We start from the raw sequence: 144,179 nt of genomic DNA, 5'->3' as shown, positions 1-144,179 counted from the left end.
ACCGGAGATCTCTTTCTGATGACCTGGATAACCTGTCCTCTTCACACAGCAGGGTAAGGACCAATAGCTACTCCAAAAGTAAAAGGCTAGAGGGAAAGCTAACGACTGGGCCTGAAACTCTGATTGTGGGTGACTCTGCTGTAAGAGATGTAAAAAGTCTGTGAAGTAAGAACAACAACAAAGTACTCTGTTTTCCCAAGGATATGGTCTCTGACTTGGCTGAGATCCTGCATATTGGGGCTGAACATCCGACTGTGAAGAATGTGGTAATGCACATTGGAACAAATGTTGTGAAACAACAGTCAGAAATGCTGAAAAAAGACTTTAAATATTTGTTGGAAACTGTCAGCTCTCTAAATGCAGAGGTGTTCATCAGTGGCCCTGTACTGCCAGTCAGAAGAGGAGTGGAGAGATTCAGCAGACTGTTTGTACTGAACACCTGGCTTTCAACTGCCTGTACTGACCATTCTGTCCATTTTATTGACAGCGTCATCAATTTGTTCCCTCTGCCAAGGACAAGCGGCAAGAGGAATCAAAACAGGAGAAATACACAACACATCGCGCAGAAAACCTTGAAGAAGTGTCACTGCACCCGCCTGAGGAATATTCTGATTATGGGAGACCTATGACCAGTGTTCGAATTACCCATTTGCTTTCGGGGGAGCCCTATTATTCAGTGCACATCCTGCTACTAACATATATTCACTCACAGATTCATAATCATATACTAATATATATATAGATTTCACGGATCAATAACTCATGAAAAAAACGTTATTCAGACACAAATGACGTCTCCTAAGTACCGTGGTAAGGTTGACAACGAACTACATTTTTATCAAAAAAAGCCAATACGTGCTGTCCTCCAAACTGGACACATTACATTGGTCTCTATCTGCAGCCGGAGAAGAAATGAGTGCTCAGGGACTGTCTGCAAAGTGCAACTCCGAAGGAGAATACAATAATATTCAATCACTATTATACAGTATATTACTACCAAACTCACTACACACATCAATAGTCTCCTGTTGGTCAGACTACAGCAGAGAGTTTGGAAGAATGTGCTTTTGAATAATTTTGGTGAATATTTATAATGTAAAATCATGGCATCATCTTCAATAACCATCTATACCTCCTGGATCACTTCACCATGAATATTATTGTATTCTCTTTTTTCGGTGTTGTACTTTGCAGACGGTCCCTGAGCACTCGTTTCTTCTCCGGCTGCGGAAAGAGACCAATTGAATGTGTCCAGCTCGGAGGACAGCGCATATTGGCTTTTTTTGATCAACATGTGATTGTAGTTCGTTGTCAACCTTACCAAGGTACTTAGGAGACGTAATTTGTGTCTGAATAACGTTTTGTTCATCAGTTATTGATCCGTGAAGTCCGAATCTGCCAATATCGTTCTAACTTTACTCAACTCGCAGCAGCGCGGATTCGATCAATTGCTATAAAATCACTCTGCTACTACTACAGACGGTGTCACTACGCCGGCGGCTGTGGCCGTTGTTGAAGCCTCGTCAGGCTCCGCATCGGCAGGCCTCTCCCTCGGTGAGGAGCTGTCAAGCTTCTTTTTTTTTTGCTTTTTTTTTTTGTTTGCATCCGGCCAACTAAAAGTTGTTTTCCGTTCACGTTGTCATTTTTAGACTCCTTCGCTTCTTTGCTTGTGAATCCAAAAGCTGTGACGCTTGACTGTTTTCGTTTTGCCATATTTTTTATTACAAAGCCAGTTAAAAAAATATCAATATGAACATTTCAAATACCGCGCCGGCATAACCGCCGCAACCATAGCAACGTAAGTAGCGTAAAGAATGCTGCGCCACCACGTACAGATGGCAACACCCAGACATATTCACAAATATAAAACAAATATTCAGAAACTGTAATGAACAATAACTATTATTTATTTCAAGAACTGTTATTTACAGAAACTCAGCATTTCTAATCTGTGTGACACAAATATGCACGATTGTTTTGGGCTCCCCCTATTTATCTCAAAGTCAGCCTTCAGGGGAGCTCCCTCCGTCTTCGGCTCCCCCTGGCTCCCCCCCATTTCGAACAGTGCCTATTAGGGGTCGACCGATAATCGGCCGATTATCGGGGCCGATATTCCGCATTTGACCGATTATCGGTATCAGCCTTTTTTTTAAATGAAATTGCAGATACAACTTTGGCTCTGGTGCTGCCCTTTCTCTGGCTGCAGTCACCACTCTGTACACGAGCAATGTCCCGCCCACAGCGCTATCTGATAGGCTATTACTGAAGTGTCAATCAACACTGAAGATTTTCCGAGCGGGAGCCAGCCAGAGAGGTGGGACCTTCTCAGATTACAGGCAGGTGCGAATAACGCAGACACAGACAGAGGCATGCAGCAGCGCTGAGCGGCAAAGCCATACATGTGTTTCGAAGGTAAATCAGTTGAAAGCCGAAGTTCAATACACATCCCAAACCCCTATGCTGAAGTTGCAAAAACACCACGATCTTATGATCCAATTCTATCAGTTTCCCAGTTACACAGGGACGCGGGAAGTCAGTCAGAGTTGGGGGTGCGTGCAGCGTCTCGCAGCGGAGTGGTGCGGAGGGGGGGCTGCGAGTGGAGCCTCGCAGTTTTTCAGGTTGATATGTGAAGCTCATTAGCTAGCCAACATGTATCTAGCAAATGTTTAGCAAGATATTAGAAGTGAGGCTACTAGACTAACGTTAGGTCTACTGTAATAGCCTCACTTTTAATATTTTGCAAAACATTAGCTAGCACTACTGTTTTACAGTTGCTAGCAGTTTATTGGGATTTTATGCTAGATAGACAGGCATTGTTTTGATATAATAAATTATTATTAGTTAAGCATGTCAGGCTGCAGCCCCACTTTTAACTCTGTCTCTCTCTAACTCATTGCAGATCTATGGCTGCACTAAAAAAAGTTGTAAGATGTTTAAAAGTTAATTAAACATAATATATGCTTCAATGCATTTCAAAGAGGTTGTGTTTGTAATATTCTACATTTAGACACCAAGATTTTCTGATTTTACTGGAAATGTATATCGGTTCCAAATATCGGTTATCGTTCTCCTTGATTACTAATAATCGGTATCGGTAGCCTTGAAAAAGCCATATCGGTCGATCCCTAGTGCCTATGACACAAATGGAGGAGTCTCCACTGCCCGTCACCCCCCCTGTCAACGCCTTTGAGGATACTCTTCATTCATCCCCTAGCTCTCTCTACTCTCCGCTCACCCTTTCACCCTCGCCCTCCCCCCTGGAGTTCAATGACCGCATGAAGGCGACACGCAGGGTTGGCAGAATGTCCTTTACCCCCGCCCCTCAACGACGCCCACCAAAATCACCTAAGCAGAGACGCGCATCATCTCCCCCGGCTTCATCACCATGCCTACCACAATCATCCAAACCAAAACAATACAAGGAAGATGGAAGCAGATTTCCAACCCCCCCTTCCTACAGTACAGTGTAGACCTCACCCTGCCCTCCTATGATGAGAGGAGCAGGGTGGTGGGTCCTCCCTCCCCTTCAAAGCCTGATAGGGATGTGTGGGTACAAAACACTGCAAACTGATATTTGCTGGGTCCAGGCTCAAAGGCTTATGGCACTCTCAACTTTTTCCAGGACATGCCAGGGCCCTGCCTGCCTGTAGCTTTGCCGATATCTGTGTTGATAGGTAATAGATTAAGAGTAGTGAATCATCTTAGATACAGGAAGCACTGAAACGTTTGTGTGAGTTTATCAAATTGACCAGTGATTCCATGTCAGCCACAGCTTGTTACAAAAAACCTTACTGATAGTGTGTTTAACGAACTTAAACTAGCTTTATTAAATGTCAGGTCTTTGGCAGGAAAAACATTTTTAATCAATGATTTTATCACTGAGCACAATCCTGATTTTATGTTTTTAACAGAAACTTGGATTGAACAAAATAACAGTGCAGCTGTTCTTATTTAATCAACCCCTCCCAACTTTAGTTTTATGAGTCAGGAAAGAATGCATAAGAAAGGGGGTGGAGTTGCTATTTTGTTCAATGATTCCCTTCAATGCAGGAAGACATCTTATGGGAACTTTGCTTCTTTTGAATATGTGGCCCTTCAGCTGAAATGCTCCTCTCGAGCTCTGTTCCTAAATATCTATAGACCACCCAAATACTGTGCAAGCTTTTTTGATGATTTTACCGAGTTGCTGTCTATAGTGTGTATTGACTTTGACCGTCTAGTCCAGGGGTGGGGAACCTCCGGCCCCCGGGCCGTATACGGCCCGCGAGAACATTTGCTACGGCCCTCGAAGTAATTTATAAACACACGCAAAAAAGAAAAAAATTAAAGAAATGTAGACAAAAAAATTAAACAGGCGAGTGCCTGTTTTTCCTGGCCAAGGTCAGGGTCCTTGAACACAACACGAGTCGAACGTGTCATCACGTGGTATATGTCTCGTCTGACAGGGGAGCATGGCAGGGGAGCAATAGAACGTCACTTCGGCACTTCCAAAAATTGCAGTACCCATAAGGAGCCGTACACATGCCGCAGTTTCTGCGTGGCTGTGTCTTTAGTTGTAAGCCCAGTGGTGATCTGTTCATCTGTCAAACTGATCATACAGTCAATAACTTTGTTGTTATTAGCATCTGGTTAGCTAGCTATGCTAACGAATATAAGAAGCTTTTTCTCCAACCAGTGAGGTAAAGGTACTTCTTTATATGATCATTATAGTTCTAAAAAACAATAGAATAAAGTAAACAGGTATAAAATACTATATGACAGTAAATAAAAGTTGTTATTAATAAACAAGAATACAGTTTGAAAGGGGAGTGATTTGTAAAATATCCATAAAGAAAAATACATCTGCTTCCAGTTCTGTTTCATATGGATGTTGAGAGATGTATCCATAGATCTCCTAATGTTGCTCTCAAAGTGCACCAGATTGATGCTTTTAACTTCAACATTTAAAAAAAATCTTCCCGGGGAGGTGAGGACCCCCTTAGAGGAGGTTAGGTCCCCCCCCCCACTATTAAATCACGTCAACATGGGTAGTAAACGAAATACATTTGCACATATCTTGTGTCCAATATACTTTCTGTTTTGGTGGTCATGCCACAACCGTGCACGTGAATGCATGCATGAGTCATGGTAAAATATCTGGATTAAGAGTTTGCTTTTTCTTTGCACGGCATGAAAGAAAGGCGAAATGAATGGGCTGTGATTTTAGTATTTTTAAGCAGAGGTCAATAATTTGTACGGCCCTCGCAGGATGTTTAAAAAATTGAAATGGCCCTTGAGAGGAAAAAGTTCCCCACCCCTGGTCTAGTCATTGTTGGTGATTTTAACATCAATGTTGACAACCCCCAGGACAGAGGGGCTAAAGAACTGTTTTGTGTTCTTGATAGCTATGGACTGACTCAGCATGTGACGGAGCCCACGCACAATAAGGGGCACACTCTGGACTTAATTATCTCAAAGGGTCTGAATATCTCTAAGGTTGTGGTGACTGAGGTTGCACTCTCTGACCATTCCTGTGTTTTCTTTGAGAGCTCTGTTTCTGTTCACAAAAATGTTCAAAAAGAGGTAACCACAAAGCGATATTTAACTGAAAATACTAGGGAAATGTTTACTCAGAATTTTTCTTCCACACTCGCCCCTGCTAACATCCCAGTAAATTAGCTAGTAGATCATTTGAATTCAAAAATTCTAAATGTTATAGATGCCATTGCTCCAACTAAGGTAAAGGAAGTGTCTGGCAAGAAAATATCTCCATGGAGAAAGGCCATGACCGTGAGAGCAGAAAAAAGAGAGTGTCGAAAAGCTGAACGTAGGTGGCGAAAAACAAATCTCCAGGTTCACTTTGAAATCTATAAAGAGAGACTTGGCCTTTATAATTTGGAATTGAAAAACGCACGACAGTCTTTCTTCTCTGACATCATTACCAAAAACAAAAACAACGCACGTGCCTTGTTTGCTACCGTCGACAGACTAACTAACCCCCCCCAGTGTCAGTAGCCTCTGAATTTCTATCCACCAGGGCGTGCAATGGTTTTGCCTCCTTCTTCACTAAAAAAATTCAGAAAATCAGACAAGCAGTCAGTGCCTCTGTATCAGGTACAGCAAATGTCCACCTAATATAAATTCAGACATCATGACACAGTTCCATCAGATTAATGATAAAAACCTAGAGGACATTATTCAACTTCTGAAATCCTCCTCCTGCTGCCTTGATATTATTCCAACAGGATTTTTCAAAGATGTTTTTCCTTGCATGGCCTCAGATCTACTTCATATAGTAAACAAATCTCTTCACTCAGGTAATTTTCCACAGGCCCTGAAAACTGCAGTCATTAAACCGCTCTTAAAAAATAATAATCTAGATGCTTCAGTAATGAACAATTACAGGCCCATATCAAACCTGCCATTTCTAGGTAAAATCATTGAAAAAGTTGTTTTTCAACAGTTGAGTAACTTCTTGCATTTAAATAACTGTTTCGATGTGTTCCAGTCAGGCTTTCGTCCAAACCACAGCACTGAGACTGCTCTTGTAAAGGTCTTCAATGACATCCACTTAAACACAGACAGTGGCAGAACTTCAGTGTTAGTATTATTAGATCTCAGTGCAGCGTTTGACACTGTTGACCACAACATATTACGAGACCGACTGGAAAACTGGGTGGGACTTTCGGAAACAGTTATACATTGGTTTGAATCCTACTTAAAGGAAAGAAACAACTTGGTTTCTATAGGTGACTACACATCTGAGTTGACAAATATGACATGTGGGGTAACTCAAGGCTCCATCTTGGGGCCTCTTCTCTTTAACATCTACATGCTACCACTGGCTCAGATAATGAAGAACAACAAAATAAGTTACCATAGCTATGCAGATGACACACAAATGTACGTAACAATTTCACCAGGAGACTATGCTCCAATTCAAACACTGAGTAAGTGCATTGAACAAATCAATGACTGGATGTGTCAGAACTTTCTCCAATTAAACAAAGACACAACTGAGGTAATGGTTTTTGGTATAAAAGTTAGCGCTGAGCTTCAGTCTGCAATGTTCAAAACAACAGATAAAGCCAGAAATCGAGGTGGTGTCATGGACTCTGACCTGAGTTACAACAGTCACATTAAAACAGTTACTAAATCAGCTTAATATCACCTAAAGAACATATCTAGGATTAAAAGACTAATGTGACAGCAGGATTTGGAAAAACTTGTCCATGCTTTTATCTTCAGTAGACTCGACTACTGCAATGGTGTCTTCACAGGTCTCACTAAAAAATCTATTAGAAAGCTGCAGCTGATTCAGAACGCCGCTGCTCGAGTCCTCACTAACACTAAGAAAGTGGATCACATCACTCCTGTTCTGAAGTCTTTACACTGGCTTCCTGTGTGTCAAAGAATATATTTCAAAAATACTGCTGCTGCTTATAAACCACTGAATGGTTTCGGCCCAAAATACATTTCTGACCTCCTGCAAAATTATGAACCATCCAGATCTCTCAGGTCTTCAGGGACTGGTCAGCTTTCTGTCCCCAGAGTCAGAACTAAACATGGAGAAGCAGCGTTCAGTTATTATGCTCCAAATATCTGGAACAAACTCCCAGAAACCTGCAGGTCCGCTGCAACTCTTACTACTTTTAAATCCAGGCTGAAGACTTTTCTTTTTGTCGCTGCTTTTAATTGAACTATTCATATCTTAGACAGCACTGTAACTTTTATCCATGCATTTTTTCTTTTAATGTTTATTTTATTAACTTTTATTTTTAATGACTGATTTTAAATGCCATTTTCTTAATGTCTTTCATTTTTTGTAAAGCACTTTGAATTGCCTTGTGTTGAAAAGTGTTATATAAATAAACTTGCCTTGCCTTGCCTTGCCTTAAAATGCACAAGAGTGGTGTTCATCTTCTTTAATTCATATAATACTTCCCAAACGGTCCCTTCAGTCGGAGGGTTTTCAGTGTTCAGGCACGTGTGTTAGTGTTAGAATAAGCAGCGCTACATTTCATTATAGGTGCACACATGGAAACTCTACAGGGAACCAGTGCTTCGACGGCAACGCTCAGAGTTTTTATTGCTAATGGATCTCTCGCTGGCACTTAATTTCAAGTAGTCTTCAGATTCAGAGACACACTTTCACATTTTAAAAGTCGTTTTCATTCAATTTAGGGAACAGCTGAGTTTCTCCTTCGTTAAAACAGAATACAATAAAACACTTATAATAGGTGACTTTGAGATATACAGTATAACTTAAATGACAGTATTTTTGGAATAATCACAGTAGTGTTGACGTAGTGTTAAATTCCCTCTTTCATTTTTCTAATAATTATGATATTTTTTGAGAGTTTTTTAACCTCTTAAGCACGGCGGTCCCCCCAGTCGACCCCCCCATCCCACCGTTTTTTTTCGAGACTGTGTCTCAGGGCTTCTTAACATTTATGAAACTATTCATGTGTAGCACCAGATTAACGGGAAGAATCTCAGCTAACATAAGATATTAACCATTTTTACCAAAACAAAACACAAGGGTAATACAAAGCCTCTGAATAAGCACTAAGCGGAAAAAAACGCACAGAATTCAAAATAAAGATACCCTTATTACTTATCGAAACTGCACATACAATATATCCGAAAAGCTGAGACTCCACCGATTATTTAAATATAGTATCACCACTAAGCGATCCGAAGTCGCGACAGGGGAAGCAAACACAGACATCACAACACGTACCTTTACGGAGCTTTTACGGGAGACCCTCTCACCGTAGCTGTCAATCTGATCAAAAGACGTGTTCAATGGCATTAAAACGAGAAAAAACGCGGCTGAATCGGTTGATCCATAGGTTAATAATGTATCTGTGGCTTTGAACCAATTATTTATAATCCATAATTCCATTTTTATGTAAAAATCGGAGCAAAAAAGTTAGCTGCTGCGGAACTTCCGGTCTGAGCGGAGCCATGTGAGGTCGCATTTCTCGAGCTCCTCGCCAGAATCAGAATATTTATATTAAACAACTACCCTCTACGCCAGGGGTTTTCAAAGTGTGGGTAGGTGAGCCTCCCCTCAGAGAACATAAGAACAGCCGCGCCCCCCCTCCCAATTATTATTGCTGTTATTATTATTATTACTATTATTATTGTTGTTGTTGCTATAATGCAGGGGTATTCAATTGCATTTCAAAGAGGTCCAATAAGAGAAAATGTAATTAAATGCTCTGTTTTCGCTGTCTACCTTCCGCCATTTGAAATTACTCCGACTGTTTCTCTCCTCTTGTCGTGTCTCTATGTGTGTTTGAATCTATCGTGCTGACTGCACCGATTTGATTGGCTGAGTAGGGTCACCTCCTTAAAACATTAAACAATAACTTTTTTAAACCTTTTTATTTTTACGTTTTAAACATATTGTATAAAACTCCCCCACTACTTGGACTATTCCTTGCACCCCTCTAGAATAAGCCCGAATGGTCTCAACCATATTGCATCAGTAACATGCACTTGTTATTATAACAAGATCGCAAGGACGCTGGTAGCGATCGAAAAATTTAGTGTTGTTCAGTTTGTGTGTTTTGGAACATGCGTGTCCGTGCAGGAAAATATACCACACACCCAATTACAATTGCATGTTCAATTCACTACCCTGGAAGTTAATACAGTTGTTAAAGTTGGAACAGCCTGTGGACAGCCGTTCTTCCTTGCATGTCAGTCGCCGACAGCTTCTTACAGAGGACAGGCACATCTAGCTGCAGCACGACCCGTATATTTCCGCACGCCGTGTTCTCAAGACATATTTTTTTTAACATTTTCAACATGGTGGATAAATCCTTATATGCTCCCGGTAACACACTGAACGTCAACTTTGCCTCCTTATTACACTCACCCCTACTTTAGTGGGAACAATGAGCCTGCGTCTTTGATGCACAGAGGAATAAACGCAGATCATCCTCTGGCTGCAGCCTTGACCGGTACTTGCTTTTGATCAAAGTCAATGCGGAAAACCTGCACTCACACAGGTAGGTGGAGGTGAAGGGAATGAGCACTTTTACAGCCTTTTTGGCGAGGTGGGGGAACTCGGTCTCCACAGACAGCCATAAGTGGGCAAGTGTCACTTTACTCGTCTTTTTCTCGTTCTTTTGTGTCTCATGCTGCGCCTCCCCTGAAGCTCTCTGGCGCCCCCCAGGAGAGGCGCGCCTCACACTTTGAAAACCGCTGCTCTACACTATATTCAAGCAACTTTAATCAAAGCTGTTCTTCCTCTCGCAAAACGGCGTCTGCTGCGCCAGATCCGAAAGCTAATAGTGCTAGCCCGGCTAAAGGTGCTGGGGCAGGGCCCCTAGCCGCTAGCGCAGCACGAGGTGATGAGACCGCCATTTTACGGGCCATTCAATCTCTCAGAGAGAACCTGCTGAAGAAAATTGATGACAACGCCGAGATGCAGTCTAAAGGACTACGACGTGAAATAAGCCAATTGAGGGATGAGCTGAGATCCGCCGTTGACTGCGTCAGCAGCCGCACCAAGTCTTTGGAGGACCGGGTCGAGAGCCTGGATACTGCCGCTAATGATCACTCGAACCTCATTACCACTCTCGAACGAGACGTGCAGCAGCTAAAAAAGAACATGAAAATCTTCTCTGACAGGAGTGAGGACCTGGAGGCGCGGTCTAGGAGGTGCAACCTCAGCATCACCGGGATACAAGAAAAACGGGAGGCAGGGAAGAACCCAACTGACTTTGTAGCTAAACTACTCCAGGAAATGCTGGGCTTAGAAAAGGAGCCATTACTAGACAGCTGCCATCGCACCCTACGGGAGCGGCCCCAGGAGGACCAGCCACCCCGCGCCTTTGTGGTGAGATTTCACTATTACCGGGAGAAGGAAGCGACCCTCCGCAAGGCAGTCACGGCCACAGATCCGACAACGTGTTGCGCGAGACATAATTCAGCAGACGTCTCCACGTTTGCAGTCAGCCAAAGTAGTGTAAGTATGCTAACGGACAGAAAAACACACGACCACTATCGCTCAGAGTTTGGCCTGGAGTAAGAGCCATTTATTGTTTTTGCGCATGCTCATTAGCATCACCACGTTTCAGGCACATTATGATAATGTCATACACATGAACATAAACATGACTTTGATATTATACAAATATGCTCAACACTCCCACTCAAAGACATGTTGATAACTCTCTACAGTGGTACACAGAATCCAAATAAACAAAACAAAAGCTTCTCTTGCATTTGTATACCTGCAATTTACATTACTCTCCAAACAAATACCCTTTGAACTTGTCAAATGGTGCCTTTGTCAACGGCTTGGTTAGGACATCAGCTACCATATCTGCAGTAGGACAATATGTAATAGATATCTTCCCCTCAGCATGTGCAGATCGTACAAAATGGTATTTGATGTCTACATGCTTGCTTCTCTGTCTGGATACAGGGTCTTTGGATAGAGCTATTGCTCCCTGGTTGTCCTCGTATATCTTCACTGGTACATGTGGGCCATTACGATCTACCCCTTTTAATAACTGTACAAGGTACATGCTCTCTTGAGTAGTAGCCGCTAATGCCATGTACTCGGCCTCACAGGTCGATAGCGCCACTGTTGGCTGCTTCATGTTTTTCCAGGATATAACCGGACCATTTTCAGTTAAGCTGAAACAATATCCAGTTGTGCTTCTCCTATCATTTTGATCGGCTGCCCAATCAGCATCACTGTACCCCTCAAGCTTTAGGCTTTCCTCACTTTTCTTGTAATGTAGCTCTTGGTCTATTGTACCCTTTAGATACCTCAACAGTTGTTTTGCTGCAGCCCAATGTTGTTGTTTTGGTTCTGCTAAGTGTTGTGATAGTTTACTCACAATCCAGCTCAGATCAGGTCTAGTATATGTCATAATGTATATCAAGCTACCTACTATCTCTCTGTATCCTGTTGAATCGATAACTTCACCCTCAGTGTCAAAATGTAACTTTTGCTCGCATGGAGTTGACCTTGGTTTGCACTCTGACATGCCAAACCTCTCTAGCATCTTTGCTATGTGTCTCTTTTGGCTCATTTTGATCTCCCCCTCACTATGTGTAAAGTCGATACCTAGGAAGTATTTAAGTTCCCCCAAATCTTTCGTTTTAAACTTCCTCTTCAACATCTCTTTGACATCACTGAGTGAGCCGTTGTTATTGGCCGCTATAAGTAGGTCATCTACCCATATCAACAGAATAACTCTTTCTTTCTCAGACTCTTTTCTGTAGACACAATGATCAGCATCATTTTGCACAAACCCATTCTCTGTAAGATGATCATGCAGTAACTTGTTCCAGTTTCGCCCGGATTGCTTTAAACCATACAATGACTTGTTGAGTTTGCACACTAAGTGTTCCCCTGTTTTAGATTTTGCCTCAAAACCTTCGGGCCGTTTCATATATAACTCACAGTCTATTGGTGCATGGAGATAAGCTGTCTTCACATCCATTTGGTGTAGGATAAGATCCTCCTGTATAGCCACCTGCATCAATGTACGTACAGAAGTCATATTTGCTGTCGGTGAAAAAGTTTCCTTGTAATCAATTCCCTCTACTTGACTATAGCCTTTAGCTACATATCTGGCTTTAAAAATCTCAGATCCGTCTGGGCTTTCCTTTACTGCATATACCCAACGACCTCCCACTGGTTGCTTGCCCTTTGGCAGTGTGGTCAGACTGAAGGTCTCATTCTCTGTTAAAGAGTTCATCTCCTCTTTCATTGCATCAGCCCACATTTTTGATTTCTTAGAGCCGACAGCCTGCATGTATGTTTTTGGTACGTCACAAGCAACCCTGTAGAAATCATCTACATTTTCACCTTCATCATTACAATCAGCCTTTCACTGATACTCCATTAAACATTCTGGAGCGTTTCTTTGTCTAGTGGGATAGCGTCGTGCCCTCTCTCCCTGTTCTCTTTGAGTACCATCTGTCTGGATCTGACTAGCCTCAACATTCTCCTCATTATAGGACTGTACACCCACATTAGGCTCTCTCTGATTCTGGTTCACAATTTTTGTCCCTGCTGGTGTTGTGGGAATAGTTTCTCCATAAGTGTCAAAATCCATATTATGATTTGTCTGAGTCTGACTATCTGCCCTACTCTTTGTGATACATTTTACCAGCTTATGTTTCAGGACTTTCCCTGTCTCAGGATAAAATACTTGGAATGCTGGGCTATATTTGTCGTATCCTACAAAAATACCCTTTGCACATCTAGAATCTAGCTTCTTCTTATCCTGCTTATACCCGTAGCATTCAGAGCCAAATATTTTCATGTTGGACAAGTCGGGTGTTTTGCCAGTAAAAACACGGTATGGTGTCTGCTCTAAACGCTTACAGTAACACCTGTTACGTATCTGTGCTGCTGTTTGTACAGCATATGTCCATAACTGCTTTGGGAGGTTACTCTCTAATAGCATGCATCGTGACATCTCAAATAACGTCCTCCAACCTCTCTCGGCAGTACCGTTCTGGTGAGGTGAGTATGGGGCACTTGTCTCGTGCCTTATCCCTTTCGTCCTAAGTGAAGTTTGAAACTCATGCCCGGTAAATTCAGTACCGTTGTCAGATCTTATGCACTTAATGTGTCCATACGGAGCAGTATCCGCTATGAATATTTCAGTAGCTTTTGCTGTATCACTCTTTGCTTTGATAAAGTAGTGAAAAATCATCCCACTATAATCATCAGTAAATGCTATTGCATATCTATACCCGTCTTTATTTGCTGGTTCTATTGGACCGCATAGGTCTGTATGTACTAGCTCAAGTACTGTCTTAGCTTTTGTATCTGCCTGCCTGTTTCTGCTTTGAGTACATTTTCCCTGCGTACATATTTCACAGTTATGGTTAGACATGTCATGTTTCCCTTTGATCGACATACCTTTAACCACTTTCTCAAGTTTAGACACATCCTCAAAATTACAATGACCAAGTATTCTATGCCATGTCTGGATGTCATGACAACCATTACACACATCATCAGTATTTTCATCCTCTACTGTGCTAAGGTAATATAGCCTACCATACACATCCATTTGAATCATCACCGTCCTTGAAGCGGACCTCAGCTCCGCTGGCTGTCGCTGCTTTCACGGAGAAAATGTCCTGTGGAAAAGATGGGATGTAAAGCGCTCGTTTGAGCCTCGTTATCACTTGCCGTCCTTCGCTGTCGAGCAGAACAACTTTGGCTTCTCCTCTCATCTTCGCTATCCCGGTCGTTTTTGTTCCATCTGACAGCTCTATCACATGGTCCTCGGGTCTAAAGCTCTTATCGATTGTCTTAAACTTTGCCGGGTCATTAACCATGTGTGTCGTTGCACCACAGTCGACCATAAGACCTCTCTTATTTCCCACTCGATTTTGACAGTCACTTATTTTGGAAAAGAATGATGCACCGGTATCATCCTCCGTGTCTCCGTCTTCCTTCTTCAACTGATCAGGGCCCAGTCCTCTGCCTCGGCCTCTTCCTCGGTGTGGCGTTTCCCATCGTCGCTCCTCTCACCTCGCTTGGATCTCGTGAGGGCATGTCCTAGCCATATGCCCCATCTTCCCGCATGTGTAGCATTCAATGTCAGCTAAGTCCATCTTCTTCCCTCTTCCACGTCCTCGTCCCGCTAGTCCTCATAACGCCGTCCTCGTTCGCATTCACGTCACTCGTCCTATATTCGTCAGTGCTCTCATAGCTCCGCAGTTTAGCTTTGAACTCACCGAACGTTAGACGGTCATTGGTTTGAGTGACGTGCACGACAAACGGGTTGAATGTGTCCGGTAACCCCTTCACTACCATGGCAATCTGCAACCCGTCACTGATATTTTCTTCGGCCCTTCTCAAAGACGTGAATATAGTCTCCGCTCGAATAATATAATCAGTAACGGTCTCGTTGATTGCTTTGTGGAGAGAAGAGAGTTCACAGTACAGGCTCACGACTCGTGGTTTGTCCTTTCCCGCGTAGTGCTCTCGGAGTATTGCCAACGCTTTTCTTCCATCTCGTTTCGCGTCTCTCATTATGAGTGATAAACTCTTATTATCTAGACACTGCACTAATTCAACATATGCTTCTGCATTCTTTGTTGCGTCTTCTTCAAGTGCTTGTTCGCCGTTGTAGTCTATCGCTAGCTCTTCCAGGATAACTTCACTGAGGCCGCGCAGTTCCATGTACGCCAAAAACCTTGTCTCCCATAACTCAAAGTTTTTTCTCGTCACCGTCGAATAACAACTTAAACCACCTTTGGCCTCCTTGACTGGGCCCATAACCTGTTGCGCGAGACATAATTCAGCAGACGTCTCCACGTTTGCAGTCAGCCAAAGTAGTGTAAGTATGCTAACGGACAGAAAAGCACACGACCACTATCGCTCAGAGTTTGGCCTGGAGTAAGAGCCGTTTATTGTTTTTGCGCATGCTCATTAGCATCACCACGTTTCAGGCACATTATGATGATGTCATACACATGAACATAAACATGACTTTGATATTATACAAATATGCTCAACACAACCTCACACGGAGACAGGATCAGAGTATTCCCCGACTACACCCAAGCAGTCGCGAAGAAGAGAGCCGCCTTCAGGGACGTGAAAGGCATGCTAAGAGGCTGTGATGGTGTCAATTTTCCACATGTACGTATATGGGGCTGTGGGCTAGGGCCTGCTACGAACGTTTGTGGTTTTTCTTATTATTGTGTAATTTAAGCCAGCTCGCGCTGCTCATACTAGCCCACATTTTATAACACAGTCAGTTGGCTTACAGCCCGCTAGTTCAAGCAACTGCTCTCCTATACTCCTGGGGAGGTTCACGTTTTTCTTGCTCTACTTTTCATTCAACAATCAATACTGGATGTTTGCATATGTTTTCATAACTGGTTAATAAGTATGTTACTTTAACTGAGACCATGTTATGAATGTTCATCTTAGAGGTTTGTCTATATCTATTAGCACAAGGTTTATCTAAAGCTATTGATGGTTTTGGCGGGGCTCGATCTCGCCAGGTAAGCTGTCCACGTTGAGGTGCAAGTGTTATCGGGGGCGGGTAGCAATCCCTAAGTTGGGGAGGGACCAGCTCTTTATTGTGAATGTTGTTTCAATCACTTCAATTAAATATGGAGCTTCTATTTTAGGTTCTCAATGGTGTTTATGTTCTTATTGCTGTGTGTTTTATTTCAGTTTTTTTAAGGTGACCCATCCCCCCTTTCCCTCCCTTCCTCTCCCTCACCCTTCTGATAGGGGGCTAGATTACTGTCTAAGGTCCCACAATGACCCAGGCAAACAGGGCACAGAGTGTGTGTCAGGCGGCAACTACTTTTGTTAGCTGGAATTTTAGAGGTCTCAATCATCCAGTAAAGTGCAGCGAGGTGTTTTCCCACCTCCAGAAGCTAAAGGCAGACATAGTGTATCTCCAGCAAAATCATTTACGTTCTTCTGATCACTCTAGACTCAAGCGGGGTGGTTTCTCTCACATTTTCCACTCCAAATTCAACACCAAATATAACTGCGGTCAAGCCAGCCGTCTTTCACTTTTGCGTGGTCAAACCAGCCGCCCCTGTATTTCGAGTGCGCCATTAATTACAGGTTTACGGTAATGCAATAAAACAACCCTGGGAAGCTGGATGTTTCGTATGTGCAGTATTATATATTCGACCACTTTAAAGCTACAGAAAATCCCACAGAGGAACACTTCCGGTGAGGATTTCAAAGTAAAGGATGGCATGTGGTTCATTTTATATTATTTGTGATTGAGGAACAGGGTAATTTATGAGAATAATGTTAGGACTTATTGCTTCATAAACTTGTTGCACAAATACTATGAACTGCTTTTACTGTGTACTTTTTGAGAATGGCAAAATTCCCTCCAGAGAACAAGAAGGAGCATTTTCGTCTAACTTTGATGTGGGATAGAAAAAATGTCTTCCATAAGTAGTTTATGAGTCTGCCATGTTTGTACTTAGTACTTCTTAGACTACTTGCAAACATAATATGAACTACTTTTACTGTGTACCTTTTCAGTAATTTGAGTTTCAAAGTCCCCTCCAGAGAAAAAAGATTGAGCATTTTCGTCTAACTTTGATGTGGGATAAAAAACATTTCTTCCATAAGTAGTTTATGAGTCTGCCATGTTTGTACTTAATAATTCTTAGACTACTTGCACAAATAATATGAACTACTTTTACTGTGTACTTTTTGAGGAATTTGAGTTTCAAAGTCGTCTCCAGAGAACAAGAATGAGCATTCTTGTCAACTTTAATGTGGTCTAAAAAACATTTCTTCCATAATTAGTTTATGACACTGCCAGGTTTCTACTTAATACTTCTTAGACTACTTGCACAAATAATATGAACTACTTTTACTGTGTACTTTTTCAGTAATTTGAGTTTCAAAGTCCCGTCCAGAGAAAAAAGATTGAGCATTTTCATCTAACTTTGGTGTGGGATAAAAAACATTTCTTCCATAAGTAGTTTATGAAACTGCCATGTTTGTACTTAATACTTCTTAGACTACTTGCAAAATAATATGAACTACTTTTACTCTGTACTTTTTCAGTAATTTGAGTTTCAAAGTCCCCTCCAGAGAAAAAAGATTGAGCATTTTCATCTAACTTTGGTGTGGTCTAAAAAACATTTCTTCCATAAGTAGTTTATGAAACTGCCAGGTTTGTACTTAATACTTCTAGGACTACTTGCAAAAATAATATGAACTACTTTTACTGTGTACTTTTGAGTAATTTGAGTTTCAAAGTCCCCCCACAGAGAACAAGAATGAGCATTTTTGTCTAACTTTGATGTGGGATAAAACATTTATTTGATTACTTCATGAGCCTAATATTGCCTGGATAAGTGGTAAGAAGGCTGGCAGAGCGGGCAGAGCAGGGAACAAGGAGAGGGAGTGAGTGTGGCTGGCAAGCTGGTGGCTGGAGAGGGGCTAAGTGGAATGAATGCAGGGGATATGGTTGAGCGTCTGGTAAGCAGTTGGTTAGGTGAAGCAGGCAAGCAGACAAAGTGGTAGTGGACCTGTGGGCACAAGGAGAGCAGGATTAACCCAAAGTCAAAACAACACAAGGAATCAAAAACGCACATTAAATCAAGGAGGCAGAAGAGTGTTAGTACCTCACTGGCTAACTGAACGATCTGGCGAAGACTGGATGAGAAACCGCGTTTGAAGTACTGCTGCGCCGATGAGTATGGTAGACAGGCGTTAAGGCTGATGATCAAATGGGGAGACGGGAGGGGAAGAGGAGCACCACGTCCACGACAAAGACACATACTGTTGGGGCAGAATCTCTGCTCCGCGCCGTTCCTATATGAGCGGGTTCTCAAAAGAAGGAACAATTCAAAGCAGCCAGGATAAGGGTTAAACAATAATCTGCTTTAATGGCAAAAATATACAAATACATCACCTAATCACGAAGCACTCTGCGGAGTACTCCGGGCTCAGGTTCTACCACCGTGTGAGACAGGTCTAAGGAACGACCAGTCAAAAACAAGAGCCCCGATCTTCAAAATGATCACAACATTTATACACAGAGTTCACTTCTGAGCGAGCTAGACAGTGAGTTGGTAGTGTTTCATTGGTCGGTTTCACTTCTGGGCGGGACCCCAAGAAGTAAGTCCGCAGTTGTTGATTCCATGTTGCTTCTGTGCGTGTGTGTGTTGTCCCTCTGCCCTGAGGCAGATCCCCCAATCCGTGATTTGGAGTCATGACAGAGGACTCTTTGACAGAACACATACTCATTCCCCCTAAACATCTTCAACACACACATCCTATCATGTATCTTATCACACAACAGTCACCTGTTTTTCTCTATGAAAGCCATATTTGTAAATATCCAAACGCCATCATCCCATGACAGTCACCACATCAGTCAACCAACATAAGTTAATTGTTCTTGTGGCTTAATGGCTTCCCTGAACTTCCCTTCACCCCAAAGTCAGCTTACTAGGAATGAATACATTTTATTGATAAGCTCAAAAGGACGTTTATCTCGTTTACTGCTGGGTGACCCAAGTCTTAAGGCCTGCAGGATGTGTAGGAGATAAACATTAATTCTACAAGACTTTAACTGCCTTATATTTGAAAATGTACCCGGGAATTCCTCTGTTAATTGCAAGGACTATTGATAATTAACAAAGAGACCCTAGGGGCCTCTTCTTGGTATCTGCTAGGCAGAAGTCACTCAATGCAGAAATCACACGTTTAACACACATTCTATATAAGGTGACATTAAAATGAATATACCAGATTGAACTTTCCTGCCATAACTAGTCACTTTAATACTTCAAATAATTCCAATAATACTTCAATTCCCCCTTTTGGTCTCGCCCCACGAGACCAACTCACATAAGACATTTGAAACACAACTACTGTCATTCTTTGCTACTGTGTCTGTCCCCCAACCTTAAACCTTTGGGAACAGAACACAACTTTCAATGTCAGTGAAGGAACTATCAGAGTGCGAACCTGAGTGCCAGAAAGTAGCATCCTTGCGTGTTGTTGAACCATCCGGGCCCCCCCCTCCCCTTCAAAGGAATACGCCAACAAGGGCAGCTGATAGGGAGGGGGAGATGCGGCCTTTCCTTCAAAGGTGGAACTGATGAATCTGATCAGAGAGAAGTAGACTCCTCTGCTGCCTCAAGAAGTACCCCAGCCAGCTTCCGAGTCGTCTGCTGTAGGGATGTCCGCGAGGTCCTTCTCCTCCAGTCCGCTGATGACAGCTTCCGAGTCGTCTGCTGTAGGGATGTCCTCGTTGACGATAGCCAGGTCCGTCCTGATGTGTCTGGGTCCTTCAAGGTGATTTCCTCGCCGCACACTGGCTCCAGTAGTATCAGATGTCCCCCTTTTCTCCTAGGCGGACGGCATGAGATGTCCTCTGGGTCACTCTGTAGAGGCCGGAGAACCTGGGGTTGAGCCACCTAGGCCTGACGACCTTCAGCCAGACGAACTCCGCTGTGTCGGCCTCCTGCTCCTCGGGTCCCCCTTTTGGCGTCAGCAACCTGTGTGGAGAAATCTGATACCCACCCCCAAGTCTACGCTCAGGGCTTCTGGGCCCTCAGGTGTTTGACCCACCACTGGTAGGCCGCTTGGAGCCTGTTGGTGGGGTGTCTTAAAACAACAGCTGTCTGTGAACAGGTTTCCTAAATTAGTTGCAGACCTCCTATCTGCCAGTGCAGCTTCAGAATCTTAATATTTGGCCTGTGTCAACAAAATAAACCCCAACATCTTCAGGTGAACTAAATAACATATTTCAATAGCTCTGAATTTCTGACAAGCATCTGTGTTATTTTTAAATGAAATCCTTGAGATCCTATTTTAAATCTAAATATAATATTAACTGCTAATGTCTCTGGTCAAGAAACACACTAATGTTATGGATTAAAAACAACTAAAATCATGATACTGACAAAGTGAAGAATTTCCTGGTGAGACTGCTTCTACCTGTCATTGCTTAGATATTATCAAGCTGAAAAATGAATACAGAAATCCAACATACTGTCATCAAATGTCTTTCTATTATTAAATATACATCCCAATAATGATCTAAACAGTCTATGGCTTTTACTTCTTTACCAGGCTAGTTACAAGATGTTGTCTAAATTAAATTATATCTCAATACATTACTATGTTTTAACTTAACTGTAATATGTTCTTTCTACATTTCAAACCTCAGTTACTTTAATACCTGTTGAAATATTACAAAATTGTTTCATTATCACAGTTCACCTTCTCATTCTCATTCTGGAATTACCTCTCTCACAGTAGCCCCTTGGCCACTGATTCTGCATCTGTGTTACCTGTTATAACTCAATCAATATTAGAAACATGTCAAAATTTTTTAGGAAACCTCTCGTTTCCCTTGGAGCTCCAGAATAATGTGTTAGTCTAAAAACATGCCTAGTTAGTTATTGTTTTAGAATCATGCAGTTACACTGATCACATGCAGACATTTCATTCACACTCACACTGTCAGGTTTTAAAGTCAAGTTCGGTCAGCCCCAGAGTCAGTCATTGATAGTGCTTTTCTCAAGTCACACTGTCAGTCAGGGTCAAAGGTCATTTGGTCTCAGTCTTTTCGGCCATGTCGTGCTCTGCAGAGACTTTAATATTCTACTAGCTGGAGTTGTACTAGTGACATCATTGTGTTGATGTCAACCAATGCAACAAAGTTTTTCTCGTGTTCGCAGCACCATTTTCTTCAGATGTTTAACAAACAAATTATCAATAGACTTTATTAATATACCACCCCTAGGAAACACAATACCTGACAAATGTTCATGCAAGGCATTCTTCTTGAACCTGCAGAAAACAGCCTTTTGAATTAATATTCCAAATTAATCAATAATAATAACAATAATCCATTTTATCAATTTGTTTACCCTTAGAAGTGAACATACCTCATAATGTTAAATCAGGATGTTAAACTAAGCTTTGGCCAAATCAATCATGATTACTGTTTCAGATCTAACTGGAGGTTGAACAAACAAAACCTTTTTTGTTTACATCATGCAAACCACTACCACATTTTTCCAACTTCAGCATCAGCCTTGTTACTCTAAAATTACATCCTAAATAGGAATATCAGGAATGAAACAAATATTTAATCTCCAGAAATGTTCTCAACAAATGGAGAGTAATGCCATCTCTCTATCTAGTGAATAGCCAACATATTTAAAAAATGTCAGATATACAAAAATAAGCCTAAATACTCTTTTACTATTAAAGTCTAAAGCTAGACCTAAACTGAACAGTTTTTTAATGGACACTTTAATCTAGAAACAAAACAAAACTGGACCTGTGTTCTTGTGATGTGTTCTTCAAAATATATTAGTAAATACCTTGTGAAGTATTCACAATATAACTAATCCTCTCTAGGATATGAAATCCATTCATCTTTAACCAGATACTATTTCCCTATTTATTTTTAGTTCATGATAATAATGGTATAACGTCCACACGTTTACCCATAGCTAGTCACTATGTCAAGATTATCATGTGTGACATAATAATCAGATGTCTTGTTTGCCAAACAAGGATATTAAACTTTAATCTTTTCAGTATTCCAGACCATCATTAAACAATCAGCCTCCCTTCCTAAACACTAAGCATATCGTTCTACACCACCTTCCGGTAAACTCTTGCACAGTTATGCTGTAAAATCATTGCATGATTTCTTCAGAGTCTGAACAGACTGAGACCAGCCTGTCTCAAGATCTTGTCATATTGAGAACAGTCAATGATTCATTGTCCTCTTCAGCTGTAGTCAGTGGCAGGCTCCCCAAAAAGCTAGAACCGGCCCTGGTCAGTGGGCTTCAAGGAAACTCTCTCTGGCATTGGGATGTCCTGAGGGGGAAGGGACCTCTAGATCAATGTGGTACAATCAGCAGACACACGTTGCCCTCTGTACCGCAGAAATCCCCAAAAACTGCAGTACCTCTTCACACCACTTTTGCCTTGGCAACGAGGCACAAGCAAACTATCAATACCTCCTCAGAGATGCGTTCTTTGCACAGTTCTTCTGTTTCTGTAATGAGCAACTTTTTACCAACACACTGATTCAGAGTACAACCCAAAGGTGGCGCACAACTATCCAATGCTGCTGTAATCACAACAAATCAGCTACTGAGAAAAACTCAATGCAAATCTCTCCCCCAGCGGGTTACAAAATAAAACAGCTGAGTGTCTATATGGTCAGGAATGCTGAAACATGTGAATGTTAAACCCATTAATGGTAACAGTCTTCCTATTCTTCATTACTTCAGTTCTAAGTTAATAGGAAAAACAAAGACACCTTTCTTAACCACTATAGATTCATCTTTTATCTACTTGCTTATTCTATTCTTTTTCAAATTGTTTATCTAAGTTGTGTGTTACAAGCATGGTTAGATTTGTAACAGAATACAAAACTAACTGTATCCAGCGCTATATATTTAAAACAAGTAATCTGACTACAGTTAATGAATATATTTTTGGAACACTTAAAGGAATTATTACAAAATGTAATCTTCATTATTACTAAAGCTGAAACCTAAATAAATCATCACGGAACATTTTTCTGTCCTTATTACTTAATTGTTTCAATAAAAACTAAAAAGCATTGTGAAAACTCCCATTTTTGAGAACATCTCAACACTTTTATTCCATCTAAGCACGAATGTTTATGACAAACTCATCCTATTAATCCCAAACGGTCTTTAATGGTATCAATTGTGAACTTTTCTTAATATTAATTGTAAATGCAACGTATGTTCTCTTTAGAACAAAGACAGGATAGTTGCAGCTGAAACTGGTTAATATCAATTTTCTGTTAACCTAGATAAGCCTGTTGTTCTTATATCTAGTAAATATATTCTTATTTTATGTTACTCATAAAACAATATGACATTATCCAGAATAGTAGTAACTCTATATAACCTGTACTCTCTCTATACTTCTTCAAACCATCTGACTTTTCTCTCTCTCTTCCTCTCTGCGCCCTGCAGCTGCCGGCCCAAGCTTCTCTCATCAAAACCTCTTTTGTTCTCCAACTGTGTGAGATGGCTTTTAGCCTCGTGCAGCACCTCTGTCATGCTTAAACATTAACAGATTCCCTCTGACAAACTTACAAAAACCTTCTTTTTACTTTCTACTCCTTCTTCATAAACTTAAAAACACCATTGTGGTGAATCGTTTACGTTTTCAGTTTCCTATCTACTTTAAACAACCATCAACTGAGAGTAACTGTATATGATAACAACTCCTAAATAACCTTACAATATATATTTCTTCCAGTGAGTTCGTTATTTCATGTCTAACAAATTCTCCTCTTTCAATGTCGTATTCTAGATGGAAAAATCCACCTATCATATTTAATTTGAATAAAACCTTACCCTTAATGTACTTCATATACTCAGTAAACCTCTTTTTACTTTCCCCTAAGTTTACTGTATGTAATATAATTTTCCTTGAAGTATAATTAAGTACAATCCTTAGTTAATGACAAATACCATAAAATTCACAACGCAATGCAACGGTATCAATCAGTTCTCAAAGACTATGTTTAAATAGCAGCAAATCATTGTTTCTTATTTATTTCAATATATCTACCACTTCAAATCACACCTTGATCTGTTAATTTTCAATGTATTTCCTTCCAACTTCAGGCATTAGAGAAAAAAGCAAGCAGACACACTCCGGGCTGCTGCTGCTGCTCTCGAGAGGAAAAGGGGGGGGGGGGTCTCAAAGACAAATACTGACACCCCCCTCTCTCCCCCGCTGCAGCTCTCAGCCTTTTTAGGAGAAGGGGGGCTTCCTTCAACAATTAACACTTCTGCTATCCTTTTATTCAATTTTTCTGCTTGAACCCACTGTTCTCGTAAGCTCTTAACTCACGCTCCTCTCGTTCAAATTCTCCCTTCATTATGACTTCGTATCTATTCATCTGACTTACTGTCTTTGTTACCAGTAAATACTCACAGAAAAAATTCCCCGTGCAGTCTATTCAGCTTTTATTGTCCGATGTTTATTCCAACAAGTTTAGCGAGCCTCTCAGTGCGCTTCAACACCGTCTTTCAACGATGTGACGCTGACAATCATGGAGTCGTAACCCAGGCTTACAGAACTCTTTATCGTGATGTTTGGCTTTATAGATTCAACCCCCACAGAACAAAGGATTAATGAGGTCCGGTCACTTCAAAATTGCTTTTTGAAGGTTGCGTTACTCTCCTTTGGATTTACTTATAACTCAACTTCGATTCCTATGAACCTAAGAATTGTTATTCTGATTTGTTCCCGGATGGCGTCTGAAAACAGCCACTGAACATCCCCCAACGAGTCTTCAGCCGTCTCCTTTCTGAAAAAAGTACGGGGCCTTTCACCTTCGTCTTACGTACCTCGTTGATTTACTTTTATGTTATATAACTTTCCTACCTATCTAAAATATGTATTTGTATATTCCACCGCAACAACTATGACACCGGAATATGTCTCTGACAACTCTAAAATTTAGTTTAGCCAATTACAGACCTTCAATAGAAACAGGCTCGTCTGCTCACCTTTCAATTGTAGGATCCTTGTTTTAGTTGTCAGAGATTATTCTAGGCCTCTTCTCCGGACCATTCGTCCGCTGGCTGCTGATTTTCCTCTCAAAAACCCTACTCACGACGTCACCACGTCGGCACGTCGCCACGTCATGACGTCATCACGTCGGGGAAACACCATTTGTTGGGGCAGATTCTCTGCTCCGCGACGTTCCTATATGAGCGGGTTCTCAAAAGAAGGAACAATTCAAAGCAGCCAGGATAAGGGTTAAACAATAATCTGCTTTAATGGCAAAAACATACAAATACATCACCTAATCACGAAGTACTCCGGGCTCAGGTTCTACCACCGTGTGAGACACGTCTCAGGAACGGCAAGTCAAAAACAAGAGCGCCGATCTTCAAAATAATCACAACATTTATACACAGAGTTCACTTCTGAGCGAGCTAGACAGTGAGTTGGTAGTGTTTCATTGGTCGGTTTCACTTCTGGGCGGGACCCCAAGTAGTAAGTCCGCAGTTGTTGATTCCATGTTGCTTCTGTGCGCGTGTGTGTGTGTGTGTTGTCCCTCTGCCCTTAGGCAGATCCCCCAATCCGTGATTTGGAGTCATGACAGAGGACTCTTTGACAGGACACATACTCATTCCCCCTAAACATCTTCAACACACACATCCTATCATGTATCTTATCACACAACAGTCACCTGTTTTTCTCTATGAAAGCCATATTTGTACATTTCCAAACGCCATCGTCCCATGACAGTCACCGCATCAGTCAACCAACATAAGTTAATTGTTCTTGTGGCTTAATGGCTTCCCTGAACTTCCCTTCACCCCAAAGTCAGCTGACTTTACTGCTGGGTGACCCAAGTCTCAAGGCCTGCAGGATGTGTAGGAGATAAACATTAATTCTACAAGACTTTAACTGCCTTATATCTGAAAATGTATCTGGGAATTCCCCTGTTAATTGCAAGGACTATTGATAATTTAACAGAAAGACCCTAGGGGCCTCCTCTTGGTATCTGCTAGGCAGAAGTCACTCAATGCAGAAATCACAAGTTTAACACACATTCTATCTAAGGTGACATTAAAATGAATATACCAGATTGAACTTTCCTGCCATAACTAGTTACTTTAATACTTCAAATAATTCAAATAATACTTCAATACTCATACAAACAGAAAGAGAGAAAGACAAGGGAGCACAGGAGACACAGCAGAAGGGGAAAACACCAGCAATCCAACTGGTGATACGGCTGACACCGCGCAACCCTGTATCCTAAAAATTACGTTCCCACAGAACTAAACTGCATTCTCAATGACGTTTAGCTAGAAACGTATTTTCTGCCACGTTACGTTCGTTATGAACGTATCTCAAATACGTTTATTTTCTACATTACTTCTAGAAACATATTTTCTCCTACGTTACGTTTCTTCTGAACGTATCTTAAATACGTTTATTTTCTACATATCTTTGCCATTTATTGTCTTGCTTATAATAATGATAAAAGTCATTTATAAATATCATTTTAGAGCACACATTTGAAATCAGTAGGGGAGGCTGTAATTTCGCCAGCTGTTACTCTCATGAGCGAGGCAAAAAATAAGAGTTTTAACGTGCCAAAAAGCTGCTGTGTCGTTTATTGCACCTCAAACATTAAAACAAATCCAGAGTTACGTATTTCTGTACTTCCTCTAAGAAGAAAGGACAGTAACAGAAGATCTCTGTGGCTTCAGGCTTGATCGCCGTTCAAATTACAGGGTTGGTTTCCCCAAAAGTGGGCGGGGCTGTAAAGTGATGTAGATTTTACTCTCATCTATTATTCAAAACCATTCTATTTATTCTAACGTAAATTACATGTTTTTATTTTAAATCGTATAATGTCTGACTTTTTTTCCCGTCTGTGAGAAAAATAAATGGGGCTCAGAGCCTCAAAATACTGAAATCTGTATTTTTTAAAATCTTTTTTTCCTTCTAATTTATTATTCTTTTCGAAATAACACACTGTTATTTACTCAACAATAACACACAATCATCCTTGTTTTTATTTATTCGTTTAATTCTATAATCTTGGGCTTTTTAGCCGTAAATAAAGTCACCGGAAACAGACGTAGGCCTATAAGGGTCATTTCGAGCGATACACACCACAAACCACCCACTGAACAGATTACCCAAGATCCTCAGCCTGAAGCTCGTTGATTGGATGTTTTAGCCGCAATGCATGTTGGGATATGATGTTAATGCGATATGATATCCGAAAACATTTAAAAAAATAACATAATACTTTAATCCGAGTGTTCTTGCTTTTCTCTTTGAAAGTCATCACATAACGGCATTGTAATACACGGTCCGGCTGCATTAAATATTACACATCTGTCGTAGTTCTTTATTTATAGAGCCCTGATGAAAAGACTTCTGGAACTACTTGAAGAACTGCCGCCCAAACTGAATATGTGACGTGGATCATAAATATGTCAACAATTAAACAACATCTTACATTTCTTTTCACAAAATACGTCTCCTTGCAGTATCAACCTTAATTCGGCTGACTTTGATATTTGATCCAATTGGTAGATAGGCTGTATTTACACCATAACGGTGCACAGCTGATAGAAAAGGACTTGTAGTTTTTAAAGATATTACTGATTTTCTTTGAATATAAGAATGTAAATACTGAGTTGAGAGAATAGTCAGGGGATTTGGGTGATGGGAGACACATCTATGGAATCACAATTTCAATAGCTTACCATTAAATGACAGATATACCTTTCAGTCTGTGATGTTTTACAAATCAGATATTAATGTGTAGAAGTAAAACATGAGAAATAGTATAGCAATATCCTGTAAAATTATGTAAAAACATGAATAAAACTACACATCTTCAGATGTTATACATACATAAGTGTCCTACACTAATAATACAAAGTTATTATTAAGTTAAGAAAAAAGCTTTGGGGGTATCTAGAGATAAATATTAAGCCTGACAAAGTACTTAACATCTAATATATTGCTTTCCTGCAATGTTAACTATGTTGAAGCACTTATTTTAACTGATATTATACACATTAATTATACTCTTATGTATTGTTGGAGATTTGGAGGATGTTCAAAACCAACCTCGTCTCCGCGTGTCGTTTGATAAGCTGGGTAAATTCGTAAAAAGGAAGGGATTAAGAAACACCAGAATACAAGTGAAACAATAATCCTGCTTTAATGATACAAGGTAACAATACAAATACAAAGGAATCACGAAGCACTCTGCAGAGTACTCCGGGCTCAGGTTCTACCACCGTGTGAGACAGGTCTCAGGAACGGCCGGTGAAAAACAAGAGCGCGAACCAAAGGAAAACACAGGCTTTCATACTAAAACACAGGAGGAGGAGGTGTACGTGCTTTCCCCCAGAGGTCATCTTATTGGCAGAGACCAACACATGGCCTGTCGCACCCAATCAGTGCGACACAGCAGAAGAAACCCGGAAACAAAAAGTCTCTTTCAGTTTGACGAAGACCAGACACCTTTTGGTGTCTGGTACGAACTTGCTCTCAACAACAAGTTTCCTTATCTTATTTTACATCTTGCAGCCAGCACACACACATCCCCTTTATGGCCCTTTGTCCCTGAGTCCATCTTCCCCCCTTCAGGTTACCACACACAAGTTAAAAGTATGTTTTAAGATATAGTTGTTATAGTTGGCTAAATATACGTAATACATGTAAATCACTTTCATATCAATAATAACGAGGAACACATTACCTATGCTCTTAAGCAGTATTAGAGATGCTTTTCAAATAGTCAAACTTCACACAGGCCTAATATAGAGAACACTCATTTGTCCTACAGCCCCTCCCGCCATTTGAGCTATTGTTCACATCTTTACTTCAAATAAAAGGTTTCACATTGCATATTTCCAGCTTCCTTTACACATACTGTTATTATTAATACAAAGTAACTAACCACACACATCTATTGAAAACAAGTAGATTTCCCTGATAATTGACATGCTGAAAATGCTCTCTCGTCCCTATCATAAAAGCTGCTTCCATTTCATCGACTAATAAAACATGTTTAAGCTAATTTCTCCACAATGTTTGTAGCCATTTAGTACCCACACATGAAAGAATAAGAACAGAGGTATAGTTGAACAGTAATCATGTAGCACATATATTTACTGCAATGAAAACACACATATTTGCTCCAAGCATGTGTAACGCACACCCTTCTTTTACGAGGGAAACATTCCAGCGTCTTGGCACTATCCCCAAATAAGGGTGTCCCCTGCTCACATCTCTCTCTAAACACAAGGACTTCACCTCAATATATTGGGGAGGGAAAATATACTTTGTCCCTTCAAATTTAACACACATGAATATATATAAGGTGACATTAAAAGGAATATACCAGATTGAACTTTCCTGCCATACCACGTTACTTTAATACTTCAAATAATTCAAATAATCCTTCATTTCCCCCTTTTGGTCTCGCATTAACGAGACCAACACACATAAGACATTTGAAACAAAACTACTGTCCTTCTTTAATACTGTGTCTGTCCCCCTTCATTAAACCTTTGGGAACAGAAAACAACCTCCAATGACAGTGAAGAAACTATCAGAGTGAGAGCCTGAGTGCCAGAAAGCAGCATCCTTGCGTGTTGTTGAATCATCAGGCCCCCCCCCCCCCCCCCCCCCCTCAGCGGAATACGCCAACAAGGGCAGCTGATAGGGAGGGGGAGATGCGGCCTTTCCTTCAAAGGTGGAACTGATGAATCTGATCAGAGAGAAGTAGACTCCTCTGCTGCCTCGAGAAGTCCCCCAGCCCGCTGACAGCCGCTTCCGAGTAGTCTGCTGTAAGGATGTCCGCGAGGTCCTTCTCCTCCAGTCCGCCGATTACAGCTTCCGAGTCATCTGCTGTAGGGATGTCCTCGTTGATGATAGCCAGGTCCGTCCTGATGTCCTCCATGGTCCTAGCCGGTGATTTCCTCGCCGCACACTGGCTCCAGTAGTACCAGATGTCCCCCTTTGCTCCTCGGCGGACTGCATGAGATGTCCTCTGGGTCACTCTGTAGAGGCCGGAGAACCTGGGGTTGAGCCACGTAGGCCTGACGAACTCCGCTGTGTCGGCCTCCTGCTCCTCGGGTCCCCCTTTTGGCGTCAGCAACCTGTGTGGAGAAATCTGATACCCACCCCTCAAGTCTACGCTCAGGGCTTCTGGGCCCTCAGGGGTTTGACCCACCACTGGTAGGCCGCTTCAGAATTCTAATACTTGGCCTGTGTCAACAAAATAAACCCCAACATCTTCAGGTGAACTAAATAACATATTTCAATAGCTCTGAATTTCTGACAAGCATCTGTGTTATTTTAAATGAAATCCTTGATATCCTATTTAAAATCTAAATATAATATGAACTGCTAATGTCTCTGGTATTGGAACACACTAATGTTATGGAATAAAAACAATTAAAATCATGATACTGACAAAGTGAATAATTTCCAGGCGAGACTGCTTCTACCTGTCACTGCTTAGATATTATCAAGCTGAAAAAATGAATACAGAAATCCAACATACTGTCATCAAATGTCTTTCCATTATGAATTTAAATTAAATGTACATCCCCCTAATGATCTAAACCAGGGGTGTCAAAGTCAAATGCATCAGAGGGCCAAAAAAACAAATTTGCTACAAGCCGAGGGCCGGACTGGTTCAATTTTTATTAAAACATATTAAAATGATTGCACATAACCTATTGAACCAAGACCTAACACAGTGCATCGTATATTATTTAATGATTAAATGAATGAAGCAATATTTTCTTATGGCTCTGTCATTTATTTAAAGGGAAAACATTTTCAACAGGCAAACAGCAAAAAAGTGAATGTCCTTCAAAAATAAAATATGCTCCTTAATATCGAGATAAATGCATAAATCAAATTGCATGCATTATAAACTGAAAATGCAATATTGTGCTGCTCCCATGCTTTCAAATAGTAAAATGAGAAAATAAAAAAATAAAAATAAAATCAGTTGTATTCTTTCTCATGGCTCTTATCTGCAATCCATTAACTGAAAAATAAATATAAATAAATAAAATACAAAAATCTATGGCACACAGACAAAACAATACTTCTTTCAAAGAAAAATCATGTCTTGTAGAAACAAAAAAAAAAAAAAAAAAAAAATGTAACTGAATTAAAAACTAAAAATAAGTTAATGCTCTGTGATGCTCACTTGTCTGAGGCTGAGCCTGATACTTGGTGGTGTCCCATCTTTTGTACAAGTTCATCAATGTTCGGGGTCAGGCTCTGAGCTGAGGAAATCCTCAGGATTGACTCAAGGTGTGTATCAGTAAGACGGCTCCTGTGTGATGTTTTGTTTAGCTTCATCAAAGAGAACATTTGTTCACACAGGTATGTGCTGCCAAACATAGAGAGCGTCTGAGCAGCTTGGATGCGCAGCTGAGGCAATGTGTCGGGGATGAAACGTGCAAACTCAGCAGCACCCACTCTCTCATATTTTTCCCTCAGTGTGTCATTGCACTGGAGCTCAATCAACTCCATTTGCAGGTTTGTTGGTGCGCTTTCCACGTCAACTCCAAAAGGATTGGCGAGCAGTTCAAACCTGCTTTTTTGAGCTTCAAAGTCAGCAAATCGGCGTCGGAAGTCGGCGGCAAGTATGTTGAGTTTATCAGCAAACTGTGCACTCGGGAACACAGCGGTAGAGAGCTTCTCTTTCATTGTCTGGCAGCTGGGAAAGTGGCTCAAGTTTTCTTTCCGCATCTGTGTCTCCCACAGGATCAGCTTGGTTTTAAACGCCTTCACTGTACTGTACATATCAGAGATGACACGCCCCCGTCCCTGCAGCTGCAGGTTCATCGCATTCAGATGGCTTGTGATGTCGCACAGAAACGCCATTTCACACATAAATGTTTCATCTCGGAGCTCTGTTGTGTCTTTCCCTTTGCTTTCCATGAACAGACAGATCTCCTCATGCAGCTCGAAACATCTTTGCAGCACTTTTCCTTGGCTTAGCCATCGCACAGCCGTGTGATAGGGCAAGTCACCATACTCTGTATCTAACTCGCCCAGAAATGCCTTGAACTGGCGGTGATTTAAACCTTTGGCCCTAATGAAGTTAACTGCACGCGTTATGATGCTCATTACATGATCCATTTTCAAGGCTTTGCCACATAACGACTCCTGGTGTATTACGCAGTGATAAGCTGTCAGCTCACCTGTGACGTTTTCGTCCCGCATCCTCTCACGTATTCTTGCCACCAATCCACTCCTATGTCCACACATCGCGGGTGCTCCGTCTGTTGTCAATCCCACGAGTTTTCCCCAAGGCAGCCCCATCTCATTTACACATCTGGATACCTCTTCATACAGATCTTGTCCTGTAGTTGTGCCATGCATAGGACGTAATGCCAAAAACTCTTCTGTTATGCCCAGGCTGGAGTCAACTCCACGAATGAAAATTGACAGCTGGGCAATGTCACTTGTGTCGGTGCTCTCCTCCGCAGCAAGTGAATATGCAATGAAATCTTTTCCCTTTTCCACAAGCTGTTCTTTTAGATTGGTGGAAAGCTGGTCTACACGTTCAGCAACGGTGTTTCTGCTCAGGCTCACGTTTGAAAATAGCTGCCTTTTGTCTGGGCACACCGTGTCACAAACTTTAAGCATACAGTTTTTGATAAACTCTCCCTCTGTAAAGGGCCGGGCTGATTTTGCAACTTCTTCTGCCACAATAAAACTAGCCTTGACAGCAGCCTCGCTTTGTGATTTGGCTTTTGTGAACAGAGCCTGCCGGGACTTAAGACCTCGTTTTAATTCTTCCACCTTCTGTAGCCTTTGTTCCATGTCCATATTCTTGTCTTTGTCTTTGTGTTTCTTAGACGTTTCATGGTGCCTTCTTAGATTATATTCTTTCATTACGGCCACACTTTCTCCACACAGAAGACACACAGCTTTGCCTTTTACCTCCGTGAACATGTACTCTGCCTCCCACCTGGCTTTAAACCCCCTGTTCTCACCGTCCACCTTCCGTTTAGCCATTATTGGGGAGCGGGGTTGCTGAAAGTTGACATCTGCCCTGAATGCTGATGACTAACGAAGCCGAGGCCCACTTGCGGCGCTGCAGTGAGTTCGCGGGCTACCGTTGCATTGTGGGAAATGTAGTCTTGGTGCGTGCAAAACACAAGCAGGCGGCTGTGGCCTGCGGGCCGGTTCTAATACTAATCAAATATCATCCCGGGGGCCAAGATAATTCATTCGCGGGCCGGATCTGGCCCGCGGGCCTTGACTTTGACACCCCTGATCTAAACAGTCTATGGCTTTTACTTCTTTACCAGGCTAGTTACAAGATGTTGTCTAAATTAAATTCTATCTCATTACATTACTATGTTTTAACTTAGCTGTAATATGTTCTTTCTACATTTCAAACCTCAGTTACTTAATACCTGTTGAAATATTACAAAATTGTTTTCATTATCACAGTTCACCTTCTCATTCTCATTCTGGAATTACCTCTCTCAGTAGCCCCTTGGCCACTGATTCTGCATCTGTGTTACCTGTTATAACTCAATCAATATTAGGAACATGTCAACATTCATCAAACAGTATCTTATCCCCAGATATGGAGCAGGTTAAATCTAAAACTGTCAATCAATGGTCAGATTGAACATCTGAGTTGGGGCGGCAGGTTTCTTCCAGTCCCTAAATGAAAATATCCCACACTCCCCCTTTTTACACATGTAAACATGTGTAACAAACTTCTGTATGGGAAGAAAACCTTCAGGTAACCAGTGGTTATAAGAAAATACCAAACATCATTCACAAAAGTATATCCATCATCTTTCACAGTAAACACTCCAGGGAAAATAAGTGTTCATTTCCAGCTGGCAGTCCTAAAAGAAACAGAATCTTTAGATTTTAGTTTGAGTTTTACATTTGCAAACCGCCAACTCCTGTGGGAATTAGAAACGGGTCACATGTGCGTTTTTCCAAATGTGTGGAATTGTAGGAAACCTGTGTTTCCCATGGAGCTCCAAAATAATGTATTAGTCCAAAGACATGCTTGGTTAGTTATTGTTTTAGAATCATGCAGCTGCACTGATCACATGCAGAAATTCATTCACACCCACACTGTCAGTTTGTAAAGTCAAGTTTGGTCAGCCCCAGAGTCAGTCATTGATAGTGCTTTTCTCAAGTCACACTGTCAGTCAGGGTCAAAGGTCATTTGGTCTCAGTTTCATTGGCCATGTGTCGTGCTCTGCAGAGACTTTAATATTCTACTAGCTGGAGTTGTACTAGTGACATCATTGTGTTGATGTCAACCAATGCAACAAAGTTTTTCTCGTGTTCGCAGCACCATTTTCTTCAGATGTTTAACAAACAAATGATCAATACACTTTATTAATATACCGCCCCTAGGAAACACAATAACAAATGTTCTGACAAATGTTCATGCAAGGCATTCTTAAGTGAACCTGCAGAAAACGGCCTTTTGAATTAATATTCCAAATTAATCAATAATAATAATAATAATTCATTTTATCAATTTGTTTACCCTTAGAAGTGAACATACCTCATAATGTTACATCAGGATGTTAAACTAAGCTTTAGCCAAATCGATCATTATTACTGTTTCAGATCTAACTGGAGGTTGAACACACAAAACCTTTTTTTTTGTTTACATCATGCAAACCACTAACATATTTTCCAATTTCAGCATCAGCCTTGTTACTCTCAAATTACATCCTAAATAGGAATATTAGGAATGAAACAAATATTTAATCTTCAGAAATGTTCTTAACAAATAGAGAGTAATGCCATCTTTCTATCTAGTGAATAGCCAACATATTTTAAAAATGTCAGATATACAAAAATAAGCCTAAATACTCTTTTACTATCAAAGTCTAAAGCTAGACCTAAGCTGAACAGTTTTGGTAATGGAAAATTTAATCTAGAAACAAAACAAAACTGGACCTGTGTTCTTGTGTGTTCTTCAAAATACATTAGTAAATACCTTGTGAAGTATTCACAATATAACTAATCCTCTCTAGGATATGAAATCCATTCATCTTTAACCAGATACTATTTCCCTATTTATTTTTAGTTCATGATAATAATGGTATAACGTCCACACGTTTACCCATAGCTAGTCACTATGTCAAGATTATCATGTGTGACATAATAATCAGATGTCTTGTTTGCCAAACAAGGATATTAAACCTTAACCCTTTCAGCATTCCAGACCATCATTAAACAATCAGCCTCCCTTCCTAAACACTAAGCATATCGTTCTACACCACCTTCTGATAAACTCTTGCACAGTTATGCTGTAAAATCATTGCATGATTTCTTCAGAGTCTGAACAGACTGAGACCAGCCTGTCTCAAGATCTTGTCATATTGAGAACAGTCAATGATTCATTGTCCTCTTCAGCTGTAGTCAGTGGCAGGGCCCCCAAAAAGCTAGAACCGGCCCTGGTCAGTGGGCTCCAAGGAAACTCTCTCTGGCATTGGGATGTCCTGAGGGGGAAGGGACCTCTGGATCAATGTGGTACAATCAGCAGACACACGTTGCCCTCTGTACAGCAGAAATCCCCAAAAACTGCAGTACCTCTTCACACCACTGTTGCCTTGACAACGAGGCACAAGCAAACTGTGAAACCCTCCTCTGAGATGTGTTCTTTGCACAGTTCTTCTGTTTGCAATGAGCAACTTTTCACCAACACCCTGATTCAGAGCACAACCCAAAGGTGGCGCACAACTATCCAATGCTGCTGTAATCACAGCAAATCAGCTACTGAGAAAAACTCAATGTAAATCTCTCCCCCAGCGGGTGACAAAATAAAACAGCTGAGTGTCTATATGGTCAGGAATGCTGAAACATGTGAATGTTAAACCCATTAATGGTAACAGTCTTCCTATTCTTCATTACTTCAGTTCTAAGTTAATAGGAAAAACAAAGACACCTTTCTTAACCACTATAGATTAATCTTTAATCTTCTTGCTTATTCTATTCTTTTCAAATTGTTTATCTAAGTTGTGTGTTACAAGCATGGTTAGATTTGTAACAGAATACAAAACTAACTGTATCCAGCGCTATATATTTAAAACAAGTAATCTGACTACAGTTAATGAATATATTTTGGAACACTTAAAGGAATTATTACAAAATGTAATCTTCATTATTACTAAAGCTGAAACCTAAATAAATCATCACGGAACATTTTTCTGTCCTTATTACTTAATTGTTTCAATAAAAACTAAAAGCATTGTGAAAACTCCCATTTTTGAGAACATCTCTCAACACTTTTATTCCATCTAAGCACGAATGTTTATGACAAACTCGTCCTATTAATCCCAAACGGTCTTTAATGGTATCAATTGTGAACATTTCTTAATATTAATTGTAAATGCAACGTACGTTCTCTTTAGAACAAAGATAGGATAGTTGCAGCTGAAACTGGTTAATAGCAATGTTCTGTTAACCTAGATAAGCCTGTTGTTCTTATCTCTAGTAAATATATTCTTATTTCATGTTACTCACAAAACAATATGACATTTTCCAGAATAGTAGTAACTCTATATAACCTGTACTCTCTCTATACTTCTTCAAACCGTCTCATTTCTCCTGTCTTTCTGTCTCACTGCGCCCTGCAGCTGCCTCCGCTCCAGCCCCTCACAAATCACCCCTTTGTGAAACTGTGTGAGATGGCTGGAGCAAAACCTCGTGCAGCAACTCTGTCATGCTTAAACATAAACAGATTCCCTCTGACTGACACATTTACAAAAACCTTATTTTTACTGTCTACTTCTTCTTCATAAACTTAAAAACACCATTGTGGTGAATCGTTTACGTTTTCCGTTTCCTATCTACTTTAAACAACCATCAACTGAGAGTAACTGTATATGATAACAACTCCTAAATAACCTCACCATATATATATTTCTTCCAATGAGTTCGTTATTTCATGTCTAACAAATGTTCCTCTTTCCATGTCGTATTCTAGATGGAAAAATCCACCTATCATATTTAATTTGAATAAAACCTTAACTTTAATGTACTTCATATTCTCAGTAAATCTCTTTTTACTTTCCCCTAAGGTTACTGTATGTAACATAATTTTCCTTGAAGTATAATTAAGTACAATCCTTAGTTAATGACAAATACCATGAAATTCACAACGCAATGCAACGGTATCAATCAGTTCTCAAAGTCTATATTTAAATAACAGCAAATCATTGTTTATTAATTTCAATATATCTACCACTTCAAATCACACCTTGATCTGTTCATTTTCTATGTATTTCAGTCCAACTTCAGATCACTAGAGAAAAAAGCAAGCAGACACCCTCCGGGCCGCTGCTGCTCTCGAGAGGAAAAAGGGTGGGGGGAACTCTCACAGACAAATATTGACACCCCCTTCTCTCTCTCCTGCTGTAGCTCTCAGCCTCCTTTGGAAAAGGAGGGCTTCTTTCAACAATCATCACTTCTGCTATCCTTTTATTCAATTTTTCTGCTTGAACCCACTGTCCTCGTAAGCTCTTAACTCACGCTCCTCTCGTTAAAATTCTCCCTTCATTATGACTTCGTATAGAGCTATTCATCTGACTTAGGCTGTTTCTGTTACCAGTAAATATTCAAAGACTTCATATCTATTGATCTGACTTACTGTCTTTGGTACCAGTAAATATTCACAGACATTTTTTTCCCCGTACAGTCTATTCAGCTTTTATTGTCCGATGTTTATTCCAACAAGTTTAGCAAGCCTCTCAGCGCGCTTCAACACCGTCTTTCAACGATGTGACGCTGACGTAACCCAGGCTTACAGAACTCTTTATCGTGACGTTTGGCTTTATAGATTCAACCCCCACAGAACAAAGGATTAATGAGGTCCGGTCACTTCAAAATTGGTTTTCGAAGGTTGCGTTACTCTCCTTTGGATTTTACTTATAACTCAACTTCGATTCCTATGAACCTAAGAATTGTTATTCAGATTCGTCTCCTGGATGCCGTCTGAAAACGGTCACTGGACGTCCCCAAACGAGTCTTCAGCCGTCTCCTTTCTGAAAAAAGTACGGGGCCTTTCACCTTCGTCTTACATACCTCGTTGATTCACTTTTATGTTATATAACTTTCCTACCTATCTAAAATATGTATCTGTACTGTTACTATAAAAACACTGTAAACTTCGTCTGACAACCCTAAAATTTGGAATATGGTCAAATCACAGGTTTCAAATTAAATCGTGTCTGCTCACCTGGTAGCCTATTGTACAGAGCTCTGTTTTTAGTTGTCAGAAGAGGCCGAGATGTTTAGCCCTGGACTATTCCGTCCGCTTGCTGCTGGTGGTCTCTTCCCCGAAAACACCCCACTCAGACACGTCGGGTCACCATTTGTTGGAGATTTGGAGGATGTTCAAAACCAACCTCGTCTCCGCGTGTCGTTTGATAAGCTGGGTAAATTCGTAAAAAGGAAGGGATTAAGAAACACCAGAATACAAGTGAAACAATAATCCTGCTTTAATGATACAAGGTAACAATACAAATACAAAGAAATCACGAAGCACTCTGCAGAGTACTCCGGGCTCAGGTTCTACCACCGTGTGAGACAGGTCTCAGGAACGGCCGGTGAAAAACAAGAGCGCGAACCAAAGGAAAACACAGGCTTTCATACTAAAACACAGGAGGAGGAGGTGTACGTGCTTTCCCCCAGAGGTCATCTTATTGGCAGAGACCAACACATGGCCTGTCGCACCCAATCAGTGCGACACAGCAGAAGAAACCCGGAAACAAAAAGTCTCTTTCAGTTTGACGAAGACCAGACACCTTTTGGTGTCTGGTACGAACTTGCTCTCAACAACAAGTTTCCTTATCTTATTTTACATCTTGCAGCCAGCACACACACATCCCCTTTATGGCCCTTTGTCCCTGAGTCCATCTTCCCCCCTTCAGGTTACCACACACAAGTTAAAAGTATGTTTTAAGATATAGTTGTTATAGTTGGCTAAATATACGTAATACATGTAAATCACTTTCATATCAAAAATAACGAGGAACACATTACCTATGCTCTTAAGCAGTATTAGAGATGCTTTTCAAATAGTCAAACTTCACACAGGCCTAATATAGAGAACACTCATTTGTCCTACAGCCCCTCCCGCCATTTGAGCTATTGTTCACATCTTTACTTCAAATAAAAGGTTTCACATTGCATATTTCCAGCTTCCTTTACACATACTGTTATTATTAATACAAAGTAACTAACCACACATATCTATTGAAAACAAGTAGATTTCCCTGATAATTGACATGCTGAAAATGCTCTCTCGTCCCTATCATAAAAGCTGCTTCCATTTCATCGACTAATAAAACATGTTTAAGCTAATTTCTCCACAATGTTTGTAGCCATTTAGTACCCACACATGAAAGAATAAGAACAGAGGTATAGTTGAACAGTAATCATGTAGCACATATATTTACTGCAATGAAAACACACATATTTGCTCCAAGCATGTGTAACGCACACCCTTCTTTTACGAGGGAAACATTCCAGCGTCTTGGCACTATCCCCAAATAAGGGTGTCCCCTGCTCACATCTCTCTCTAAACACAAGGACTTCACCTCAATATATTGGGGAGGGAAAATATACTTTGTCCCTTCAAATTTAACACACATGAATATATATAAGGTGACATTAAAAGGAATATACCAGATTGAACTTTCCTGCCATACCACGTTACTTTAATACTTCAAATAATTCAAATAATCCTTCAGTATGTAGATAGTTAGACCCTCCAGAAAAACGCGGGCAAAAATCCTTGATTATGCGATTAAACATGCAGGGTTTTTATGTGATTTTATGCTGTGTAATTGCGCGAACTTGCGAAATATGCGGAAAGTTGCGAAAAAGAACAGATTTATTTTTAAATATTGGGCTGTCTTATTTATTCTCTCTCACACACAACCTGCCACTAACGTTAAACCCCTTTCCTATTCAATTAAACACATTCAATGTTTATTTATTGTAAAAGCAATTGGGCTATTTTAATCACACTCTCTGTCTCTCACACACACACACACACACACACACACACTGTTGGGGCAGAATCTCTGCTCCGTGCCGTTCCTATATGAGCGGGTTCTCAAAAGAAGGAAAAATTCAAAGCAGCCAGGATAAGGGTTAAACAATAATCTGCTTTAATGGCACAAACATACAAATACTTCACCTAATCACGAAGCACTCTGCAGAGTACTCCGGGCTCAGGTTCTACCACCGTGTGAGAGACGTCTCAGGAACGGCCAGTCAAAAACAAGAGCGCGAACCAAAGGAAAACACAGGCTTTCATACTAAAAACACAGGAGGAGGTGTGTGAATGCTTCCCCCAGAGGTCATCTTATTGGGAGAGACCAACACATGGCCTGTCGTACCCAATCAGCGCGACACAGCAGAAGAAACCCGGAAACAAAAAGTCTCTTTCAGTTTGACGAAAACCAGATACCTTTTGGTGTCTGGAACGAACCTGCTCTAAACAACAAGTTTCCTTATCTTATTTCACATCTTGCAGCCAGCACACACACATCCCCTTTATGGCTCTTTGTCTCTGTGGCCATCTTCCCCCCCTCAGGTTACCACACACAAGTAAAAAGTATGTTTTAAGATATAGTTGTTATAGTTGGCTAAATATACGTAATACATGTAAATTACTTTCATATCAATAATAACGAGGAACACATTACCTATGGTCTTAAGCAGTATTAGAGATGCTTTTCAAATAGTCAAACTTCACACAGGCCCAATATAGAGAACACACTCATTTGTCCTGCAGCCTTTCCAGCCATTTGAGCTATTGTTCACATCTTTACTTCAAATAAAAGGTTTCACATTGCATATTTCCAGCTTCCTTTACACATAGTGTTATTATTAATTGAAGTATTATTTGAGTTATTTGAAGTATTAAAGTAACGTGTTATGGCAGGAAAGTTCAATCTGGTATATTCATTTTAATGTCACCTTATATAGAATGTGTGTTAAACTTGTGATTTCTGCATTGAGTGACTTCTGCCTAGCAGATACCAAGAAGAGGCCCCTAGGGTCTCTCTGTTAATTATCAATAGTCCTTGCAATTAACAGGGGAAGTCCCAGATACATTTTCAGATAATCCAGTTAAAGTCTTGTAGAATTAATGTTTATCTCCTACACATCCTGCAGGCCTGGAGACTTGGGTCACCCAGCAGTAACCAAGATAAACGTCCTTTTGAGCTTATCAATAAAATGTATTCATTCCTAGTAAGCTGACTTTGGGGTGAAGGGAAGTTCAGGGAAGCCATTAAGCCACAAGAACAATTAAACTTAATCAACCAAAACTCATGACTTTCAGGGGACAGGACATTCGGACCTATAACAAGGGTCACTTCCTAGAGAATATGTGTGTGTATTTCTTACTGTGATCAGATGTCCTGTATAATCATTTATCAACTATTCCTGTATTGGTGTTTTATTTGATTCCTCTGCTTTTATTCTTTCATATGTGGGTACTGGAGGGCTACAAACAGTGTGGAGAAATTAGCTTAAACATGTTTTATTACTCTATGGGAAATGGAAGCAGCATGTCAAATGATCAGGGAAATCTACTTGTTTTAAATATATGTGTGTGGTTGATTACTTTGTATTAATAATAGCAGTATGTGTAAAGGAAGCTGGAAATATGCAATGTGAAACCTTTTATTTGAAATAAAGATTCTGCAGGGAATATTCTTAAAGAACAATAGCTCAAGTGTCTGGAAGAGCTGCAGGCTAAATGATTGTGCGGTACTTTTTAACTGCTTGAGATCAGAGCTGATGTTTTCCTCTTGTTATTATTGTTTGAGGTTAAGGTAACTCACATGTGTTATTTGTATAATCCAACTATAAAAAACTATATCTTAAAACTATCTTTATAAAATGCCAAAAGTATGTGAAACTTGCAAGGAGGGGTTTGTTATCTCGAATGTAAGGGTCGCCTCTGGCTCGCGCTGATTGGCTGTCTTTTCTAAGTGGAGGACCCCTCGGGGGGGGGGGGGGGGGGGGCAGCCGCATAGCTCCTCCTGGGGTTTTGGATATAAGCCGATGTTTTCTTTAGACCAGCCTCTTCTTTTCTTCAAACTGACCAGATCCGTGAGATTGGAGGAAGAGCAGGAAGTACTTCCTTTGTATTTGTATTTGTATTTGTATTTGTATTTGTATTTGTATTGTTACTTTTTATCATTAAAACAAGATTATTGTTTAACTTGCATTCTGGTGTTTCTTAATCCCTTCCTTTTTACGAATTTACCCAGCTTATCAAACGACACGCGGAGACGAGGTTGGTTTTGAACATCCTCCGAATCTCCAACAAATGGTGACCCGACGTGTCTGAGTGGGGTGTTTTCGGGGAAGAGACCACCAGCAGCAAGCGGACGGAATAGTCCAGGGCTAAACATCTCGGCTTCTTCTGACAACGAACAACAGAGCTCTGACAATAACAGGTAAACAGATGCCAGTTTAATTCGAAATCTGTGATTTGACCATATTCCAAATTTTAGGGTTGTCAGACGAAGTTTACAGTGTTTTTATAGTAACAATGCAAATAGGATCTCAAGGATTTCATTTATAATAACACAGATGCTTGTCAGGAATTCAGAGCTATTGAGATATGTTATTTAGTTCAACTGAAGATGTTGGGGTTTATTTTGTTGACACAGGCCAAGTATTAGAATTCTGAAGCGGCCTACCAGTGGTGGGTCAAACACCTGAGGGCCCAGAAGCACTGAGCGTAGACTTGAGGGGTGGGTATCAGATTTCTCCACACAGGTTGCTGACGCCAAAAGGGGGACCCGAGGAGCAGGAGGCCGACACAGCGGAGTTCGTCTGGCTGAAGGTCAAGAGGCCTACGTGGCTCAACTCCAGGTTCTCCGGCCTCTACAGTGTGACCCAGTGGACATCTCATGCCGTCCGCAGAGGAGCAAAGGGGGACATCTGGTACTACTGGAGCCAGTGTGCGGCGAGGAAATCACCGGCTAGGACCATGGAGGACATCAGGACGGACCTGGCTATCGTCAACGAGGACATCCCTACAGCAGACGACTTGGAAGCTGTCATCAGCGGACTGGAGGAGAAGGACCTCGCGGACATCCTTACAGCAGACGACTTGGAAGCTGTCATCAGCGGACTGGAGGAGAAGGACCTCGCGGACATCCCTACAGCAGACGACTTGGAAGCTGTCATCAGCGGACTGGAGGAGAAGGACCTCGCGGACATCCCGACAGCAGACGACTCGGAAGCTGGCGTCAGCGGGCTGGGGGACTTCTCGAGGCAGCAGAGGAGTCTACTTCTCTCTGATCAGATTCATCAGTTCAACCTTTGATGGAAAGGCCGCATCTCCCCCTCCCTATCAGCTGCCCTTGTTGGCGTTTTCCGCTGAGGGGGGGGGGGGGCCCTGAGGATTCAACAACACGCAAGGATGCTGCTTTCTGGCACTCAGGTTCGCACTCTGATAGTTCCTTCACTGACATTGAAAGTTGTGTTCTGTTCACAAAGGTATACTGTTGGGGAGCAGACACAGTGGCAAGGAAGGACAGTAGTTGTGTTTCAAATGTCTTATGTGAGTTGGTCTCGTGGCGGGGAGACCAAAAGGGGGATTGAAGTATTATTTGAGTTATTTGAAGTATTAAAGTAACGTGTTATGGCAGGAAAGTTCAATCTGGTATATTCATTTTAATGTCACCTTATATAGAATGTGTGTTAAACTTGTGATTTCTGCATTGAGTGACTTCTGCCTAGCAGATACCAAGAAGAGGCCCCTAGGGTCTCTCTGTTAATTATCAATAGTCCTTGCAATTAACAGGGGAAGTCCCAGATACATTTTCAGATAATGTAGTTAAAGTCTTGTAGAATTAATGTTTATCTCCTACACATCCTGCAGGCCTGGAGACTTGGGTCACCCAGCAGTAACCAAGATAAACGTCCTTTTGAGATTATCAATAAAATGTATTCATTCCTAGTAAGCTGACTTTGGGGTGAAGGGAAGTTCAGGGAAGCCATTAAGCCACAAGAACAATTAAACTTCTGTTAATCAACCAAAACTCATGACTTTCAGGGGACAGGACATTCGGACCTATAACAAGGGTCACTTCCTAGAGAATATGTGTGTGTATTTCTTACTGTGATCAGATGTCCTGTATAATCATTTATCAACTATTCCTGTATTGGTGTTTTATTTGATTCCTCTGCTTTTATTCTTTCATATGTGGGTACTGGAGGGGTACAAACAGTGTGGAGAAATTAGCTTAAACATGTTTTATTACTCTATGGGAAATGGAAGCAGCATGTCAAATGATCAGGGAAATCTACTTGTTTTAAATATATGTGTGTGGTTGATTACTTTGTATTAATAATAGCAGTATGTGTAAAGGAAGCTGGAAATATGCAATGTGAAACCTTTTATTTGAAATAAAGATTCTGCAGGGAATATTCTTAAAGAACAATAGCTCAAGTGTCTGGAAGAGCTGCAGGCTAAATGAGTGTGCGGTACTTTTTACTGCTTGAGATCAGAGCTGATGAATTCCTCTTGTTATTATTGTTTGAGGTTAAGGTAACTCACATGTGTTATTTGTATAATCCAACTATAAAAAACTATATCTTAAAACTATCTTTATAAAATGCCAAAAGTATGTGAAACTTGCAAGGAGGGGTTTGTTATCTCGAATGTAAGGGTCGCCTCTGGCTCGCGCTGATTGGCTGTCTTTTCTAAGTGGAGGACCCCTCGGGGGGGGGGGCAGCCGCATAGCTCCTCCTGGGGTTTTGGATATAAGCCGATGTTTTCTTTAGACCAGCCTCTTCTTTTCTTCAAACTGACCAGATCCGTGAGATTGGAGGAAGAGCAGGAAGTACTTCCTTTGTATTTGTATTTGTATTTGTATTTGTATTGTTACTTTTTATCATTAAAACAAGATTATTGTTTAACTTGCATTCTGGTGTTTCTTAATCCCTTCCTTTTTACGAATTTACCCAGCTTATCAAACGACACGCGGAGACGAGGTTGGTTTTGAACATCCTCCAAATCTCCAACATTAATACAAAGTAATTAACCACACACATCTATTTAAAACAAGTAGATTTCCCTGATAATTGACATGCTGAAAATCTTAAGAAGAATGTCTCCTCCCCCAGCTCTTCCAATCTACTGGAATGCAGAACTGCTCTCTGTTAATACAGAGTAATAAAATATGTTTTAGCTAACCACTGCACAAATGTTGTAGCAATTCAGTACCCACACATGAAAGAACAAAACAAAGAAATCAAACAGCAGTCACTTTTCTTAAAGCCGACATCCACCGCAAGGGCAGCCACTGAAGCATCTCTACGAGTGAGTCACACTATAATCAAACACAAAAAATCCTTTCAAGATGGAGAGATGGTGAAAGAAGCCTTCGTAGAAGCAGCAGACGCCTTGTTTCGGGATTACACAAACAAAACAGAAATAGTAAACGCTATCAAGGCCGTCCAATTATCACGGAGCACAGTCACACGTCGCTGTGAAGTCATGGCTAAGGATTTGACCCAGCAACTCAGGAAGGACATAGAAGACTACGAGTGTTTCTCACTCCAACTAGACGAGTCCACTGACGTGAGCGATACAGCGCAATTGTGCGTTTTTATCCGGATGGTGTTCACAGACATGACGGCGAAAGAGGAATTGCTGACAATTCTGCCAATGAAGGAACACACTCGGGGCGAGGACATTTTTCGGACATTTAAAAAACTTTGTTGACAACACTAAACTCCCCATGTCTAAGTTGAGTTCCATCACAACGGATGGTGCGCCTGCGATGGTGGGGCGTTGTAATGGCTTCATCGTAAAATGCAGAGAGGATGACACATTCCCTGACTTTCTGAATTATCACTGCATCATACACCAGAACGCACTTTGTGCAAAAATGCTGAACATGAAAGAGGTCATGGATGTGTCACTTAAAGTGGCCTGTTCTATTCGGGCAAGACCTCTTCAAAGACGGCTGTTTCGTGCATATCTGGAGGATGCCGACTGTGTTCACACTGACCTCTTACTACACACCGACGTAAGATGGCTGAGCAGGGGCAATTTTCTCCAGAGATTTCGAGTGCTTCTACCGGAGATAAAGGAATTTCTCCATGGCACCAAGCTCGCGGAGTACGCACGTCTAGATGACGAGGAGTGGCTGTGAGATCTGGCGTTTTTAACAGACATTACACACATGTTAAATGAGCTGAACTTGGAGCTACAAGGGAAAGACAGAACTGTGGTTGACATGATCAGCTCAGTTAATGCCTTCAAACGAAGACTGCATCTGCTGTGTTCAAATCTGCAGCGCAAAGATTTGGCCAACTTCAAAAACATCGCCTCTGAGCTGGAGAAGCAAGGGAAGGACAGCGCGCTCCTTGACAGTGTGCCCTACACAGAGTCAATAACATTACATCTGACTTCGAGAAACGCTTCCGAGACTTCGCTTTGCTCGAGCCAATCGCCACATTCATGTGCTATCCGTTTAGTGAAGACCATGATATTGATTCGCTGGCCCAAAACATCGGAGCAGTGTTTCATCTGAACCCGTCTGCGCTGGAGGATGAGATGTTGTCGCTGCAGGCCGACATTCAGTTAAAGGCGCGTGCCCATGCCGGACAGTTTTGGAACTTATTCAGGGTTGAAAAGTCAGACGTCATCCAAACGTCAGAAAATGTGCCACCTCACTGACCTCACTCTTCGGCTCAACTTATTTATGCGAGTCAGCCTTCTCCCAAATGAAGATAGTGAAGTCAAAATACCGTTCCCAATTAACTGATAAACATTTGGAGGCCTGTCTGAGACTAGCCATCAGCAGTTACTGTCCTGATTATGCAACATTGACGGACTCCATTCAGTGCAAGTCATCAGAATATGGTAGGGACCCACCTAAATATATTGAATTGTGTTTTGCATTATTATATCAGGACCATGGAGAGAGGTTTCTTACCCTGCTTGTTTTTATGTGTTTCTTAACAGGGAAATGAAGGGACAGTCAGCAAGAGAAGGAGAGAGAGAGAGAGAGAGAGGGAGAGAGAGAGAGAGAAATAGAGAGAGAGAGATAGTGAAATAGAGAGAGAGAGAGAGGAGAGAGAGAAATAGAGAGAGAGATAGAGAAATAGAGAGAGAGAGATAGAGAAATAGAGAGAGAGAGAGACAAATAGAGAGATAGAGAAATAGAGAGAGAGATAGAGAAATAGAGAGAGAGAGAGAGGTTTAACTTGCCTTTTTGTTTTATGTATTCATGTATTTGTTTCTGTTCAAGAACCCAAATAGAGTTGTTGTAGTTATCCCAAGTATAAATAAAACGTGTTATTCAGCCCCTTGCAATTTGGGATTTTATTTTTGGTTGGTAGACCTCCGTGAGCTGGTCATTTCAAAAGTAGCTCACCGGCCCAAAAAGTGTGGGCATCCCTGCTCTACGGTGTTGTTTACCTTCTGTGATGCGCGAGCTGATGACGTCGCGTCATCATCATCACTACTTCACGTACGAGTTTACATTTTTTCTCAACTTTGTGTGGAAAAGAGCGGGGATTATGCAGCCTTTTGATAAATATGCGGCCTTTTAAAAATCTGCGCCATTTTGCTGATTATGGGGTAAATTCTGCGATCGCAGAATCGCGTTTTGGAGGGTCTAGATAGTATAAGAAATGTGCAGAATTTGACAGTTTAATGGTGGAGGTATACACAAATATTGATAGATGTCTTGTAATGCACTGTTGAGGAACCTGTGACCCAAGTTTTTCATTCATTGCATAACTACACCGTAGTTGTGTATATAATATGTCAATAAACCTTAGAAAATCTTGAAATCTCAAAAGGGATGTGCAACATAGCCATTATATACAGTTTTTAATGAACTATTAGTAGAGAATAACGAGTAATGAATATACTTTATAGAGATCTGCAGATAAATGTTTAGTCTTCTCAAGCACCAACTATCAAATATCTCTCCTGATTGTTGGCACTTGACAATCACCTTCCCTGAATTTTACTCAGGTGTAACTAAAGTCTGCTCAGAATTTGCAAAGTAACTAAAATAAATGTAGTGGAGTAAAAATACCAGGTTAATCTCTGAATTGTAGTGGAGTAGAATTACAAAGTAACAATGAGCTATCATTTGGGTATTAATGCTGCCCATTATGGATACAAGAGATTTTCACCCTTTTAGTAATTACATGTTTTAAATTTGTACACACCAATTTGTTTCCTATCGCCTAAACCTCCAGGGGTGTACACAGTTTAATACTGTCAACTAGGCTTGGGCGGTATGACGGTATTACGGTATACCAGGGTATTTCGGAATCCCGTCGGTATGATTTTCAATACCGTGACGTCACAGACTGTGCGCCAAATCACAGATGCGTTTCATTCTATTACACTGACACGTAGTTTTGACAGGGACGACATTGGTTGTAATGCACAGCACGCGCCAGCAGAGGGCAGGGGAGGGCAGTCCGTCTTTCCCGCTCTCAGAGCTCAGCACAGAGCTGAGCTGAGCAAGATGGTGGCAGCATTTGCCGGCCCCGAACTCAGAGAACTAGTAAAAAAGAAAAATGCCTCTGCGCCTGTTTGGGACTTGTTAGAAATTAAAATCAATGTTTTGATGGTATAATGTAGCTTAAACATACCGTCAGTTTAAACGCTCTTTTATACTGAAAAAACAGAAATTCTTGTGCAGAAGCAGTTAAGCTTTTATTCTGAAAATCCTTCATCTACGGTTAGCATTTAGCATGTGGCTAATATACGATTTCCAAAAGAGGTGAATTGAGTAGCGAAATGACATGGAGTGGTGCAAACCGAAACCTACTGATTTAACACTACAACTATAGATGTCGAGATACTACCATGCTGAATATTAAATGAAAGTACAGTTTATTTGAATACATTGTTGTTTACAGACGAGAGTAGCATGTGACAACATCCGGAAACCAAACCAGCCGTGAAGTATTTTCTGTATATTTCGGAGTATTGATTACAGCGTTTAGAATGTGTTACATGAAAAGTGATGAAAGAGAATATGAGGAGAAAAGGCGGGTTAAGCATATGTTGAAGGTGAAAAGTACCAATCCTCTGTTTAAATGCAACAACGGACATTAGAGGCGAGGCGAGCCGGCTGGCGGGGAGGAGCCAGCAGAGGATATATAACGGCACCGAACGGGGGATGGGGCTTCTCTTCTTGCTCAGGAGAGCCAGATCACAGCTGTTTACTGCCGGAACAATATTCTGTCTGTAACACTACCGCGCCTTTTTTAATTAAAGTATCCCATTTGAATCTTTTCAGAGACTCCATTTAGTCTCATTTTAAAGCTTCTCTCCTGGACGCGAGAATAAAGAACATATTTAACAATTGGAGACCCGGCCGACGTGATCTCGTTTCACCGGGAGAGCAGTTGCAGTTTTCAAAGGAGCTTGAACAATGCTGGCAGACATACACTCGGGCCCATACAGAAAGGTAAAGAAGTACCTGTTTATTCAAAATCTTCAATAGATTACATAGTGAACAATAGGAGTGTGTGTCTGTCTGGTAAGTTGGACTCCTGAGAAAGACTGCCTAAATTTAAGTTAAAACAAGCCTAAATTGATAAACATTGGTATCCTACCACACGTGGCGTTGCTTTGTCACAGGCAGGGTGAGTTCAATTTCTTTTGTTGTATTTAACCCTGCATGCTATTCGTTTGTCTGTTATTACATGTCGGCTAGAGGCCAATCACTTCTATAGGTGTCTTTTGTTGCGTTTTAAGTTAACGTGAATGGTTTTAGGCCATTAAGCAGTCAGGACTGCTTGAGGCAAAGACACAGCCAAAGTTTGAAGCTAAGGTTATTGGAGTGAGTGTTTTGTGTTAACAACAGTGTGAGGCTGTTTAAAAAAAGTCATTTTTCAAGGAAAAGGCCTGAGGAGTTTGAAGCTTTCAGTGGTTACTTTATTTCTGTTTTCAAAAAGACATTGCGTTGTGGATTACGACGAGAAGTGCGACATTCGTGCGTTAGATAGACGATATTCTTCTGATTGTGTTTGGATAGCGTCCCATTTTGTCCCATAATAGCGTGTTTAAACAGAAGAGATGACCATACTGGCTCTTAAAGTCAAAACATTTACGTACATGGGTAGAGGGCTATGACGTAAGGGTATAAGGCCCATTTATCATTGTAAACTAAATAGAAATGTTATTTTGTGAATATTCTTGTTTGCAAATGTGTTTTGGCGGTTATGTGCTGTCTTGTTTAACCATAGTGTAATGTTCTTCCTATTTTAAAGATATTTTTAAGGAAAATAAGTTTCTCCTTGTTAAAAACAAGTCAGTTTTGCAACAGTTATTCCCTAGTGGATTAAGCTGGAAATTAAAATAGCGCACTTTGGTGATAGTACAGAATTATTACACAAATAGAAGAAACACCATAACATTGTGAAGTATAATTTTAAGTGTTATAAATAAACACGTGCTTGATCGCCAAGATAGAATTGCAAGTGGTTTCTAATTATAAGAGAAGAAACTTTACATAATACTTTTTCAAACACCAATTTATTGAAGCTAACACAAGTAGTGACATTAGCATAATTGCATACATTTCGATATGCACTGTACACAGGAGATTTGGATTTGAACCATATTCATATTTCAAAGTCAAAACCATACACGGTACAACTTTATTTTAACATTTCATATTTTAAATTTGCATAATTTTTATATAATAATTAACTTTATTAATATTTTACCGAAGAAATAATAATTCTATAACGTAAAAAATAAAATAAAAATTAATAAAACCTTGAGCAACTTAAAGAATAAATAAATAAATGATTTAAAGTTCGGACGAACAGCAACGAAGGTGCTAGTCAGAAGATTAGTGCTTCATCTTTGATAAGTTCATAAATAATTAGAGAACATGTCACCAAAACAAACGAAGTTGAGACTAGACGCAGAGCCAGGCTCAACAGCAGATATCAAGGGAAGGATAAAAATCAGATCAGATGCTATAACAGTTCCAAATCTTAGACAAAAGACATGGAACCACATGGAGAAACTGTTGGAACAGTGGCAAACGAGAGGACTGTATCCAGCTGATGATCAGCCTGGACCAACGAAAGCCCATAGAAAAGCTGTAGTTGAACATGAGAATGCTGAATACCTTAAACAGGAAAAAGCATGGATCAAAGCCGGACAACCCTCTTGGTATGGACCTGAAAACATTGCTATGAACAGAGCTGAAAAAAGAAAATCTAGAGTTGCAAGTCTGGTACTCCATCTAAAATATGTCAGCCAAGAATCAACGAACAGCATGTATGTGGCTCAAGGAGCAGAGCTCACAGCAAAGGAAGATAAGAAAGAAAAGAAGAAGAAGCTCCAGTAATCCAACCTTCAAAGCTCCTTCCAAGCCTGACAGATGCGCCTCCTCCCTACATGACAGAAGAATACAGTTTCTTTCAACCCCCAATACAAGCTCCAACTCTAGGTGTTTTAGGAGGAGTATTGGAGTTGGACGGTCTCCCCACAGCTACACGTGTCAAAGACTTGGAGTATGAGGTAAGACTCCTATCTGGTGAGCTCAACAGAAGATTGGAAGAACTAGGCATAAGAATGGAAGAGGAGCTCAACAGAAAGATGGAAGACCTCAGCAAAAGTATGGAAGCACAACTCCAGAGAAGAGAAGGCGAAGGTTCTCCAGACACCACAACCGTAACTGAAGCTGGAAGACTCAAGAACTGCTCAACACTCATGCTACCGCTGATAGCGGCTGGAGAAGGAGGATTGAAATACCAATCATGGACTCACAGAGACATGGAAGCATTAGCGGCAAAACTACCTCCACTTAAACAAGGAGGTCAGAAGTGGGTGAACGATCTGGAGAAATACACAGTCCAAGACCACCTGTGCTTGGGAGAAATGAGGGCACTGCTTGGACGGATAGAAGGAAACCTAGAGGCAAGAGCAGTGGATTCCAAGGCCAAATGCACCAACTCTCCAGATTACATTTTCTTCAACAAAGTCAGGTCGAGGTATTGGGCTGCCATTCGTCAAATCTACCCAACAACACAGAGTTTACATGCCCTCAACAGCCTGAGAAAAGAACCGGGGGAAGACATGTATGCCTTCCTGAAGAGATGTGAAGGAGTGTGGGAGGACTGCACTGGAGAACGACATGACGTTTCACCGTCTGTCGTAATGCTGTGGAAGAACGCGGTCATTAACGCCCTTCCCCAATCAGTGCAGGCAAGCCTGGGAGATGTGGTGGCATTAGACGCTATACCCATTGAAGAATGGAGACAACATCTCATTTACCATGATATGAAATACCAAGCAACCCAGAGGGAAAAAGACGAAGAAATTAAAACATTACAACTAAGACTCTTGAAGATACACATGGCTGAGAAAGATACCGAAGCTAATAAAAACAAGAAAGCGGCAAGGCAAATGGCAGCTACATCAGAGAAGGCAGGGCAGATACCTCCAACAATTCAAGCTCAGGAAGAACCAGAGAATGCAGGGCAAACATCTCAAACAGTTGAATCTCAGATAGTGCCAGAGAATCAGATGAAGAACCAACAACCAGGAGGTTTCCGAGGAGGCAGAGGCAGAGGAAAAGTTCTCCGGTTCGAGGGATGCTACATATGCAATCAGCTGGGCCATTGGGCTAGAGATTGTCCACAACAACAAATGAAACACTCACCACATGCACCAAACAACGGCCCACCATGCAGTTTCCATGATGACGATGGAGGCAGGGGGTCCCAGAGATGTCAAAGACGTACAGGATTTCCAAACATGAACCAAATGCCACTGACAGTCTGGTATCATCCACAACAATGAGGAAGCTTAGAGGACCAGACCATCAGGTGATGCATCTTCAGCACTAGAGTATTTTGAAATCCAGCTACATAGAGCCACATATGTCACCACAGGAGGGAGAGGTTGAATGTTATTTAAAAGATAGTGAGTAGAATATTGCATTTACACAGAGAATCCACAGATTAGAAGTAGCAGAGTAGAACATTTAGCAGAATATTTTTGTAATTATGAGAAGGAAAATACATTACGAGTGATGTTGTTCCCCCACACAGAAAACTATTGTGTCCACACAGCTAGTGAGGTCAAGAAGACGGGCTTCCACCCAAAATATGCAAGGGGCGGCAATACACCTGACGTGAAGCTGTCCAGACCTGAAAACAGAAACTCGATTCTGCTGTGGTGAAGTCTGGCTACAAAGGGAGGTGTCCGATAGGGTCGCTTGTCTCAAACCAGTGAGGAAGTCAACAAGAACCCAGCTGAACTAGAGAGTGACTGTTAGCGGGAGAACAGTGACGGAGCGAGAGAGACTGGCCTAACATTTTCCAGCCAGTACATAGATAGACCCCGTCAGAAGAACGGGGCTGTGTTTAAAGGGGAACTTCATTTATTCTTAGCCAGAAGTGCATTTTTTAATCAAACAATTATGTGATTTATGGAGTCAGATTACATTTTTCTCATAAACACAATTTCATAATCGGTCTTAAGTATCTGTTTTAAGGCGTGAGCTGCAGATTAAATAACATAACACTGATTGAGAGCTTGGATGAAGAAGTTGTAGGGTTTTTACAACAGTTTCAAGAATCAGTCTTTATTTAGTTATTCTTGAGTAACTTTACTGATTTATAGTGTAGTGCGTAAGGCAATATCTCATTTGAGTGAGGGGCACCAGCCCTTCATGCAGGTCACCCTCTGTGAGAATAGTTCATATTTTCCCTCCAGTTTGGAGAAATATTATTTTTATCATATGTTAGTTCAACAGTGTCAACAAATCCTCTAATCCTAGAATTATTGAGACGCATTAGCGACATCAGGGGTATTGTTTTTCGCAGCAACGATGATGCATAATACCATGACAAAAGCCATTATTGAAACAAGTAAACTATTAGAAGTGCTAATGGAAAATGTTTTGTGAATATGCATTTATGCCATCAGAAAGCCATACATCATATGATATTTTTGTACGCCTTGTGGGTACACGGAGAATTTATATTTATTTAATGCAACGTTATGGGTTTTACATGTCCTGTTCATAATACGGTAATCATTGCAATATTAATTGAGCATTTTATGCTCAAAGGAGGGAGTGTCATGATTATACAGATATGTTGATTTCAGTGACGTTGTAGTTAATAAATAATAAAATGTAGTCAACAATAGGTCTCATAACAACAAGAGGTATGCCGAAGCTTTGGCCTTCTCCAAGGAGGGAGTGGTCCAGTTTTAGATATTAGACAAATAGAAGTGGATGAATATGTCAGAACTCTGAGTAATATTATGCAAGTTTTGTCTACACAGCAGGCTAGGAAAACTACAGAGATACCAGACGAGACACCAGAAGAGAATCCTGTTCGGCCAGGTGATTGGGTGAGGGTGAAAGTTCACAAAAGACAGTGGGCTCATCCCCGGCGGACGGAAGCGTGAAAAGTTGTAACAAACATCACACGCGCTCCGGTTTAAAGGTAAAGAAAAAGGAGCAAATTGACACCACCTCACACATTGTCACCCTTCACTGGCAACTTCCAGAACATTATTGGGAGTTAGGACTGATTTGGCAGAGCTGGAACAAAACAATAAATAGAAATAAGATAAAGATAGAAACAGCTCAAAAGACAAATTGTCTATAGATTTTTATAGATTGTACATTAATGTGAAAACCTATTTTTTTGTTTTACATCTGAAAAAGAGTCCACATTTTTGTATATGTTATTTTTGTACTCATTATTTAAATTCTGTAACTGACACAACCAGGGATAAAATAGAGATGATGACAAGAACAAAGCCAAACCAATTGTGGGGTCCCCTAGGGATAAGAGTTAGAATAGCATTGTTGATTGTGCTCATTACACTTGGCACCTTGTTGGTTGGATGGGGAGTACAATATCAAGTAAAACATGGAACCATTAGTTCACTCATAGAGAATGCCCACATCACTAACAAGACTCCCGCTGTGTTTCACAGACTTTCACTGCAGAGTGTGGGACATGAGAGCGGAATACGCCCTCCATGCAACCAGTAGAGACTGTAAAGGAGGAGATGAAAAGCAAAGCAGATGGGCCACTGAAAAGAGTTACAGCGGAAGGATCCAAGAGCAGATGGACTGAGGAGAAGGTGGACGGAGGAGAGGAAAGGACGGAGGAGTTGGCATGGTCCGGCAGAACGTGAGGGGGTCGTGGCTTGACAACCAGAGGGGGAGAGAAGGAAAACGAGAGTGAGTGAGTTTACACATAAACACACTTATTCACCAACGAGAAATACGTAAAGAAAAATATTTATTAGCCATGAATTAATCAATTGGTGAATTTATAAAGAAAAAAAGAGGAAACTATTAGATAACCCTAAAAACACACTGAGGATAGAACATATTATTCAATCTTTTCATCATATGAACAAATTATTCTTTAAGAGTTTTTTATTCATGTGTGAATTTGGGGAAGATTTAACTTGTTACAGTATAGACCTACAGTTTAAAGGGATGGTTTTAGTAACCACTCTATAAAAGCAGACAAATCTTTATTTGTATGAAAAATGTTAAAGGTAGAGCTAGTACCAAGCCAAAGATAGTATTCCAATCTAGAGTATTGATTTCTCCATTGTAGCATGGTTATTACCTCAGGAGGGAAGATTAAGGTGGAAATAACATTTGTTTTTCATCCAAGATGTAGAGTTTTAAAAAGACACTGGGCAAAGAGAGATTGCACATTTTAATTAAAAAAAACTAATATAATTGGGAGTAATACATGGGGGGCCTTGGATCACTCATTGTGATGGTGCATATTTTACAACAAATATCGTTCAGGGAGAAGGGGTCGCTCGATCCACCCTGCAGATGTTTTAAATCTTACTTGCAGCTTCACAGGGAGCGCACGGCACCAGAGTATGAGTTTTAAAAGACACCATTCAATCAGTGATGAACTGACATTTAGAGATGTTATTTAAAGGAGAAACATATCTGCCATAAGTGTAAATTCCTGAATTAAACTACAAACCATTAATGAAATGACTTCTGTTTTTAAAATCCTTGTTAAAGGAGGGAGTAATTATCACATGCTCGGGCACCCAAGGTTCCACACACTGTTAAAGGGGTTAGCATAGCTATTTAAGTAGACCAGAATTGAAAATAAATTAGTATAATGAGTTATTGATATTCCACCGGTTTTCACACCATTTCAGGGACTTTATCACTGCATTAGAACAGACCACCCAAAGTTACTGAGTAGGAACTTTTAAGTGATGAAATTCTACAACTGTTGTAACTGACCAAAATCTTCTCCCAGAAATGACTGTCTAGAATGCCGTACCCCAGAGTAGAACATACAACGGCCCCTTCAAGAGAACATATTACTTTCATACCTTAAATGGTATGAAAGGAGGGAGGGTAAATTTCTCATGAGGAGACAGTTACAAATGCTAGCAGAACAAGACGACCCACCCCGTATACAGATGTTGATGACAATGATGAGTTAGTTTAAATGATATGGATGTTCGGAGATGAGATTGATCAAATGATGTCCAGCCGATGTGATTCTTTAAATGATGAAATCATGTGAAGAAGTGAGCAAAATTAAAATGGAGTGAATCCATTTCAATTTACTTCATACTATTCCAAGATAGTATATTTTTAATATTCCAATTAATTTTACACTATTCTAAGATAGTCCATTTTATTTGACTTTATTATTTTATACTATTCTAATATGGTAGATTTCATGTTGAATAAATCATTGCTATTCTAAAATGGTTTGTTTCTTTTCACTTTGTAAAAACAAGTGCCTTAACACTGAGCGTGGTATGAGAACGGTTTCTGTGAAAGGAGGGAGGAAGAAATGTTCTGATACCAAGCCATTGCTGCTATTTTGAAGAATGATATTGAATGCAAACACTAGAAGTTATACACAAGGGAAAACTTTTATGTTTGAGCACAGGCAAATAATTTATTTTGTATTTTTGTAAAGTTAAGCCTATTGAACCATTCCATTTTGATTGCATGTTTGTAATATGAGATATGTAATATGCGAAGTTCAGATGAAGAACTCATTGATTTCAGTATTATACACACCTTTTAGGTGTGTAAGGAGGGACTGTTAGAAATTAAAATCAATGTTTTGATGGTATAATGTAGTTTAAACATACCGTTAGTTTAAACGCTCTTTTATACTGAAAAACCAGACATTCTTGTGCACAAGCAGTTAAGCTTTTATTCTGAAAATCCTTCATCTACGGTTAGCATTTAGCATGTGGCTAATTTACGATTTCCTAAAGAGGTGAATTGAGTAGCGAAATGACATGGAGTGGTGGAAACCGAAACCTACTGATTTAACACTACAGCTATAGATGTCGAGATACTACCATGCTGAATATTAAATGAAAGTACAGTTTATTTGAATACATTACATCCGGAAACCAAACCAGCCGTGAAGTATTTTCTGTATATTTTGGAGTATTGATTACAGCGTTTAGAATGTGTTACATGAAAAGTGATGAAAGGGACTATGAGGAGAAAAGGCGGGTTAAGCATATTGAATGTGAAAAGTACCAATCCTCTGTTTAAATGCAACAACGGACATTAGAGACGAGGCGAGCGGGCTGGCGGGGAGGAGCCAGCAGAGGATATAGCAGCACCGGACGAGGGATTCGCCCTCTTCTCTTGCTCATGAGAGCCAGATCACAGCTGTTTTCTGCCTGAACAATATTCTGTCTGTAACACGACCGCGCCTTTTTTAAATTAAAGTATCCCATTTGAATCTTCTCAGAGACTCCATTTAGTCTCATTTTAAAGCTTCTCTCCTGGACGCGAGAATAAAGAACATATTTAACAGACTATTTTGGGTTTACTCCCAATGAAAAAGGTGAGCCATTCAACCCCGACGAAGCTGTGTGTACTAATTGCCATAAGAAAGTTGCAGCAAAAGAGAGTAACACGTCAAACCTCCATTCACACCTCAAAGTGCATCACCCAATAACTGCTGGGAAACTGAAGACATCGTCAAAGAGCAACGTTACCGCAGCCAAGTCCACGAGTCAACCAACCATATCGGGTGCTTTTGCTAAATCAACAAAGTACAAAACAGATGGAAAAAAAAAAAAATGGAAAACGTGCACGGAGGCAGTAACAAGATATATAGCAAAAGATGTGGTATCCTTTCGTACCGTAGAGAAAAGTGCTTTCCGTGATATGGTCAAAACGTTGGATCCTCAATATGAATTGCCCGGAAGAAAATATTTCTCTCAAAAAGCCATACCCAACCTGTACAATAAAGTTCGGGAAGAAGTTAAATCGCTTGTGATGGAGGCAGGCAACTATGCTTTAACAACCGATATGTGGTCATCACAAAACATGGTACCCTACATGTCTTTGACAGCGCACTTCATAACATCTGACTGGGAACTAGGATCAAAATGCCTTCAAACCAGCTTTTTCCCAGAAAACCATCCAGCCGATAACATCAGTGGAGCCCTCCGCGATGCACTCACAGATTGGGGTTTAGATGGCAATAAACTGTTGGCAATAACCACCGACAACGCAGCAAATATCGCAGCCGCAATAACGAAAAACCTTAAGTGGCCGTGGCTTAATTGTTTTGGGCACAACCTTAACCTGGCCGTAACAAATGCACTGGCAGACCAGAAGCATAAGACTGAGAGGGCATTTGGAGTATGCCGTACCATCATAGCCGCCTTCTCCCACAGCTGGCCACGAAAGAGGGAACTAAAAAAAAAGCAGCAAGAGTTGGGACTACCTGAGCATAATCTCATAACGGTAAGCTTGGCAAATCATTATTCTATCCAAATTATACACTGATAAAAACGCTCTAGTAAATAATACTATGATTATGTGTTTAAATTATACAAGAAATTACTAATAATTTTCTTTTACTCAAAATCTCTCCTATTATTTAATGTGTTACTTGAATTTATGGAGTAATTTTGTATCTTCATTTTGTTAAGTAAATTTAAATCATAGCACCAAGTAAATGTTAACTAAAGTAATGTGTTGACCTACAACCTGTGAAAAGCTAGTAAAATGTACCTGGGCAATGTGAGTAAAATTGGGTGACGCCCCCGATAACGTCAGAGGAGTTTGCGGACGGTACAGATATTTGAAAAAATGCAGACGGTTCCAGTAGAAGAGATGAAAGCATTGACCCTCGTCTAATATGAATACTCGTGGATTTTTAATCATGTAAGTATATTTTTGTACTTTATTAACTCTGTACATCCCCGTTAGCTTGTCAGCTTAATATGGATATCAAACAAATGTTAGCTAACGTCAGTGTTTCAGCTTAGCAATTTAGCTAGTTAGCGTGCTTGCTCATTTAGACTGCTGTCATGGACGAGGCACACACAACATGTAATGTTTAGTAGTTGGTTCAAATTAGTTAACAGTTGGCGAAATTCACCGTTTTGAATAAAACACATGTGGCAGTGGGGCACCGCACTAGTAGTTCAGAAGAGTTTTTCTGTTGATGGTGTTCGCGCTACATTTTCAAATCCTGCTCGGTAGTTAGCAGTGTGTTGCCAAACTGAGTTTTCCTTTTACTGTGGAAGTCAAGTCAGTTCACTCACATGCATCCGACTGTGTGTGATGCACATGTGTGCTTTTATTTCCTGTGTACACTGAGACAGATAGCGGCACCAGATTCCTTAAAGAAGGGTATGTCACAATCACTGCCATGGACTCTGCTCTGTGGGGCAGTCTGTGATGCGGCCAGAGCGGTGATCCAGGAAGATTACTGCGAAGTTGAACTGTTGGTGCCCCTCCTTCTGTAGCGCGTTACATTGAAGTTAAGGTATACTCTTTGTCTCCAGTATCTTTCTGTACTTACAGTAATGTGTGTTCGCTAGTCGCTACAATAATCGACATGTCTGTTAAACAGCACCACGTCCCGCCTGATGGAGCTTCTGGAAGAGTCTGCAGAGGAGCTGATTAAAGAGAACCAGGTAAATGTTCTGCTTGATTTGTGTTAAAATGTGCCTGCTGTTCTGTTTGTACATGAATATCTCTATTCTCTAAAGGTAAGTAGGCTACATCTTGCCAGTATGTGAAAAACCTCTCCAGTTTTTAAGTTAACATTTAGATAAAGTACATTGGAATCTAATTTAACTGTATAATATTTATATATATATATTCTGATTCAAAATGTGTTTTTCAGGAGAATTGATAGTTTGCAATAAACGACACAGCAGCTTTTTGGCATGTTAAAACTATTATGTTCTGCCTCGCTCATGAGAGTAACAGCTGGCGAAATTACAGACTCGCCTACTGATTTCAAATGTGTGCTCTAAAATTATATTTATAAATGACTATTATCATTATTATAAGCAAGACAATAAATGGTAAAGATATGTAGAAAATAAACATATTTAAGATACGTTCATAAGAAACGTAACGTGGGAGAAAATACGTTTCTAGAAGATAATGTAGAAAATAAACGTATTCGAGATACGTTCATAACAAACGTAACGTGGGAGAAAATACGTTTCCAGCTAAACGTAATTGAGAATGCAGTTTATTTCTGTGGGAACGTAATTTTTAGGAGACAAGGTCGCACCGCAACATAGGGGGCCCCTCATACTCATTGTTTCACGACAATATACTCAAAATGACAATTTCTAACTAATGTAAGCAATTCTAGAACCCTGAAGGCAGGAGAGACTGAAAAGAGTCAAGGGAAGCTTATAAAAGTTAACAGCATTTAATTACTCAAAAGACGCGGTGGTGGACAAAATGAAATGTGTGAGTGGAGGCGCTCTCCACATCCAACGACCGGTCAGTACAGGTCAGGGGGTAGAAGAGGTCAATTCTTGGCTTGCTCTTCCTGTTGTCATCTGAGGTCTTCTCCTATTGGCCGGCGTCGTCGGGGGCGGGTCCAATGCAATTCCTGCCTTTTTCTGTAGCTAAATTACATCATTCTGGTGTCTGTGGTTATTTAAACATTCCCTAATAAACGTTATTCAGCGGCAATAAATTAGTGCTAATCCCAGTGTGCTTAGTGTACAACATCACATGTCAGTTCACCTTCAATTCACGATATGAAAACGTAACATTTCGCCACATGCTAATGCTAACCGGAAATGAAGAATTTTCAGAATAAAGGTGTTAAATTAAGTGTGAACTTCCGTTTTTTTAGAATAAAACTGAAATTAAATAGTGTATTTAATTCAAATCACGCCATATCAACATTGATTTTAATTTCTAACACTAAGAACTACAATGAAACCTAACACTTACCTTTTCCACGCCCAAGTGGCGTGCTCTTGCTGAGGAGCTGGTTGATGTGTGGAGTGATCACTTTAGAGGTAATTTATTATTATTACTTTGAGTTAATGTGTGCAATAGACAGTGATACTTTCTTGGAATGTTAACTTATTCTTGGCCACTTGGGTTTAGATTTGTTCTTTTTCCTTTTAATTAACATTTCTATTTCACAATGACATTGCAATTCTAAATTATTGAATCAATACAATAGTTTTAGCAAAAAGTCATGAACATGTAGTTGTGGAATGACAGGTTTTGTTTTTGATTATCTAGCACAAATGCACAGGGTTGGTTAATTATACTTTTAGACTGCATTGTCAAAATTTAACGGAACACAGTGAAACAATGTTTTGGATGTATTGCAAGAAAATATTTTAACTTTTACCTTTAAAACAGTTTAACTGTAGTAGCACGTGCCAATATTAAACTTTTTATCGTTTGTTTTTTAACTTTTGTTTTGGCTTTTGATGTTCAACTTGCCTAAGGTTGCTTTGATGTTGCAATAAACACACACATACAAGCATTTTTGAAATTAGCATGATCTATTTGAAATACAAAATTAATATTTACATTTTTTTACATTTATAATATCAATAAACTTAGATACTTATAACACATATATTTGAAAATAAAATAAATATGAACACCTTTAACTATATATATACGTTCTACTAAAAGTAATTAGTCATGCCAATAATTAAAATATGAATATCCAACTAAACTACATAGATAAGCATAGGAGATGAGCAAATATTAAAGACAACAAATGAAAGCTTATCAACTGAAACACTCAGTCAGTGATTGTGTATGTATGACAAAAACAGGCAAACTGATTTTTTTCCCCTTTTTCTTAATTCTTCTGCCCTAGTTGCGCCCTGGCTTCTTGGAGTTGGTCCTGATTCATCCCCAGGCACTGCTCATGGAACCATCTTTCACAGGTGTCACACTGTATCTGTAAAATGAAATGAGTGACCATAAAATCTGATACATCTTGTCATCGGAAATGATGAAGTAATGAAGTGCAATAGAGAATACTTTTGGCAAAATTAGATTCATGTCAACTTAATTACATGTAGCTATTAGTCCATGGGCCAGAGGCCAAAATTGGACTTTTTGGTACCACTCAGAGTGGCAAAGTCTAGTAACATTTTTTGAAAAGGTACATGTCCATAGATGATATTTTGGTATGATAACCCATCCTAAGTGGTAGCTTTTTGACAGTTATCAGCTCATAAAGTTATCAACCCCCTGCAAAAAATAGGCCTCTAAACGCCGGGGGCATATTTTGTTTTGTGCTCATTTTCAGAACTTTACTCATATGTTATGAGGGCATGTTTGGTAGCATTTTAAAGTGTACAATCCTAGCTTTCATTTAGACCTAGTTTTGGGCCTATCTAAAAAATATAAAGGTCACATGGTCAAAGGTCAAACTGTCTCAACAACATTTTTTCCACTATTTTCGCCTAAACTGTAGTCTTTTTTATAGCACTGTGAAATGTAGGAACAGCACTGACACAAATAACAAAAACTGAAATACTCACAGGACTGTAACAATTCAGGAAATGTATAATCTTCCCATAATATCCTGCTATGAGGGAGGATATGGGTCTTTAAGTGGAACATGGGCCCAGGCGAGAATTGACAATAACTGCTAATTATTTGGTATTTGTCACAGAGTTTTTATTTAGATTTGCCCTAATCATCACATCCATCATCATCATAGTCCACAGTGAAGACACAACTTCTTCATCCTCCTCCACCCTCTGATTTGTGCATTTTTGAAAACATTGAACATCTGAAGTCAGCGTTAAGAGCGTTAAGGGGTGGTGGGGCATGGTGGGGCGTCAGGTTTTAAATTCTCTTTAAATACTTTTCAAAAAACTTTACAAACATATGGGTTTTTGTTATAATGTTAATAGAAATGTAAGAAGAATCCCTCAGAGTGTAAACACTGAAACATGAACTATACTGTGTGTGTATCAGACGGCCAAGTGCAGGGGAGTTCCTGTGGTGTGTGTGGGCGGAGGGGCAGTGTTCGGAGGAGGAGGACAGGGAGTGGGAGGTGGCCTCCTTCTGCAGCTCCGCTCTTAGGATCAGCAGCTCCTTCAGCGTCTGATGCACCAGCACCTGGAGCACATGGGGCACAGGAATAAAAACTACAGGAACATTTGCACAATAACTTTTTTCTGTATCCTATATAGATCGATCTTTATCTTTATTCTATTTTATTTTATCTTATTTTATTTAAATCTTTAATTTATCGCTACCTTTTACTATTTTTTGTATCTTACCTGGGGTCTCATGTGGGGGTTGCCCTAATCATCACATCCATCATCATCATCATCATCATCATAGTCCACAGTGAAGGCAACTTCTTCATCCTCCTCCACCCTCTGATTTGTGCATTTTTGAAGTTTGCACATTTCTGTGCACTTGAAGTTGTTGGCGAGGCAGGAGCAGCCTGGAAGCCTACAGGTCTTTACACACTTGCAGGCCATGAGCTCCAAGACAGCCTTTGGAGCTGGGAGCCCTCGCATCCAGTCCAACACCAGCATACCTACAGTAAAAGAAGAAGTGTAAGATCCAAGTCACACACTTTCCATGTCTCATCTACTTCACTAAAGAACTGAAATGTACAGAAATTACCTATACTGTTGCAGTGAATTTACTAAAAGCATACCTTTGACGTCTGTTTTCCATCCATAACCTTTTGGCTCTGGTATGCCTGGTTGTCCTTCCAGACATTGCCTCCATACTGCTGCCTGGTAATTTGCGCGCTGTGTATGCAGCTTTAAGCAGTCCCTGCAAGGCGGAAGAAGGCTTGACTCCATTTCACCCCTTTTGGTGCAGAACATCAGGTACCGAAGGTCGTTCACATCACATATGTCGGATGATGGTGCATACATCTGACACACAAAGGATTCCATGGCTCTGTGTAAGTGCTCTGATACATCCCATGATGTTCCCAGGGATTTGAAGCCCTCTTGATATGTCCTGTTTCCTTTAACAAGTTTGAAAGCACAGAGTTTCCCTCTTCCTGCAAAAGCACTCACACTATCACAACCTGTAAAGGCATGGAGACCTACAAGAGCATCACAGAGATCATCTCCATGGAGTTCAGCAAGGGTGCTAATGTTGATGTATCTTGTTCTATTCTGACTCCCACATTTCAGGTACATGGTGCAGTTTATCTTCTTACAGTTCCCTAAGCAAAGGACCATGACATCTGTGTCCTCACTCACAATCACTGTAGTTTTATAGCCATTCTGGCTGGCATGAGCAGCATGTAGGAGCATGCGGGTGTCTGCCTCCTCATGGGAACACTTTAACTCCATCACAACTTTCACATCTTTGTTCTTAAGACAATAGCATGTCTCTCCACATGTTACAAAAAGCTGCTTTTCTTGAAGCTTCACCTGGTTTTCTGGCAGCTTCCACTGGTCCACAATGAACTTGATCAAGGCAGTTTTGCTCTCTGGATTGCTTAAGAGTTTTCTCCACTGCACAACATTGTGTCCCGGGGCAATGTTCTTCCATTGAGTGCTACTTGTTGCACCTCGATTGTCTCTCTCAGCATTCTTGATGGATGTTTTCCTGTACACATCAAACACCACATCTATTCGTGTACTCTTTCCTCCTTCATGCAAAGCAAAGTTCAGCACAGAACCAGCAATCTCTCCAAAAGTCTTGCCATCACCTTTCAGTTTCTGAACAAGGCTCATTCCATCAATGATGCATGCAGAGAGATTTCCAATATCTTCAACTGCTGATGCTGATTTCTCTAACTCTCTAGCAAGAGCGGCCTTATTGGTCTTTCGCAGCGAACCGTCTGGATTTGAAAGTGACCAAGGCAGTGGACCAAGTGGATGAGCCAGGACATCTTTAATGTGAAGACTTCTACTTTGTGAAACAATTATCATATGCCCAAAGAGATTTCTGTCTGCTTTCAATATCAACTCCTTGTTTTGTTTTTGATTTCCTCTGTCTCTTTTTGTGAGGCTTGAGAATGTCTTCAGATTCTGTTTTTTCATTCTGTCGTGGAATTTGGTTTCTGGTGATTCTTTTTCCAAACGCTCACTTTTGAACTTCTGATATGCTTCCTCTCCAGTCTGGTGAGCTTGCAGCAGATCACTGGCTATGTCTGGTGACACAGCGATTCCTGTGGAAAGACTGATGATGTCAGACTGATCTGGACTTAGAGGGTTTACCCAGCTATTTTTCATAAGCTCTACAAAGGCATTCACATCAGCCCTGTCCTTCTCTATTCTGGTCTTCTGTAGATCGTGATGACTGAAACTGCCTGTAGTTTTGGTGCCTGTCATGTTCCTGAGTTGCCTTAGGTACTGACTTCTGTTTTCTGAAGTGAGATAGTATCTGGTGACTGCTCCTGCTTTTAGGCTGAAACCCTTGGTTCCTCCAGCAGTCTGGGTGTCCTTGTTTATGGTCTCCTCAATTGTCTGGTCAACTGGAATCTTTCCAAAGGGATTGTTCCCACTGAGCTGGACAGACAAACCACCCTTTGCAATGTGTGCATGAACAGCAGGATTATCAGTCTCCAGGCGAGACATTTGTGCATAGTAGTATGTCAGATATCTGGCATAGTTGATCCTATCATATGCAAAGCACCATGGAATGATGGCTCTTATTGCTGTAAGATGCATCATCCAATTTCCCTCTCGTGATGCTCGAATTAGACAAAGCAGAATCTCAACCATGTCCACATAGGACATCCAGAAGGCAGACAGGGGACCATTGTCTTTTCTGAGGAAGCTGAGGTACTCATTAAATTGTGTCAGAATACGCTGACATGAATCCTGCTTGAGAGTTTCCTCAAATCTTGTCTGTGTTAATTCTTCACACAGGTTGTTGGCAGTTTGCAGAGTTGTTTCCAGGTGAATAATATCATCCTGGTGATTCTCTTCTAACCAAGGTTGAAAACCTTCCCATGCTAGTCTCAAGAAAGCCTCATAGAGCAGTTTGTGGAGCCTTACTGCACGATTATACTTGTGCCCATCAATAACTCCTGAGACTGAGCCGTCAGCTATCACTCCTGCTTCTATGCAAATACTGCTGCTGCTGATATTAGGGCAAAGATGTAAAGAAAACTAAATAAAATCTCTCATGGCCTGCAAGTGTGTGAAGACCTGTAGACTACCAGATTTCTCCTGCCTCACCAACAATCTTGACTGCACGAAAATGTGCAAACTGCAAACATGCACAAATCAGAGGGTTGAGGAGGATGAAGAAGTTGTCTTAACTCTGACAACAACGATGATGATGATGATGATGATGATGATGATGATGATGATGATTAGGGCAAAGATATATAGAAATCTAAATAAAAACTCTGTGACAAATACCAAATAATTAGCAGTTATTGTCAATTCTCGCCTGGGCCCATGTTCCACTTAAAGACCCATATCCTCCCTCATAGCAGGATATTATGGGAAGATTAAACATTTCCTGAATTGTTACAGTCCTGTGAGTATTTCAGTTTTTGTTATTTGTGTCAGTGCTGTTCCTACATTTCACAGTGCTATAAAAAAGACTACAGTTTAGGCGAAAATAGTGGAAAAAATGTTGTTGAGACAGTTTGACCTTTGACCATGTGACCTTTATATTTTTTAGATAGGCCCAAAACTAGGTCTAAATGAAAGCTAGGATTGTACACTTTAAAATGCTACCAAACATGCCCTCATAACATATGAGTAAAGTTCTGAAAATGAGCACAAAACAAAATATGCCCCCGGCGTTTAGAGGCCTATTTTTTGCAGGGGGTTGATAACTTTATGAGCTGATAACTGTCAAAAAGCTACCACTTAGGATGGGTTATCATACCAAAATATCATCTATGGACATGTACCTTTTCAAAAAATGTTACTAGACTTTGCCACTCTGAGTGGTACCAAAATCTGGTCTGGCCCATGGACTATATAGTCTGTAGCATACTCGCCTCAAACACCAGTTTAATATCTGAAAATAACTATATTATGTCTACATTTTCAGTTTTTCAAATAAAAAAGTTTTTTAGGTAGTTATAGGTTAGGGCTGAACGATATGGACAAAATTTCATATCTCGATATTCATGCCAGATATCTCGATATCGATACGATACGATATGACCACGGGTTCGGTGAAAACCAAGCATTTTTCAGAAAAATAAAAACATCATAAAACAAAAGAGTGCAAAAGAGTGCAGTTTTATTTATTTGAACTGCCAGTCATCAACATTAACATAAAGTCACTCAAAAAATAATAAAGTAAATAAATAAAATCTAACATTTTACTGCAGCTCTGCTTTAACAATAAATCACCAATGCAGCAGCTGGTGGAAGGTGAAACATTGAAAGTGCATGGAAGTGCAACATCTTATATTCTTATATTCAACATAACAGCATGCAGAAAATGCATAACAGAACAGAGGTAGTTACAGCACAGTATTTACAGATTCTTTGCCAGGAACACTAGCTTGTTAACCATGTCTGGCTTCAGACAGGACCTCTCATAACTCACAATGTTTCCTGATGCACTAAAAATTCTCTCTGAGGGAGAGCTAGTGGCCTGCATGCACAAGTATTTTCTTGCCATGTTGCTGATCCGGGGAAAGTTGACTTTGTGAGTTCTCCACCACAGAAGGGGGTCCTCTTCATTGTCAATGGTGGAGGACAGCAGGTAGGCACTCAGCTCAGCTTCTATGGCAGCAGTGGGATCCATTGGTACTGTGGCACTTGCAGTGGATTTTTTGAAGAAGCTTGCAAACGACTTTTTAGCCTTCTTGGTGGGTGGGGGTGAAACTTCTTCCACTCTGGTGGACTCAACAGAATGCTAGAAAATAGTAGAAAAAAAGAAGAAGAAGAAAAATATAATTATATTATAATACAGTATCATAATATACAAATTATCATCACACAATTCAGCTAAATTTAAATGAAAGGAACTGTTCTCATTTAATCCATTCTAACCATTATTTTTACCTTGTGTTCCATTGTCTTCATCTCTGACACCAGTCTGGCTCTGATGTTGGGGATGTTGTTAACACTGATGTACTGTGTCTTGTATCTTGGATCTAAGAAGGATGCCACATCCAGGAGCTCTTGTGTGACTCCGTCTTCATACTTGCTATTCATGTACTCCAACATTTTCTTTTTTAAGGACTTGGTCATGTCAGTGTCATCCTCCTCTGGTGCCATGATGGTTGTGTTAAACAGGTTGAGTACTGGCTTGATGTGTGAAACACTAACATAATCCTCCCCTGACAGAGCATCCGTGAATTCAAGCAGTGGTCCCAGTGCCTTGCTGACTGATTCCAGCACATCCAGATCTTGATGTCCAAGAACTAGGTGCCGGGTGTTTCTGTCCTCTGAGAGGACCTCGTGGAGTGCTTTCTGCTGCTCCAGAATCCTGTTAATCATGAGCAGCCTAGACCCCCATCTAGTTTGACACTCAGTTATGAGTCCATGGACTGGAAGGTTGAGGCGCTTCTGGGCTTGATCAAGTGCCACTCTCTTTTTCCAGCTGTGTGAGAAGTGGCACACTAACTTTTTGCAGACACCTGTTGCACGGCTGATCCGGTTGTCACCTTTCACTGCGTTTTCTAGAAAAAATAGATTTACAAAATAATTAATGAGTATACTACAATAGCTAAATAACCACATATTAATGCAAATTCTTCCCCCCCTCTCTCTCTCTCCTACACACACACACACACACACACACACACACACACACACACACACACACACACACACACACACACACACCTCTCCCTCTCCCTCTCTCAAAGTTATTAAAATAAACATAGCAGAACGTACCTATTGCCAGGTGTAGCCTGTGTCCAGAGCACTGAAGACGCGTCCAGCCATTCACCTCCAAAGCCTTTATCATATTGGATGCGTTATCAGTTGTCACGCAAACCTGTTGGTCCTCCTTTAAGTCCCAGTCTGCTAACGCACCTCTCATCTCCTGCGCTATATTATCCCCTGTATGCTCCCCGGGGAAGAAGGATGTCTGCAGACAGCGGGTCTTGAGTTCGAATTTATTAGTTATAAAATGAAGCGTTAAACTCATGTAAGGTTCTGTTGTCCGGCTCGACCACAGGTCCGTGGTTGTGGCGAAATGATCAATTTCACGGAGCTCGGATTCAACGTTCATTTTACATTCATTATAGAGTTTTGGAATGGCCACTTGACTAAAATGTGTTCGGGATGGTATTTTATAACGCTTATCCAGCGTGTGGACCATTTTTTTAAAGCCTTCTTTTGACACTGTGTACACGGGTGCCATGTCTTTAGCTAAGTGATATGTTATTGCCTCTGTAATGACTTTATGTCTGCTGGACGTGGACTCGTATGGTGTAACACTATTAAACGCACCAGCAATCATAGTTTGCTTGGGTGTCTTAAGGGATGACTGAGAGGTCCCCGGTGTTTCTTTCAATGTCATACACTCATCATGCAGCACACGGTGGTGTTGTTTCAAGTGGTGAAACATGTTTGTTGTGTTCCCTTTCTTCGTCGCAATTTTCGCCAAGCAAGACCTGCACAACACCTCGCTCTGGTCGACATCCTCCTTTCTAAACCCAAAATACCTCCAAATAATAGAGGAGGATTTATTTTTTGGCACTAAATTAGGTTGTGCACTGCCACCGGCCGCATTATCTTCTGCACTCATGTCTCGTTTCTTCAGTTCTGATTTCCCCGCTGTGAGTATCCTCGTGTGTGTGTGGCTGTGTCCGTCTCCGTCACTCCCAAGTCCCACCCTCCTATGTTTGTCATTGGTTGGGTTCAGCTGTCAATCCACAGCAAGCATGAACTAAGCTTTGTGGTTGGCTGGCCGTAGTGGTGCGTTCAATGGCAATCGGCCAAATGTTTATGGAGACTTCCACAGCTGTACAAGCAGGGCGAGTGCGGGGGAAATACGGATGAGAACTAGCTTTGTAGCTATAATCCGGCATATTTACATTTGTTTTTATACTGATGTTCATTAATGTGCATTGTCCCTATTCAAATAAATATAAAAAAATATATATATATATCGTTTATACCATTGCTTTTTTTATATTGATTTCTTGAATGTTCATATCGAGATATCGATACGATAACGATATATCGTTCAGCCCTATTATAGGTAGAAGGTTTATAGTTCTGGGAAAACCCCATGTTGCATCACTATAATGTAGTTACCTTTTGGTATTCTTAATTGGTCAGTTATGTATTACATACGACCTGCTTCTCCCTGCTTCCCATATTTTGATCGTGACTTACAGGATGTTGGTGTGTGAAAGAGGACAACAGCAGATAACACACACAAACCTCTTTCCAAGTGGTCCGTTTTACATTAGGAGTGTTGCCTCAAGGTATAACTTGGTTCTCATTCGTAACACTCGGTTCGATGTCTCACTATGGGATGCGCCTCATCGCGGAGCAAACAGAAGCATCAATCTCATTACGCGAATCCTGATTGGCTGGTGATCTTGACGTCAGCGTCAGGGAATCTACCCCCTATAAGTAGCTTGCGCTACGCCGCATGTATCATTCAAACACCTCTTCTCGCTTCAGAGCACATCTCTATTGGTAGCCGGGGCTAGCTCACACAGTCCACAGACGGAACCAAGCTATCCAAGCTAACTTCGGTCAACGGGCGCTCGCCGGCTACTTCTATATATACTTCTGCAAGAAGACTGTTCATACTAACACACCAGTTAGTGTTGCAATCTACCTCGCCGTTTCTTTCTTTGGAATTAAAGGTAAGGCTTTGATTTTTCAAGCTGGTAACACACCTGTTACTAGCTTGCCTTTCCTCACTACCGACACCAAGGTCGCGGGGACGGTTTTTTCTTTTTCTCTCTCACACCAGAGGAGGGGAAGATAAAAAGGGTATTAACACACCAGTTAATATTCTTTGAGAATAAAATTCTACACCGTCGTTTTTTCTCCGGATTAACGACAGGTGGGGAAGGACTTTTTCTCAGCAACGTACCTGTTACGAGCGGGTCCTCTCCACGCCGTCACCACGGCAAACGAGATGGACGCTTCTCTCCCTCACACCAGAGGAGTCAGGGACTCGGAGGCTCGGCTCTGCGGCTGCGGGTTGAAGATATCAGGCACAGACTCACACCAGGTCTGCTCGTCCTGCCTCGGGCTGGAACACGCCCAGGAGGCTATCGACAACCCCGGCTCGTGCGGGCATTGTGCCCGCTTCACCATCAAGAGCCTCCGCCGACGGCTGGCACGCCAAGCTAGCTTGTCGGGACAGGACCCCCTCATGTCCGCTGTTTCACCGGCCGGCAATCAAGACATGGGGGCGTCCGCCGCGGAGATTGAGCCCCGCACTGTGTCAGGCTGGGGCTCAATAACAGCGGCAGCTGCTGAACCGGAGCCCCGCGCCGTGTCAGGCTGGGGCCCGGTGGCGGCAACAGCCGCGAGAGCGGAGCCCCGCGCTGTGTCAGGCTGGGGCTCCCAATTGGACCTCACCATGGTCTCGCCCGCGGATGATGTCCTGGAGTTGGACTACATGGAGGACGAAGAGGATACCTCTGAGTTCCTCCTGTCCGACTCGGATGAGCAAGAGGATGATGTCTTCGTGTCATCAGCTCAGGCTGCAAAGCCGGGAGCGATGGCTGCTCTCCCGGGCGATGGCGCACCAGCTTCGCCCTGTCTGAGCATGGACCTGCAGGCCGTGTGTCAACGTGCCGTGTCCAGGCTGGACATCCCATGGACTGAAATGGCCAAGGAGACCTCCAGGTGTCGCTACGAGGGGAAGACTTTGCCCCAAGCAGCGAGGACAAGGAGGCAGCTCCTTCCAGTCTTCCCGGTGATGCTGGACGAGGTGTCGGTCTCGTGGAGAGACCGCCCCTTCAGTAATAAGGCCCCAATCCAGGGTGCCTCCTCCCTGGACTGTGACGGTATGGAGAGGCTCGGCCTGCTCCGCATGCCGCCCATGGAACCGCTGGTGGCAGCCCACCTCCAACCGAGGCTGGCTCTGATACCAAGCAGGAACCCCACGCTACCGGTGAAGGCAGACCGGTTCCAGTCAGCGATGATGGAACGGGCCTATAAAGCCGCAGCGTTGTCCGCCAGGGCAATCAATGTCTCCTCACTGCTGACCGCCTACCAGGACCTATCGAGCAAACCTGGGCCGGCCGTATGGGACGAGATCGCAGCGATCACGGACATTTGCCTCTGCTGTGCAGTCCAGGCCACGGGCAAAGTCATGGGCATAATGGTGGTACAGGAGAGAGCCAGGTGGCTCAACCTGACCAACCTCCCAGACCGGGAAAAGGAGGATGTTCTTGACATGCCTATCATTCCCGATTGTATTTTCGGCTCGATGCAGCGGAGATGTGAGTCGAAAAAGAAGGAAGACGAGGCCCTCCACCTCTGTCTCCCCCGAAGGGGCCAGCCGCTACCTTCGACGGTCTTGCGGCAGTCCTTTGCCCAAGTTGCCTCACGTCCTGCCCGGTTCAAGGTACCGAGGCAGCAGAGGCCACAGCCCGCCCCAAGTCCCCAGCCCAGGCAGGAGACGAGGACGAGCTGGCCAAGGAAATCTCCGGTTTCGGCAGCTGCTGTTCAGGCACAGCCGACTCAGATTTTCTGTCACCAGTCAAGGAAGAAGAAGCGGTCGGCCTGACAGCCTCCTCTCCTCTCCTCGGTGACAGAGCTGGAAGTTCCCTGTTCCCCAGCTCCAGATGTGTTTTCGGGGTCCCACCAGGCCTCCATCTTCCTGCCGCCTCGAGTGATGCCGCAACGCCATCCTCAAGTTCGCGCCAGAAGGGAAACAGACTTAATAACAGAGACAGCGAGTTCTTCTATCTGCCTAAGTCACAAAAACACATGTCACAATTGTTGTTGTTTTCAAATAAACCATTTTTCACTGTCGCATCCAGGCTTCAAGCCGAGGGCGCAGTCCGAAAAAATGAAAAGAAAGACAATAAAAACAATAAACAGTCTGTCGCCTGTCCCTCTTTTGAGAGCAGCTACTGCCTCTCTCAAAAGGCGGATAATAGACGGGTCTGTGAAGGCACCACCGCCATGCGCATGCGCAGTGACGACTGGGGTTATAGAGCCGCTACCGTCACGCGCATGCGCAGTGCCGGCTGGGGTTGTGAAGGCACCACAGTCACGCGCATGCGCAGTCTCGGTGGGGATTGTCGAAATGGGGTACCATCGTGTTCAGACACTAGAGGGCCCCATAACACAACAAATAGAGACTCAGAGGGTAAGAGACGTGACATTTCCGCTGGCTCTAAGGAGAAAACAGTGGGAGATGATCACAATGTCTGCTTGGGTTTTCAAGACAGTAACACGGAGCTACAGACTCCAATTCGCTGTCACCCCCTCTCGCTTCTCGTGCGTTCTGTATTCACAAGCCCGAGGAGAGTCAGCCCATATTCTGGAGAGAGAGATTCTCTCACTTCTAGAAAAGAAGGCTATATCTATAATACCCGCCGAGCAGAGTCAGAGCGGCTTTTATTCCAAGTATTTCCTCGTTCCCAAACGGGGAGGGAACGGAATTCGGCCAATACTTGATTTGAGGGCTCTGAACAAATATCTAAAAAGATACAAATTCAGAATGCTCACTCACACATCTCTGCTGCGTCTCGTGCGACAAAACGACTGGTTTACATCAGTCGACCTGAAAGATGCGTATTTCCACATCCCAGTATATTACCCACACAGGAAATATCTGAGGTTCGCATTTCAGGGGATCTGTTACGAATACAGAGTACTTCCCTTCGGTCTGTCTCTCAGTCCAAGAATGTTTGTACGATGTACGGAAGCCGCGATAGCCCCGTTAAGACAACAGGGTATTCGCCTGGCAACCTACCTAGACGACTGGCTGCTTCTCGCACAGTCGGAACAGGAGGCTATTACGCAGACAAATGTCCTCGTAAAGCACCTGCTCAACCTGGGTTTCATAATAAACACAGAAAAGAGCATGTTGTGCCCGGCACAGACTGTACTCTTCCTGGGTTTACACCTGAACTCGGTGCCCTTTACAGCCCGCCTGTCAGCGGAAAGAGTGAAAGCTTTCAGAGCTTGCCTCGCTCATTTCCAGCTGCGCAAACATGTTCTTTTCAGATCATGCCTGCGGTTACTGGGGCTCATGGCGTCAGTCATCCTGGTCGTACGACTGGGACGGTTACACATGAGGGAGTTTCAGCGCTGGGTAGCCGCTCTAAAACTAAACCCCGCGCGTCATGGTGCACGGAGAGTGATGGTTACTGTGAAATGCGTAATGGCACTGCGCCACTGGCTGCACCCAACTTTTCTGGTACGGGGCGTGCCTATGGGTGCTGTCCTTTCACGGAAGGTGGTCACCACAGACGCATGTCTGATATATGTCTGGTATTTACGAAGGTCGTCCGGTGAGGGGTCTCTGGAGCAGAGACCTCCAGCGGTCGCACATAAATTACCTGGAGCTTTTAGCGGTGTTCCTCACCCTAAAACGCTTTCTGCCTTTTCTCAGAGGACACCATGTCCTCGTGAGGACGGACAATACGACCACAATATCGTATATAAACCGACAAGGGGGTTTGCGCTCTCTCCAGTTACACATGCTGGCACGCAAACTGATCTTGTGGAGCTGCGGCCATCTCCTCTCTCTGAGAGCAACGCACGTACCGGGTGTGATGAACCTCGGGGCAGACCTGCTGTCCAGAGGTGCACCACTATATGCAGACTGGACTCTACATCCAATGGTTGTGAGCCAGCTGTGGGTGCGTTACGGCCGAGCCGCGGTAGATCTGTTCGCATCAAAAGAAAATGCTCAGCTTTTCTTTTCAATGCGCGATCAAAACGCACCATTAGGCGTGGACGCGCTCGCGCACATTTGGCCTCCGGTCCTCCTCTACGCGTTTCCACCCCTGGCGCTGATACCCCCAACTCTGGCCAGAGTGAGGGAACGGCGACACACAATGATCCTGATAGCTCCGCACTGGCCTGCAATGTACTGGCTAGCGGAGATATATCAGCTGCTGTGCGGTCAGCCGTGGCAGCTCCCCCTACGCAGAGACATACTGTCTCAGACGGGGGGGACGATCTTTCACCCACACCCGGATCGCATGGCCCTATGGGCCTGGCCCGTGAGTGGTATAATCTGAATGCAGTGGGTCTCCCGCAGAAGGTGATAAACACTATTCAGAGTCAGTGTTGGGCAAGTTACTTCCAAAATGTAATATATTACATATGACTTATTACTCTCTTTTTGAAAGTAATAAGTTACATTACAATATGACTGTCTCTGAAATGTAATGAGTTTCACTACTTTAGTTACTTTTTAGTTACTTTCACCAAAATAACCGCAAAAGAATAGTTAGGTATTTTAAATGCTAAAATGTAGTTTAGTGCAGCTCATTATACATCCAGTGAAGGGCAATGTGGTATATTATAACAACTGTGTAGGCCCTTAAGGCTACTAACAACTTGTATTACACGGCTTAGTTGAATACTCGATTCTGATTGTAAATTTTTAACATGTGACACGTTGTTAATACAGCAGTACATACCACTGTCAAGGACTATAATGAAGGTTAACATATTGTAAATCAAGGCAAATATTATTTAAACCATGCTCATGGTTTGAAATGGCAAACATTGAAAGGCAAAAGTATTATTAAAACCATGTAGCCTACTACATCATCACCTTGGTCCCATCATATACGCTGGGAAGAGAATATTTACTGTGCTTGAAAACTGGTATCACATCATCATGTGAGGTTGACTTTGTGACTTGGAGAACATTTCAGCTGCAACATCACCTCGTTGATAATAAGCTTGGGATATGAGATATTTTAGTAGCCATTCGTGGTGAAGGCATCTGTGCTATTGTATGCATTATGTTTGACCCAACATTTCTACAGGCATGTCAGAATATGGTACTATTTTCACATGAATATTCTAGCCATTGTCTATTTTTATACCACAAGCTGCAAAATGACCGCCTTACCCCACTGTACAGGCGGGTAGTTGTTTAGATATACCTGGCACCTGCGGGCCGCAGAGGGGCGGCGTAGTTTCGGGCGACGAAGACTGCTACTCCCGGGCCGGCGAGTCAGGCGGGAGTAAGCTAGTGTCCACAACGGAGGGTAACGTGATGTCCGCATCTGACCTGTTGCTACTGTCTGCAGTAGATGCAGTGTTGCTGGCGTTTAGTGATGGTTGCTTTAACCATTTTCGTATAAATGATTATCCACAGATCAGATGTGTATCACTGCTGTGGAAGCACTTTGGAAATGATGCACGCGCAGCGGAGCAGGTCAAGCGCACCTGACAAAATGTGTTGTTTGTATTTTTCGCTACGTTCTCTTTTTTGAATGGTTGCATAACGTTCAACTTCCCCGAAGATCTCGACGCGAAGCCTGAAGGGTAAACACCAGGTTTACTAATCTACCCGCACAATTTGTCCGGTGTCGGAATGTCTCGCTATGTTAGTACATTCTTAAAAAAACAAAACACCATTTAATTTCGGGTTAAAATGTGTTGTTACTGGGAATTGTAACGGGTAATATATTACCCACATTTCATTAGTAATGCGTTACATTACTTCGTTACAGCAAAAAGTAATATATTACTGTAACTCCGTTACTTTTGCAACACTGTTCAGAGTGCGAGAGCTTCCTCCACTAGGTCTCTTTATGACTGTAAGTGGAGGCTGTTTGAGGACTGGTGCCTTCAAAAAGGGCACACCTCTTTTCAATGCCCTGTGGGAGTGATTTTATCATTTCTACAGGACCTAATTGATAAACACAGAGCTTTCTCCACGATCAAAGTCTACCTGGCTGCTATTGCTGCATGCCATGTGGGTTTTGAGGGTAAGACGGCAGGCCAGCATCCTCTGGTCTGCCGTTTTATGAAGGGAGCTCGCAGACTCCTTCCTGTTTCCAGGTCACTGGTGCCCTTATGGGACTTGACCGTGGTTTTAGATGGGCTCACTCGAGCCCCATTTGAACCCCTGGAAGAAGCTGACATGAAGCACCTGTCACTCAAGACAGTGCTGTTACTGGCCCTGGCATCCGCCAAGCGAGTCAGTGACATTCATGCGCTATCTGTACATCCTTCATGCACTCAGTTCGCCCGAGGGTTAACGAGAGTGTTGCTGAAGCCCAACCCTGCCTTTATACCTAAGGTGGTTGGTTCATGTACCCCCATTGACATTGAGGCATTTCCTCCGCCGCTGTGTCCCTCCGGGCAACAGCAGCCGAATTTGCTATGTCCAGTCCGTGCTTTACGCACTTATATGGACAGATCAAAAGAGTTTCGTCATAATGACCAACTCTTTGTGTCCTGGGCTAACCCTCGGAAGGGCAAGCCTGTTACTAAGCAACGGCTCTCTCACTGGATTGTGGAGGCAATTGCTTTGGCTTACACGAGTCAGGGTCTGCAGGCACCTTCGGGTTTGCGTGCTCATTCGACTCGTGGTCTGGCTACATCCTGGGCTTTGTTCAAGGGTGTTTCCATCCAAGACATTTGTGCAGCAGCGAGCTGGTCCTCGCCGCTCACTTTTGTCTGCTTTTACAGATTAGACATCTCTGCTCCCAGTGTGGCCCATGCAGTGCTGGGCCCCCTGCTGAGTTAGAGCTCTAACTGTTAAATTCTGGTTGGGTTTGGTGATTTTCGAGATAAGCTCGTCTGGCAATACGGGAGCTACAATATCCCATAGTGAGACATCGAACGGAGTGTTACGAATGAGAACTATAGGTTACTTACGTAACCCCAGTTCTCAGAGTAACATGAAGTGAGATGTCTCACCAGACGGCCCTCCTTGCTATGGTGAAGCGAGAAGAGCTGCTTATTTTGAATGATGCATGCGGTGTAGCGCAAGCTACTTATAGGGGGTAAATTCCCTGACGCTGACGTCAAGATCACCAGCCAATCAGGATTGGCGTAATGAGATTGATGCTTCTGTTTGCTCCGCGATGAGGCTCATCCCATAGTGAGACATCTCACTTCATGTTACTCTGAGAACTGGGGTTACGTAAGTAACCTATAGTTTCCAGGCCTGATCTTGTGGACATGTAACGTCAGTCTCCCAGCGGCGGAGGTGGAGGAACCGCGGGGTGCGCTAATTCAGAGCCCCATATTGCTATTTTCCAAGCTAATGTAGCTTTGTCATATTTGTCAACGCTGCATTGAGGCTATTGTGATCATGTGGGTGGACTTAGGCTCAAACCCGGGGTGAGTTACACTTTAATTTAATATGTTGCTATTAGACATGATTAGAATTGTCAGTATCCCTATTCCACTACTCATCACATTTTATATTCTCTCTGTTCATTATATTTGTAAACAATGTATATACATTACCATTTATCTGAGAGAAGTTGTCTTGACTGTTTTGTTAGTAAATCAATGTATATATCGGTTCCACAGTCATTTTGAATAGAGTTAATGTGTGTGGGCTGCAGCTGGGGCGACGCAAGAGGTTGCCGTAAAAAAATTATTCGGCATGCGCCGAAAAGTAGAAATCGAAGCATGGCCCTGCGGCGTTTTCGCTGGACCGCCTGATCTGGATAGACCCAGTGACTCAACAGTTTTGTAAATACATCTAATATCATAAATTGAATTTGATTAGAATATGATGAAGCCCTATTATAACTACACTGCGACAAACACTCACCCAATCTGTAGTGGGAGGCCCAGATCCTGGGGGCTTTGAGGCAGAGCACATTGCACAGTTGTTCTCCATGTGAAACACTGCAGGAAAAGAAAATATGTTATTTAGACATACTGTATGTGTATACATTTAACAGTTTATTGGCAGCAGAAGTGCAGTCAAATTCTATGCAGCTGTTCAGCTGTAAATGATAGCTTATGAACTCTAAATGGATCATGAATGGGATCATTAACACAGGTTTAATATGTTTTTAAGGATGGATGTTTTAAAAAGAAGACTGTACACAGTGTGAACAGAACAACATATAAGCAGACATACATAAACAATCCGTAATATTCAAAACATTACTAAGCAATGACCTGTATGCAACAAATTAAAAAATGCAGGAATTTATATTTGTCACTGTTTCACTCTAAGCCCTGTTTTGTGTTCAATATTTCACCCATGCCTCATGCCACTCTGCCTGTAAGCTTCTGTTTTTTTTTTTCAATAAACCACCTATAAACTGTTCCTGGATGCCTGGTACAATCTGTATTCGTTTCCTCTTCCCTGCTCTCCTGACACAAACCGTGACAGTTTAAGTGTCAGTATTTACATTCCTTATTGCAGCAGGAAAAAAAGTTATTCTTCAACTGTTAATGTCTCAATGGAGTGTGTGTGAGAGAAATATAAGTTATGGGTTCAACTGAGATATGTATGGAATATTTGGTTTGGGCTCTGTGCTTAAAATCAATGATGCTGTAGACTATAAATGCTGTAGTGTGTGGACTCAAAGGCAATTTTACAGGCTTTAGTTATTGTAGATTTGTTTGATTGCATTGGATTAATAGAAGTTCATCATTTCCAGAACAACTAACTAAGAACCATAACATAAAGCAGGACAAATGACTTACAAACCTGAACCATTGAGTATTGAAAGTGCAAACTTTCTCCTCTCACAAGCCATCTCCTTTTTGGATGTCCCAAAGGAAATAATTGGTCATGCAGGAAAGGCCTCCATCACTGCTCTTGCCATCTACACACCAACACACAGAATCACACTTGTCTTCTGCGCTACATTGTTTTTGCCAGTAAAATTACAAAATTGAATTGATATTTCAATAAAAATGATCAAACTATTAATAACTAATAGTTGTAATGAGGTAATTAACACAACTTGAAGAATGTACATGACAAACTACATGGGCTGTGTCAACAACCAGCCCTCTCATCACTTTTACACAATTCCTCAAAAAAATAAACTGAAAATTGATAATTCAGAAACTAATGACTTATTTTTTAACATCATTGACTATTTTATACTTTAAACTTGTATAATAATCAAGACACTGAAATAAATATAAGAATATATATATATGTAGCAGAAGCATAAATATTACATATAGTAGTTAAAGTCAAAAACTACGTTACCATGGTAACAATGACCCCGCAGCTACTGCCATCACGTTGAACTGGATGGGTCATGGTTGCTCCTCTCCATTTGACAGTACCCCAGTCCTCCTTGCCATAGCAGGTCCTCCTCATCTTGAAGTATTCCCTTTGTAAAACACATTGCGGAATAGTCTCTAATGTAACTCCCAACAGACACATGTAGAATAAAAATCTTTAAATATTGTGTAAAATAAAAACACTCCATCCGAACAGTATGGACACTGGAAAATATTGTAGGTTACCTTGCTTACTGAGCTACTTCATTTAGAATGTGTACACAGATACTAAGGGCGGGATAAGGAAATATCATTTAAAAAACAGCTGAGACCACCAAGCACAAAATAAATGCTTCAGTGGTGTGGGTATGGGAACTATTGTTAACATACTTATACATGTTTACTTAAACACAAAGCACTAAATATAATTCTAAGATCACTTTATATCTAATTTGCTGACTTACCGTACTCTTTTCGCAGCATTTTCCGAGTCTGCTTTCTCTTTGGAATTTGCCGCTGGATCCACCAAAAATACTGATCTTATGGCAGGAAATAAGTACTAAAAAAAAAGGGATGTCATTTCAAAACAGAATCAAACACATATACATATTTCAATGAAAGGGATTTCTGAATGAAAACCAGCAACTTCCAGTGTGTTCTTTCAATATTTACAAAGGCCATCATGGCTTGATAATCATTAAAGTTGATCTATAACAGCAATAAAAAATACTTTTTTTTAAGTTTTCTTAGGAATATGATGCCTTATTTTATTACAAATAAATCATGGTGTTTGAATTTGTATATTAAATTACAAAATAGAAAACCCAACGTACTATAACACAAGATGTACACATGCAAGTAAGCCATTTCACAGCCAATTTTGGCTCTACAAGGTGTGGATAGGTAAAAGGCATGAAAACACACATTACCTTTGGCAAGCCGTGCCGACTGAGCTGGGTTCGTTCTCCAAAAAGTATAATACCTGCTGTGTAATAATTGAGTATGTAAATTGTGTTTACAGTGTTGAACTGGCTGGCATACAGATGGAATAGGCCCTCAATAACCTAAATCCAGAAACAAATTAACAACTTGTTAAGTAAAAAAAAATCAGTCTTACTATCTTTATGATAAATTATCCAAAACTCTACATAATTAATATTCAGATAAAAGGGAAAATGTAAGTTTAAACATTAACTGAAAAATCGTATATTCTAAAACAGACGTATTAAGTTATGACCAGTAAACAAAGTGATTCAGAATACATTCAAAAATGTATATGTAATACTGTCCATTCTCATGTATTTTATCACTGAACGTATACTTAAAGTCCATGTAAGAAAAATTAAATAAAATGAAGAATTAGCCAATGACATCTTTGTTGCAAGTCAATATCTAAATGCAATTTTGAAAATGATGTTTTAATTATGAGAATGATTCCAACCTGCTCTTCTTGGTCTTGAGATAGTTTTTCTGAGACCATCTGGCTGGCATTCAGAGTGGGTGATACAAGTATCTCTCTACAGGCTCTCTCCATTTCCTTCACCGAGGGTTCCTCATTGTTCACAAGGTGAACAGTGATATGTTGATTTTTGAATTGTGTATGTTCATGGAAGTCTTTGACAGTGGTCACTAGAATGTCTGCACACATTGGCAAGGGGAAGTTGAATATCCCTGAATTTATAGCCGGAATGGCAACAGACTGCAAATTATGTTCCATTACTTTTTGTAGTATGCTCCATACTGTTTCTTTCAAAGCCTTCTTTGCTTTGGACAACACTGCTGGAGATGGAGATTTATTTACACATGGGCCAACTGCATGAATAACCTTTTTGCAAGGTAGGTTACCAGCACTGGTTCTGATTGCCTCTCCAGTTTTTAATTTCCCGTACTTGCCAATGTGGAGGTTGCACTCTGCTTTGATCACTGGCCCTCCAGCTGTACTCAGAGCCAGTGCAAGACCGTCACAATGCTGCAGGTTCTTATTGGCCGCATCGACAACACCATCAACTACGAATGTTGTGAGATCTGCCTTCCATACACATACTTTGACAGTTTCAGACAGTTCAACTGACAACATCTTGACTTGGTGCATGCTTCTTCCTGCTGATGAATCCAGATTCACATTTTCACTTGAAAACAGCAGGGGTGGTGCATCTTCCACTACACTGACACTGGACAAGTCAGTTCCGTCTGTATCACACTGTACACATAAAGGCAGAATGGCATCTACTGTAAGTACAATGTCAGTATATTACAAATGATGCAGTCTAATTGTAGTATCATCCCTGGATTAATGTTAATAATCTAAAAAATACATTATTCCTAAAATATATATTTTTTATCCACAGTACAGGTTTTATAATGCTTTGTTAAGAAAATTGACCTGTGATGTCACATGTTCTGGAGAGGGCTTCTGTTCATGTGCATCCGTAATGACTGATGTTGACTGGTGGGGGGACTTGAGCTGTGAAAAATGTAATACAGATAATTCCATGAAATACAAACATCACCCCATTATAAAACATTAGCTATTTGACTATTTGTCCATGTTCCTCAGAATGAGATGGGAGGGATAGCATGTCATGGTAAACACAAAAGTTGGAGACAAGAAATTTTACACATGGAAAAGTTACAAGATACATCAACAACATTTCATAAGATCATCATGAGATCTTCTTAAAGAAGAACTCTACTGTAATTCTTTGTTCTTTCTAGTAGAATGAAAAAAGCCATTCTGTCATCCTTTACAATTGAAGGACATTTAAAAAATAAATGCAGCAAAATGTTAGGCACTAACCTGAGATGGTGTGTGTTGTGGAAAGCTGTATCTGTGTTTTTCCTGTGCCTCTTTGAGGTTGGACGTGGACAGAGATGGGTTGAGAATCTTCTTCATAACCTGATAATCCCAAATGTACTTGACGTCAACATTTTATATTATCTATATTATATAAACACATAAACACATAGCATCACTTGTAAAAAATGGTGATCAATGAAGTAACCTTTCCTTTACCTTCTTTGCTTTAGATTTCTTGAAATCAAAAGGCTTTGTGATTGGTGTAACATATACACCTCTCCTCCTCTGTTTCCACTGTTCCACATCTACCCTGTGGGTCTTAATTATAATAAACAGAGAGCAATACAGTAGGTGTAGTTACTATAAATGGAAGACAATATTTCCACAACATTTTCAATTGCATTCTGTATAAATTGGCACACATTAGTGGATATGTGGCAAAACTAGACAACTATGTGATGGCAATTTCATCACCTATGGTTAGTTGATGTTTTCAATAATATATTTGGTGTTTAAACCTGAGGTTATGTCTTAGTCCTCTAAGTGATTCTGACCTGTAATGGGATTTAATTTGCATGAACAAAAAGTAATTTTTTAATGTTCACTCCATGCATATAATTGTAAAAATGGATAACGTATTAAAGGTATGTAAACGAAACAGACATAACAGATGCTTTTTCATTGTTACATTTTAACAACAGATCAGTTGTGGGAGTCAATCAGCTACAACTAATTTAAAGGAGGAGGTCTGAGAGACAGAGAAAACTAACATTTCCTTGTTCTCTCCGTATATAATAATCCTAAACAAAATGCAATGCCACCAAAAAAGATTCCTCCGCATGCTGAGGAGGTTGACGACATTAAACGATCGTTAGACATGTTGACGGAGGAGGTATCTGTTGTAAGACAGCAACAGATAGCAATTATGAGCCTGGTGGAGGAAGTTAAAGCCCTGAGGCTAGAAAACTCCGAAAAAGAAAATAGGATATTCTCGCTGCAAAATCGGGTGGATGAGCTGGAACAATACACCCGAATTAACAACATTATAATCACTGGACTGGAGACGAAACCCCACTCATACGCCCGGGCGGCGACGAGGATGACCGGAAGGGACACAAGCGAGGAGGATGCTACATCTGTGGAGCTACAGGTGACGGCCTTCCTCAACACCAAGGGAATAGAGATTGACAGCGACAACATCGAGGCCTGTCACCCGCTACCACAGAGAAATAAAACTGATAAACCGGCAATAATAATAAGGTTTGCCTACAGAAAACATAAAATTGAACTTCTGAAACAGGGAAGACGGCTTAAGGGCTCGGATGTACAGTATATATGAATGAACACCTCACTAAAAGAAATGCTGAGATCGCCAGAAAGGCCCGATTCCTGAGAAAACAGCAAAAAATACAATCAACATGGACTGCAAACTGCAAAATCTTCATCAAGCTTAACGGATCACCAGAACAAGCCAAAGTGTTAATCATCAGGGACCTGAAGGAACTGGAAAAATACCAATGAAACAAATCAGACACGGTAACGAAATTAAAAAACTACCGTGGCAATTCCAGATAATACACACATATCTCCATCAAGACTAGAAACGTTTGCATATACAGAGCATAAAGCACAGGACATGGAAAATGACATTGATCCGGTAAATAACTGACTGAACAATATCAACAACAGCTGCAACTATTTCACAGAAGAGCAATTCAATGTAACGTGTCAATCCGAAGAGAACATATCAATTATCCACTTCAATAGCAGAAGCCTATATGCCAACTTCCTCAACATTAAAGAATATCTAAGTCAGTTTAAGAACCCATTCAACATCATAGCAATATCAGAGACCTGGATCAGTACTGAGAAATGTATGGACTCTGAGATGGATGGCTACGAACTGAATTATATAAACAGAAGGAATAAGAGTGGAGGGGGTGTGGCAATCTATGTGGATAAAGGAATGAACTATAAGGTGGTTGAGAGCATGACAACAGCTGTTGACGATTTGTTTGAATGTGTTACAGTATACATTTGTATGGAAAAGTCTAAAAATGTTATTGTGAGTTGTATATACAGAGCTCCTGGAACCTGTTGACACATTTACAGAAAGGGTAGAAAACATGTTTACTAAATCATTACAAAAAATGATGTTTATCTGTGGGGATTACAATATTGACCTGTTGAATCCAAATAAGCATAAAATGACAGAACACTTCATCAATACATTGTACAGTATGGGTTTGTATCCTAAAATTACCAGACCTAGTAGAATCACTTCTCATTCTGCTACATTAATAGACAACATATTCACAAACATTATGGAAAACAATACAGTAGGCGGACTATTATATAGTGACATAAGTGATCATTTACCTTTTTTTATTGTCTATCACTGCAGTTGTAAGAAACCGAAAGTCGCCTGCCATTTCAAATACAAAAGATTGAGAACTGAAAATAACATAATTGCATTTAAGGATGACTTACTAAAGCAGAATTGGAGGGTAGTATATGAGAGAGACGATATTGACAAGGCCTATGATGAATTTCTAAACATCTTTAAAGCACTTTATGACAAAAACTGTCCCGTGAAACAATGCAGAGAGAGACACAAACAAACTCACAGTGCATGGATCACTAATGGCCTAAAAGATGCCTGCAAAAAGAAAAATACACTATATAGACAATTCATAAAATATAGAACTTCAGAAGCAGAAAAATAAATATAAAAGATATAAGAATAAATTAACCCATATTCTGAGGATATGTAAAAAAGAATACTATAATAAAATATTAGAGAATAATAAGAATAATATGAAAGGTTTAAGGAAAGTATTAAATAGTGAATTCTTTGTAAATGTGGGGCCAGATCTGGCAGAAAAAATTAAAACCGTAGAAACAACTAAAGGGGAAGATGAAAACAAAAAAAAGAAGGAATGAAAACAATAGAAGGAATGAAAACAATAGCTCTTTCTTCCTCACACCAGTCGAAGAAAAATAAATCATAGATACTGTGCGAAAATGTAAAAGCAAATCCTCGACCGATTGGAATAATATTGATATGATTATAGTAAAAAACATTATTGAAGAAATTGCAGAATCATCTCTTTAACTTGTCTTTTCAATCTGGTCAATTCCCAAATAAAATGAAAATACCAAAAGTTATACCATTATATAAAATTGGGGATAAACACCATTACACAAATTACAGGTCTGTTTCATTGCTCTCTCAGTTTTCCAAGATCCTTGAAAAGATTTTTACAAAAAGACTTGACAGTTTCATGGAAACACATCAGCTTTTGGACAACAGTCAATATGGATTCAGGAAAGATAGATCAACATCTATGGCACTAATGGAATTAAGTGAGGAAATAGCAAACTGCATGGACAATAAAAAACAAGCAGTGGGAATATTTATAGACTTACAAAAAGCATTTGACACCTTAGATCACAATATTTTACTGACAAAACTGGAACGGTATGGCATCAGAGGGGTGGGATTAGACTGGGTGAGAGATTATTTAAGCAACAGACAACAATTTGTTGAAATTGGTGAACATAAATCAGAATGCATGAATATAACTTGTGGAGTACCTCAGGGGTCCGTGTTGGGTCCAAAGCTGTTCAATATACATCAACGACATTTGCAGAGCATCAAATATATTGAAATGTATTTTATTTGCAGATGATACTAGTATTTTTTGTTCCGGTGACAATCTGAAAGAGTTAATGGAAGTGATAGCAGCAGAAACGATTAAATTAAAACATTGGTTTGACACAAACAAATTGTCATTAAATATAAGCAAAACAAAGATGATGTTATTTGGAAAACATAATCCACAGGTGGAATTAATACTAGATAACATAAACATAGAAAGAGTTTATGAAATGAAGTTCCTTGGTTTTAGACCACAAAATCAGCTGGAAACCTCCTATCACTCATGTAAAAGCAAAACTGGCTAAAACTATCACAATATTGGGGAAAGCCAGATACATTCTGGACTATAACTCATTGTATACTCTATATAACACACTAATATTGCCATATCTGATTTACTGTGTGGAGATTCGGGGAAACACGTACAAAACCAACCTGCAGCCGTAATGCACATTACAAAAAAGGGCTATAAGAGTAATCAATAATGTTGGATATCTGGAACACACTAATGCATTATTCTTGAAGTCACACATATTGAAGTTCATTGATCTGGTTAAATTTAAAATGGCACAAATCATGTACAGAGCAAGACATAATCTACTTACTAGGAAATTAAAAACATTGTTCGTAGACAGAGAGGGTGGGTATCATTTGAGAGGAAATCTACTTTTTAAACAACTCAAGGTCAGAACAACTCTGAGAAGTATGAGTATAACAATCTATGGGGTGATTTTATGGAATGGTTTGGAGCAGGAGTTAAAACAAAGCACAAGCATCATTCAGTTTAAAAGGATGTACAGAAACACTTTTTTGAAAAACTATGAGAATGAAGAAAAGTGATTGAAGATGAGAAATTATTGTATATGTATGTATAAATGTAAATGTATGTAGGAATAACTTGCATCGTGATTTTAAAGGACAATCATTGATAAAGTAAGGGGTGGGAATTAATAAGCATTTGCTTCCTCCTACTCCCTTTCGGACACATATGATTTATTATTATTATTAATATGAAGACATTTTCTTTGTTATTTTTTTATTTGTTATTTTTAATCTGTTCGAGATAAAGAATAAAGAAAGAAGAAGAAGAAGAAGAAAGTAATTCCGCTATGCAAAGAAATGAATATATACTTTCACATCAGCTACTATGTTACACGTATGTAGTGTCTGCAAAAACATGTTCAAAGTGACAGAACTGAAAATATAAAACTCAAAAGAAAGACAGCGATGACAGAGAAAGGCAATTACAATAAGTAAAGACTTTGCCAAAATATCATACCTTGTTCTTTGTCTTCAGAGAGTCTTGGTATTCTCTCAACAGTGTGTTGTGCATGACCTTGTATGTGTGCACAAAGTCATCCAGTCTTGTGAGCCTCTTCTGCTGAAAGCGAATATTTTTAAGATCCCACTGGCTCTTCTCCATAATCCCCTGGGTCATGTTGTCTTTAGTGTATTTCTGTTAAATAACAGCTCTTTGGTGAATTATTGTGCCTACAACTGTATGGATATCAGCCATGTCATAAAGTTGTGGTTAGCTGTAATTATGTTTTTTTGTTCAAGTTTACCTGTGTTGATTTCTGGGCAACTCTCTTGAACCTCTTTGACAGCTTTTCATAAAAGGGACCTCTTCCATGACATCCAAGGTCACCTGCCATAGAAGCATCTAACTTTAATGATAGGAAAAACAAGCTTAAAATGAAAACATACATGAAGAAGAGGAAGTTAACTAACCCAGTAGTAGTCTTGACCACAGAGCAGCCTGAGGCATAAAGTATTTGAGCAGCTTTGGGATAAAGTTTGGGCAAAAGTACTAATTTGGCTCTCCAACTTTATCCAATGATGCCAGCTGGATGACATCCTTAAAGTGGTAGTCAAACGGTGTTGGGCCCAAATCATTCTGTAAGACACATAATCACGTTCATGTAATTGTTTTGTATTTTGATGCATTTTTGAGTACTAAACCAGATGTTACTTACAATATTATAATTATTTGGTCCATGTAATTGTGTATTTTGTATTTGCATGGACTGCAGTTACAACAAATTAATATCTGCTGAACATTTCTACAAAGGAAAAAAGTCCATACAGCTTATACCTATTTAGGCATAACTCACAAAAGGTAAATACTCAAAGCACCCAGAAAAACACATAAACATTAGGGTTGCAAATAACAATTATTTTCATTGTCAATTAATCTGTCGATAATTTTCTTGATTAATCGATTAGTTGCTTGGTCTATAAAATCTCAGAAAATCAGTGTTTCCCAAAGTCCAACATGACGTACTCAAATGTCTTGTTTTGTCCACAACTCAAAGATATTCAATTTACTGTCATAAAGGAGTAAATATAGCATAACATATTCACATTTAAGAGGCTGGAATCAGAGAATATTTACTTTTAGACAATATTTACTTTTTCGTAAGAAATTACTCAAACAGATTTTTAAAATAGTTGGCGATTAATTTAATAGTTGACAACTAATCCATTATTCAATTTTATTTTATAATTCTACAAAGGATTACCTACCACAAAGTCTTCCTCAGCAATGCCTGAGTCATCAATGACTGGCTGGGCAACTGCTGTCAAAAGCGTCTGAAGGTCTTTAAAATGTTTCTCAACATTTTCCCCACTGCATGGACTTGCCAGCAGCACGGTGGCACGAACTACTACTTGATCCAGTTCTTTTAGAGTAGTAGCCTGGGTCATCAGCCCGAAGACATGCATGCACAGACGATAGTGTTTTGCGGCACTGTGAGTAAGAATTTACAGAATTAATATTATTACAATGTCACTATACTCTAAACTAAAATATAACTAAATCATATTCAGTTGAAGACATCACTCACTGTTTTTTGCAGAGGTCCTTTGCGTTTTTCATGACATGGCTCAGGCATCTATGAAGGATAGGAAGTGCAAGTGCATGCTCCTTTCCTTGTCCCGTCACAATGTGATAATATTGTGATAGTAGTTCATTGAGACTAAGGCCACATAGACTATGAGCCATTGCCTGCATCAAAACTACAGAGCCATCACAAAGTAACATATCTGGTCTTCTGCGAATCTTTGTCCCATGTTGTTTGACACAGTCTGTGATGAAAGAGCCAAAAAAGTATTTTATCGATGCTGTGGTGTGTTCACAGGTAACATATGTGGCAACAGGGACAGGGGAGCATCCTTTTACTGGATTTCTGACCACAAGTTCGTAGATGTAAAAAGGTGTGCTCTCCCCTTTTGCCTTTTTAACAATGCTACCTGTGGCATCTAGGTAGACAATGTCCTCCTTCGATCTGTCATGGAATAACCTAATTGTTCTCTTAGACCGAAGCATGACACCTTTTGGCTGCAGGATTACCTTCTGAATCCACTGGTCATCTTTGTCTTGAACATCCTCCGACATAAGTTGCAGACTCACCATCTCATTTTCGTGCCTCCTCTGCTTTTCCCTTTCACCCCAAGATAAAGTCTTTAAGACTCCAGTTGTCGGCACCTCATCTCTGCAACCAGATTTCAGAACAGTCTCCTCCAACTTGTTCAAGCTTTGTAAATATAAACTTCTTGGGAGTTTAGAGCTAAGAGTGTCTGCTATCAGCTGCCTTTCTTCAGCTCTAATTGGCCTCCTTCTCAGCTGTTGAAGGCTGTGCCGCACAATGCCCCCCTGGAAGCAGACAACAGCCTTGAGGGACGACTCACATTTACTTGAACCTGACAGTCATCAAAACGGCAGTACCCAGTGCAGGTAAACAGTGGCTTTTTTGTCATAGAGCCTATCATTTTCCCACTGTGCCTCTTGAAACCAAAACTACAGTGTGGGTGGACACTTTGGATACCTTTTGCAATCACATTTGTCCAATGCAAACTTTTGAACTGCCGTTTTTGTTGGGTCTTTCTGAGTTTTCTCCATTCCTTGTGTGGAATGAAAAAAAAACAGGGTTGCTCAGGCAATTTGTGGGTGAAGTGTTTCTGCTTCTCTTCGTCCTTTGTAGATGATGTGGTACTGCTACTACTGCAGACACTGCTGGTATTCTGCAAACGCAAGTTGTAAGAAAGGTAGATTAGAAGCTGGTATGCATGAAAATGCATTCAAGTATATCCAATTGCCAAATCCAAACTTGAACTGCATATTGCAAATTTCATCATACAATGTAAGGATAAGAAGATGTTTTTTTTCTGTAAAAGGACATCCCTCAGAAATAGCAAATGTCATTCACAATACTCCCAAAATAGTTGTTGTTAAAAAATATAAATGTTTAACACATTTGAAAGCTGGGAATCTAACATTTAGATGTAAAAAATAATAGCTATTTAACTTTTTAACAATTCATTCTAACCCACTTAAACTGACGTACTTCCAAAGCTTTTTTCAAATAACCTAAGTTTACCTCTTGGCTGTCATCCAGAGAGGATGATTCATTGCACCAATTTACGGGGGAGGCCCGTAAATTGGTGCGAAAAAACGGGCGAACATACGGGCGTATTTTCGCGCGGTTTTTCATATGATAATGAGCCCCTCCTTCTGATTTCCATAGCCAATGAGTTCAAAGTTTCTGTAACCAATCAGTGAAGAGTAAAGCCAGACCAAAGCAATCTGTAGATGAAAGGTTCCTGACATTGTGAGCTGTGAATTGTACATTATTCCAGATTCATGGGACTATGTATTAATTTGCCTTTCAATATAATAAATATATCAATCAATATAACCTGCCTTCATTGTCTTTTAAAATAAAATGGCCTTACCCTTTTCCTTAACCCTCTGGAGTGTGAAATGAAGGGTATTTTCTCAATTTTTAGATGTCTCCTTAAATCAACTTTGAAATGTACTTCTTATAACATGGCATGGTGTTACATGTCAAAATGTTCAGTAGTCTCTGGTCTTGCTAGAAATGCAAAGTCACTCACCTTATGAGATATTAAGCTTACAAATCCGATTTTTGGAAAACTTCAAAACTGTTGTGAAACACAGATGTACTCATGTCATCCATTTTTTTTGGTATTTCAGATTTGGTTCACCAAAGTAGTGAAATATATGAATTACACTATAGGCCTGCCCTATATAAATGTGTTGTTCATGTCTAAAATGAAAATATGTAAATTATAATTTAGAGTAAAATATTTCCATCCCTCTACTTTCACCACAGAAAAGTTACATCAGGAATGATTCACATTCCATACCAAGGTTCATGTGATGATGTGTACAAATACAAATTGAGCATTAAACATTTTTATTCAACCAACTATTTATGTTAACATAAGAAACTGTAAAATCTCAATATTTAAAATATCAGAACTTTCTCAACCAACTATTCATTATAAATGTAAAGACAGGGGGAGCAGTGTAATGGTCTGTCTTCCAGGACAGTGGGTCTGGCTGCTGTGTAGGTGGGGGTGATGGTGCATGGGCTGCTGGTGGCTGTGACGGAGGGAGGTAGGTGTGATTGTCCCAGGTTGATGCTGGCGGCTGTGTGGGAGGTACGTCTGCTAGGAGAGACTTCTTTGCTGGCTGGGTTGATCGTGATGGCTGTGGTGGAGGCCTTTGTACCGAGGTGTATTTTAATCTTGTGGCAGGCACAGATGGAGGTGGAGGCCGCTGTAGTGATGCTGGTCCTCTGGTCCTTGTTGATGGCTCTGGTGAAGGCCCTTGAGCCATGGTAGATCTTGACCTGGGTGCAGGGCAGGCACAGATGGAGGTTCTTGCTGCTAGGCCCAGGCAGCTGTGAAATCGGAAAGAAATATAGGACAATAATTACTACTAAGTTCGTTAAAATATAAAGGTCAAGTCAAATGTTTCTCAAGCACAAATAACAATGCACAACTCAAAATAAAATTGGGAGGTGGGACAGGAGTCTCTCTCTCTCTCTCTCTCTCTCTCTCTTACAACCTATTTAACTATGTTACACCCACACAATGAAAGTACACTATTACTGTAATATTTACATTTACCTATCTTCAAATGGATCCGTGTTGTTGTTGTTGCTGCTGTATTCTCCAGGTTCTGATGCTCCATCTCCACTGCTGCTAGTGTTACAAGTCCGCTGTGCAGAGCTGGTAATCAGATAATAAGCCTGTTGAATAGGAGAAAAGAATGAAGCAAAGGGAAAGTTGCTGCCGTTTGTGTGGTTGTCCTAGCCAAAATTCATTAAACACATTAATAAATTAACTTTCAAATTATATCCGTTTTCTCTATTTATCTAATCATTCTCTGGTTTGACGCCACATGTATCTCTGCGTTGTGTTGTGTGGTCGAATGAATATGACTTCATTCTTGGCGATCAGGTTTATTATCTGTGCAAACAGAATATTAGGAAATGGCTTCACCAGCTTTCTACCTCAATACTTATCCTCAGTGAGGCCTGAAGCTAAATGAGAATGTAAAAATAAAAAGTATGGAAGTCAGCTTATGTCCTGCCACTACTAAAAGGAGGGGATTATTAAACAAACAATTATAGACCCATCTCTAAATTGTCAGTTCTGGCCAAGGTTCTTGAACGCCTAGTGAGTGAGCAGGTAAAGGTGTTTTTATGTAACAATGACATACTGTCTAAAAATCAGTCAGGCTTCAGAAAGCAACATAGCACCATCACTGCTACAATGAAAGTGGTAAATGATATTACGAGTATTTTAGATAATAAGCAGAGTTGTGCAGCTCTATTTGTTGACCTATCCAAAGCTTTTGATACCGTCGACCATCGCATTTTGAAGCAGAGGCTGGTCAGTATTGGCATATGTGGTGGTTTGTGAACTACCTCTCTGAAAGATCCCAATGTGTTCAGTTTGATGGGCTGTCTTCTGAGTGGATAACATCACTAATGGTGTACCACAAGGTTCAGTTTTAGGTCCGCTATTATTCTCTATCTATATTAATAGTTTAGGTGAAAATGTCGAAGGAGCAACCTTACATTTTTATGCGGACGATACCGTTATGTACTGTGCAGGTCCCTCGATTAACGAGGCTGTTGTTAAATTACAGGCTGTTTTTAACATTATTCAGGCTCAGCTCTCTGAGCTTAAGCTTCTTTTAAATGTGGATAAAACCAAGGTAATGCTCTTTTCTAAAGCTAAAGCTAAAAATACACCAGAGACTGCTTTGGATATTGTAACTATGCAAAGAAATATAACTTGAAGTGGTTACCTGTTACAAATACTTGGGTATCTGGTTTGATGACTGTCTCACTTTTAAATGTCATGTAAATAACCTGCTTAAAAAGCTGAGGGTTAAGCTAGTAGTCAGGGGGCCAATCCTGAAAAGTGCTTCCGTTAACACTTTTGCTGCCATGTTTGGGTAGAAGCTGTCAACATATTTTTTTGGTGAGAGGGGACCTATGTAAGATGTTCTAGGGTGGTTGACAAGTTTGAAAGATTATTTTGTGACTTTTAGAGGCCATTTCAGGCCAATTTTTCAGATTGCCTGCTCGAAATAACATGCCCACAATAAATATAGAATATCTCCCCAATCAGAAGGGCCATATAGATAATCCTGGTATCAAAAGAAAGGTGACAGCAGTGGGCTGGCTGCAGAAGTGTCAGAATGTAAATGGATGTTACTGTGTCAGAGAAAATAGAGCTAGACCATTGAAAAAAAGTCAAAAATTCTATTTCTGCCCAAAAAAAACATGTTTTTAGAGTGAATATCATCTTGGAAACATGAGATAGTAGCCCGAATAATTTAGGAATCAGGATTCCAATGTATGCTAGGTACTTTTGCCAAGTTAGAGCACAGTAATTTCATACAGTGCAATACTACACAGGTTTGAATAATGTAATGTCCAAGCGGAAATCTATATGATTCTCGAGGTGACCTTTCGTGCTAATGCTTTTTGACCTTTTAATGTTGTATTTTGACAATACACTTGGATACACATGATAAGACAAAATATTTTTGTGGATTACTGAGGATCATCTTCCCAGTAATGGAACCATTGTGTGTATACAAAATATTACATAAAACATTAAATAAAAACTAAAACGAATAAAATGAATCCAGTGTTAGGGTCGGAAGGAACCAGAGCAACTCAGGGGTTAGGCATGTTCAAGCCAACAGGCGTGTTTATTTGGAAGAGGGAGGGAAATGTATAGACGAGGTATAGTCAAGGCAGTGTGGGGCACTAGAATCCTGGTGTCTACGAGGATGAGGACAGGCCAATGGGGCACAGGAGACACTGAGAAGGAAAGAGACACAAGATCAGAATGGCACAACAACTGGATGCACAGCAAGGTAGTAAACTTGGTAAGTCTAGAATCTGAGGTACATACCATTAGGACCTAGCACTTCAGACTCAATGTTTGCTGGTTACAGATGGGGATCTGTACGCCCCTGCACCCTCAGTACACGTGCTGATGTGGAGGGCAGAGCATCGCACACTGAAGATCTCGTTGTTGATGTACTTTTTTCTGGCGGCCGCACCACAACATCCAGATCAAGATCGGTTTCTTCACCGTTAGTCTCTTGAATGTCATTGGAGTTCATGCACCACGCTGCACGAGCACATCCACACGCCCCACTGCAATACAGTCCTCTTCTGTGACAGAGACACTGTCTGGTCTGTCTTTGCATCAGCTGCATGTAGTAGTATACGTGTATCCGCTTCTTCATGTGTAGCTTGTAGGGGAGATACATCAATCCCAGCTGCTGACGTGACTTTTTCAGGATCCTCAAACCCTCCACTGATAACAATTTCCTAATTATAAAGCTGCACATGATTCTCAAGCTCAGTTGATAGGAAATGGGTAAGGTTGGCTTTGTTTTCATCCATTTCAATGAAGCTATTCCAGTTAGCAGGTAGCTTTACATCTCTACTCACAATTGTGCGAACCTTTCGCTGAGTAGTGCTGCGTTTTGTTCTTGTTCCACTCTTGATGGAGTTTTGTTGGTCCCGATCAAACACTATATCCACTCTGGTGACGTTCTCATGTAGATTAGATGCAACTCTATTACTAAGGCCAATCCATCAATGATGGTGCATGTTTTCATAACAGATGGACTGAGCTCTGTTTCCTTTGCACCAGCTTGTAGTATGGTGGCTAAGTCAGCTTTGTTTGTAGGCCTGAGCACTGAATCTGTTGTGGCAAGTGACAGGGGGACTGCACAGAGTTCTTTTTGGAGAAGCCATCCATGTTGACCTCTCTGCCACTCTCCATGGATACAATGATGCGGCAAAAAATATCCCTGTCAGGCTTCACACACACTTGGATCTGAGTTGTTCAAGCTTGGTATCTGTGCTATATAGGCTTGAGAATGTTTTCGGTTTTCTCTTGGTGAGACTGGTGTGGAAGTCTGTGTTCGTTGTGCTTAGTCGGTTTTTCACCAACTCAGTGATAGTTTTTTTTGACAGACTCTGCAGCATGTGTAAGGTCATTCAGTATCTCTTCTGAGGCAACATCACCAGTTGTCAGGGACACTAAATCCTACATATGCTCTTGCTGGAAGACATTGTATCTCTGGAACTGATCAACAAGTTGAATGACATCGTGATTATCCCTCTTGATTCTTGATTGAAGGCAGTCTTTGTGCCTCTCCTCATCATCGTCGTCATCATGTGTCAGTCCAAACAGGGATCTGGTATCCTCTGCCAAGGATGCACGTTCATTGTAGGTGATGGAGCAACGGTTTCTTGCTGGATCATTTCTAGTGATGCCTATCAATCCTCCAGCAACCTTTCCCGTTTTATTGATGTGTTCAAGGCGAAGGTCGAAAGGTACCTCCTTGAAGCTGTGTTTGGTCTCCTTGGCTACAAAATCACCATCTAGGAAGCCCTGGTAGACCTCTGGTGCTGTCTGTGCCAGCTGTTCCATGTCTGCAAGAACACAGCACCCCATATTGTGTAATGGGTGTGATCATACGCAGCAAACCAAGGCATCATGCTCTTGAAGGCTGACATGTACAGGTTCCAATCACCACATCTCAGTGCCCGGGTGAACGCAAGGAGAATAGACACAAGGTCCATGTACTGTCTCCAGAAGGTAAAGGTTGGCTTGTCTTCATTGGCCTTGTCAAACTGTACAAGGAGATCTTGAATCTCCCCAACTTTCAGCACAAGTTCCTCATAGCATTCTGAAGCTGCTTCCATTTCTCCACTTCCTATGTGCCCAGACAGTGCATCTGCCAACTCTAAGCAACTGTTGTCGATTGTGCAGTCATTATCTTCCATCCATTGCAGAAAGCTTGGCCACAATATCCTCCAAAGTGCTTCAAAGGTTAGCTTGTGTGCATGGGCTACACGGTTCCATCCCTTTCCCTTCATGATGTTTTCAGCTGTGTTCTTTCCAAACACACCACTTTCCTCAAGGATGTCTCTCAGTCCAGAATCAGCAAGATGCTGGCCAATGACCTTTGAAAAGTTCATTTGCACATGAAAGCCACCCAGGAGAATAACAATATTCTCACACTCTTTTTGGTGATGCCACTGAAGCATCTTTGCTTTGCAGTAGAGCTGCTCATCAAAGGTTATGACTGTTTACCTTTGGCCCAGCTGTGTAGTTATTTTGTGGCAGTTTTGTAACACCGTCCAGATTGTGTCATAGTCATGTGCTGGAGAATTTATGATAGGCATCATTCCAGCTACTGTTTTTTGGTGATCTGATTTTGACATAAGCTGGTTGAATCCACTCCAAGACGGAACAACTTCCGAGTTCTGTTGTCTGCACAGAATCCAGGCAAGATCCTGGTTCTTTGATTGCTTAGTTAGTTGCGTGTCTGCATCATACATTTCTGGTTTAACTGGCCCATGGAATTTTGGAGGGGGCTTCTGTGATTCCATTTTAGCATCCTTGAGCTCAAACATCCCTGGTGGAATTGAGAGTGACTTTGCTCTGCCTGATATCAGCTTCACTTTGGGGATTTGTTCTTAAGGTTCACTTCGTCTGAAAGCTGCAGTCTGGGAGGCATGAAAGGTTCCTTTCCCATCAAGTGTTTCTTCATTAATGTCGATGTTGTCATTTGTATACATGATGTATCCAGGGAGCTTTGCATTGACAAAGTTTTGTGGAATAAATACTCTACCATTGTCAAAGTATTGTTTCACGGCCTCGTTTGCTATAGCAGTATCTGTTCTCAGCACTGACTCGTAGCTTATACTGTGCCCAGCAGCATGGAGTAACTGCACTAAGCCCTTTGAGCGTGTAGCTTGGTGTACTGCAACTCCAATTCCAATGTGCTTTGGTGTTAGTCTTTGTCCACCAGATGCCAGGAACACAATGTCTTGAGCAATGCTGAGTAGTTTTTTGTTCACGGTTTTTTTATCCATATTTTCTTGGTCGTCATCATCAGTGCATAGAAGTCGTAACAGCAGGTACAAACTCTCAGGCACCACTTCTTCTGCATGGTGCTGATCAATCCCTCACATTACATCATGTCTTGGGGACTCCCTGATGTCTGCCTTGATCTTTAATGACACCCAATACAGCCAACTCAGTGTCTCAATGTCACAACTAGCCATTCTCATTCCTTTAGTGTCATCTTGGGATTCCTGTTCATCATCCATTGTTTTCTTTAGGTTTTGGAGAGCAGCCTCAGCTGTCATTTCAGGAAATATCATCAAGGGCTTCGTTGGGCTCAATAATTGCACAAATAATGCTTTCCCTTCAAGCAATTTGTCAAGCTTAGTCTTGAAATGATGACTGTTGTATTTTCCTGGTTCCAAGTTAAAGTCTTCAATAATTTCACAGTATCTTTCCCAAACAGTTTTCAAAGAGTATATTTCACCCCTGGCAAGGCCAGTTCTCAGCTCATCTGCCACATTGTCGAAGCAAATGGCATATGTGTCTGCTCTTGGCGTAGTGCTTTGGTACTTCCTGGAGAATGCCCTGTAGCAGATAAGTTGATATTTGCCCTCTGCGGAAATCAAGTCATTGACTCCTGCAAGCCTGCATCTCAAAACTGTGTCTAGCTGAGCCAGCTGAAGAATATTTTCCGATGTGCGTAAGACTTGAATAGTGTGGAGGTTTTCCTGAGACTTATCCTCCTGACAAAAAATGCATTTTTCCCAGATGACTGGAGCAATTGAACTTCTAGTGGAACGAGGGCGGCTTGCAGGTTCCAGTGTGTCCTTAGTGTTTTCAAAGCACTGCTTAAGACGATCAATGACAACGGCATGGGTAAAATCAGCATAGCATGTCTTGTGCCACTGGACCTCTTCTGCTTTTGTGTCCAGGAACTCCTGAATCCGATCTAGAGTATCAACATATTGTACATCTTTGTATTTTACTCGTTCACTTGCTCGAAGTTTAATGCATTTCAGTCCATCCTCAGATGCTTTTCTTAGTAGTTTATCTTGCCTATTTTTCCCAATAAAGCATTTTTCCCAATTAATATCATTTGCTATTCTTCTTCTTTTACTCACTACAGCTCCCTCTGGCTCCATATTGGCTCATCTGAAAGGCAAATACATATTAACACTACTCTAGTCTCTATTCTTGTGAGGAGAAATTTAAAAGTGGATCACTGCAACATCTTTAGCTATACATTATCTCAGGAGCTGGCGAGCTAACCAGCAGATTTAAACTTGTTCTATATACATGTGTAATAGATGCTATAGCTATTTTACCAGTACACATTCTCACAAAAACTCATGTGCACACAGTACTCCTTAATTTGACTGTTGGTGAAGTGAACAATTGAGCTGGAAAAGATGGAATGATCTGTGCTGCTAGCTAGCTAGCAGATGGGCTAGCTAGCTTGTAGATGGAAAAAGGTTTAGCATATCTGTTTTTTTGGCCACGCTTGGTGGTCGAATCCGGAGGTAACTGTTATTTAGTCGACAATATCAGACTCAAACTATTTATTATCTCAAATACCACCCATTAGTTTGAACTGTATAACTCTTTTGCTTCACTGACATTGCTACTGTGTTTTGCTGTATCAACCCACAGCAACCCATGTGGTAAGCTATGATATTGTTTAACCATTGGTTGATTTTTTTTAATCAATAGTTAAGATCATACCGGAGATATATTGAGGGATAATATTACAAAATTGTTAGAAATTACAGAGCACATTTTCACTAATTTGGCAGCATTGTTAAAAAAGGTCCAATTTTACCACTTACAATGATACAATGATTAAATGACCAAAAAAATCTTTTTCAAAGATGTCAACATAGCTAGGCCATATGTCAAGGGGTTAAACATGAATACTGGATAGGTTTACAGCTTCTACCCAAAAGTGATTACTTAAGTTGCAATATCAGTGTTGGCCCCCTGACTATAGGTTTCTTTTACAGAAATAAGTCCTGTTTCTCGCTTGAGGCCAGGAAAAGGCTAGTCACTGTGACCTTTTTACCTGTGCTGGACTATAGTGATTTGTTATATATGAATGCACCTGCCAATTACCTGAGCAAGTTAGATGCTGCGTATCACAGTGCACTGAGATTTTTGACAAATTGTAAAGCACTTACGCATCACTGTACACTGTATACCAAGACGGTTTGGCCATCACTTACTGTACGGAGGCTCAGTCACTGTTACTTTTTCATTTACAAAGCCATGTTGGATAAACTACCGTCTTATATCTGCTCCCTGATCTCTCTGCGAATTGAAAGTACTTATTGCCTGAGATCGCTTGCTATGGTTTTATTAAATGTGCCAAGTGCTAGGACTGTCTTAGGGAAGAAAGCTTTTAGATGTGCAGCTCCACTAACATGGAACAGTCTGCAAAAAGAATGGAAAATTACCAAGCTAGTACCACTACATGTTTTTAAAGCTTGGTTGGATGCTACAAAATCAGATGCTGTTGGTACCTGTACATGTGGATAGATATGTAAATTGTAATCTCTGTACATTTTGCTGTATGATGTCCTTTTGTTGTTCTGTTGTTTATGTTTTTATGTCTTCATGTGGAACCTACTGCTGCAGGTCTCCCTTGAAAAAGAGATCATTGATTTCAATGGGATTTTACATGGATAAATAAAGGTTTTGAATTGAATTGAATTGAAAAATACATTTAACCAATCAAAATAACTGTCTGACATATTTCGTTTTCTAATCAAAAATGGACATAAGTCCACATGCCATATTATAACTTTCATGAAGGATTAAAGCCTTTTTCATTTACAGTATAATACAGTGATAACAGATAACACACACAACCCGACTGTACTCACTTTAACATGGCTGTTGTACAGGCACAATATTAGCATAGCATTAGCGCTTCAGCATTTAAATAATATGAACAATTATGACCTCAGACCAGCATTTCACATATTTATACAAACAGAATAAACTTGAAATGTAAGCCAGACTAGTGCACGGGACTTGTTAGACATAGTAACATAGTAGAGCCCAACATTATTCAGGGAGCAACAGCCTGTGTTAAAGAAGCTAGCGGACGCCATTAGCCACACGCTAGTGGCGTAGCTCACAGAATGACATTAAACTACACATAAAATAGTTTCAAGCAACTTCTTAGATCGGAATATGACATAATCTGTGTACACACTACTAACCTGTTGAACAGGAGAAATGAATGAAGCAGAGGGAAAGTTGCTGCCATGTGTCTGTCGTCTGTGGTCTTCTTCTTCTTCTAAACCGGAAGTGGCGATACCATAAACCGGAAGTGAGGCTAAGAACGGCGAACTTAAAGATAACAATACCATTAGCACTCCTAGTGGTGACTTTATGAACTGCAAACAAATTATAACATTATAAAATGCCTTTAAGGCAGCACACTGTTTGAAGTGCTGCACATTATATAAACTAACGTTACACACAGCAACGACATTAACTGCAAATAGTCGTGACTTGTGTGAAGTGTAACATTAAACAATATATTAACATATTAAATACAACATTTATGACACCACTCGTTCCACTCAGTAACCCTCTTTGTTCTAAGACATGTGATAGTCTGTATACACTATCATCTTCTCCATCCATTTACAAAAGTGTGATGTTAATGCTATGGGTCTGTAGTTACTGAATACCTTGTTTCCTTCTTTAATAGCTCTGCTACATTCCTCATTCCACCACTGCACCACTTTCCTCCTACCCTCTGTTGTTCTTTTTGGTATAGTTTTATTTGCTGCTTCTTTAATGTGCATTGTAATTTGATTTGAGCACCTCTTTACTTCGTTCTAATGCTAACAATTGTGCTGACTCCTTACGGCAAAGTCTAAATTTCTCCCAGTCTGCTTTACCAAAGCGCCACCTGGAAAATATACTCACTTCCTATTTGTGTTGATGATAGTGAAAACTGGGTAATGATCACTTCCTATGGTACAGTCCATTACATACCATTCACACGATTTAACTAAACTATCCGTCACAAGTGTGAGGTCCAAACATGATTGTGTCCCCCTATTCACGTCTATTCTTGTTTTTTGTCCATTATTAAGGCGAAAACAATGATCTTTCCTCTAACATTTCTTCTACAACATCCCCATTACTGTCTGTTTGACTGCTTCCCCATAGGCTGTTGTGAGCATTAAAGTCACCACACAATACTTCCCTTCTATGAGCAGTCCCTGCTATTGTCTGTCAAGTTTCAATGTGAAGATTTTTACACGGATTATAGAAATTGACAAGCTTTATGCTTCCTTCTTTTATTGGGCTGCACATTTCTACTATGACACATTCCTTGTCTTCAGGGGATGGAAGTGGGGGCTGAAAAGAAGAACCGGTTCCGAACCAAAACAGCACTAGCACGGAGCTAGAACGGGAACCGCGTTGGTATGAAAGGGGCACTGTGTTCTTTGTTCCGTTTTAGAAAAGAAGTGTGATTACACAGATTCTGATTCTGAAGAAAACGGATATAATTTGTAAGTAAATAATAAGTCTGTTGAACAGGAGAAAAGAATGAAGCAGAGGGAAAGTTGCTGCCGTTTGTGTGGTTGTCCTAGCCAGAATTTATTAAACACATTAATAAATTAATAAGTGTGATTGTCATTCATGGGGGTATTGATGGGTATAGCCGCCTGGTCGACTTCCTCCAGGCCTCAGACAACAACAGGAGCACTACCGTGATGGCGACCTTCATGGACGCGGTGGCGAAGTATGGTGTGCCCTCGAGGGTCAGAACCGACCATGGGGGCAAAAACAACTCTGTCTGCCTAATTATGAACATCTTCAGAGGCTCTCACAGAGGCAGTGCTCTCCGTGGAAGAAGCACTCACAACCAGAGAATAGAACGGCTCTGGGGTGACCTGTGGCGAGGTGTGAGCAATGTCTATTACGACCTCTTCAACTTCCTGGAGAGTGAAGGCATAATAGACATAGACAATGAAATGCATATGTGGGCCCTGCATTATGTCTATCTCCCGCGCATTAACCATGACCTACAGGGTTTTTTGGACCAGTGGAACAATCATGGGTTGAGGACCGAAAGAAACCAGAGTCCCATACAAGTTTTTGTCCAAGGTTGCCTTGAACGGCAGGGCCCGACCACTTCTGCCATGCAGAGCCTCTTTGGTGGAGGACAAGGAGATGCTCAGGAGGAGCCAGAAAGAGAGGGTGGAGCTGATGCAGGGGATGTTGCATTGGACTGGCCAGAGAGGGTCACCGTACTTCGAAACCAGCACCTGCTAAGTGATGAGGACATGCAGCAACTCACCGCACAGTTTGATCCTCTTGCTGGTCGTAGAGGAGATCTTGGACTGGACGTCATCCAAAATATACTGTCATTCATGGCAACATTGAATGTTGTCTGATTTTGTCACGGACATGACACATATTTCACAACACTATTTTAACACTATTATACATATGGCTGAAATAATCATCATCATTAATTGTTTTGTGATATTATGTCCCTCTTGTTTTCATATATATATATTGATATATGTGTCCCCTCTTCCTTCACAAGCACTATATATCAATATATAATACTATTCTGAAGCATGCAATGAAATAGAAGCAGAAAATGCTGCAGTGTTTGTGATGAATCTTTATATACATTTCTGAATAAGTCTCAGAACCATTTTGTGGTACACTCTAAAAAGTGTACTTGATAGTAGTTGAAGTAACTTAATACATTTAATAAATCTGATTCAGATTTCTGCTTTAGAGATTCCGATGTACTTTTGTGGGTTGTATTCATGTGATTTTTTTGTTCGTTGATTTGATTTGCTATTTTGTTATCAGTGAAAGCAAATCAATCAAGTTTCTCTCATCTAACGTGCGTGTGACGTCATGACGTCAACGTCTTTGCCAGATCTTTCCACCGTCACATGTGCAGCCTTTTTCTCTTGAGACGTGACTTCGACATACGGTAAGTGTGATTCAGACAAGTTATATTTCTTATATAAAAATAATGTACAATGTCATATATAACATGTTCCACCTAAATTGTTTAAATGTTGTTGCAAATATTTAGCCTTAACGTTTGAAAACTGAAGGAACCAAGCTATGATGCACTGGCTCCACTGTTAGTTAAACTGCTAGCTTTAGCTCAAACATGAAGATAGTTGGTTACTTGCGGGTAGAAGCCTACTCTCTTGGTTTAATACTTTCACTGAAATGTGTTAAAATTATTCCTATTGTGTACTGGCGTAGCTGCTTATTACCAAATTAGCACAAACTAATGCGCAAACTGGGTCATGTTAAGGCTAGTACTATCATTATTAGTTCATTAGCTTGTCACCAAACTGGCACACATTCTTTTTGGTACTATTTCGGCGAATTATGTTTAATGTGCCTTTCTTAACACTTATTGTGCTTGTGCTGTCTTCTCAGACTGCCATGGCTGATGTGACGCCTGCAAGACTGAAAGTGATTTTGGGGGAGAACAACATTGAAAAACTGTCTCTTCCAAATGGCATACCGGAATCATTGGATGACCTTCTCAGCAAGACTTTCTTTGGGTTAAAGGGCGACGTCAGACTGCAGTACATGCACTAAGACTTTGGCAACGACTTCTTCAATCTGAATTCCACCACTCAACTTCAGGATTTGGGAACAATCAAAGTGATCCACCAGCAAACAAATACACCTTTGAACATTGCCACTGATACCACATCATGATGGCAATGTTTCGTTGTCATCAGATGACACAATAATCCTCTCATTCCCCGAATCTGTGTCCTCTCGAGCCAAACAGTGGCCAGCGGACTTTCCGATTCCTCAATTTTCATATGACACGGAGCTGCAGCTAGTGAAAGGGAATTCTGAGTTTAATGGAAGCCACAAAATGTTGACTGTCAACTCCCGAAGCAAGTCTGATATTCTGAATAGACTTGCAGAAACAATTTCTGGATACAAGGCCTATCCAGATGATTCACATTTCTGCACAGTAGCAGAGGCTCTTATCAAAAAGCATCCTTGTTTGAAAGAACCTGTCTCATTAGTAGTTATAAGACAACCACTTCTGTTCGATTTTAATTAATGACTGATAAGAAATGATTTATGACTCTATCAACCGGAAGTCCCGCCCCTATAAACCGGAAGTCCCGCCTCCCAAACCAGAAGTCCCGCCTCCCAAATCGGAAGTCCCGCCCCCAAAACACCGGAAGTCACGCCACCTGCCACTCTGAAATCAGACTTTGATCCTCTTATCTGTTCAGACCTTTGACCCCCTTATCTTTTATGACTTGTTATTGTGAACATTGCCCCCGATAGCGGCAGATAAGCCCTTTGATGTGAATCTTAATATAGCAATGTCATGATCGGTCAATGATAAACCAGATAGCCCTGACTTGTTTTTTTGAACATTGCCCCCATAGTGGCAGGTAAGCCCTTTGATGTGAATCTTAATATAGCAATGTCATGATTGGTCAATGATAAACCGGATATAGCCCCGATAAGGATATGGCACCAAATGTAAGACTTTGATCAGCCCTTTAATGTGAATCCTGTTAATATCTTACTAGTTGAACCAAATAGTATAGGCTACTATTAGATATATATATATATAGGCCTAGCCTAGAAGAGGGCCTGCTATAAGATAGTGTTCTTTAATAATAATTAGGGCCGGGACTTTAACGCGTTAATTAAGATTAATTAATTACACAAAAATTAACGCGTTAAAAAAATTAACGCATTTTAATCGCACTTATTTTTGTACCGCGGAACGTTTCTCACTGGATGAGTTTCAGGGGTACCGATTATACTGGAGCACCAACTAACGTTCATGACTTCAGACAACAACAAACCACAGTGAACAATAGTGGAATGAAGACGCTGATGAGACCGCTTTGGTTCGCCCCGTGGATGGGACATTTTGTTTTAAAAAACGGACGGATGGAAGCGTCGATAAGAGCAAGGTTGTTTGCAAATTATGCAAAAAGGAATTTGCATATCACCGCAGCACATCAAGCCTCAAGTATCACCTCAATGCAAAACCTATAGCAGCTAGCATGGAAGCTAGCGTGGACGTTAGCCCGACTCGGAGTACAAGGACCCATACCCAATTCGCGTTGATCAAACAGTGGCCTATGCAACAGAGAGATTTTATTTTTCATCAGGATATTGGAAGAATAGGAGGGATTGAGGTCAATCACTGGCACTTTTTTATTTTATTTTAAATGGTACAGTACACTTTATGTTGAACTATTTATTATGTTGTTGGTGCAACTGGCACTTTATGTTGAACTGTTTATTGTTTTGGCCAAGGTTATTGAGAGAGTTGGACTGAAATGTATTAGATTTTTTAAATCAACTGTTGGTAAATCAACAAAGTCTGTTATGGCCTCTGAAGCAACAGAGAGATTTTTTCTAATAGTCAGGGTTTCCAATGTTCTGAATGTACTTGAAAGTATTGTGTTTTACTTAAAAAACAAAGTGTTATAGTTTACAGAAGGTCTACCTACCTATAGGCTACCTGAATCTCTGAAATGTACTATATTCCTAAATATGCTATTGCTACACTTTATGGCCAGTGTACCACCTTGAAAAAAATAAACAATGTTTTGTTGCTTAAGCTTATGTATTCAGTCATTATTCAATGGTATACTAAAATCCATGTGAAAAAAATTGCTTCTCACTGTTCTCAGGTCAAATATTTCTATGTGATTAAAAATGTGATTAATTGCGATTAATTAATTACAAAGCCTGTAATTAATTAGATTAATTTTTTTAATCGAGTCCCGGCCCTAATAATAATATGACATAGCGACTCGTTTACGGTAATATGAGCCCTGGAGTGTTAAGAGGGGATTAAAAGGGTCATCTTGGCAAGTTTATTTAAAAAAAAATCAAAAATATAAAAATCATATCTCCTCCTTTCTTTTTTCCTTCCCCTTTAAAGGCAGTTTGTGATTTTTAGGGCTGTTTAAGTGAGACAATGTAGTTTTGATAATTTCAAGTTTCAAGGCTTTATTGTAATATGCCCATTAGCTAGACCCTCCAGAAAAACGCAATTCTGCGATCGCAGAATTTACCGCATAATCAGCAAAATGGCGCAGATTTTTAAAAGGCCGCATATTTATCAAAAGGCCGCATAATCCCCGCATTTTTCCACACAAAGTTGAGAAGAAAAAAAAGTTAATTCGTCTTGACGTGACGTCATCAGCTCGCGCATCACAGAATGTAAACAACACTGTATAGAGCTCATTTACCAACGAACATTTCTACTAAAGACCGGGCAAAAAGTGGGGGGAAACTATTCTGCACCCCGTGCAACTGTGTGTTGGAGCATAAGAGAAAATCGACGGTGGCGACCCACTTTGATTCATTCAAACATTCGAAAATGCTTTCTGCTGCTGCGGACAAGAAAGCCATTCAACTCACGTTCACCGAGGGATCAACCTCCAAAACCCTTTCGAGGGCTACAAGAAACGAAGTGAGTAGCCTACAAGATTGAAGCTGGTCAGATAACGAACGAGTAAATGAAAACAGAATGAGGCGGAGAAGTGTTTTGTGTGTGTGTGTGTGTGTGTGTGTGTGTGTGTGTGTGTGTGTGTGTGTGTGTGTGTGTGTGTGTGTGTGTGTGTGTGTGTGTGTGTGTGTGTGTGTGTGTGTGTGTGTGTGTGTGTGTGTGTGTGTGTGTGTGTGTGGGGGGGGGTGGTGGTGTGTGTGTGTGAGATTAAAATAGCCCAATTGCTTTTACAATAAATAAACATTGAATGTGTTTAATTGAACAGTAAAGGGGTTTAACGTGGCAGGTTGTGTGTGAGAGAGAATAAATAAGACAGCCCAATATTTAAAAAAATTGTTATTCTTTCCCCCCGCATATTTAGCATATTTCGCAACTTTCCGCATATTTCCTAACTTCCCGCAATTTCACCGTATAAAATCACATAAAACCTTCTTAGCGACTCGTTTACGGTAATATGAGCCCTGGGGTGTTAAGAGGGGATTAGAAGGGTCATCTTGGCGAGTTTATTTAAAAAAAAATCAAAAATATAAAAATCATATCTCCCCCTTTGTTTTTTCCTTCCTCCACCCCTGCTTGCTATCCCTCCCACCCTCTCTCTCTCTCTCTCTCTCTCTCTCTCTCTCTCTCTCTCTCTCTCTCTCTCTCTCTCTCTCTCTCTCTCTCTCTCTCTCTCACACACACACAAAGACCCGCTCACACACACACACACACACACACACACACACACACACACACACACACACACCTACACATTGTACAACAAACACAGACAGCTCCTAAAGCATATACTAAATATCAGGCTACAGCCGTTGTATATTTTATTATGTGAAGCACTATATGGTTTCATGAAAAATATCTACAGTTTATTTGTAGATATCTCCTAAAGCCTGCAAATAAAGTGTGAAATGTAGGCCTGTTACATATATTATTGAGCGATATATATTATACACACTGTTCTGCTTTCTGCACTGACCTCAGCAGCTGTTCTCACTGTAAACATCGCCTCACAATGTTTTTTTTTTTTACTGACACTCTGCAGATTTGTGTGTAATTCTCTCACAGAGGAACTGTAAGAAACACTTTTATGTATGCAAAACCTTTAAAAAACTAGAAAATAAATATACTTTGTCTGAATAGATTTTCTTTAAAAGTTTGTCTGAATAGATTTTCTTTAAAAGGCACTTTGATTTTAATGCTATTTCAGTGGAAATGTTAACATCAATGCAACACTTAACAACTGGTAGAATATGAAGTACTTTGTAAGGAATTGGGTTTCTTTTCATGGCTGTTTTTTTTATTTTAACACTTGTTCAGTTAAACCATGTAGGTTTTTTTATGTTAACATTACATATTTTAGTTATTTTTCTGCTACCAAGATACTTGTTTTGATACACTTTTATGTAGGAACATTTTACAACTGGTAGATTGTCAATTACTTTGTAACAAATGTGTGATTTCTAAATGCAGTATTAAATAGCCCTGCTATATACTATGACCATTCTTTTCTTATTTATAATATGATTCAAATGGAGTAATTTAAGTTGTCTTATGCACTTGATACAATTTGTCGTGATGTGTTTATTCAAAACCATGTCAACACACAATGTCATGACTTTTTTTCAAGATCTTTTAGACAAACTATACTATGACTTGCTTTATTTTTTTTAAATCCTATACTGACATTGCAGACAAACTAAATAATACAATTCTTAACTACATACTATACTTGTATTTTTTTTTTCAAGATACTTTTTGACATACTATACTAGTACTTTTAAAATAAATGTACGGACATTCTACACTGTGACTCTTTTTAAATTATATATATATATGAAATACTATACTAAGACTAAGAACAGATTTGATGCAAAACTTTACAACTTGGTAAAATAAGAATTATTTTGTAATGAATTGAGTTTCTTAAAGAATCAAACTCTAAATGTAAAGTTTGTGATTTTAACACTGATTTAACAATACAGTTTTGATCACTTTAATAACCTGAATTTCTTAAATGGTTTTTTAGATGCTTTACTGTGAATTATTTCATTTTATTCTAACATAACGTTACTTTTTTCAACGTGCTGTTTTCATATTTTCCACATAATGTGCTATTTTTTTCCCTCTATGACTTTGTTCATTATATTTTGAAAAACTACGCAGAGATTTTTTATCAACATACAACTATTACAACATACAACTCGCTGTTTGTGAAATATTTCAACATACTTTACCTGTTCCTGCTTTTCTTTTTTGAAGGGTTCCAGGATATTTTGCACTTCATGCATAAAACCACTCATCTTTCTTGAAACTGACATACATTTGAGAAAAAAGACGTGCTATCCTTTTTACAAACAAGTTATTTTTCTGCTTCTTCCTCGCTCGTGTCTCTTCCTTCAACCAACACAACAATCAAGTCAGATCTATCAAATGAAACCTCTACATCTGCCTTTCTCCCACCCTAGGGTCCAGAGTGTCTCTGTGGTGTAATCAAATATTGACACAGCTTTAATTAAATAAACTACCTAGTTTCAATTTATCGTTTAGTGTGGACTTTGCACATTTAAAATAACTTGTGTATAGCTGGTGCTACAGACAGCAGAACTTTTTGCATTTTTCTTTAACAAATGCCACCAAAGATAATGGCGTGCCAACAATTACCACAAATGTTAACAGCACACATAGATGTAATTGTAGAAAAGACAATTAACATACCAAATGGTGCAGGGCTCCCAGTCATAAAGGTGCTCCGTCCCCCCCTGTGGCAGGCAGACAAAGACATTGTACATCTGTATGCTCTTTGAACTTTGTACTTTCACAAGTACTTATGATTGTTCAAATAGTTTGCATATATTTAAAAATATAGTCGTGAAAAAAGAAGTCTGACCGACTAGAGGGATTTACAGGATGTTTACACATAGCTTAATATTGTGAATTGGACAACAGCATTCCTTCAAGGTAAGATAAAGTAATTGCTATACAAATTCAGAAAATTATCCAACAGCAAACACTGTCATCCAGGTAATCATTATCCTACCTTTCGGTTCCTTGTCTTTATTATTTTGCGGACAGGGAACACCTCGAGATGGTTGTGAGAGCAATCTGTAATTGTATGGAATACATTATTTACAGGTAAAGTACGTTTTGTAGAGGGCTCAACTCAGAATGCACAAACATTTCCACTTTGTGACAAAAGCACATTTAGTGTTTCCTACTGAGAAATCACAGAAGTTTACGAGTCTACACATGGTTTTATTCAAAATCTTAGCTTCTCTGCCATTCCTTCGGAATGTTGCTGTGTGTGCTAATGGACTTATTACATCTTATATTGCTTGCTACTGAGTGGATATGTTTTAGTCTTATATTCATTACACTGGGACTTGGGCTCTGTAGCACTATATTACATTAAGCAATGATGTGCAAGCTTTCTATAAAATTATAAAGTATAGAAAGGTTTTAATGAATGTGACTTCAGCTTATCAGACAACATACATACAGGTTACTCTGTTGTGTCTTTGTTTTAACTCCAAAATGTGCATGTGTGCAAATCATAAATATAGCATCCATGCATAACATTTGAAGGCAAATATGAGTCCGGCCTTTAATAAATCAATGTTTGGAACGTCTACAAAAATCGCAACATTAACTTACTGATGCTTATGTGGCATCTAAATGAGTAGAATACAAGCTAAACATACCTTTCATTGTTTTGGTTCTTTTACGTGGCTGCCGCATTGGTGGGATTTGGTGTGATGGTTCCAGCATAATTTGAACCTGGTTTGGTGGTGGGTGGGTGCTGGGAGCCTGGTTTGGTGGTGGGTGGGTGCTGGGAGCCTGGTTTGGTAGTGGGTGGGTGCTTGGAGCCTGGTGTGGTGGTGGGTGGGTGCTTGGAGCCTGGTGTGGTGGTGGATCTGCTGTTTCCTGTGGTTGCTGTCTATGGGTGATGGGTGATGGATCACATGGCACCAAATTTAAGATGCAGCTTCCATCGGGCAGTTGGTTGGGTGGGTCTTGGGGTGGTGTTGGTGTGTCAGGGTTCTCCTCTTGGTCTGGGTTGAGTCTTGTCCAACCTACAAAGGGTTTGTAGTACAAATATGTTTAAAAGCCCACATATTTATTTATTATGTATAATACCATAATGTTGCATTGGTTAGTTATCTGTTCATATATAATATATTTATACATATCCACATCTGTTTATACAAGATTTTCATTCATGCCTCCCCATATTAGTATTTCATTTTACTTTCTGTCTTATCTTATTCTATTTTATAAGTATATATTTGACTTATTCCTGCATGTTAGTTTTGCACCTACGTTGTTGGACTAGTTTCTTCTTGCACTATTTTATTTCTTCCTGTACTGTTTGTATGCTGCATTGTTGGAGGAGCCTGGGAGTTAAGATTGTCATTTCCAACAACCACGCTGTAGCGGTGCATATGACAATAACACCTTTGAACATTGAATGTTTGAAAACAGGAACATGGAATACACACACATACATTATAAAATATGAAATTAGGCCAATGTGCAAAACATGCAAACAAAGGCAACCCTAATCAAGCTAAACTGTAAAAAAAAAATTGATTGAGTATGATGTCACCCACAGGTATCTGCTTGGCATCAGGGCAGAGGAGCCAGAGAAGCTGAGGGTTGTCCACAGAGCCACTGCTCAGCGCAATTTATTTGAAGAAGAAACACATTTTTTTTCTGACTGTGTGACTGTGACTCTGATTGTGGTGGAGGATGTCCCAGAACACGTGTCCTCTCTTAATTCTTACATGCAGGGGGTCCTAGCAGTGCCAGTGGTCCACCATGCAGCATTATGAGTATCATACAGTAATTAAATGTTTACAGCAATCAAACTGATCGCTTCAATATTTGCAAAAGTCAATGGTATCCCCCACACTGGGTTATCATTGGAAAATGGAAGTTTGATAAGTGAACAAAATTTATTTATTTAAGTTTTGGCCTGCAATATAATTAGGACTCATAGGCTTTATTATATGTACAATGATGCTTATAACATGTATTTCTACAATCTGGCTTCAATTCACCACCTCACCATCTGCATAGACAATTTCCTCTGTCATCATAATCTTCTGTCAATTAAAAAAAATATAGAGATTTCAACTTTTGCATGGGAAGTGGCATACACCTCTTTCAAGCCCTCTTTAAAATTACTCTCTTTGTTGCTTTGAAATAAACAGGACAAATCAACACAACACATTGTATAACAGATAGTCAATATATGCATGAGTGACTCGTGCAGATGGTTATTAAATAAATTAAATCTCACCTGCAACCATCAGATTGAAAATGGCCTCCACATTGTCGAGGCATGTCTTGGCTAATGGGCTACGCTGGGTATGCATGGGCATCAAAACCTTCATTTTAGATGTCCGTGGCACCCTCTTGGTAGGGGGATACGCCAGCAGCAGCAGGGGCTTCAAGCCAAGGGCATGCAACTTCTCCAGCTGGGAAAATAATTGTTGAGAGGTAGAGAGATCAATTAGATAAATACACAAAACTGTTGTTCACATTTGAATTGATCCTAATATCCTGGCATCATAATAAAAACAATGATTTGTTCATAATGTTTTGTTGGATACATTTGGGATTTTTAACTTATGAGACAATTTCTAAACTACCTACACATAATAGTTCATTCTGTTTGAAAATCATTAATCATGAATTATATTCTCATTAATGATACAATTAATACTGTGGATGTGAAGCAATACCAGTTCATTTATAATCCTCTGTCAAAGTAATAAAACTACTTTTCACACTTTTGGTGAATGAGATAATTCTGTAAACTACATACCAGAAGGGCAGCGTCATCAAGAACGTGGGACTTGATTCTGTTTTTACTCATGGATGAAAACCACTGCTTCTGCTGGCTTTGGAATTTGTCCATTTTCTTTTTGAGTCTCACATTGTTTGGCTGTGGATGTTCACATAGTGGGCAGATTTTATTTCCACAGTAAATATTTTCTCTACAGTTTGGGCAAGTCTTTTTTTGTGACCCTCCAGCCATTTGTAGGAGTGAAAGAGTGATTAAAAGACAAAGTGAGAGAGTAATTGAAAGATAAAGTGAGAGAGAGTGATAGAAAGAGAGACAGTGAGAGAAAGAGTGGCTCTTAAAAGTGCCGTTGGTTTTATATGTGTGTGTGTGTGGATATGTGTGTGTTGGTGATAGTAAGTGTTGTAATGAAGCTGTAAAACAGGAAAAATAAATAGGATTATTTAGAATAACAATAACATCTGTGCAATACTCTATGTAATAATAATTTATCTGTGCATTACTCTATATGCAATAATAATTAATCTGAGCATTAGTGTGGCACACATTATGCATTTATACTGTGCATATCAGTGTTTCCCCTACCATTGTCTTGGAGGGGCGCTGCGCCCCGACAACGGAGCCCCGCGCTACCCCTGAAATTCAAGGTGTTTAAAAACACTTTTTTATAAACATTTTTTAATTTATATATATATATTTAGCACCAAATTGCAACTAATCTATATCTACTGTCACTTTTCATATTGAACATGTGTTCTTTTATTAAATAAATTAAATGCTTTCATTTTAAGTTGTGAATTTAGTGTTTTTGACCCTAAGAAACACTGATGCATTAATCAATAACAGTAATCCACAGCTCCTCTCTCCCCTCAGCCAGCACCCCCCCCCCCCCCCAAAGCAGTAAACCTAGGGGAAACACTGCATATTGTTATATTATGCACATATTTTTACATACTTGTTTTTCTTATATCTTCTACTATATATTTTAATTCTACAATGTAACAATCCCAATTTCCCCCGGAGATCAATTAAGTATTTCTGATTCAGAGTGGGACATTTGGTGGTCCCCACTGGCCAGTCAAATCCTCTGGAAAAACTCCAGTTCCACATTTTTGTTCCACTCCATCGCCGATGCCCTTTAGCCACTATTACAACTCTGTGTTGAACACTGTCTTTACAACACATGTGCAAATACATGCATTTAAACATATTTTTCTAGCACGCACCTCCACTATCCAACTGTGCCGGGGACAGCTAATGTCATGTAGCTGTATAAACTATAAATGCTATCCAGCTAAAAACTTTGACCGGAAGGCCGGAGGCCGCTAGTAGCTGGACGTGGCCGCTACAGTAGGTTGCGCGTAGCCTATTGTAAAAGCTAAACACACTACAAAACTCAACCTTATATCCAGGAATGAAACGCTATAGAGACTGTGCTACAGTGGAATAAATAAAAGCAATATTATTTCGTGTTTTAAAGAAATAAACTCCCCTTGATTTTAGATACTTACTATAGTCCGTTGTCAGATGAAATTAATGAAAGTGAGGTGATTGTGGGTAACGTAACGTGGCTACGTCACGTTGCCGTCAAGCGCGACGTAACTTTGTCGTGGTAACGACGGAATCTTCTTCTGGTTTATTGTTGTTATAATAAAACTGATTATTATTACTACTAAACAAAAAGCATTTAAAATACAGTCAGTAGCCATCGTGGTTTTCACCATCATTATCATCATTATATATTTTTTAAATGACTAATATTGGCCTACAATACCCCTTTATTGATCAAATAGGAATATAATTGTCTTTTAAATAACGTAAACTAAAGGGAACAATCTATTTGACACAGCTGAAGCTCTGGCCTTCCTTAAAAAATAACTAATTTAATAAAAATCACATTTGTATTACACACAATGCACTGTTTTTTGAGAACACAAATTTGGTAAATAATGCACCATAATGCATTCTGACGAAAAATAAAAATTATTATGAATACAAATAAAATAAAACAAGCCTCCCGTGAGTTACTACAAGCTATAAAGTAGATTTTAAAAACGTTTTATAGAATAAAAAGCTCACTGCAGGACGTTGTAGAAATGCCTGTGTGCACCACGACAAAGGAGCCTCATTCACTTTACATTGGCGTTGTTTGCGTTGTGCCGACACGTAAATGTAACAAATGTCGTGACTCCACCACGCAATGCGGTGTTAAGGAGTCGTGGTGGAGTCACGCATTCTGGTGAGATCAAATAAAAGCAATAATTGTGGCTTGCTATTGAGTAAGAACCGTAAGAACATGTTTCATGAACCACACAGCTTCCGGTCTTCCTATAACACGTAATGCCGTGAGACTACCAATATAAATACATTGCTTTTAAAATCGTGCTGTGCAACACGAAAAAAAGGGGAAAATCGTGTTGGTGAACACTGAAGTATTATTTGAATTATTTGAAGTATTAAAGTAACGTGTTATGGCAGGAAAGTTCAATCTGGTATATTAATTTTAATGTCACCTTATATAGAATGTGTGTTAAACTTGTGATTTCTGCATTGAGTGACTTCTTTCTAGCAGATACCAAGAAGAGGCCCCTAGGGTCTCTCTGTTAATTATCAATAGTCCTTGCAATTAACAGGGGAAGTCCCAGATACATTTTCAGATAATGTAGTTAAAGTCTTGTAGAATTAATGTTTATCTCCTACACATCCTGCAGGCCTTGAGACTTGGGTCACCCAGCAGTAAATGAGATAAAGGTCCTTTTGAGCTTATCAATCAAATGTATTCATTCCTAGTAAGCTGACTTTGGGGTGAAGGGAAGTTCAGGGAAGCCATTAAGCGATAAGAACAATTAACTTCTGTTAAAGATACATGATACGATGTTTGTGTGTTGAGGATGTTTAGGGGGAATGAGTATGTGTCCTTTCAAAGAGTCCTCTGTCATGACTCCAAATCATTGATTGGGGGATCTGCCTAAGGGCAGAGGGACAGAAACACACACACACACACACACACGCGCACAGAAGCAACAGATGGAATCAACAAACTGACTTACTACCTGGGATCCCGCCCAGAAGGGAAACCGACCAATGGAATACTGCCACCTCACTGTCTAGCTCGCTCAGAAGTGAACTCTGTGTATAAATGTTGTGATCATTTTGAAGATCGGCGCTCTTGTTTTTGACTTGCCGTTCCTGAGACCTGTCTCACACGGTGGTAGAAACCTGAGCCCGGAGTACTCTGCAGAGTGCTTCGTGATTCGGTGAAGTATTTGTATGTTTTACCATTAAAGCAGATTATTGTTTAACCCTTATCCTGGCTGCTTTGAATTTTTCCTTCTTTTGAGAACCCGCTCATATAGGAACGGCGCGGAGCAGAGATTCTGCCCCAACAACACGAATCAATAGATTAAAAATCGTGTTGGTGAACACGAAATGCCGTGAGACTGGGTTGTATTATACATCCATGAGCAGAGCCGACAGGCAGGAAGACTCGAGCACACAGCTCGCACTTCATTATAATATATAAAAAAAGAACACCATGCGTGTCATGATGGCACATAACAGCTCACGGCCGCAGATTACTCCGGGTCCCAGACCCCCACATACCCCAAAAATATTTGTATTGCAGATCTACATGAATCACACAAACGACCTATTTTGGATTCAAAATGGCGAATTTTGCCGAAAGGTGACAAGTTTGCATCACTGGATCCACCCCAGAGGAGACATATGCCTGTGACACAGCTTCACACAGCCAGTGTGACAGCCGTTGTGCAGACAGACGCTGCCCGATCGAGCGCTCTCTATAATGCACAACCAGGTGCTGAGAATGGCGCAAGGCAGCAGTGCGCGCCACTAGCAGGACAGAGGAGATGAGACGCGGCTTCTTCCTCCGACCTGTGAGGAGGGGGAAAGAAGCCATCCAAGGTGATCACTCTCGACTCTAAAAGAGCTTGTGATTACCTTTGGCATAAATGCCGGGTTAGGGCGTGAAGTATTATTTGAATTATTTGAAGTATTAAAGTAAAGTATTATGGCAGAAAGTATTATACAGTGTTTTTCTGGTATATTCATTTGAATGTCACCTTATATAGAATGTGTGTTAAACTTGTGATTTCTGCATTGAGTGACTTCTGCCTAGCAGATACAAAGAAGAGGCCCCTAGGGTCTCTCTGTTAATTATCAATAGTCCTTGCAATTAACAGAGGAATTCCCAGATACATTTTCAGATAATGTAGTTAAAGTCTTGTTAAAGTTAATGATTCGTTTCCTGTAGAGCAGAGGTGCCCAGTACGTCGACCGCGGTCGACCGGTCGACCGCGGGGGCAATGCTGGTAGATCGCGAGTCATTCATAAAAAAAAAAAATCCAGCTCCGTTAAAATAGACAAAACAGCTTTTGATTCCTCCTCCCTTGGCCTCCCTGCCACTTAATTCAGGAGTTTACTTGATTGACAGAAAAAGCGACCTATTGCTTTCCAGTCTGTTAACCCAGAATGCAAAGCGATACAAAATCAGTCAAGTGCCGGGAGAGACAAACAACAAAATGAGTGCGGGAACGAGCAAAAAGCTAAAGACATACCACTTCCACACAGAATGGGAGGGAGAATCTTTTTTTGTGATGTCACATTCAAAGGTTATTTGCCTTATTTGTAAAGCAAGCGTCGCTCTGCCAAAGAAAGGTAACGTGGAGAGGCATTATCGGAGTGTTCACAAGGCATATGACAGCGACTTCCCTCCGAGTAGCGAGTTGAGAAAGAGAAAGGTCATGTATTATTGCTACACAAACATTATCTCTTAGTCTTAGTGTCGCCAACTCGTTTCTAACATGCAAAAAGACAAACAAATGCGTCTATGGTCGGTGTATTTTCTATCTTTCCAATCCAGAAGAGATCTATCTCTCCCCCGTCTGTTTGCAAGGGGGCGGGGCAGTTTACACACACGCAGCTCCTACATGCAGCAACACACGGAGGAGATGGTGGAGAGAAGCGCTCCAAGGTGTGGTTACATGTTACCCGTCTTGAGGTGGACAATGCTCGTCACCAAAAGTGTTTAGCATGTAAGGGCGGTAACACGAGCAATTTGTCTAAACATTTAGCAAAAGTGCACCACATTCAGACGGAGGAATGCACCGGGTTCGACTGTCTTTCTCGTAGCTCTGTAGCCCCGTCCACGAGGAACGTTTCCACGTCAGGTGTTGTATGCTAGCAGCAACACACGGAGTTAACTACATTATACAAACATGGGTTAATGATTAGACTTAGTAACTGAGTTATTTATTTTGTTAAAGTTTCAGCTATTCTGTTTACAGTTCTGTCATCACATTATTTAATACGATTTGTTAAAACATTGTTGTTTCTTTTGATGTGAAATATTATTTATTTAATTCAAATAAAAAGCAATGTTAATTTTGTTCACAATTTGTTCAGTTAATTTAATAATATATGTATTTTTGAATCAAGTATTCATCTTTATTGTCTTCATTGTTAGTTTCCACATGCCTAAAACAACCTCAAACAAAATCTAAAAGTTGATGGCTAAATAAGAGCGTTTGAGAAATTGTGCAAGGCACACAGCAGTAGTCCGAATAGTCGATTAATCGTTTCATTAATCTATAGATTAATCGATAATCAAATTAGTCGTTTGTTGCAGCCCTATTGTAGTTATCCCATGTAAAAATAAAACGTGTTATTCAGCAACCCTTGCAATTTGGGATTTTATTTTTGGTTGGTAGACCTCGGTTAGCTGGTCATTTCAAAAGTAGCTCACCAGCCAAAAATGTGTGGGCACCCCTGCTGTAGAGTGTAGACTCATAAAGAAGGGTGTCTGTTGCAGCAGCTAGATGTGATTATTGCTGAAACATAATGTTGGTGTTTTATTTGATTTCTTTGTTTTGTTCTTTCATGTGTGGGTACTGAATGGCTACAAACATTGTGGAGAAATTAGCTTAAACATGTTTTATTACTCTGTATGAACAGAGAGCAGTTCTGCATTCCAGTAGATTGGAAGAGCTGGGGGAGGGGACATTCTTCTTAAAAGATCTCCAGCATGTCAAATATTAGGGAAGTCTACATGATAAATATATGTGTGTGTTTAATTACTTTGTATCAAGAATAGCAGGAATGTTTTCCTCGGTATTGTGGATATTAAGGTAACTCACATGTGATATTTGTATAATCCAACTATATCTTAAAAGATGCCAAGAGTAGGTGAAACGAAAGGTGCTTTAACAACTGAGGGGGGGAAGAAGGCCACAGAGACAAAGAGCCATAAAGGGGATGTGTGTGTGCTGGCTGCAAGATGTGAAATAAGATAAGGAAACTTGTTATTTAGAGCAGGTTCGTTCCAGACACCAAAAGGTATCTGGTTTTTCGTCAAACTGAAAGAGACTTTTTGTTTCCGGGTTTCTTCTGTTGCGTCGCGCTGATTGGGTACGACAGGCCATGTGTTGGTCTCTCCCAATGAGATGACCTCTGGGGGAAGCATCCACACACCTCCTCCTGTGTTTTCTCTAAGTTCGTTCTCTTTTCCTCCTGTTGCTGAAATGGTAAGTCCTTTTCCGGCTGGATGAACCAGAGCCGGAGCATTCTGCATTCTGAAGCTGCTGTTGCAGAGTGCTTCGTGATTAGGTGATTGGGTGATGTATTGTATGTTTCCACCATTAAAGCAGATTATTGTTTAACCCTTATCCTGGTGCTTTGACTTTTCCTTCTTTTAAAAAAAACTCATAGAGGAACGCGCGGAGCAGAGGTTCTGCCTCAACAATTTGGTGAATCCCGACGTGATGACGTCATGAGGTGGCGACGTGAGGACGTGCCGACGTGGTGATGTCATGAGGTGGCGACGTGAGGACGTGCCGACGTGGTGACGTCATGAGTAGGGCTTTTTAGAGGAAAATCAGCAGCCAGCGGACGAATGGTCCGGAGAAGAGGCCTAGAATAATCTCTGACAACTAAAACGAGGATCCTACAATTGAAAGGTGAGCAGACGAGCCTGTTTCTATCGAAGGTCTGTAATTGGCTAAACTAAATTTTAGAGTTGCCAGAGACATATTCCGGTGTCATAGTTGTTGCGGTGGAATATATACTACATATTTTAGATAGGTAGGAAAGTTATATAAAATAAAAGTGAATCAACGAGGTGTGGTGTGTAAGAAGACGTGAAAGGCCCCGTACTTTTTTCAAAAGTAGACGGCTAAGACTCGTTGGGGGAAGTTCAGTGGCTGTTTTCAGACGCCATCCGGAACAAATCAGTATAACAATTCTTAGGTTCATAGGAATCAAAGTTAAGTTATATGTAAAAATCCAAGAGGAGAAAACGCAAACTTCGAAAAGCCATTTGAAACTAAGGGATCTCGCTATCTCTTGTTCTGTTGGGTTTTAACTCCCATTCTGTTGAAAGAAATATTGCATCTTAAAAGCTGCACAGACAGTGAGGATTATGTACCAGGTGAATAAATAGAATATATTATTGAACATGAAACAACCTTAGTCAGATGAATAGATACGAAGTCATAATAGAGGGAGCATTTGAACGAGAGGAGCGTGAGTTAAGAGCTTACGAGAACATTGGGTTCAAGCAGAAAAATTGAATAAAATGATAGCAGAAGTGTTAATTGTTGAAAGAAGCCCCCCTTCTCCTAAAAAGGCTGAGAGTTGCAGCGGGGGAGAGAGGGGGGGTGTCAGTATTTGTCTGTGAGAGCCCCCCTTTTTCCTCTCGAGAGCAGCAGCAGCAGCCCGGAGGGTGTCTGCTTGCTTTTTTCTCTAATGCCTGAAGTTGGAGTGAAATACATAGAAAATTAACAGATCAATGTGTGATTTGAAGTGGTAGATATATTTAAATAAATAAGAAACAATGATTTGCTGCTATTTAAACATAGTCTTTGAGAACTGATTGATACCGTTGCATTGCGTTGTGAATTTCATGGTATTTGTCATTAACTAAGGATTGTACTTAATTATATTCCAAGGGAAAAATTATATTAAATACAGGAACGAAAGAGTAGAAAGTAAAAAGAAGGTCTTTGTAAGTTTGTCAGAGGGAATCTGTTAATGTTTAAGCTTGACAGAGTCCTGCACGAGGTTTTGCTCCAGCCATCTCACACGGTTACACAAAGGGGTGATTTATGAGAAACTTGTGGACAGGAGAAATTAGATGTTTTGGAAAGTAGAGAGAGAGAGAGAGAAAAGTAAGGTTGTTGGTAAAAATATAGAGAGTAAAAGTTAACTACTATTCGGGAGAATGTCATATTGTTTAATGAGTAACCTAAAATAAATGAAAATGGTGAAATAGTTTGAGTAAGGATACAACCGGTAATGACTGATTAAATACACAGTGATGGTGTACATGAACATTGAGAGTAGATTAAGTTGTTTTGTTCTTCATGCTTTTCAACAGAAGTCATTTGAATTGTTATTATTTTAATGTAGTGTTGTTTTGTGTTATATTTCTAAACTATAATGTACCCACATGCATGTGGTTTCTTTGTCCCAGTTCATTTTAAAGTCAGCCGCCTCATGGCTAAATCTATTTGACCCCATGAGGTCAAGAGTCATTCTGTTAGACCACCATCTTGTGAAAGACAAATCATTGTTCTTTTGTCACATTTTGAATTAGAAAAGAGTTAAATGTTGTAGTGGGAGTTTTGTGTTTGCTAACATTTTTAGGAACGACAACACCAGGAGATGAGTCAACTCAAGAATCCGTGGAGTGTAAATACATTGAGAAAAACATATTTTTATACTCTAACTGTTTGCACATCATAGACAAGGAATTTAGACAATATAAATAAATGTTCACCAAAAGTAATAAGTATAATGGAAAGTAGACATAGGCCTACACCTGAGTCAAATTATATTACTGTGATCTGATCAGTGTGCTCTGCAGGTTTACTATTGTTCTAAGTAACAGTGGGATTTAACATATTGGAGAAAGTATGGAGATGTTCTTTCGTAGTGTGTGAAATATGTGATGCTTGAAACATGTAGGTATTTCAATTTATAGGACAAAATGGTTTCCTGAAAGAGCCAGGTTGGGTAGATATGTAACAATGGATGTAACAATTTATAGAGGGAGTTTTTGTAATATCATTAGTAGACATTAATGGTGTTGTTTAGATGGCATTTAGCAACTAAGACAGATAGTATGATTAGAAAGAGACAGAGTGGAAAGGGTTGGATTTATTTAACCTCAGTGTGCTAGATTTCTTATAGATAATGTATCCTGAGACCTGGACTCCCCCTCTGAGTTAGAAAGGCTACGACCCTGTCCCTACAAGCAGACAAAAGACCTAACCCAACAGGAGACTCCTCCTTCTCCATCAAACAGACAGAGAACCAGAGCTGAACCGTCTCTACCTGAGGCATCCAGAACCAAACCGCTTGCTGACATACAGAAATACTCTCATCAGTCCCTCAGACAGGGCATGAAGCTGAGCCACGAGATTTGGCACAGGAGCAGAGTGGGGGACATGAGAGCAGAATCCGCCCTCCATAAAGCAGCAGAGAGACTGTAAAGGAGGAGATGAAATGCAAAGCAGTGCAAAGAACAGTGGCATGATGTGGGCTGCAGATATGACTGGGCCAAAGGCTGCCTAAAACAGTTACAGCGGATGGATTCAAGAGCTGATGGACTGAAGAGAAGACAGAATCAGAGGAGTTGGCATAGTCGATTTGAAGTGAGGAGGTCGGGGTCACGGCTTGAGACAACCAGGGGAGAAGAAAAGGAGAACGGGAATGAGTGAGTTTACACATAAACACACTTATTCACCAAACGCACATAGAAGACACCACATTTAAAGAACTTGAATTGACTTGATAAATAAGTTATGATAAACAAGTTATATTTCCCACAAATTAGTCAATTGGTAAATTCAAAATAGCAGTAAAGGGGAAACTGTTAAAGCACAATGGGAAAATCATCCTAAAACACACTGAGGCAGAAAGGGGGAGACATGACAGAGTAGAACCATGTTCTTCAATATTTTCATCATATTAATAAGTTATTCTTTAACAGATTTTTATTCACCTGTGAATAGAGAAGTGATCTTATTTGTTACAATATTGATCACCATTAAAAGGATAGTTTTAGGAACAACTATATACGACAAATCTTTATTTGTATGGATAATGTTGAAGGGGAAACTAGTTCTGAAAAATTATAGTATTTCATTTTGAGGTATTGGTTTCACCATTGCAACATATATTACTATACGAGAACTTTTTAGGGGGAAGTAACTGTTGTTTGTAGTCCAGAATGTAGTGTTTACAATTCCTAAAAGTTAGACTACAAACCAGATGAAATTACTTCTGTTTTTGAATCCTTGATCAAGTAAAGGGTAATTGTTACGTGTTCAGACACCCAGTGTTCACACACTGCTAAAGAGTTTAACATTGTTTTTTAAGTAGACCGGAATTGAAGATAAATGAGTATACTGAGCTATGAAATGCAGAGCTACACAGATCCTAGTAATGGTTTGACTCAAGATAATAGTTATGTACACAAGTTTCTGAAGTAGATCTATTAGACATTTTAATAATACTTAGGTGTAAATGAATTGCAGTAGTAGTAGTACTATAAGGAAGTGAGTTTTGTACCAAGTTTCAGGAAAGATGGGAGGCAGAAGTCCAAATGGAAAGTTAGAACCATCTTGAAAATCATAGTTGAAATCGTGAATGAATAAGGAATGGCGCTCCGCATATGCCTTTACTGAAATACCTCTGAAAAGCCTCTGCAGAGCACGACACATGGCCAATAAAACTGAGACCGAATGACCTTTGACCCTGACTGACAGTGTGACTTGAGAAAAAGCACTATCAATGACTGACTCTGGGGCTGACCAAACTTGACTTTACAACCTGACAGAGTGAGTGTGAATGTATGTCTGCATGTGATCAGTGCAGCTGCATGATTCTAAAACAATAACTAACTGAGCATGTTTTTGGACTAACATATTATTCTGGAGCTCCAAGGGAAACGAGGGGTTTCCTAAAAATTCCACAAAAGTGGGAAATATACTTGATTCTATTGTACTCCCACAGCCAGTGGCGGTTGACAGAATGTGAAGCTCAAACTAAAATCTGAAGATTCTGTTTCTTTTAGGACTGAAGGACGGAGAGACACACTTATTTTCCCTGGAGTGTTTACTGTGAAAAATAATGGATGTACTTTTGTGAATGATGTTTGGTATTTTCTTATAACCACTGGTTACCTGAAGGTTTTATTCCCATACAGGATTTTGTTACACATGTGTAAAAAGGGGGAGTGTGGGATTTTTTCATTTAGGGACTGAAAGAAACCTGCCGCCCCAACTCGGCGTTTCAATCTGACCATTGATTGACAGTTTTAGATTTGACCTGCTCCATATCTGGGGGATAAGATACTGTTTGATGAATGTTGACATGTTTCTAATATTGATTGAGTTATAACAGGTAACACAGATGCAGAATCAGTGGCCAAGGGGCTACTGAGAGAGGTGTAATTCCAGAATGAGAATACCAGAGAAGGTGAACTGTGATAATGAAACAATTGTTTTATATTTCAACAGGTATTAAAGTAACTGAGGTTTGAAATGTAGAAAGAACATATTACAGTTAAGTTAAAACATAGTAATGTAATGAGATAGAATTTAATTTAGACAACATCTTGTAACTAGCCTGGTAAAGAAGTAAAAGCCATAGACTGTTTAGATCATTATGGGGATGTACATTTAATTTAAATTCATAATAGAAAGACATTGGATGACAGTATGTTGGACTTCTGTATTCATTTTTCAGCTTGATAATATCTAAGCACTGACAGGTAGAAGCAGTCTCACCAGGAAATTATTCACTTTGTCAGTATCATGAAATTAGTTGTTTTTGAATCCATAACATTAGTGTGTTTCTTTATCATTGGCATTGACATTAGCAGTTAATATTATATTTAGATTTGAAATAGGATCTCAAGGATTTCATTTAAAAATAACACAGATGCTTGTCAGAAATTCAGAGCTATTGAAATATGTTATTTAGTTCACCTGAAGATGTTGGGGTTTATTTTGTTGACACGTATTAAGATTCTGAAGCGGCACTGGCAGATAGGAGGTCTGCAACTAATTTAGAAAACCTGTTCACAGACAGCTGTTGTTTTAAGACAACCCACCAACAGGCTCCAAGCGGCCTACCAATGGTGGGTCAAACACCTGAGGGCCCAGGAGCCCTGAGCGTAGACTTGAGGGGTGGGTATCAGATTTCTCCACACAGGTTCCTTTTATTTTATTTTATTTTTTTTATTTTTTTTAACAGACATTGCTCCAGATAACAAACCGTACATCAAAACATGTAACAACAAACAACTAAACAAAACGTAACGGGGGAGGGGGGGGGAGGTGGATGCAAGGATGACTTCCTAAGACAGTTGATTGTGACATACACAGGACATTACATACACAATACATTATACATTACACAGGAGATGCCATATTGACAGGGTTAGATAGGAGAGCTGCGGACAGTGAACCGCAATCCTCCTGTCTCCCCTCAAAATCCCCCAGCAGAGAAGCTGCACGCTCCATGTTCAGTAGGTCCAGATACTCCCTCAGCCATGAGTCCTGAGTAAAGCAGGCTGGTTTGCGTTCCTTCCAGTTTAATAGGATGAGTCTTTTTGTGGCTAAACAGCCCAATGTCCAGAGCCGATCGGTAGTCCTTGCAGGATTGCCATCTGGCTTGAGACCCAGTAGACATGCAATGGGACTTGTAGGGAAATTAACTTTTAAAGATTCAGACAATAAGGATATTACTTCTGACCAAAGTTTTTTTACCGCTGGGCATTCCCAGTGTAGGTGCAACAATGTACCTCGCTTGCCACATTCATGCCAGCATAAATCTCTGTGTTTATTGTCCATCTTGGATTTTGTAACAGGGGTGATGTAAGCTCTATTTAGAATTTTGAACTGTATGATCCTGAATCTTACACATTTAGAAGAGAACATAGCTGACTGCCAAACGGAGTTCCATTGCAAAGCAGACAGAGAGATATTCAAGGTATGCTCCCAGGACAGTTGGACAGGAGAATAGGTATTCGGGGCAGCCCTAGATAATAATTTATAAATGTTAGAGACCACACCTGATGATATGATTGCTTTCTTGAGGCGCTGGTCCTCTTCCATACATGAAGCAGGCATGGCTCCCTCCTTACATTTTGTACTAATAATAGATGCTAGTTGTGCATATGATAGAAAAGATGAGCCTGAGAGACCATACTGATTTTTTAGTTGTTGAAATGGAAGGGTTTGGTCTCTATATATCTGTCCAATTGTAGTAATACCAGCCTTCTGCCAGATATTATTACTTAAAGTGCCTCCTCCTGCAGAAATACAGGGGTTACTCCAAATGGGGCAAGATGGTAAAGAGAGCCCCTCTATGTTGAGTCTCCTGTGCAGTTGCTTTACAATAGAGCATGAAAAGCGGATGATGGTATTATCCATTGAGGGTGGTGGTTTTGGGCAGTACCACATTGATGCCAGAGATATGTTTTGCTTTACAGACATGATGGATTGCTCCAGCCATTGCCAACTGCCTACCGAAGAGGCACTTTTGTACGCCCACGATAATGGATACTTTGCATTGAAGGACAGATAATACTGGAATACATCTGGGACTCCCAAACCTCCCATTGATCTTGGAATGATCAACTTATTATGTGCGATTCTGGGTTTCTTATTATTCCAAAGGAACTGAGTGAATAGGGATTTGATATCTTTAAACCATTTTAGTGGGAATTCAAGAGGGATAGAGGAGATAATATGAGAAAGCCTCGGGAGAACATTCATTTTCAAGGTTTCTGCTCTGCCCCATAGCGAGAGTGGTATGGCCATCCACCTGTTGATGTCCTCCTTAATGGACTGGAAAATAGCAGGGCCGTTAAGGCTAACATTTTTAGAGGTTCCTGACGCCAAAAGGGGGACCCGAGGAGCAGGAGGCCGACACAGCGGAGTTCGTCTGGCTGAAGGTCATCAGGTCTAGGTGGCTCAACCCCAGGTTCTCCGGCCTCTAGAGAGTGACCCAGAGGACATCTCATGCCGTCCGCCTAGGAGAAAAGGGGGACATCGGGTACTACTGGAGCCAATGTGCGGCGAGGAAATCACCTGGAAGGACCCAGACACATCATGACGGACCTGGCTATCTTCAACGAGGACATCCCTACAGCAGACGACACGGAAGCTGTCATCAGCGGACTGGAGGAGAAGGACCTCGCGGACATCCTTACAGCAGACGACTCGGAAGCGGCTGTCAGCAGGCTGGAGGACTCCTCGAGGCAGCAGAGGAGTCTACTTCTCTCTGATCAGATGAATCAGTTCCACCTTTGAAGGAAAGGCCGCGTCTCCCCCTCCCTATCAGCTGCCCTCGTTGGCATATTCCTTTGAGGGGGAGGGGGGCCCTGATGATTCAACAACACGCAAGGATGCTGCTTTCTGGCACTCAGGCTCTCACTCTAATACCGTAATTTTCGGACTATAATCCGCGCCTTTTTCCCCATTTTTCGACCCTGCGGTTTATATAACGGGGTGGCTAATCTATGGATTTTTACAGCTAACGGCCACTAGGGGACCTCCTAAATCTATGGATTTTACAGGTTACAGTCCACCACTTTTAACTCTATGGGCTCTATGGCCGGTCCGCGCCCCCCACCTTTAAGCGGCGGGCTCCAGCAGGAAAAGCTGGAGGCCGGAAAAGAGTGAGACAGGTAGCGCGCAAAAGTAAAAGTGGAACCGAGAGTGGTACGAGAGACAGAACGAGAGCAAGACAGTTTGTGCAAAGGTGTTAAACCTGCGCTGGGAGCGCACCCGTTTAAGTTTGAAAGTTGAAAAGTTTGTGTGTCTGAAACGCTATGTGATACAGTACAGTTAACATAGCACAGTACATGTTCTGTAGCTACTATTGCACTAAATGCTAACACTTGAATATGTTGTGCAAATATGCAACTTGTTTGTTGAAATGTTAATAAATCGGAGCTTCCTCAAACAGCCATCTCTTTCCCGACAATCCCCTCTATGCACAAACCCTTACATATGCTAATTAAATATTAAAACACCTGCGGTTTATAGTCCAGTGCGGCTTATATATGTACACATCATTCAATTTAGCTGCTGCGGCTTATATTCAGGTGCGCCTTATAGTCCGAAAATTACGGTAGTTCCTTCACTGACATGAAAAGTTGTGTTCTGTTCCCAAAGGTTTAATGAAGGGGGACAGACACAGTAGCAAAGAATGACAGTAGTTGTGTTTCAAAGGTCTTATGTGAGTTGGTCTCGTGGGGCGAGACCAAAAGGGGGAATTGAAGTATTATTTGAATTATTTGAAGTATTAAAGTAACGTATTATGGCAGAAAGTATGATACAGTGTATTTCTGGTATATTCATTTTAATGTCACCTTATATAGAATGTGTGTTAAACTTGTGATTTCTGCATTGAGTGACTTCTGCCTAGCAGATACCAAGAAGATGCCCCTAGGGTCTCTCTGTTCTATCATCAATAGTCCTTGCAATTAACAGGGGAATTCCCAGATACATTTTCAGATAATGTAGCTAAAGTCTTGTTAAAGTTAATGATTCGTTTCCTGTAGACCCATAAAGAAGGGTGTCTGTTGCAGCAGCTAGATGTGATTATTGCTGAAACATAATGTTGGTGTTTTATTTGATTTCTTTGTTTTGTTCTTTCATGTGTGGGTACTGAATGGCTACAAACATTGTGGAGAAATGAGCTTAAACATGTTTTATTACTCTGTATGAACAGAGAGCAGTTCTGCATTCCAGTAGATTGGAAGAGCTGGGGGAGGGGACATTCTTCTTAAAAGATCTCCAGCATGTCAAATATTAGGGAAGTCTACATGATAAATATATGTGTGTGTTTAATTACTTTGTATCAAGAATAGCAGGAATGTTTTCCTCGGTATTGTGGATATTAAGGTAACTCACATGTGATATTTGTATAATCCAACTATATCTTAAAAGATGCCAAGAGTAGGTGAAACGAAAGGTGCTTTAACAACTGAGGGGGGGAAGATGGCCACAGAGACAAAGAGCCATAAAGGGGAATGTGTGTGTGCTGGCTGCAAGATATGAAATAAGATAAGGAAACTTGTTATTTAGAGCAGGTTCGTTCCAGACACCAAAAGGTATCTTGTTTTTCGTCAAACTGAAAGAGACTTTTTGTTTCCGGGTTTCTTCTGTTGCGTCGCGCTGATTGGGTACGACAGGCCATGTGTTGGTCTCTCCCAATGAGATGACCTCTGGGGGAAGCATCCACACACCTCCTCCTGTGTTTTCTCTAAGTTCGTTCTCTTTTCCTCCTGTTGCTGAAATGCTAAGTCCTTTTCCGGCTGGATGAACCAGAGCCGGAGCATTCTGCATTCTGAAGCTGCTGTTGCAGAGTGCTTTGTGATTAGGTGATTGGGTGATGTATTGTATGTTTCCACCATTAAAGCAGATTATTGTTTAACCCTTATCCTGGTGCTTTGACTTTTCCTTCTTTTAAAAAAAACTCATAGAGGAACGCGCGGAGCAGAGGTTCTGCCTCAACAGGCGTAAAACTGCTGAAATGCCATCTCCTTGGATCCGGAGGCATCACGGAGTCACAGAGAGAGCAGACAAATCACTCACCCTTTTCGCTGATAGAGCCAAAAGTAATACTACTTTGGCTGACAACAGTTTAAGGGGAACCTGGTCTAAAGGTTCAAATGGGGCTTTGCTTTAGTGCGCAGAATACCAAAGCCAAATCCCACTGAGGCGCCAGTGCGCGTGACACAGGTTTGAGTCGCCGTACTCCTCGCATAACACGGCTGCTGCGCTCAGCGAGCCCCTCTGTTCAATTTGCCGGGAATATACATTGCTCTGATGAGAGCAACGTGTGTGCGCGCCCAGAACAGCAGCCGCCTGGCTGCGTTCAGAAGCTGCGCAGATCGTACTCCTCCCTGGCGATTGAGGTAGGCTGCTTCCATAGGCGTGGCATGTTGTCTTTGCAAATTAACACATGTTTGATTGTACAGCAACGGGGCGACTCCCCTGTTCTTTTCCGAGATTTAGAAAAATAGCGGGAGTAAAAACCGCGCAAGACACTGTTCCTGGGATGACAGGAGTGTTTATTGTATCCCATGGAACTGCTGGGGGGAGAGGCTTCTCTGTGATGTGCCGTAATGGTCATCATGAGCCACGCCATCGCCGCCCCTGAGGCAAAAGGGCTGCAAGGGAGTTTCCACATGCTGCATTTCACTCCATCTCTCATCATGAGGCGCGTACACGCCCAGGGGATGAGAGGTGTGTGCGTGCTGTCCACACGAGGTGTTATAACGGTGCTCGTGGATTTATTATGACCGTGTGTAGGAGGCATATCTGGGACAGAGGAATGCCGCGAGCTCTGCAGTTTATAAACCAATAGGTTAAAAACAGCAGGCTTCTGCAGCGAATGAACCACCTCTTGAGTCCCCCTATTGGAAGAGACCCAGGGGTATCATCACGTGACCAGCTGACGCCAACGCAGAGCAGCTGCGTTACGGAGAGGGCTGTGTGGGTTGTGACACGCCGGAGGAGAGCTGTCAGTTCCTCCACTCGCTGCAGCGAGAGCCGCGCTCTCATGCTGGATGAGTTTAACTCCACTCCCAGATAAACGATTGTCTGAGAGGGAAGAGGACAGCTCTTCTTCCAATTTATTATGAAACCCAGGCTTTGACAGATGCGATACGAGATGTACCGTCTTTAAAGCGACTTCCTCTCTGGAGCGAGCCAGCAAATAGCAGGTCGTCCAGAGAAAAACCACACTCTCATCCCTCCTCTGTGTAGTGGCTCCAGCCTTCTCTACACAAAAATGCGAAGAGCTAGGAAATATCCGAACGGCAGACTATTGTCTGGTCTGATATTCCCTGAAATGAGAAAACGCAGGAATTTCCTGTGTTTCGGGATGATGGGTACGTGGAAGTATGCATCCTTCAGGTGGAAGTGAAACAGTCGTCCTGGTGAACACATTCCAGCACCTGTTTGATCGTCAGCATGTGGAATACTGACAGATCCAGGATGTCTCATTCCCCCAGTCTTTTTCGGGATTAGAAAAATAACGGGAGTGAAAACCCCTGATTTTCCTCCCTTTGAGGAACCCTGGAAATATCCTCTTTCAACATGAGTTCCAACAGCTCTGAATGGAGCACAAGACTGTTCCTGGCATAACAGGAGTGTTTCCTGAATCCCATTGAACTGTGGGGGGGAGGCGAACTGCAGGACGTATCCTCTGCTTGCTCAGCCTGCTCATCCATCTGTCCATCAGACACACACGCTGCCACTCTGAGAAACACTCTGAGAAACACTCTGAGAGCGGGCGCACATGCTTGAGATGTTCTGTGGTCGTCATGGCGACGAGCCACGCCAGGGAGCCTCCACACCAGGGCAGGAATTTCACGAGGGCCACGGCCCTCCCACTTTGGCCTTGTGCCCTTAAAAATGATATCTGCCATAAGGCCACAGTGGCCTTGATGCCCTCTCTGACTAAGTTTTGTGGTTTAGCAGTCTGCCTCTTTTCTGACACGGCTTCAACACCAGCATATTTTGAAGGAGGAAAAAAAAATCAGCGGTGCGCTTGATTTGAGCCTGGAATGCACCGCTCGGACGGTCTATGATGACAGTTGACATCAATCTAGGACCTATCTCCGCCCACCCCCTCACGGGTCCGTGTGCGTAGGACGGTCTAGGACCTAGCTAGCTGATTCTCCGCTCAAGAAAAGGCTGAGGTGAGGTAAGGTTTTGTGATGATCCTGTTTGCCGTTAAGTTTTTCATTTGTCCAGCTTTAAGTGTAATTTTATGGATAACATTACTATTTCTTGCTCGTATGTTAATGCATAATTATAATATTTTGAAGTGTTTTTGTTACTACTTGGATAAGTTATGTTGCAGTTGTGTTCTTTTTTTATTATTATCTAGTGCTAGGCAGTTAGCGCTGTGTTGTTAGCTGTCAAAGACCTCTGTGCAGACTTATTTGACCACCGGCGATCGCAGACGGAAGTTCAAAGTTTGTTGCTCGTTTATATCGCCCAATTTTCAAAACGCGATCAAAATACCCATTCACATGTCTTGTGGCATGCCTGAATTGTCTACATACGACATTGTGCGTCACCATAGTAGGGAAACTTTCCTCCCATTATGGTCCAGATTCTTGTTGGAGAAGGGAAGAATGTACCCCAATCCGCTGCACCTAATACAAATAGTCCTAGTTTTTCCTGTCTCTACCTCTCAAGTTGAACGGCAGTTCTCAGTAATGAAGAGAATGCAGGGCGATTGGCGTTTAAGCCTGCACACTTTAACAATTGAAGATCTACTCCTCATCAAATCCCAGGGTTGTGCTCCTGCTGAATATCAAAGTGATGAAGCTGTGGCAAGATGGTGGGCAGCTGGCATCAACAAAAGGAGACCCAATATTCATCCCTATGGTCAAAGGAACCCCAAAAGTCCAAATCTCCCTGACTCGTCATCATCTCCATCTTCAAGTGACTCAGAATAAGGACGCACCTTGACGTAGGCCCACTACCACAGTCTCACAGTGAGCCAAACATGTATGTGCTATAAGAATCCTTTGTAGTTTTAATAAAGAATTTGTTTAATTGCAATTTGGTGTCCATTGAATGCTTAATAAATATATATAAAAGTATTGTAAATGCATATACAATCGTAGTCACTTCATATCGTATGTTAAATCATTGTTTTAATTTATGGCCTTGGTGCCCTGGCTTTTGGCCTTTGTGCCCTTAAAAAATTGACAACTCAAAAGGCCAAGTGGCCTTGCCCCTAAAATGACGAAATTCCAGGCCTGCTCCACACGCTGCGTTTCACTCCGGCTCTCATCATGTACACACTCAGGGGATGGATGGAGGTGTGTGCAGTGCTGTCCACACGAGGTGTTATAACGGCACTCGTGGGTTTATTATGACCGTGTTTAGGAGGCGTATCTCAGATAGAGGAATGCCGCGAGCTCTGCAGGTTATTAACCGAGGTTAAAACTGGCAGGCTTCTGCAGCGAGCCCTGCTGTCTACTTAATCAACAGATTAGTGGCAGCAGGCTTAATTAGCGAGCTCTGCAGTTTATTAACCGATGGGTTAAAACCAGCAGGCTTCTGCAGCGAGCCCTGACGCTGTGGCTTCTCTGTGATATGCTGTAATGGTCGTCATGGTGACGAGCCACGCCATTGCCCTCGCCGCCGCTGCCCGTGAGGCGAAAGTGCTGCGAGCAGGGGCGGCGGGTACTGTAGGCTAGGGAAGGCTTAGCCTTCCCAAATATCTTTGTCACTGCATCCTGGTAAAATAAAAATATAATGTTTGTGTCTTTGACATTAGCGCTTCTATGCAGCCACCTGTGCCCTGTACTACGAAGCCACTTCAACATACCCTGGATATGTTTGAGTTATCTTAACTAACCCTAACAAACGAGATCTCGCTAAGCGGTCCTACGACGCTGGTTATCAACTCAGTAAATCAAGCCAGGGTTTCTCTCTCCAGCTGAGAGTGCATTCACGTGAAAGGGGCGAGGTTAGCTACATTTGACCAATCACAAACAGGGACAAGTGTAGTACTGACAGCGCAGCGTCATACTTCATTAATCAAAAGTAAACTAATATTAGACAAATATGAACTTTAACCATCCATGACTTAAACATATAATCCAGGATACAAGCCACATAGTTGCACCTGCAAGGTGAATACAGAACAACTGGTTAAAAAATAACTACAGAGTGTTTGAAAGCGTACAACAGTTTTATGATATCACTGCCCCATCGACACTGGTGGATCTGACTTTAATTAGGCTACATTTGACTCGAGTGTTTCGTCAACTGTGACACTGTAAGTGTTGCACGGCCAGATACGGCTTGAGAAGCTGACTTAGATAAGGAAATATTGTGATATTATATGATCGATGGTCTGATTGAATGATAAGTGCGACATGTCGGCGTCTTCTCTGCATACGGCAGTTTAAACTGTATTTCCTTTATCCTGTAATATGACTTGATAGATTTAAAGGTGACCTATCATGCAAAATAGACTTTTGGACGTCTTTGAAAGATGAATATGTGTCCCCGGTGTTCCAGGGAACTCATCAAGTGTCAGAAAACACAACCCTCTCTATTTTCCTCCATACCCAAATCTCTTAAAAAGGGGCTGCAACGGATCTGATATAGACTGATCCAGATTTGAACACTTCTATGACGTCACAGAAGTGGCGCTACGGCTATTGGGCCAACTCCACCAATCAGGAGGAGACAGCCACGGACATTGCCGTTAGAAAGTGCTGGAGACACTGTAGTACATATGCCAGGCCTGTAGATGGTGCTGTTCTCACAGAATCAGCCCATGAAAAGACAGTGTTAAATTGAGCGAAATGAGGAATGGCTTAAATGCATGATCTGTTTGGTATTTTGAAAAATAAAAAGTATAAATATGCCTTATATGGGTATGGTCCTACACTATATTATTCAAATATAGCATGATAGGTCCACTTTAAACTCTGCACACTCAGCTCTGATCTGTCAGCAGGCGGTGCTTTCACTGAGTTGATCTCTTTTCTATAGACGCCGGAGGCAGGCAGCGTCAGGTAAAAAAAACTGATTTAGCCTTCCCAAACCTGAGCCTCACGCGCCGCCTATGGCTGCGAGGAAGCCTCCACACTCTGCTTTTCACTCCGGCTTTCATCATGAGGCGTGTACAAGCTCAGGGGATGAGTGGAGGTGTGTGCAGTGCTGTCCACATGAGGCGTTATAATGGCGCTCATAGGTTTATTATGACCGTGTGTAGGAGGCGTATCTCAGACAGAGGAATGTCGCGAGCTCTGCAGGTTATTAACCGATAGGTTAAAACCGGCAGGCTTCTGCAGGGAGCCCTGCTGTCTACTTAATCAACAGATCAGTGGCGGCCGGCTTAATTACGGCTCTGCTTCCTCGGAGGCTCTCGCGGAGTAGACCAGGAGCGGCGGAGCCTCACTCCCCTTTGACTCGCCGCCGGGAGACCCTGTCTCTGGGGTGGCGGGGGAGCGGAGACGTGGGACGGAGCCCCTGCAGCCGCCGAAGGGCGAGTCTGACGCAGAGGCGGTTGCTGTGGGCGTCTCTCCTCTTGCGGCCTCCTGTTGCCGGCCGTGGACGCCGCAGCTGCTGCGGCTGCTGCGGGCGTTGGTGCCGCTGTGGGCGCTCAGCAGGCTGGAGCCAGCTGACATGATGGTGAATGCCGTCCGCCTGTCCGCGCCCGTCTTCATGGACTTCACCTGGGGTCCGAACAGCCCATCCGGGCTGATTGGAGCGTCCAGTAGAGCTTTTCTGGCCGTCTCCGTAATAGACGCCTGCTGCAGCCAGAGGTGGCGCTGGATCTGTGTCACCCACGCGGAAATCCTTGGAGACAGCGACGGACACGCACAGAGTGAACGCCGTGCTGGCCGCCTTGCTGATTTCCTCTGCCTCGGTGGTGGACCGCTCTACCAGTGTCACCACCGAGTTGGAGAGCAGCACGATGTTATTCGCTGTCGCCTGAAAGTCACACTGGTGCACCCGGTCGGCCTGGCGGGCGACATACTGGTCTCTGGGGGAGCTCAACATAGGGCGCCGTCCGGCGATTATGCTGGCCTGTCTTACCCCAAAAAACGCTGTCAGGCTCGGCTCCAGAGAAGGGGTGACTGGGAAACCAGCATCTGTGAACCCCCTCCACCTTGGTGAGGGGAACAAATGTTGCCACCGGAGCCTTCAGGGTCCTCGGGTTCGCCACCGCCCCCCCCCTGGAACCTCCTGATGGCCGGGAAGCGTGGCCAGATCGGGTCACTCCTGACCGTCTACACCCGCGAAAAAACTCCGGTTATGTCGTCCGGAGCACACCTCTCCTGAGCTATGGGAACGGGGAGATCTCTGCAGGCGGCTGCCTTGCGTATGATCTCCGGCAGTTCCCCTAGGATGCCACCTATCGCTGGTAGCGCTGTGGCATCCTGGCACCCTGCTCCGACTCTGTCTCCCCGTCCGGGGGAGAGGAGGGATTGGAGAACCGAACGGTGAACCGTGGAGGGAGGCAGGGCAGGAGTTGTCGGAATCCTTCCCGGCACTCGGCCCCAGGGACACGAGGCCCCCATCCGCGGGCTCGTAAGCCTGGACGGGCCAATCGTCCTCCTCGGCCGCAGCAGCAAGAGCGTCCGCTCTCTGCTTCCTGTCGCCCGAGGGGAGACGGGCACAGTGTGTGCATGCTACCTGCTGGTTTAGAGCCGCGCACACGTCTGTAAATCCACGGATATATATATATATATATTTAACTAAATCTACTACCCAGTAGGTCTTAAAGTTGTAAAATGCACCAAATCCAGATGTATTTTGTCTCTCCATTCACCTGACTGAGCCGATAGTGGGAGATTGGAGGCGGGGCTTAAGGGAAAACTCAAGTTCGCATGCTCTGAGCCAAATGCTGTACTTCTGCTCTCGACAGCCAGGAATGACGGGTAATTAGTGACGTTTTGTTCTCGAGAATCTCAGGCCATTTTGGCTTCATGTGTCACTTCTTATAATACACCCATGGTTCACACTGGAAAAGCACTCAAACAAGAAATAATGCTGTCTATGTATTAAACCTTCATTGGAATTCTCCCAAAATGGGAGTCGCAAGGGCAGCACGATTTGAAATAATTTTCTATACATTTTGCAAATACAGTTACCACCTATTGACACAAGAAAGATTAAAAAAAGCCGGAACCACCTTGAGGCTTTTATTGTTAGTATTGTATTGTGATTTATATTACATTACTTTACACTAAGCTAACCATTTTCCCAAAGCGATTTACAATGAGGTCATCCAAAAGTGACAGAAGGTTATCAGGTTACATCATTTTGTAATTTGATACTCAGATTAGGTACCTGATTACATCGTTTTTACAAGGTAATTGTAACGGAATACATTTTTAAAGTAACCCTCACAACCGTGCATAAAACATGAAACACGTTTGATCCCCTGGGGAAACCCCTATGTCTGTACAATACAAATTGAAAATGCAATACTTGTTTTGCATGACCCATTTTTGGAAATGCATCACACCAGGGTGAGGATTAGGATTAAAGAGAAACTCACAGTGATTGAAGTGTGTCTGCCGATGTCTCAAGACTACAGCTCCAGTACCAGAATAGCTCAGGCCTCCAGCCATCGTGGAGTCAGGGGTGGGACCTTCTCGTTGCCTGCTAGTGACATTGTGTCATGCGTCCCCTTAGCACGAAAAACGTAGTTGTATATCTTTAAATGCAAACGCATCAGTTAACGTGCAGGGATTTGATTTGTCATGATTTTGTTGAAGGTGAGTTGGAACACGAGGAGTTCCTGCAGAGGTACAAAGCGCGACTCCATCCTTTTGATTCAAGAGAGCAAAAGTGACATGTTAATTTGCTCTGCTCTGAATGTCATATAGTATATCCCCTAATGGAGTCACGGATCTAGGAAACCACGCTTTTAAAAACCAGCTCTTTCGCTGTGAAATAAATGTAATATACTGGCACATTTCGGTTGGAGAAGTTAAGAAAATAGGTGCTCTAACACAGGTTAAACTGTTTTTACAACTCAGAGGAACTCCCTGAGGAGAGGGCACACAAACTGTAGTCTACCTGAGAATAAAGTTCCGGCTCTTTGTTCATTAAAAAGTTTCTGGTGAAAGGACAAAGTCTTTTTTCCTAGAGGGGACAGCGAGAGCCCCAGATCTATGTGACATTTCAGCTCATTAAAAACGCTGACAGTCCCACTGCCGTTTTATTACCAGTCATTTTCTGTCTCCCTTTGCACCAGTCTGACATGTTAAGGAAATAAGAGTGTGTGTAAATCTGAGCGTGTGAGAGTAATGAGGGATGAGGGAGGTTGGGGGGAGGATAAGTAACAGTGAGAGGGAATTACAGAGAAGGTCTATTTCTCAGGTAAGCGTTTTTAAAGCTAAATGTATTTGCAGTGATTAATTGTTTCAGTGTGTAGCCCCGACCTCAGCTATAACGTTTACAGAATATTTTGGATTTACGGCTAAACTGACAAAACGGCAGGAAACGTTTTTTCATCACAAATTCCAAAAAGTGTGCAATGCTGCTTGCAGTCCTGTGGGTCTCCGACCTCCGCAACTTGTGGTGTGCCCCCAGGCGGTTATTAATTTTGCTGTGCGTGGGAGCGGGCGGTCAATAGATAACGGGCAGGTTCCTGGATTTATGGCACTAAAGAAAAAGGCTCCACCTGTAGAAAGTGCTTTTCCACCTGCACATGTCATTCAAAGTAAGTACGTTTTTGTATTGTTTTTCAAGACAATAAATAAGAAACTCAGCCGTTGCAAAGGGGTCATGGAACCCATTTAATCCCCCCCCGCCCAACTACATTGATTCCTGCTTTGCCTGGATTGCATCAAAGAAAAAAGGTATTTTCCTAACAACTAGTCTTTCAGGACAGGACTTGCACCGACACTGGCCAATGTATTTATAATGCAATGTTATTGGTGTGAGTCTTCTGTGGGAAAACTAAAATGTTTTGTACGGTGGATTACTATAAGAGCACCTACATAATTAACCACACCATGTGTTCTTATCTTGTTGTTTTATTTGGGCTTCAACAACGTGGGCAACAGCGATTTTTTTTTCACATTTTTCTAATGTGAGGATTGAAAGAAGAAAATTAAACGTAATGGTTACTCGCACTCCCCCACGTGTCCACACATACATTCACATAAATGCCAATTTGTATGATTGTATGACAACATTTTGAAAAATGTAAACTTTATGCAATATATGCATAATTTGTTCGGCCTACACAGCTATCACTGTGCACATCACCATTCTAACAGGTTTAAAGTGTACACACCACTGTTCATTAAATGAATTCAAACTGAGGGCATGCTGAACAGCAAACAGAAAGGAAAAAAAGAGAGAGAAAAACTGAACACAAGAGGTCAACCAGGAATTAAGGTGTGTAAATTGTTGGTCCTTTTTACTTTTGTCACGTTTGATAGATTTTTTTGTATAGTTCCATCTCATTAAGAAAACCAGAGAAATGTTAAGGAAGCAACATTTGTGGATGAAATATGTAGCTTTTTAACAAATTCCAAATTCAGTTTTTATTATCATATTTTAACACCAGAATGTTTTTTTAATGTTTGAACTACAGTGCATGAAAACAAGTACAACTATTTCAATATCAGATGGATATTGGGCCACGTGTATAAAATATATAATGGTGTCAATTCCTCTTGGTTACATCCGCAGTAACACATTTCTTTTATCCTTGCGTGTTGCTTTGGCAAAGTGCTCAGAGAGGTGAGCTTTGACATGGATCCCCAGCTGCTTCAACCGAGATCTACTTTGCAAACTCCCGTCAAACTAGAACTAAGCTAAGGTCAGAATAGCTTTATTTAACAGCTGGTCTTATGTCTGTGACCCCTCCTGTTGTTAATTGATAAGCCTGAAACATGCACTTGTCAAGGTTCAGAGGCACATTTAGCAAATTAGGCAGTAGCCATCGATCATCTTAAGATAAGATATACTTTATTGATCCCAAGTTGGAAACCTTTGCGTTACATAAATGTGTAACAGTTGTAAATATGCAGTGGTGTTTATTTGTAAATCATTTAGTATAATCACACAAATTCTGTGTGTTATATTTAATAATTCTGTGTTCTTCATTTATTGAATGTTCAATACCTGATAAGGTCGGAGATGAAAAACATGGGTCGCAGGTTCCTCAACAGTGCTTTACAAGACATCTATCAATGTTTGTACCTCCACCATTAAACTGTCATATTCTGCAAAAATGTATTGTCAGGTCCTAAAACAAATAATGCAATATATTAAACGTTAAGTACTTTGTCAGGCTTAATATTTATCTGTTGATACCCCCAATGCTTTTTTCTTATTGAAAAGAAGACCTTAACCTAAAGTATTCATTAATGTTTAAATAAAGCCTAATTAGTTTGTCTGTTTTGCACATCCTCCTATTAATATCTTTGGACGTCCTGCACTAAACAGTTTTATTGTAGGGATCACTACAGTATCTTATTGATATTTTCTATTCTATATTTATTAGGGCTGTCAGTCGATTAAAATATTTAATCGCGATTAATCGCACTATTGTCCATAGTTAATCGCGATTAATCGCAAATTAATCGCACATTTTGTATCTGTTCTAAATGTACCTTAGAGGAATATTTTCAAGTTTTTAATACTCTTATCAACATATGAGTGGACAAATATGCTTTACGCAAATGTTTATTATCATTTGAACAATGACAAATATTCTCATGAATATTAAACAACAACCTCTGAACATTACAAATATTCGCCTAAATTCAATCTGGAACCTCTCTCATACAATAATACAATACAAAGTGTGTGTGTGTGTGTGTGTGTGTGTGTGTCTAGCACCAGATGCTAACAACAACAACAATACACGTAAGGTCTCTCTCTCGCGCCACACATACACCCTCCCAGTCCTCCCGATGGCCAGTCGGTGCCTGCCGGTGAGCGTGGAAGTGTGGTCTGCCGCAAGCGGACGGCTGGAGCGGTGCTGTCAGTGTAGCCGGTCTGGGCCTACTTCTCAGCAGACCCTTGTTACGACTCTGCGTTGTGTTGTGCGTGTTTGATGGACAAGGAGATTCGGTTGTTGTCTTTAACCGAAACTGTGGCGTATTTATTCCTCTGCATGAAGTAAACACAATAATGCAGCAGCATGAATACACATGGACGTCTGCAACACACCAGTCTCAGTCTGCCATACAAACAACTGCGAGACTAGTACTTATAAAACATTCAGATATCAAATCTGTCACAATAGATCACAATACACTGTACAATTACAGTTACACTGGAAATGTATACACCACCGGCTAATTAGTATTTTTAGACATGTAAATAAAACAATAAAATAAACACATAGTACAAAACACAATAGACCAAAAACATGGGAGCAACAAATATACCTGCATGAAGTAAACACAATAATGCAGCAGCATTAATACACATGGACGTCTGCAACACACCAGTCTGTGGTGGGGAAAAGACGCCATTAAACATGCTGCAGGTGCTGTGTGTGAGTCCTCACAAGTGCTGCTAAACAGTACACTTAACTAAAAGTTTGCTAAAACACTCAAACTTCTGCAAAACAACTACACAGCAACACATTAGCACCATGGAATGATATTATTACCTTGTTTTCACAGACCTTGTTACACTGTAATCATCTTTTAGAACAGAAATCTACAAAGAGCACATGACAAACTCTCCTCACCTCAGTCTGCCATACAAACAACTGAGTGAGAGAGGGTGCAACGCAGGTAGATGACGTCACTGCCGAAAGTGAAGACTTCAAAATAAAAGCATTAGCTCCCAAAACGGTCTTTTGTAGTAAACATACCAAAATAAAAGTGACAATAAATAATATTGGAACAATAAAATAAAACGTGAGGGATTATTGGTGGAATGCATTCCTGTATATTTATATACCTGCTACATTCACCCCTCCTGAATTACACCAAAATCCTGAGCGGCTGACAGGACATAACAATGACAGGGACATTAACACTGCGTTAAAACTGGCACGGGTTCACATAAAGATACCATCTTCACAATCAGCTAGAAGCTACCTGGTAAACAGGTTCAGAGAAATCAAAAGGGTGATCAACCCTTAATCCCCTCTTAGAATTGCTTGGTGCCGTGTACACCAAACTACCCGGCCTACTTGAGTCCCAAACCGTACTCGTGAGCACAGACAGTAAACAGTACATCACTTACAGTGACACATTGCAAAATGTAAAAAAAAACAACGATAAAAAAAGAAACATCTCAATAAAAGAAAACACACAAGAAGAAATAATACAGCCCCTTCAGAACAGGGTAAGAAGAGACTGGGATCTCTTACTGAAAGAGTTTGCGAACCCCCTCATGCTGGTCGGCCTCTGAACCATTGTCTCTACAAAACGGCTGACCCTCTTAACAACCCTGCCAGCACGTGTCCTGACCACACCCTGCGTGTCTGCTTGAGTGGGGGCTTGGCTGTCTCGGCCCTGTTCTGCAACTGTTGGTAAAGTGTCAGAAATAACGGTCGGGACATGGCCTGTGTCAACCATCGACACTGAGTCTGATGTGCCAACTGCTGACGCTGTAACCGGTCTGAATGACTGGACACTGCTTGCGTTGATCACTGATGCTGTATCTGGTACACTTGACTGATCTAGCTCTGCATCAGACTGATCTTTGTCTGTATCAGCTTCGTCACAGGACCGGTGACTGGCAGTGTCTTCCGCCCCACTCAGTGCCCATGCGCTTGTCCTATCCTCCGAACCCTCTTCCTCTTCCAAAGAGTTGACGAGATCCTCCATCCGAGACCCGTCCTCTGAATCATCAAGACTGTCCAAAGTCTCCGGCATTTCTCCTTGAGCAGACTCTATGGGCAGGAAGCTGATATCCAGGATAAGGTTGCGATGCACTACCTTTGTTTTACCCTTGTCATCTTCCAACATGTAGACATGAGTCTGTGGGTTGCTGTCCACGACAGTATAGACTGTTGGTTCCCACTTGTCCGCAAGTTTCTTCTTTCCCCTCTCACCTTTGTTGGCGAGAAGTACTCTGTCTCCCACGTTCAGGCAAGTCCCCTTGATCTTTCGATTGTAACCTCTGGCTTGCTTGTCCTTCTCCTTGATGGCATGCTTTCGAGCAATGTCTGCTGCTTCATGGAGGTGGGACATAAGCGTTGTCACATAGCTGCCATAGTCAACAACCACTGGGTCGTGTAGGACCTGTTTGAACATCACATCAACGGGGAGTCTTGGAATCCGACCAAACATTAGGTGGAAGGGTGCGTACCCAGTCGTCTCATGCACTGTCGCATTGTATGCAAATGTCAGGGTCTGGATTTGCTGGGGCCACTTGGCCTTCTCTCTCAGTGGCAGTGAACGGAGCATACCCCCCAGAGTCCTGTTAAATCTCTCAGTCCCTCCGTTCCCCATGGGGTGGTAGGCTGTAGTGTCTGACTTGAAGACACCCGATAGTTTAAGCAGTTCTGCTATGAGCTCACTCTCAAAGTTGGCTCCTTGATCTGTATGTATGCGCCCCACAAACCCATACACACAGAAGACGTTGTCCCACAACTTCTTAGCAACTTGTTTCGCTTGTTGGTTTGTGCAGGGAAAGGCATGGGCCAACTTTGTGAAATGATCTGTCAGGACAAGAACATCTACTGAACGCTGCTTGCTATCTTCCGCACTCCAGAAATCCAAACGCACTAGTTCCATAGGAGCGGTGGTCCTGATACTTTCAAGCGGAGCTCTGGCAGAAGGATCCGGTGTCTTGGCCAGGATGCACCTCTGGCAGCACTTCACATAGTCCTTAATTTGGTGCTCCATTCTAGGCCAGAAGAAGCGTTGTCTTGTCAGGTAAATCGTTCTTGCCTGCCTTTGATGTCCGGCCAAGTCATGTACACCACGCAAGGCCTTGTCTACCAGACTTTGGGGCAAGACAAACTGACGCCTCTTCTGTTTGCTCAAGGGATCCTTGGTGACTCTATAGAGCACTCCATCAAGTCTCTCCCACTGCTTGATGAATACCAGAACACTTGTGTCCAGACCGTCTCTCTCCCGCCTTGAGGGTCTTCTCTGTCGACTCAGAAAAGGCATGACTCTAGAGATGCCAGGGTCAAGCCCTTGGCTTTTTCGGAGCTCTTCCAGGGAGAAGGCAGGTAGCAGATCCTGCCCTGGTGGAACAAGGTGTTGAACGGACTGGATCAACTCTGTCGCCCTGGACTCTGCAGCTGCATCCCAGTGGTCATGAGAATCAAGG

At 41.1% G+C, this 144,179-nt stretch overlaps 4 protein-coding genes and 1 long non-coding RNA gene across 9 annotated transcripts; 2 read left to right on the top strand and 3 right to left on the bottom strand.

Moving 5' to 3' along the window:
- Positions 1–48,919: 48,919 nt before the first annotated feature.
- On the top strand, positions 48,920–58,370 carry LOC307020126 (uncharacterized protein). 3 transcript variants are annotated; one of them, XM_079651285.1, is made up of 3 exons: positions 48,920–54,541; positions 55,041–55,290; positions 57,650–58,370. In XM_079651285.1, exon 1 carries the CDS (start codon positions 51,477–51,479, stop codon positions 52,881–52,883), a length of 1,407 nt encoding a protein of 468 aa, XP_079507411.1. In that variant the 5' UTR covers positions 48,920–51,476; the 3' UTR covers positions 52,884–54,541; positions 55,041–55,290; positions 57,650–58,370. The 3 variants fall into 3 exon arrangements, with proteins under 3 accessions (XP_079507411.1, XP_079507410.1, XP_079507409.1); XM_079651284.1 differs by having other exon boundaries at positions 56,357–58,370; XM_079651283.1 differs by having other exon boundaries at positions 55,041–58,370.
- A 569-nt stretch (positions 58,371–58,939) lies between these two features.
- Positions 58,940–62,768, top strand: LOC307019705. Its single transcript, XR_013802727.1, has 4 exons — positions 58,940–59,262; positions 59,706–59,869; positions 59,957–60,020; positions 62,207–62,768. It is a non-coding gene; the product is annotated as an uncharacterized lncRNA (long non-coding RNA).
- LOC307019703 (uncharacterized protein) lies at positions 62,154–110,011 on the bottom strand. 3 transcript variants are annotated; one of them, XM_079650759.1, is made up of 18 exons: positions 109,802–110,011; positions 89,683–90,859; positions 89,363–89,585; positions 88,568–88,733; positions 88,402–88,484; positions 88,116–88,292; positions 83,392–83,493; positions 83,176–83,274; positions 82,762–82,842; positions 81,820–82,578; positions 81,308–81,442; positions 80,843–80,937; positions 80,362–80,488; positions 79,849–79,966; positions 78,955–79,031; positions 64,019–65,497; positions 63,630–63,895; positions 62,914–63,465 (listed from the first exon to the last, which is right to left on the bottom strand). In XM_079650759.1, exons 4-14 carry the CDS (start codon positions 88,602–88,604, stop codon positions 79,931–79,933), a joined length of 1,731 nt encoding a protein of 576 aa, XP_079506885.1. In that variant the 5' UTR covers positions 88,605–88,733; positions 89,363–89,585; positions 89,683–90,859; positions 109,802–110,011; the 3' UTR covers positions 62,914–63,465; positions 63,630–63,895; positions 64,019–65,497; positions 78,955–79,031; positions 79,849–79,930. The 3 variants fall into 3 exon arrangements, with proteins under 3 accessions (XP_079506886.1, XP_079506885.1, XP_079506887.1); XM_079650760.1 differs by lacking the exons at positions 62,914–63,465; positions 63,630–63,895; positions 64,019–65,497 and adding an exon at positions 62,154–62,290; XM_079650761.1 differs by lacking the exons at positions 62,914–63,465; positions 63,630–63,895; positions 64,019–65,497; positions 78,955–79,031; positions 79,849–79,966 and having other exon boundaries at positions 81,308–81,363.
- LOC307019702 (E3 SUMO-protein ligase ZBED1-like) lies at positions 67,523–70,763 on the bottom strand. The gene is made up of 3 exons (XM_079650758.1): positions 69,150–70,763; positions 68,313–68,932; positions 67,523–68,163 (listed from the first exon to the last, which is right to left on the bottom strand). Exons 1-3 carry the CDS (start codon positions 70,006–70,008, stop codon positions 67,780–67,782), a joined length of 1,863 nt encoding a protein of 620 aa, XP_079506884.1. The 5' UTR covers positions 70,009–70,763; the 3' UTR covers positions 67,523–67,779.
- A 271-nt stretch (positions 110,012–110,282) lies between the features above and the next one.
- On the bottom strand, positions 110,283–114,020 carry LOC307019704 (uncharacterized protein). Its single transcript, XM_079650762.1, has 5 exons — positions 113,395–114,020; positions 112,867–113,044; positions 111,342–111,637; positions 110,605–110,669; positions 110,283–110,326 (listed from the first exon to the last, which is right to left on the bottom strand). Exons 1-4 carry the CDS (start codon positions 113,605–113,607, stop codon positions 110,625–110,627), a joined length of 732 nt encoding a protein of 243 aa, XP_079506888.1. The 5' UTR covers positions 113,608–114,020; the 3' UTR covers positions 110,283–110,326; positions 110,605–110,624.
- Between the last annotated feature and the right edge of the window lie 30,159 nt (positions 114,021–144,179).

Source organism: Notothenia rossii (assembly GCF_949606895.1).
Source record: "Notothenia rossii genome assembly, chromosome: 9".
NCBI classification, from domain to species: domain Eukaryota; kingdom Metazoa; phylum Chordata; class Actinopteri; order Perciformes; family Nototheniidae; genus Notothenia; species Notothenia rossii.
This window is presented reverse-complemented; position numbering and strand designations above follow the sequence as displayed.

Coding starts and splice junctions, on each gene's coding strand:
- LOC307020126 (XM_079651285.1), top strand. CDS start 51,477: ATGACAGAAGAATACAGTTTCTTTCAACCCCCAATACAAGCTCCAACT.
- LOC307019702 (XM_079650758.1), bottom strand. CDS start 70,008: ATGAGTGCAGAAGATAATGCGGCCGGTGGCAGTGCACAACCTAATTTA. Junction 68,933..69,149: donor CAGGCTACACCTGGCAATAG/GTACGTTCTGCT, acceptor TATTTTTTCTAG/AAAACGCAGTGAAAGGTGAC. Junction 68,164..68,312: donor TGAAGACAATGGAACACAAG/GTAAAAATAATG, acceptor ACTATTTTCTAG/CATTCTGTTGAGTCCACCAG.
- LOC307019703 (XM_079650760.1), bottom strand. CDS start 88,604: ATGCCTCAGGCTGCTCTGTGGTCAAGACTACTACTGG. Junction 82,843..83,175: donor CACAACACACACCATCTCAG/GTTAGTGCCTAA, acceptor CATTTTTCACAG/CTCAAGTCCCCCCACCAGTC. Junction 80,938..81,307: donor GTCGGCACGGCTTGCCAAAG/GTAATGTGTGTT, acceptor CTTTTTTTTTAG/TACTTATTTCCTGCCATAAG.
- LOC307019704 (XM_079650762.1), bottom strand. CDS start 113,607: ATGGCTGGAGGGTCACAAAAAAAGACTTGCCCAAACTGTAGAGAAAAT. Junction 113,045..113,394: donor TTGATGACGCTGCCCTTCTG/GTATGTAGTTTA, acceptor TTATTTTCCCAG/CTGGAGAAGTTGCATGCCCT. Junction 110,670..111,341: donor CCCACCCACCACCAAACCAG/GTTCAAATTATG, acceptor ATACAATTACAG/ATTGCTCTCACAACCATCTC.